This window comes from Narcine bancroftii, chromosome 3, assembly GCF_036971445.1.
Source record: "Narcine bancroftii isolate sNarBan1 chromosome 3, sNarBan1.hap1, whole genome shotgun sequence".
In the NCBI taxonomy this organism is placed as follows: domain Eukaryota; kingdom Metazoa; phylum Chordata; class Chondrichthyes; order Torpediniformes; family Narcinidae; genus Narcine; species Narcine bancroftii.
Window position 1 is genome coordinate 177,166,950 of NC_091471.1, and position 144,179 is coordinate 177,311,128.

A 144,179-nucleotide genomic window follows, 5' to 3' on the forward strand; every position below is an offset into this window, starting at 1 on the left:
ACTCACCACCATAGTCGAGAACAATTTCTTATCCACCACTATCAGATTCTTGAATGAACCTCAATCCAGTCAAATAAAGTTGTCTATGCTCCATTCCAACTGACCTCTCTCAATAACTCAAAGATGCTAGAAGAACTCAACGGGTCAGGCAGCATACATGTTTGTTCAAGAATTCAGCATCTGCAGAATGGGTCCCTCTATTGAACCAAAACTGGCCGTTCTAAAGGAATTTGTGGAGCAATGTGAAAACTTGAACAGATTGAGACTAATCGGATCAATTATTTCAAAGAGCTTGCAATTACGTACGATTCTTTTGTAGCTGGTACATTTTTGTTTCAGGACTATCATCTTCAATAGACAATTCTGAACTGTAAGAATAGCCTGCCTAATACCTTGTTCTTAGCTGCTATTTCTCCTCTTGAACTGCGATTCATCACCCATCATCCCAAGGGTATTCTCAGCCTTACCATCAATCCATATTTCTTTTCTACAAAGTGTACAAGATTCAAATACTTAAATTATCTTGTATTCTTTTGGGAGTCATCAATCGACCAAATTCTTCTGCAGAACTTCATGACTCAGCTGACTAAACAAAAACGAACATATACTGATGGAATGAAAAAATCTAGACAAAACCTTTGGACATTACTCTGAATCTAGCAAAAACAATTACTTCAGTTCTACTGGTGGCTTACGGGGTGAAACTAGCATTTGTAAACAAGAGATAGGTTGAAATTGGCAATATCCAGAGCATTAAAAAATAGTAGCTATCCCAGAATTCCCACCTGGAAAAGTAGATAATGGCTTTAGAAAATGGCTGGATAAAAGCCTAACTATTGTGGATCAGCTTTTTTGTGAGGAAACTAAAATCATATGAACATCTTCAGAAAGAATTTGGTTTGTCAGGGATGGATTTTTTTTTTTACATTCCTTCAAATGCAGCACTACTTACAGACACATGCAGATTGGGAGCATATATGTAAAATACCATCTACATTGGAAAAGATTTTCATGCTGACTACGGAGGGAGTGATAAAGAAGAACCTGATAACTCACTTATACAGAAGATTTCAAGAGAATGTAACAGGAAACACTGGAAATAAAACAGGTGGGAATAAGAAATGGATCTTTGTACAGTATTATAGCTGAAATGTGGGAAAAGACATGCCATGACAGTCACAAGTTAACGAGTGCTCTGCCTGGAAGGAGTTTGAATGGAAAATTAAAATGAGAGTATTAAGACTACTCACGTGTTGGCGAGATACAGTCGCACCTCAGAATTATGCTGGAGAGAATGCGGAAAGATTGGTGATCATACCCATATTTTTTTGGGGCTGTCCCAAACTATATCAATATTGGAGAGATATTCATGTGAAAATTAAGCAAATCATGGGGGGAGACGTACCTTTGGAACCTGCATATTTTATATTAGGAGTGACTCCAGAGTATATAGATACCAAAAACCAAGCATGTTTACTTGGGGTGTTGATCACAAAGACGATTACAGTATAATGGAGAAAGGTAAAATTACCAATTGTCTAAAAATAAGGGGAAAGGTTAAAAAAATGTATATTTGTTGGAAAGCATAACAGCTAAACTCCAACTAAGGTCTGATGTTTTCAACATCAAGTGGTCATTCGTAATATTACAATTACCAAGACTGATTCAGGATATTACCTGTCCAAAATCTCAGTGGTGGGGAAGAGTTCGACTGGGGCACTCTACATGTAATTGGAGTAATGTATACAGATGAGATTGTGATTGCTATACAAGTGCATATATAGTGATGACACAGTGATAAATTCAATAAGATTTATTTTGACCCTCTCCTCTTTAAGCTCAAAAATGTCACAATGAACATATGAAGTATATGGTTAAATATATAGGTGACTGCATATTGGTTAGAATGAGGTTAACTGGATGCCTAAATCTGAGATGCCTCTTGGAACAGAACTCGAATAAGATAGATAGATGTGATGCCTACATCTGTAATGAGATTTATGTATTTTGTTTGTATGCTCACATGATATGACTGCATATGGAAATAAAAGTGAAGTTCAAGAAAAAAATAAATTCTCAAACAATTAAAGCAGAAATTTTTACTTATAGGTAGACCTCGACTTACAATGGTAATGGTGATTAAAAAATTGGTTGTAACTTGGATTGGTCGAAAGTCGGGGAACAGGGACCTCTGGCTACCAACTAGGAACAGGGACTGCAGGCTGCTGCAGGAAACGGGGACTACTGTATACAGTACTTTTAATACAAAATGTACTTGTACAGTATTTTTAATAAAGATTTTTTTTAATTTGGGTCGTATGTGTGGGTGGACAAAGCTCGCATAGGTCTGAAGTCGAGGACCACCTGCATTTATTAATAACAACACACCACACCAAATTATTTTGACATTTAATGACTCCTCAGAGATATTTATGGATCCCATTCCATTCAAGAACCTTATGACATCAGATCAATACAACAAATACAGTACCCCAGTTTTTAATCAGAATAGAATAGAAAAATTACACGTGTAAAATTATTCATGTTTTTGCAACAGGTTGGTGATTCAATTAAGAGTGTGTGCCTATGCATAACAACCTATTATTAAAATAACTGTAGAAATATAAATTTTAGAACTAAACCAAGAAGGGGGCTGGATGGAGTTTGGTTGAGAATTTGTGTTAAAATGCATGTAAACACCCTATGTGTAGATGTGGAGGATGCAGGAGTGCTGGAGGTGAATCAATGACTCTAAGGGGACTCTTTTTCCAACTGTAGGTGCCTGGCAATTTCTACTGATGGTGAATCTGTCTGCCGTAAGGCAGACAAAAACAAATTTTGTGTAATATACACCTGCTTTATTACAGGATGATAAAGGAATCTTGAATTTAAATTCAATGAGTTTGGGTGTGTCAGGTGGACAGTTGTTTTGGATTCAGAGCACAAACCAATAATTTTCATATGCACCATCATGACACTGAAGTCAGACTCGAGTTACTACAAGAATAATGGAGTTAATGCAGATGTTGTGCTGTGACTAACAGAAGATTTCCGAGAAAACCTGAACATTTGAATTCATCCATAAGGATTTGATATTACCATGAAGCACACGGTTAAAACTATTCCTTTAATTAATACCAGCTGACATCAGTTTGACCCAAACGTTTTTTTAAAAAACCAAAACTAGTTGAAGTATAATATACAGAGTTGAAGGACTGCCAATTGCATCCCAATCACACTGTGGATTTGGAAATGATCACGTGGAATCCTTTCACTGACACAAACAATAATGTAATGAATTCTTAAGGCAAGTTCTGCATTTAATAATGACATCACAAGGACAATTTTACACTGTTTCTTCTGTACTGCAAACTTGAAATGAATTGTAAGCATGCAGATGACACATTTCAGTCTTTGCATTACCACCAATGAAAATTAACAGCAAAACCTCTCAATTAAAGAAATTACAACAATCTGCTATATCACTGAGTTATTACTCTGCTTGTAATATATACAGTAGGTTTGGTTAATTTTGTATCCAAAGATAAAAATCTTAAAATTATACAACAGCTTGTCATGTTACTCAGTAGTTTTTCTGCTACATTTTCTCTTGGATCACATAGCTGAAAAATTCTGCAGTTATGAATATTCTCAAGCACTAAATTAAATATGTATCCTTCTTAAAATCATTGGGTTTGCTTTAGAAAACAATTTATTTAAAAGTTAATCTTCAAAAAAATTCTGCGTTTACTTTTCTTGACCAACCAAAATCATTCTAAATGTTTACCATCCCAAATTATGGATTATAATTGTGAGTGCTATAACCAAAATTAATTTTCTAGTCTGCATTAATAGAAACTTTTGTTTCTGTTTTCCCTCTCTTCCCATTGTCTTCTTTCCTCCAGTTCTTCACCCCCTTCCCTGTCTAGTCTCAGAGCCAACCTCCCCCTGCTGGGTAATGTGCCCTCCCTTCCTTATCCTGCCTGTGGGATTGTGCTCCTCCCCATGCCTCTCCCCCCAACTATTTTATTCAGGTGACTGCCTACATTTTTTTCAATACTTTGATGAAGGGCTTAAGCCTGAAGTATTGAGTATGTATCTTTATCTTTGCTGTTCAAAGTACACTGTTTGACCGGCTGAATTTCTCAAGCTTAGTATTTTCACTAATCTGCAACAGTTAGATCATTCAACTTCAATGAGCAAACTATTTAAATAATTAAAATAAAAAATTAATAAAAGATTAATGTTTACCCTTCTACAAACCAAATTTATGTCTGTAAATTATTCCTTTCTAGACCTGACAAATATGCTTCTTTGTTTGCCAGTTAGGATTAACATTCCCATGTATTACCTACTGATCTTCCAAAGGTCATCACCAGAAAATGGACAGCCACATACAAATGAATACTCTTACAAGCCCAGAGGACCCCAAACTCAGCAGCAATAGATATTCACCAAGACAAACGGTTACTTAAACAAAAGTTGCTTTTAGTTATCTTTAAACATGAAAACAGAATCACACTTTAACTTATCGCTAATTACATAACTAACCTAACTTAACCCCCTTCTAGCTCTAAGTGCACGTGTATGTATGTAATGTGTATGCAATTTCAGAAAAGTTATTTGATTCACAGTGCAATCTCACTTGTCATTCCTTCAAGTTTACTGATTGCAGGCAATCATTATACAGTGCACAGAATTTAACATTTATGAAGTTCACCAGTCTTTGGTGCTTGAAAGGTAAATGGTTACCGCTCAGGAAGATTCTTGTGGTTTTCAGAGAAATATTTGCTGTTCAGTGAACACTCATAACTGATTCCTTGTAACCAGCCACTTCAGTGTTTTGCCGAAGAAACTTGCCCCATCAGGGTTCTCCAGATGATAACCTCTTTCTTTCAGGTCACCACAGTTCCTTTTGTTTCTCTTATTTCAAGTGAAACAGTAGGCAGCCAGTCCTCTCCTCTTGAATGAACCACAAGGGTTTTGACCAGGTTGACCCATCTTCCAAATGGGTTTTTTCCACAAGCTTTCCAACTTGTCCTGTTCTAGTCCCAGCTGTTGCTGCTGACTGTAAAACTACAGAACTGATCTCTCTCTCTCTCTCACACACACACACAGCCTGTTTCACTCCCTCTCTGCTTGAAAAAAAAAAAACCACATGACTCTCTTAGAACATCAAACAGCACGCCAGGACAGTCTGCAGCTCTGAACCTACTCCTCCGAGTTCTTTCATCAGTTGCTTTTCAAAACAACAATCTAGTGGAGAAGTCTCTTGGGCACTCTCCAAAATTTTTGCAAAGGCCCCCAGGAGCTGCCCTGTCTGGCTTGATCAGAGCTCCAGTATTTTAAATGAGATCTGTTTTGAAGTGTTTGTACGTGACCACTTAAAAAACTTGCCCCAATATATCTCCCCAAAACATATCTATAATCTGTCACATTACATACTTTACAGTTTTTCCTACTAAATAACTAGTTAATAAAAGTGAAGTTTTAAAAATGTTTATTGTTTTTGACAGTTTCACAAAAAATAAATACAGTACTTTTTGTCCAAATGTAGCAATACTCTATGGAAAACACTGTTCTAAATGATTTATTAAGCATGTAGAACACCAAAACAGTGATTTTTCTTATATTTACAACAGAGTTCATAGATTTCTAGTGTCATTTAAAAATACACTCTAATTCAGGGGTGGCTAACCTTTTCATTTTTAATTTAGACATACAGCATGGTTACAGGTCATTTCGGCCCACAAGTGCATACCAGGGGTGTAGGTTAATTGGATGGCATGGACTCATGGGCCAACATGGCCTGTTACCATGCTGTATGTCTAAATTAAAAATGAAAAGGTTGGCCACCCCCGCTCTACATTATGATTCAAATTTGTAAGTGCAATTAAAAAGTTTCACTACCCTAGCACCAATGATGGATGTTGAGACAAAAGCCATTTATTTATAGGAAATCTTGCCTTCTCTAGATTGGCATCAATTGAAAATAATATTATTCAGCAAAATATATGCTTTAAAAATGACTACCCAGTTTCTCCTTTAAAAAAAATAGTATGATACACATGTACATTTGGTATACAGCACATTAAGGTGTTCAATGACTGGAAACAAGTAATAATGCAAACAACTGGGAAAATCACAAATGCGACCTCAATAGAAAATTCTAAGGATAAAGTAGTTTAACATTTTTTTAAAAATTTTTTTTTAATAAAAGCCATGGACCAGAATTTGAAGTAAAGTCATACAAGGAGAAAATTTTCCTTTTCAGTTATTTATATCTTTACTACTAAATATTGCTGTGACATTTGGTACATGCAGAATACCACATGTTTAACCACAAAGTAGCAGTGATCCAAAGAAACAAAGGGGAAGGTTTGAGTTACAGGGAAAGGTTGTGCAGACTAGGGCTTTTTTCTCTGGAACGTAGAAGATTGAGGGGGGACTTGATAGAGGTGTTTAAGATTTTAAAAGGGACAGACAGAGTAAATGTGGATAGGCTTTTTCAATTAAGAGTGGGACAGATTCAAACTAGAGGGCATGGTTTAAGATTGAAGGGGGAAAATTATAAGGGGAACATGAGGGGAAATTTCTTCAGGGATGTGGAATGAGCTTCCGGCAGATGTGGTCGAGGCGGGATCGTTGGTTACATTTAAGGAAAGACTGAATAGTTACATGGAGAGGAGATGTGCTGTAAGTGGTTATATGGTTATATGGTAAAGGAGAGAAAAAAAATTAGACTGAGCAAAGGCAACTATAACCTTGTCAAATATATCTTCAACCACTGTACTTAAACTTGTTAATAAGTGGTTATGTACCAAGTCTATATCCATTGCAGATAAACAAGTGAGAAAAATGTTCTGCTCTCTAATTCTATCTGTCATGTGTAAAAATCAAATATCCCCCAGACTACATGGTAAATATAATTTCTTTAATATGCTTTTATAATCAGGGACAGAGCACAACAAGAAACACAAAAGTACACTGTATTTGAATAAAATCAAGGTTCTGCACAATGAAAGTCAAATTCACAGACAAATCTCTGCTAATAGATAGAAATCCAATGAAAATTAAGCCACATCTGACCTGAGTTGTCGCTTCAAACACCTGTTTTGTTCTTCATCAATCTTTCTTTATTCTTCAAATCCTAACAAAGAATTTTGGCAAATGGAAGTGTTCCTGCAAAATCATGCATAAATAATTTCTCACAATTTTTGTTATTCAGTTAATTTGTACATAATTGAAAAATGATTTTAATAGCAGAGCATATTACAAGACTATTAACTATATTTCAAGAGCAAGCATTGAGAATAAGAGCAACAAGTTGCAGATGGTAGAAATCTAAAATAAAAACAAAACACTACAAAAACATGGCATGTCAGAGCTTCTGTGGAAAGAGAAAAATAAAATTGATGTTTCAGTTCAGTGACTTGAAAGATTAATTCTGTTCTTCCTTCACAGATGCTGACTTGCCTGCTGAATATTTAAAAAAAATTTTTTAACTTTTTTTTAAGCCAAACATACAATCAACAAAATTATTATTGACCATAAACAATGAATGGCTAATGAATTGTTGGGAAAAAATTAGCATTAAAAGAAAAAACTCCAACAAGAAAAACAGTAGGCAACAACTATTAACAATATTACTTGTTAAATCAGTAGACAGCTTCAGTCCTTTCATAAGTGCATATGAAACAGAACTTAATACTGAACCAAGCTATATCGATGGGATTAGTGGACAAAACCATGACTAGAAAGTATGGCTATACATCATGTCTGAATACAGAAGTGCACTGTGCAAGAGTGAGTTTACATATGCTGTACATTTTACCAAGTGAAGTATAAGGAATGATTTGCCCATTCTATCATTCAAGTCCCTCCAAGAAAGAGGGGAAACTATAAAGAGAACTGATTAGAAGGAAATGGAGCAAGTTGCATATTTTGTAAATGTATCGATGATTTTACATTCATCAACATTACTGAAAAAAGGAGCAATTTTAATGTTGAAGTGGACCAAATTAATGTACCCATAGAACAAGAATGAAATATAGCTTCAGCACAGTTGGCGTTGCAGTTAACGCAACACCTTTACAGCGTCAGCGATTGAGACTGGGTTAAAATCCTGCACTGTCTGTAAGGAGTTTGTATCTTCTCCCCTTGTCTGCATGGGTTTTCCCTGGGGACTCTGATTTCCTCCCACTGTTCGAACTGTATGGCGGGCATAGGCTAATTGGGTGTAAATTTGGTTGCATGGATTCGAGGGCCGAAATGCCCAGTTACAATGCTGAATGTGTAAACTAAGATCATAACGAACCCTATGTAGTGTGGCAAAGTTGTAATTACGGTTTCAAAAAAAAACTAGCATTTTACCCATTTATTTATTTATAAGATACAAATTCTCCTTGGACATGCTTTGTACATTTTCCATCAATTGTGTAAGTAACTTTAGATGATTTTTATGAACACCTAGGTGGCATGGATAATGCAACAGTTAGTGCTATGCTGTTTCAGCGCCAGCGATCAGGACGTGGGTTCGAATCCCTCACAGACTGTAAGGAGTTTGAAAGTTCTACCCTTGCCTGTGTCAGTTTCCTCCAAGTATTCCGGTTTCCACGCACAGCTCAAAAAATATACCAGTTGTGTGTAATTGGATGACACAGGCTGGTGGGCCAAAAGGGCCCATGATCATGCTGTATATCTAAATTAGAGAAAAATTTCCTATGGCAAGCAGGGTACCAAAAAGCCACTTGTTGATGACACTTTCCATATCTTTCCTGTTTCCCAATTTCAAAAGATGTCATCTTCTCAGAAACGTAAGCTTCGATATTCCAAATTACAATCTTATCACTCCAATAAAGCAAACTTCTTCTCTGCAGCTTTATGTAGCCTTTAATTAGTTGATATAAATGTATAATATTTGCATAACTTCACATTGAAATTTTCATAACGATGAATTAACAAAGCATTCAAATATATTGAAAGACATAACGATATAAGAAATAATTAAAACTAATAAGATGATATGACAATGAATTCAAAGAAAAGTATTTCGATGCTTACGCCTCCATGGTTCTTTGAACACTCAATGCAAGCTCCCTGTTCACCCAGGCATTACAATATATGACATCATAGCAACTATGGTAACTCTACATACAACAATCTTAAAGGGATAGTCAAAAAATTAACAAAAAGCAACCTTTACATTCCAGCCCCTAATTATTATAATAGACATCAATGACAAATACATATTCATTATTATTACAGATACAAAATACGGCAAGTACACAATTAGAAATCAAAACTTTCTGCTTCTTGTAAAAGACAGATTTTAGTAATAGGTCAATCTAAGTAACCAGTCTTGGTTTTAATCTGCACTTGCCAAATGAAACCTTTCTTGTCCAGAACTATCCACAATTCTTCCGGGCAACCAAGAAATTCTTGGTGCAGAATTGTCCATAATAATTACAATGTCTCCACATACAAAATTGCGTTTAGCTTTAGACCATTTTTGTCTCTCTTGTAATAATGCAAGATATTCTTTATCTTTTCCAAAAAATATCTGCAATAAACTGCACTCGACTCCATCTACATCTTTCTGAAATTGACCTGGAGGCATTAAAGATTTAGATTTAAGTAAGAGATAATTAAGTGTAAGTGCCTCAAAGTCATTCCAATCTTCCTCTTACTCTCAACACATTATTTCCCAGAATAGGATTTAGCTTGTAAACACAATTTGCTTTTGTAACATTCAGATACTTCTTCAATTTTGATATCTCATTATCAAAACCCTTCATCTGACAAAAACGAATCATCTCCAATTCAGTATTCGTCAATTCTTTTGAGACTTCTGATTTTCTTTGTTGATACGATGTAAAAATAGTTTTTAATCTAAGAATCCGTGCTACTGGCCATTTCAAACTAAGCCATGAAGAATGATAGCAAATTAATCGAATAATTGGATCTTCCTCAGTAGATATATGAATAGTATTCACATCAGTGTTTTGGATTTCTGGATCCTCCATTGAAATTTCCTTTAACTTTTCTGGATTTTGAGGCCATTCTTCTTGAGATTGCAAAAGAAATCAAGGACAGGACACCCAAATGTTGGCTCTTTTCAGAAACGATTGAACTTTTCATCCTCGTGAAGCCACGTAAGATGGATTATCCACTGTTTTAACTTATCTCCATTGATTGATATGCAAAACTTTCTTGATTTCATTAATTCTGTTAGTCACAAAGGTACAAAACCTCATGGTTTTGTTATTAATATATTTAAGCACTGATGTACTATCAGTCCAAAACATAGAATTTGCCAACTGCATCTGTAATTCTTTTCTTAACACAATGTCGATTTTGCTTGCCATAGTAGTGGCAGTCGATTCCATTCGAGGTATGGTGACTGGCTTTAATGGAGCCACTCTGGCTTTTCCCATTACATATCCACAATGGTTATTTTGCAGTACTAAATAACTGGCAGTACCATAACCACCTTCACTTGCGTCAGAAAAATGGAGTAACTGAGCAAAGTGACAATTCCAAAGTCTGTTGGTTTAAAACATCTGTCGACTACAAAACTTTCTAACATTTTAAGACTCTCAATCCAATCTCATGTGATGGAATCTGGTATAGTTTCATCCCATCCAAATTTTCTTCTGCACAATTCTTGCAGAATTTTCATGGCTATTAATACTGCTGGTGCTAATATCCCCAAAGGATCATATATTGAGCTTACAATCGAGAGAATACCTCTTCTTGTCAAAGGGCGTTCTTTCAAAACAAATATGAATTTGAAAATATCAGACTTTGTTTGAAAATCTTCCTATGCTCATAACCTTGGAAATACTATAATCAGGATTCATGTCAGAACATTCAGATACCGGTGATTGAGTCGCTATCTTCAACATTTCACTTGGTGCAGCACCAGTGGGGCCTTGCAACGTACGTTCATCTGTTCTAGTTCCACTAAGCTCTAAGTCAGTGAATGAGGTCTGCAGGGCCTTATCGTGGTCCTCTTCTTACTTCGTAGTTGAAGCCACTTCTTCAATGGTGGCTGGCTCCAATCCCCAATCTCCAACTTTCTCAGTCCGCCATGCTGGCTCAACTCATGATCAAACAGTTCTTCTTCTCCATCTTGGATTCTTCACACTGCAGCCTGTCTTCTTGCCTGGCTTATCTGGTTCCTCGGAACTGTAAACAAATTTGTATCTTGCATGATTCCTTTAAGAGGATTTCTCCGGTTGCGATTTCTGTGTTTCACACAAACTGCCTTTCTTATCAGTTTTTTATACAACTTCTCAACATTTTTTTCTGGCTTTCTTGTTAAAGCTTAAATGCTTTTCAATTTTAACAAATTGAGTTCTTTCAGCCTTTCTTCCAAAGTTCACAATTTTACTTTTCTTTGAATAAATATGTAGATGACACTTTCCATATCTTACCTATTTCCCATTTTCAAAATATGTCATCTTCTAAGAAACGCAAGCTTTGATATTCCAAACTACTATCTTATCACTCCAATAAACCAAACTTCTTCTCTGTAGTTTTATGTAGCCTTAAATTAGTTGATATAAACGTATATTTGCATAACTTCGCATTCAGATTTTCATAACAATGAATTAACAAAGCATTTGATTATATTTAAAGACATAATGATATGAGAAATGATTAAAACTAATAAGATAAGACGACGAATTCAAAGTATTTCAATGCTTACACCTCCTCTATGGTTCTTCGAAGACTGAACACATTCACCCAGACATTACAACATATGACATCATAGCAACTATGGTAACTCAACATACAACAATCTTTTTTAAAGGGATAGTTGTGGCGGATAATGTTTGCACTCATACGCCATTATGTTGAAATAACGAGATCATACCTGAAGTTGTCAGCCAACAAAAAGAGTGTTTATTACAGTGTTATCTCACTTAATATAGACATACAACACGTGACCTGGTGTCATGACATCTGAAGTGCTAACGACCTCATGACATAACTACGTTGAGTAGGCCAGGGCTTCTGAGTAGACCTATGGGTGCTGCTGAGTCACTATGCCTCATTGCTGTAGTGGCTAGTTGCCAGTAGATAGGAGGCTGTTGTGTCTAGCTGTCACAAGACTGGAGCTGTTAGCGCTGGTTCTGCCCACTCCCTCCAAGCGTACCACTACACAGCTCCCCCGCAGAACCAGTGGTAAACGACCAACTGGCTCAGTGGTACCAAATTAGTGTGGATGTTCCGCCATAGAACTGAGCAGAGAGAGCGAAAACTGACTTGCCGTTTGTGGCGCCGTGCCGGAACACCGTATCTGAAGGATGCTGGGGAAGGAAGTGATATTTACTGTACATCCTAACAAGGCTCAATCTAGTAGAAAGCCGCAAACAATTATTGACAACACGAATAAATACAGTAGGAATCATGTGAAACACTTAACATATGCAAACGGTAATCACAGACAGTTGTAAACAGTCAGAGTTGATTACAGACAATGACAGTTAAGGCACGTGAGAAATCCAGAACAGTATCAGACATTTGAGGTGCATTACCAAAACTGAAAGCCCATACTGTAAGCAGGTTGTTGGTAACTGTGAGAGTCTATAGTGCTAATCTCAAAGTCTGGTAGGAAAGAGTTAACTGTAGAAAGTCAAGTAGCATCCAAAGTCTTCAATGACACACAGGAGCTGATAGGTGGCGGTCTGCGGAGTGACTATCTGTTGCTGCTTAATATTTGTAGTGTCATACAAGAGTTGACAGGTGGCGCTGTACTGAGCGACTGTCCATTGCTGCTGGAAGTCTGCTGGCTGGCCGCCAAGTTGCGCTATGCTGACCAGTGCTGTGCTGGGACTGAAAAACCTATACTGTCTGCCTAGTCAGCAGGAAAAGGCATCAGTAGCATCAACGACAGGCAATGTTGTACTGACCAAGTAACTGAAAGCCTATGACAATCTGCCTTGTCGGCAGGTAAAGGTCTCAGTGGCATCATTGACAGGTAGCTTTTTTTGATGCTTTAGTTCGCAGGTTAATACCTGGGTCACAGAATCTTCTATCGGGGGGGGGGGGGGGGGTGGCTGGTTACCCCCCGAGTCGTGTGATCTTACCAAGGGGGAGTAAATGGTTGTCCTCTGTATCGCGGGCTTCTTCTCTCAAGGAGGGATTACTGGGCATTCCCAGGTTGAGTGGTCTTTGAGGGAGGCTGGTGAAACATGGGGGATGTTCCTTCCGGTCACAGCTGCTGAGATGCAAACCTCCCGAAGCTCGAACAGGCAAGTTTTAAATGTCTGCGCTACCGGCTGCAGACAACTTACTGATAAATGACCACTTCAGCGTTATGGAGTGCGGGGTGCAGTAATATTCTGGAGAAACTGAGGGGCTAATGCTATGCTTTGTTAAGCAAAAACACGCAGCCTTTTGATGTCTGCAGACAGTTTAAAATGTTGCTGATAAGCATTCCCTTGGCCTTGCAACTTGTTGGCCAGACTTGTTGCGCAGTTCACGAGGCACACTAGACAACAGCTTGGGCTACTCCGAGTCACGGAAGTGAGTGAGTAGGTTGTAAAACAGTCTTTCAAACATCCAGTTACCTTCTACGATGCTCCTTGCTGTTCATTCGGTCGACCGTGAAGGGGAGAGCAACTGGCCTCCTGTGATGTGACACTGAATGATTTGCAGTCATTCGTAGCTACGGTCAACTGGAGGAGTGCGAAAGTGGGTTCAGCTGGGTCAGGCAGTCCATCATTTGTTCCTGGCTCATTGGAGGGTTACTGCCAGCAAGCTGCTTCTTGCTGCAAATGATTTGAGCTTGGGCTTGCAGAGTGTCCATCGAGCGCATCCGTTATTTATTGATGACAAGTTGGCGCGTTGCTGTAGCAAGTTAATTTGAGCTTGGCTGTTGAGCATGCCCACTATCTATGGCTGGCTCATTGGCACATCGCTGTTGAGCATGTCCTTTGTAGAGTCTAGCTACCAGCTATGCCATCATGTTGAAATAACGAGACCACACCTGAAGTTGTCAGCCAATGAAGAGAAGAGCATTTATTACAGTGTTATCAGGCTTTATATAGACATACAACACGTGACCTGGCGTCATGACATCTGAAGTGCTAATAACCTCATGACATAGCTACGTCGAGCAGGCCAGGGCTTTCCAGTAGACCTACGGGTACTGCTGAGTCACTATGTCTCATGGCTGTAGTGGCTAGTTGCCAGTAGATAGAAGGCTGTTGTGTCGCAAGACAGTAGCTGTTAGCGCTGGTTCTGCCCACTCCTTCCAAGCGTACCGCTACATAGTCACAAAATTAACAAAAAGCAAAACACAAGGTTTTAACCTTTACTACACTTACTTTGAGTTAGTCAGCTAATCATCAAAAGACTTTTGGGGACTGGAGGGTGTGCCCTTGAAAAACCTGTATGGGAGGAGGTATCAAACAATGCACTAATTTATTAGGGAAGAGAACTTCTGGCCAACCTGCTGTTTTAATGCGTGAATCATGCACAGTCTTAGATAGCCTAAATAAATTACATTCTAAGCCCCATCTGGGCCAGGCTTCTTAAATGCATTTGTTGACAGAACTTAATCCCATACAGTCTGCAGTTCACTGTTTCTGGAGTTCCACAAGGAGGTCTGACTGACCTACAGGACTTGTAGCTCAATGTCACAGGATTTGCAAGTCAACTACAAAAATACAAAATTCCATATTCACATAACCTAGCACACTGGTTCTCAACCTTTTTCTTTCCACTCACATACCACTTTAAGTAATTCTAATGCCATAGGTGCTCTGTGATGAGTAAGGGATTGCTTAACGTGGTATGTAGGAAGAAAAAAAATTTTGAAAACCAGTTTTAATCGTACCTAATTGACTTGTTATGTGGATGGTTTCATAACTCCAAAGGAAATGGGCCAATGACAATTTTTCTCAAGCAAAATATTTCAGTAACAATTGGGTCTCGAGCAGTAATTCTCAACCTTCCCTTCCGACTCATATACCACCTTAAGTAATCTCTTACTCCTCACAGACCACTTATGGCATAGGGAAAGAAAAAGGCTGAGAACCACCGACCTAGAGATTTGATGCATGCTGACACCATTTGTGGATTCACCAAGCCACAAAGTCAGATTCAAGATTCAAAATTTCAAGATCATAGATTCAAAATTCCTTTATTCCCATGTAATAGTACAACATGAAGGTCCTAAGATCGCATGGAATTGGCAGAATTGGCAATCTCCATTGGGCCCAAAGACCTTTAAACAACTCACACAAGTACAACATCAACTCCAGCAGGTAAAACAACAACTCCAGCAGAGGATCCACAAGCCAGGTAAAGAAGATCTGACCATGTGGATGCAGAAGGGTGGGGGGGGTGTCAAGCTGAGACACCAGGTCCTCAGGCAGGTGACTGATGGAAGAGGTGTGTGAATTTATATAATGCATCATTGGTTGGAGGCAGGACCCCCCCACCCCCACCCCCACCTAAATTGCTGGGGAGGGCAACTTCCCGGGAATTTGGACCACGGTATTTCACCGGGACAAAGTAGAGTCTCCAATCCCCTGCGGTGTTAAAACAGCTTCTGGCTCCCAACTAAGCTCTGCTCTTCATAGACCACAGGTCGGCCTTTAATATAATTATTCCCTCAGAGAGCTGGTCAAGAAGTTACAAACTCTAGGCCTCTGTACCCTACTCTGCAACTGGAACTTTATTTTCTCATTGGAAGACCACAGTCTGTATGAATTGGAAACAATGTCTCCTCCTCAGTGATCACCAACACAGGTGCACTACAAGGATGTGTGGTTAGCCCACTGCTCTACTCATTATACACCCATGAATGTGTGGCCAGGCACAATTCCAATGGCATCTACAAGTTTATCAATGACACCACAATTGTCAACAGAATCACAAACAGCAATGAGGAAGCAGACAGGAGGGAGAATGACCTTGCACTCAACATCAGCAAAACCAAAGAGATGATTATGGACTTTAGGAGGAAGTCTTTGCTAGCCAGTCCTCATCGAGGGTTCAGAAGTGGAGTGAGTCAAGAACCTCAAATATATCCTGGAGCCTCCACATTGATACAATCACAAAGAAGACTATCCAATGACTATACTTTGTGAGGTGTCTCAGGAGATTCAATATGTCATCAAGGACTTGTAAACTTCTACAGGTGTACCATGGAGAGCATTCTGGCTGGTTGCATCACTGACTGATATGGAGGCACCAACTCTCAGGACAAGAATAATCTCCATAAGGTTAACTCAGCTTGTGACATCACAGACACCAGACTTTACTCCATCGAGGACATCTATATGAGGCAGTGTTTTAAAAAAGCAGCCTCTATCATCAAAGACCCCCACCACCCAGATTATGTCCTCTTCATTCTGCTACCATCAGGGGAAAAGTACAGGACCCTAAAGACGAGCACTCAGTGGCACAAAGACAGCTTCTTCCCTGCTGCCATCAGATTCCTGAATAATCAATGAACCAAAGATAGTGCCTTTCTTTTCATGCACTTCTATTGTTTTTTTTATTCATAGTAAGCTCGCAAGATGATTATAATATGCATGTCTGGACTATGATGCTGTCACAAAAAAAAAAATCCTGATTCTGCAAACGTAATATTACACGAAATTGCCTTTTGCCAGCAATAAGGCAGACAAAGAGTCACCATGAGTGCTGCCTGGCACTCCTTACAATCAGAGAGAAAGGGAAGCAAAAGAGAATCCCCTCAGAGTTGCTTAGTGTCTGTCGATATGCCCCTAGCGCTCTCGCATTCTCTGCAACCATACAGTTCCCTGTTCGACCCATTGGCACTCAAGTTCCAGATTGAAAACTCCAATACGATCAGGAAGTCTTCAGTGTCTGAGGCCCTTCAGGAGCCCTTCTTTCCCTCAGCACCCTCTCAAATCCCTGCTCCAATTCTCATGAGCTGTCCTCCAGCAGCTCACCCCGTGTCGCTCCCACAACCACATCACCTGCAGTCTCTGGGTCTCTCAGCCTCTGAGCACCTCACTGATCCACTGCTGTGGTCACAATCCTCGAAGAACCTTTAACCACTGAACCCCTCACTGGTCCACTACCGTGGTCACCGTCTTGTAGAGTCCTTTCCTCTGTTTCTCTTTCTCAAAGGGGTGGGGGTGTTCTTCCCACTCCTGGTACCCTAAACTGGTCTGCTTCTCCCTGGAGTCTGCAACCCCTCAAGGCCTCTGCTGAGCACAAGCGTCACCGTTTTGGGCTCAAACTTCTGTGATTGCAGGATTTTACTTACAAACACTGTCAGCTCATTTAACAAGCAACTTAAAGCCTGAATGGAGCTGCTGGCATTAGAACCGAGAGGTTCTAATGCTCAAGATTGCTGCAGAGCAGCACTATGTCTTTGCTCTCCCAGGTCTTCACCAGTGGCAGCGCTGCCATTTCAAAAGCAGCGCCGCATTTAAAAAAAATCTTTTTTTCTACAAATGTATGTCACAAAATTCAGCAATGATGGTCCTGGAGCTTTAAAGAAAATATTTTCTGCATAACTCTTAATAACTCGGCAGACTGGAACATCTTCCAAGGAGACAAGGCGAGATTGACATGGAACATCAGTAAAACATTCAGCACATCTATTATATGGTGTGACCACATCACCAACAGCAAATTCCAGTTATCAAAAGGGGCTTGATACATGGCTATACTTGATCAGTCACTGGGCACATATTTAGGAGACCTGAAGACATTCAGAATCAGTCCAGAAAGAACTTGGACTCTGCTCATTCCTCTGCCTTCAAGAAAAATGTGGACGATGGGAGATGAAGTTATGTGATATATCATGCAACATTTAAAGAATGATACATGGTAAATCATGGCAAACTAAACAATAATATTAGTGAAAGTGGTCAAGAAAAAAATCCAATTTATGCAAAAGCGTTCAATTTCATAACAATCAGTTTCTCCAGAAATCTGCTGTAGCAGGAGTTGGAAAACATGACCTGAACAAGTCCAGAGCCAAGGGGTGGAAGCTGCCCTTTCTCCAATTGTTGGCGATGTATAAACTGGATTCATAATGCCAATTGTGTTCAGTAAAAGTTTGCACAATTAAGGATATTATTTTTGTTTTCTATCCTCTGAGACAGGGATGGCCAAACTTGCTTAACGTAAGAGTCACAAACAATAAACTTTGGAAGTTTGAGAGCCACAATCACATGATCACAACCATGTTGACTAAAGCTACCATTGCGAGCAGCGGCTGCTACGATTCCTGTCTCAGCCACCTTACTGTATATGCTGTTGTACAAGATGATGAGGTATAAGACGACCCTGAAATTTCCACCTAAAATGTTGGTTTTGAGTGATACACTTTCAAAAAAAATCTGGCACTTACTGCTGACCAGTGGATACTGTTAAAAGCAAATCGCAATATTTTAATAAAAATTATTATTTAAAAGGTTTAAATCTTATTTGAATATTGTAAAATAAACTACTGTCGGCTCCAGTGACAGGTAATTTAAAGACCGTACAGAGCCGACAGCACTGAGATCGGGCGGATGGATTCCGCTGAGGAGCGCTTAGACTTCACAAATAACTAACGGGGCATGCTCAAGATTACGTTGGAGCCAGCAAGAAGATGCAGCGGTGTTGCAACTTCGTTGTCAAGGTAAGAATTTTAGACGACCCAAATTTAAGATGAAAATTTGAAGTTTAGCTGATCGTCCTATACAATGGCATATACGCTACTGTTGCGAGCCACACATAATATATCAAAGAGCCGCGTGTGGCTTGCAAGGTGCTGTTTGGCCACCCCTGCTCTAAGATAATGCTTGGAGTTCATAAGTTGTTATGCAGGGAGCTCATCTGTGCAGCATTTTGAGAGGCAAATGAGCTGAAGGCTACAAGCAAGCCTGACCAAAACCCCCATCTTTATCAAAGTGATGCAATATAGGATATTGCTAATTACTTCCTGGTTTATTGAGCTGATATAAATCAAGGTGACCAGTTGCAAGGTACATAATAAATTCTCCACAAAAGTCATAACAAAGTAACAGAAAAAAAAATCAGGATTCCTAAGAATTAACATAGGAAGCAAGTTTGATGATAAAAGGGGTTTCAAATGACAGTGATGTTTAACTCACCATTATCCATTATTTGGATGTGAAACTGAAAGAGCAAAGGAACCATTTTTAAACTTTCCAATTGTGCATCCAATGATGCTCCATAGGCTTTCAAATTTGTAAGATCTGCTTCCAATTTTATCTTTTGATTCTAAGATAGAAAACATTCATAATTCTTAAATCAACAGTCATGGTAAATGACAAACCTTACAGAGGCTAGATATTTAAAAATAAATAAGTTATGCCACAAATTTAATATGTTTAAGATGCAATGTAAATGCGATAAATGGAAACCTCGGGTACAGTGATATGAAAACCAAATGATACAAATCATTAACATTTTGTTCTAACATTTTCATATGGATGGGAGAAGCAAGTGGAGAAATAACTGGATCATTTTCAGGTTTGTAGGCAACATACTATAATAATCAGTATTTGGGACTCAACTTTCTCTAGCCTATTTTAATGACAGATGAAAATGCAAAGGTTGTCTAAGCTTGCTGAGGATATAAAACTTATGCAAAGTGATCTGAAACTTTTGAAGAGTCTGTATAGATAGAGAGAAAGAGACTAATTCTGTGGTCATGACAATCCAGAAGGAATACAATGCATGAAATGATGTTGTACTTCTAACCCACCAGTGAAAAAGCAACAAAATATTTTTAAAAAGTGAATTAACGTGTTCAGAGGGATCCAGGCATGATAATTAATAAACAAAAAGTCAACATGCAAGTGCAACAAGCAATGACAATACCAAACTGTCCAATGTAAGTGTAATTATGTAGGAGATTGATGCTAAACTGTCTGGTTTGCAGATAGACACATTTGATTATTTGATTCTTGGGACAAATGATTTATGGAATGAGGAATGATAGCATACAAGGAGCTTACATTTACTCGAGGAACAAATAAAATATTCCTAAATTATTTTCTTTGACCTTGAATCTAGAACTAAGAGTCAAGTCCAATGGATAAGAGGTTGGCCAGTTTGGATTGAGCTGAGAAAAACATTCTTTATTTGCATGGTTGTGAATCATAAAGGACTATCGATGTACAGTTGCTAGGTATATTTATTTTGAGATGCATAATTTTTGGTATCATGGGTGACTGATAGGATGGCGAATCTGAAGTAGAAAAATAAGAAATCTTCCTGAAGGGCAGCCTTTCAACAGAAGCTTAAAAATAGTGGTTTCTTCGAGCCTTCTCATCAAGTCATCCTGGATCTTTATTTACATCTAAATCATTTGGCATAGACGACACAACCATGCTTTTACTCGTTTTTGAAAATAAATGCTTTTTTCAAAAACCTCTGAATAAGCCCATGAAGACAATTATAAAATAAAATAACTGAACACAGAAAATATAATATAAATTACCTTCAAGCCAACCAACTGTTTATTTAAATTTTTGTGCTCATCTTGTACATGCTCCAAAGATTTTGCAAGCTCAGCAAGTTCAAATTCTCTCACTAGAAATCAAAGAAAATAGACTTTAAATCAACTAATTTTAATCATATCTGGTCTACACCTTTGCTTCTAAATTTGAACTCCTGGAAAGACTACCTGCTTTTTTAAACATTCATATTCAAATGTAGGTGAGTCACTAAAGGACTGGCCTATTCAGGTCACCAGCTAATAGGAAGGATATCAATGTTGGACAGAGTGCACAGGAGATTCACCAGGTTATTACTGGGATTGGAGAGTTTGAGTTATAGGGACAGGTTGGAAAGGTCATGTCTTTCTTCCCTTGAAGGTAGATTAAAGGGTGATTTTATAAAGGTTAATAAAAATCAAGAAAGCCACAGATAAATCAAATACCCCATGGCAGACTATTCTGGAATAAGAGAGCTTAGACTTGAGACAAAAGGGAAGAGATATAGGAGGAACTCAAGGGATAACCTTTTCACTCAGGTGTTCTGTATTTGGAAAAAGCTTCCAGAGGAAACTGTCGAAACAGGCACAATTTTGATGTTTAAAAGAGATTTGGACAAATATGCAAAAAGCTATGAGCACATTTTTCTACGCAAGCAAATTACTGTAGATACTTGTATCTAAAAACTGAAATACAAATATCAAATGCAGGAGATAGCAGCTCAGCTATATTTTTTTCAAACATACACTTTTGATAATCTCATTTGTTGGGAGCACACAAGAAATTTAAGATTTGTGAATAATTTCACGAGTCATTAATTTAAACAGTTTTACAGATTGTGACAAGATGAACTCAAATTACAGATGTGTACTCTTGAAGCAATTTCCATGGTAAGGCAAAGTAAAAAGGAAAATAACCCAGGAAGTTCATTAAGGCATGTCTAGTTCTAATGATGCACGATAAATAAAAGAAACTTGGCTCATTAAAGTAGAATTTTTGATGTTTTTGTCAGTCATAAGAGGAAAGTATCATTATAATAACATTACAAAATTAGTACTTTTAAAGATGATTACATTTTCACCATACATTTTTTCTCAACTTTTTTAATAAAAGGAATTTGACAAGTTGCTCTATCTAAACAAAGATCCTATGAAGCAACCAGAATAGATGACAAAAGAGCAAGAAAAAAACTGAACTAAGAACAATAAATGCTGGAAACACTCAGCAAATCAAGAAGCATTTTTGGAGGGGAAAACAGTGCGAACATTTCAAATCCTTTTGACTTGTGGAGTATTCCCACCATTTTCTATATTCAGCTCAGAACCTCAGTGTAAAAGTGGAGCAACCTAAATTCTGAGACATCAAAACACTATTCATCTCTCCTTATTTAGTTAAATCACAGAAGCTAAAACTCAAGTTAATCTTAGCTTCAAATTTAGAAATAACAGTATAGAAAATAATAATTCACTTACATTTGACCTGCTTGAAAACATATTCCTCCAGGAAACTTAGCTTAAGTGATGCATAGTTATGCTTTGAAGTCAGGCCACACAAGTGAGAGGGTTCTGCCATCTCAGCATCATCAGCTGAGTCCTCATCATCCTGCTGCTGCTCTTGTTGCTGCTTAGAGAGCTCAGCTGCCTCTTTTTCAAAGTCCCCTATTTAAATTCAAAGTCTCAGTTATTACATCTTAGCATGCAGTTTGAGGAAGAAGAAAGTACATTTTATCCAATTAGGTCTGTTTCACCATATTGGGACTATAATTTTAAATTCTGCTCAAACATCTTGTAAAAATGCTGGATTGGTAATACAATTCTGGAATTGAAACTTAACTGGAATCCAAAAGATGTCCTTTGGAAAATACTACCTCAAGTAGCTTGGGTTTATCTGCATGATGAACTGAATTTGAAAAATGATCAGGGGATTACCAGTGCCAAGTTCAAGTATGCTTGTACTTGCTAAATGTTTAAATTTTAACTGGCCTAGAAGATAACTCTTCTTAAAAGGAAAAATTGGCCATAATTTGAGAAAATACCTTTGCTCAGGTAGTGAATGTACTACCAGAAATCCAGTCCAAATCCCTGCCCTTTATTGCTGGGGCAAAGGCTTTAATCTTTCTAACAGACATTTTTTTTAGATATTTACAAGTTAGACATTTTGTTTTGTCCAAACTTTCTGATTTTCCTCAAATCTCAAATACTAATATCCTTGATTCATTTTTAACTTTTTTTCACAGTGGATTAATGTCATATATTTATAATGACTTATTGGATTTAAGATCAGCCTCAATGTTGGGATTAACAACGACTGGGAATGAGATTTGAACATAACATTTTCAGATGAAGACTGGTACTCTACTCTCAGCTTGATTAATGATTCTTCATTTTGTGGAAGGCATTGCCTATTACAATTCAAGGTGGTCCATAGAATACATATGTCCAAACTTAAATTATCTAATTTTTATGCAGGTATTGATCCACTATGTGAGAAGTGTTAAATATTTTAAGCTTCTCTGATCCATACGTTTTGGGAATGCCCAAATTTAGAGAGATTTTGGAAAGACATTTTACAAACTTTATCATCAATTGCTTCGTTTAATTTTTCACATGAGCTAGATATACCTCTGCCTGCAACTCAGGAGAAAGTTTTAGCCTTAGCCACGTTGGTAGCCATACGAGCAATTTTATTTACCCGTACACAGTTACATGATGTAATGTCCTATTTAAGGTTGGAGAAAATTAGATAGAACATTAAAAATAGAAAGTTTCAATTTGTAAAGATGTGGAGCATATTCACAGAATATTATCATGATTAGAAGAATTAAGAATTTTGAATGTTCCGGAGATTGTCCGATATCTGGAGGTCACCTCAAATATCTGGAGGTCACCTTAATCAAAGACCATTTCCCTTTTCATTTGCAAAGGTAACCTTGATTAGAGGGAGAAGGTAGATTAGATTTAGTTTAAGGTTTTTTAAACTTTTTATCAATTGTCATTTCGATTAATTTGGCAAATAACGGTTTCAACATGGTTATCGTAGATTAATTCAATAACTTGTTTCTCATGTGGATCAAGGAATGTAGTTCCATCCATTTTTTTTTGCACTTGTATGTATATGAGATAACTTGTTAAGTGTTTTCCTTAAAATTTTCTATGTAAATTTAGATGTTAAACTCAATAAAAATGTTTAAAAAGTAAGAGGAAAAATTATCTTTTAACAAAATTTTATCTCTCAGATTACTTCTCCATAAACATAAACTGGACTTCCTGTTCCATGTCTAACTCAGCACTGGTTCTACATACATAGCCTTCAGCACAAATACTAATAATTCAGCAAGTCGCTTTTTGGTGTCAAGTCAAGTTTATTGTCAACTGATTGTACAAGTACAACCTGATGAAACAGGGTTCTCCAGTCCTCCGTGCAAAACAGAATTTCCTGACACTTGGAAGAACAAAAGTCAAAGTTCACTGTGATTGACTGTTAACACTTCAATTGCAGTCAGTACTTTTGCATCGGTGCTCTCTGAATATATCAAATATTCTCTTTTGCAATAGTAGCTGGGCTTACTTCCAATATCTTGCATGTTTTAACTTGAGATAAAAAATGTTTGTCAGTAGATGAAAACATAGGATATATGGCTTCTCAACGTAATAAAGACTGATTGTCTTTGCCAAATCTATGGACTGACATAGAATTTTTTTTTAATCCTTTCAGGTTGAATAGGCTTAAGAGTGACTTTCTGTTACACTGTGGTAGTGAATTCTCATATTTCACATTTCTTATATTTAGGATACAGGCCAATTTAACCATTTAGTCTATGTCAGCTCTCAAAGCACTCCCATCTGTCCCATTCCCCCACTCACCCCTCTGTCATCCATTCTGTCTCATTCGCATCTATTGCCCCAATTCTCCTGCTACCCATTTGCAATGGGGGTAAATTACAGTAGCTAATCAATGTCCTAATTTTATCTCTGAGGTGAAATTAAACTGCAGTGTCCAGGTAAAACCTAGTCACAAGGAGAACATGCAAACTCCACCCAATCCTCTGGAAAGAAATTTCTCAACTCAATCCTAAATGACTCACACCTTATCCTGTAACTCCTAGTTCAAGACTATCCTGCCAAAGGAAGTAGTCTCCAGCATTTCTCCTCTCATGCCATCAGAACATTCACATTCTTTTCAATCTTGAGCATGGACAGGACCTAACTAAACTCTCTCATTCATGAGCTCTCTCATTCCAGGAACCAATGAAGTGAATCTACAAGGCTCTGCATCTTAGACTAGTTAACATCTCCATTGGTTGGGCACAAAGCCAGGACTCCAAGCATGTTCTCATGGAATCTGCAATTAAAACAAGACTTTCTTATTCTTGTTCAACCTGCTTGAAATAAACAGTCATACGGCATTTTCTATACAATATCCATGCAAATGTTTGTATGTTGTATTCATTGGCGTGTCGTTCTGAGATTTACCAGCAAACCAATCTGGTGGAGGAACCTAACGGGTCAAAGGAGCAAATGGACAATTTACATTTAAAGATTATTATATTCCCAACCAAGCCCTCAACATTGTAAGGTAAAACATCATGAGATGGGAATGTGTAGGGAGTTACCCTGTACAGGGCTGTAACAAGAAGGGGAGGTGTCCTTGTACTCCTGTTAGGTAAAACATCATGAAATGGGAATGTACAGGGCTGTAACAAGATGTGAATGCATCCTTGTACTTACAAGATAAGAGAGACATTGATGGATTGAGAGGCAGGAAGCTAGCAGGGAAAGGATAGCAACAGTTTTAGTCATTGGACAAGTAATGATATGATGATGTTCTAAGCACATATCCAAGGGTATAAAAAATCACCATTTTGCTGATAACGGCAGAATGCATTCTCCGACTAACATGGTTAGTCGCAAGTGTTACAATCCGGTAATAAAGAACAAAGAACCCTGATTTCGACTCAGCCTGGTGTTTGTCTCACTCATTCATGAACAAAGCAGACCTAACAACATCCAATTCCACACATATATTAAAATTTAAAACAGCGCCCGAGAAAAATACAAATTATAGATAATCTAATTACTACAGCTACACAGCAATTACGAGGCAAATTTAACTTCATTTAAACCAATGGTTTTCAAACTGTCCCCCTAAACTCGCTGTGGTAGTGAATTCTCATATTTCACACTTCTTCTATTTAGGATACAGGCCATTTGAATCCCTATGCCATAGGTGCTCTGTGATTAGTAAGGGATTGATTAAGGTGGTGAGTGGAAAAAACAATTGAAAACCACTGTTTAATCGTACCTAATTGACTCGTTATGTGCACAGTTTCATAACTCCAAGAAAATGGGCCAATTACAATTTTTATAAAGCAAAATATTTCAGTAGCAATTGGGTCTAGAGCAATGGTTTTCAACCTTCCCTTCCCACTCACATTCCACCTTAAGCAATCCCTTATTAATCAAAGACCATTTATGGCATCAGGATTACTTAAGGTGGAATGAGAGTTTGGAGATTTAAGCACTTAAGTTTTGTCATTGAAACTTTTTAAAAGTTTTGACATCAGAATGAACCTCAAAAGAGTAGAATTATGTTGTTTTTACTCCGTGCCAACTGATCTCTCCCTATCTATCTCTGCGGTTTTTGTACTGTGTCTTACTCGCTGTGCTAAATATGAAATTTCTATTCACAAAACAACCCCTATGACTGCATCTTGGTACTGTAATAATAAAATTGAGGTTTTGAAAGTTTATTGAATTAGTAGCATTGACAAAAAAATTAGAAGTTATGTAGTCTGAGACAAAAACACAATGCTGGAGAAACTCAGTTGGTCAAACAGTATTCTTTTTAAGATATATCACCAATATTTCAGACTTGAGTCCTTCATCAAGGTAGGAAAGGCTCAAGCCTGAAACGTTGGTTCTGTACCTTCATCTTTGTTACATAAAGTACACCTTTTGACCAGCTGAGTTTCTCCAGAATGTGTCTGCAGACTTTCATGTTTTACTTACATTGTCTGAAATGGACTTAAGTAATGTTTCAACAGTAAGCCATCACATACAGTTCAGACAAATTGAAAAGCCATGTTTTATTTAAAAATATAAAAGCACCAGGACTATCAGCATCCAAATGAAATATTTTCAAGTGGTTAAAGGCCATGAACAGGAAGCAATGAAATCCTTTACCTGTCAAATTCTGAAGATGTTGTCTTCCAAAAAGATGTTCCTTTTTGTTATGTAGTGAACTGAAATACTGATTACACGTTTTGCAGTATAGGTCAGTGTTTTCCTCATGCTGTTTAACAAACACATGCAGTTACTGAAACAAGTGATAAAATGTAATGCTTACGTTCATCGTTCATTGATAAATTATTTTCAATTGGAAAGAAGAACAAAAGATTTAGAATATAAATTGCTGATTCATTTTCATCAGTATTATCAACATTTAAACAGTCACAGGAGTTAAGTGCTTGATGTTGGCTGAAAGAACATAAAACATTTATCTAATGTACTGTAATTTGCAATGATTGGTTCAATATTTTTTCATACAACACTGCATGTGTAATATGAAAGAGTGAATGTGCAAATAAATGAAAAACATTATTTACTTAATTTACTTACTCCATTTTAATTAATTTATTTACTCCAGCCAACCACAACTTCACAGAATTATAAGAAGCACATTGGAAAAATAGGGAAAGGAGCAAGCTATTCTACCCATTCTATTCTACTCTTCAATCACTGAACTGTTGGCTACCATATTATTGTCCGACTTTCTCAAATATCTACAGGTAACAAAAATCAATTTCAACTGTTATTTTAGGAGCGATCCGGACTTTTAATCATCTGCTACATGCAGAGGTTTTCCTCCCAACTTTACTTCTGAAAAACCTTCCTGGTTTTTAGAACAACTGACCTTAACACAAGACCATCCAAACCATCAGAAGCCTCTCTTTCATCAATCAGATCTAATTGAAAATTTCATGGAGGAAGAGCCACTTTAGAATAGTGGCTCCAATTTTTTTCTTCCATGATCAAAAAATAAAGAGTTTGTTATTTAAGTTACAATTTAACCTTGGCTGGATAGCTTGAAAACACCAGATTTTATATTCCGCCATATTCCAGAGCTACATCTGCAAAATCTGACCAGTACATCCTAAACTTCCTGACTGAAAGTTAGAATGAAATATTTGAGAAAGAACCTGGCTGCCTTTCCTATTGGAATCTACGACACTATTTTTGAAAAGCAGAGAGGTTTACCTACTCTCTGATCTGCACCAATATCCTAAATGCTGCATTTAAGATACCAGTTTTGTATCCGAAAGTTTTCCATCATCTTTTCTTCATTACTTAAAATAGAGATGGTGTAATAAAATCCATACTTACACCTATTTTTGATATTGAAACAATTTCACCGTCATATTCAGTATCCAGAGACTCGACACCTATTTGGAAAGAAATGTTACATTAAATGCAATTTGAATTTTCTACAATCTAATGCCTCACTGACAGCAGGAAGATAGCATAGCTTTGGTGAGTTAAACACCAGATTTGCTATTGTTGATAAATCCAGTATTAATTCACAATACTGTGCCTTAATTTTCCACACCAGACATGGAATAGTTGGACCCTGGCAGTCTGTTAAGATATCTTGAAAGCAAAATTCCAACCACAACTAATAATCAAAATTTCCAACAGAATTAGGACTGGTAATGTGGTGGAGACAGACTGCAGATACAGAAATCAAGTCCAAAAAAAAAGCTGAAGGAATTCAGAGGGTCGAGCAGGATCAGTGGTAGATAAAGAATGGTCAATGCTTCAGGTCGAATCCACTCATGTTGCTCAACCTACTGAATTCCTCTAGCAGGTTATTATTTGCACCAGGCTGAACAACCAAGTGAATCAAAACTGTAAATTAACAAGCATGTTTTAATTTTCATGAACAAAGATCAATTAATCTTTCATTAGGCTGAAACCTCATTGGTTTAAATTAAATTTTGAAACTGAAGTAATAAAGCTACAGTTCAGCAACAATTCACATTACATTTACCTGAAACGCCAACTCTGCAACCCCCTCTGTAACTAGATCCTTGACTTCCTCATCTGAAGACGAGTTGGTATAAATTAGAAACGACATCTCCCCACTGACGATCAACATAGGCACACCTCAAGAATGCGTGTTTAGCCCACTGCTCTATTCACAGTACACTCATGACTGTGTGGCTAGACACAATTCCAATACTATCTACAAGTTTGCCGATGACACCATGGTTGTCAGCAGAATCACAAACGGCAATGAGGAAGCAGACAGGAGGGAGACAGATCATAGGAACATAGGAAGTAGAAACAGGAGTAGGCCAAAAATGGCCCATCGAGCCTGCTCCGCCATTCAATACGATCATGGCTGATCTAATTTATGACCTAACTCCACCTACCTGCCTTCTCCCCATATCCCCTAATTCCTCTATCATGTAAAAATTTATCTAACCAAATTTTAAATATGTTTAATGAGGCAGCCTCAACCACTTCCCTGGTTAGAGAATTCCAAACATTTACTACTCTCTGAGAAAAACTATTTTTCCTCATCTCTGTCCTAAATCTACTCCCCCGAATCTGGAGACTGTGTCCTCTCATTTTAGTTTCCCCGGCCAGCTCAAAAAACCTTCCTACATCTATCCTATCCATACCCTTCATAATCCTATATGTTTCTATAAGATCTCCTCTCATTCTTCTGAACTCGAGCGAATATAATCCTAGACAATTTAATCTTTCATCATAAGTCAACCCCTTCATCCCAGGGATCAACCTAGTAAACCTCCTCTAGACCATCTCCAAAGCCAGTATATCCTTCCTCAAATATGGAGACCAGAACTGGACACAGTACTCCAGGTGCGGTCTCACCAGTACCTTATACAGTTGCAACATTACCTCCCTACTCCTGAATTCAATTCCTCTAGCGATGAAGGCCAACATTCAATTTGCCTTCTTAATAACCTACTGCACCTGCAACCTAACTTTTTGCGATTCATGCACAAGCACTCCCAAGTCCCTCGGCACAACAGCATGCTGTAGTTTTTCACCCTTTAAATAATATTCAGCTCTTTTATTTTTCTTGCCAAAGTGGATAACCTCACACTTACTAACATTGTACTCCATCTGCCAGACCTTTGCCCACTCATCCAGCTTAACTATATCCCTCTGCAGACTCTCCACATCCTCATTACAATTTGCTCTTCCACTCAATTTGGTGTCATCCGCAAACTTGACTACACCACATTTTGTCCCCTCCTCCAAGTCATCAATGTAAATGATGAACAGTCGTGGGCCTAACACTGACCCTTGCAGCACCCCACTTACCACTCTCTGCCAACCTGAAAAACTCCCATTTATCCTGACTCTCTGCCTCCTGTCAGACAACCAATTTTCAATCCAGGCCAATATACTTCCCCGGACTCCACTTTCCTGTAACTTACTGATAAGTCTCTTGTGCGGCACCTTATCAAATGCTTTCTGGAAATCCAAATATACAACATCAACCTGTTCCCCTCTATCCAACGCACCCATTACATCCTCAAAGAATCCTAACAAGTTTGTCAAACAAAATCTTCCCTTTCAAAAACCATGCTGCATCTGCCTGATTGAACCCTTACGTTCCAAAAGTTTCACTATTTCATCTTTAATGACGGCTTCAAGCATTTTTCCAACTACAGACGTCAAGCTAATTGGCCGATAATTTCCAGTCTTCTGCCTACATCCCTTTTTAAAAAGTGGCGTGACATTTGCTGCCTCCCAGTCTGCCGGGACTTGCCCAGAATCCAAGGAATTTTGCTATATGACCACCAATGCATCAACTATAACTTCTGCCATTTCCTTCAGAACCCTTGGATGCATATCATCAGGACCAGGTGATTTGTCTGGCTTTAGTCCCATTAGTTTCTCCATCACTACTTCCTTTGTAACAACTATTTTATCAAGGCCCTCCCCAACATTCGCATCCTTAACTCCGCACTTGGGCATGCTGGACGTGTCTTCCACGTGAAGACTGACACAATGGCCTCGGCCATTTCCTCATTTTTTGCTACCAGTTTTTCTCCACGTGAAGACTGACACAAAATATTTGTTTAATGCCTCGGCCATTTCCTCATTTTTTGCTACCAGTTTTTCTCCACGTGAAGACTGACACTAAATATTTGTTTACTGCCTCGGCCATTTCCTCATTTTTTGCTACCAGTTTTCTTTTCTCATCCTCCAAGGGTCGGTCCTATGTTAACTCTGGCCACCTCTTCCGTTTTATATATTTATAAAATTTTTTGCTTTCTGTTTTTATATTTTGTGCCAATTTACTTTCATAATCCTTTATCCCATTTCTTATTTCCCGCTTTGTAACCCCTTGTTGTCTCTTAAAGTTTTCCCAATCTTCCAGTTTCCCACTGCTCTTTGCAGCTTTGTACACCTCGTTGAATGGTGCACACAAACAACCTTGCACTCGACATTATCAAAAACCAAGGAGATGATTGTGGACTTCAGGAGGAAGTCAGGAGAACAGGATCCAGACCTCATCGAGCACGCAGTAGTGGAGAGAGTCAAGAACTTCAAATTCCTGGGTGTCAATAACTCCAAGGATCTGTCCTGAAGCTTCCATGTTGATGCAATCACAAAGAAGGCTCACCAATGGCTACACTTTGTGAGATGTTTGAGGACAGTTAGTATGTCACTGAATACTCTTGAAAACTTCTACATTCTGGCTGGTTGCATCACCATCTGGTACAGTGGTGCCAACGCTCAGGACAAGAAAAAACTGCAGCGGGTTACTTAACTCAGCCTGCGACATCACCAGTATTAACTTCATCTTTCTTAGCTGTCCTAAGAAAGCAGCTTCTATCCTCAAGAACCCCACCACCCAGGCCATGCCCTCTTCACTCTGCTACCATTGGACAAAAGGTACAGGAGCCTAAAGGCAAGCAACTCAGCAGCTTCTTTCCCACTTTGACCCATGCACTACTTTTATTTATTTGAATGTTTGCACTGTGATGCTGCTACAAAACAGCACATTTCATAACTTGTTCTTGGTAATAAATTCTGATTATTTCAAAAGCTGCTTCTTGACCTAATGAGTATTTCCAACATTTTTTTGTTAATTTTGTATTTTCAGTATTTACAATATTTAGGTTTTGGATTGCATGTTTTTCTTCCTCCACACACATCCTTACCACCAAAAAACTACAGCAATTTTTAGAAAAAGGCATTATCTGATTAAAACAAATAAATAATTTTCTCTCTTACCACATGGGCGTTTTACTTTGTTCAATGCTCTTCTTTTCAGGAAAGCTTGATAAGCCTCAGAATTTTGATATGCCTTCAGCTCCTCGATATATCGGCGCTTGTCTTTTTCTGCTTCATCAATGTACTTCTGTCCAGGTAAAGCAAAGAACCCTTAGTGGAAGTCGCAGCTATTGCTGCAAAGTTCATTTATATAAATCAACCCAGATTGAGGTTCAGGATTAATATTGAAAACTTTTCTGCAATTAGAGCATTCAAAATCTCAATGAAGGGTCCACACTATTTATGCACAGACTAACTCGAAACATGTGGCATGCGTTCAATGCAGAATTAGGATTACTCTGACATGTAGACATTGCAAAATTAGTACAGCCAGCATCTCCAAAAACAACACCTACAGCCTCTTACTTTATAATCAGAACTACAACTGAAACATCAAATTTTGTTTTTATTGCTTAGAATTCCAATGATACAATATTTCAACAGGTGTTTTGGGATCACATTATGCAATTCAGTCCATTTACAGTGAAAATTCCAGATCCGTGATCCAGATTATGGTAGTCAAATAGATCTGAGAGCCAAAGTTTAGAAAGACAGCCAATGAATGACTTTTCGTCCTCCTTCATTTAGTTTAGCTACTTTGAAATTGCTTTTGAAAGATAACTATAACCTATATTAGCACATAGCACTTTGCATTTCAGTAGCAAAAGGCAATATCATTATGAAACACAAGGCTGCAAATCAGCCAATATATTTGTTTGAAAAACACAAGATCCATAATAAAGGACGAGCAATGCTTTAGATCAGCCATTCTCAAACTTTTTTTGGGTATGGCCATCTTTGGATTCTGATCAAAGTTTATGGGTTCCCCTTTCCTGTGAAGCAGTCAAGTTGAGTTGGTTTCTTGTGTACTTTTACCGACCACATCAAAAACAAAAAAATATTTTAGGATTTCAGTTTGTAGCTTCCCCTAAAATGTGCTGTGGCCCCAGGGTGCCGTATGGCCCCTGTTGAGAATAGCTGCTGGGATAGATCATATTCATTATTTTGACAATCAATGGTTATGGGGTTAATACAAGAAAGGAGGGCATCATGAAAGATTAACCTGCTTCTACTGCTTTCAAAGATTGTCACACTGTATATATTGGTGTAACTGCTGATCCTATTTAAAAGCCAACCCCCTATTTTTGGCCTTGGCTGCCCACCCATTCAAGTTCCCGATGCCCTGACCAGATTCTTGCCTTGGTTGCCCGTTCACCGGACCTTCCGATGGCACATCCTCGCCTCGGTCGCCCAGCAGGGCTTCTGGTACCCCGACCACAGATGATTACCTTGGCCACCTGCCCATCCAAGCTCATGACGCTCTGAACGCGGAATTACCACCTGGTCCCAGCCATTCAAACGCCTGACACCTTGAACAACGGTGATACTTAGCATGGTCAAAAGTAGTGTCCATGTGAAAGTTAATTCCCCAAAATTAGTCTATTCCACGAGTCTATATGGTAACATTCCTATATGAACAAAATATTAGAAACTATCTCCCCCCCAATCATTCTTTTCCTCCAGAGAGTAGGGCAGAGAAGAGTCAGAAGCAACAAAAGACTAAACTTTGAAAATAATAACGGTAATCTAAATATTATTTTCTAATTGTTTAACGAGGGAAAATTAACTCTTTGGGATTTTTCACCTGTTTTCCCTCTTGAGAGAGTTGTGACCATTGAGTGCCCAGCAACTTTGTAATCTCTGTAAAAGGAAGTTCCGGTCGTTCAATTTTCAGCTTTGCTCTCTGTTCATTCAGGAATAACACATACCTGTCAGGCAGTTACAAGAGATTAAAGGAACAAATTCTTTAGAACCAGTGCCACAGAGTTCATAATACTAAAAATAAAGTTTTCAATAACAAGGAACAGATCTTGTGACAATTTAGCTATACATAATAATTTAGGTAAGAGGAAACAATAATGATCTTATTCAATTATATTTGATTACATGCATTTTCATGTAGATCTGCAACTATATTTACTCACAATTACTTTTTAAAAATCTTATTTTAAAAATATTTGTATTTGGTTTTGGATTAAAAAAAACATGGTATATCAGGGATAATCAATAAGCTACAAAATCATTCAAAAATTGTAGGGGGTTGTCAATTTTATATGGCTGGTGGCAGGTTAACAACCCATTTAAAAGTATAAACTTCAGACAAAGCATCACCGGCAACTAATGTTCAACCATTTTCTTACCCAGTGGTTGGAGCACGTGGAGGAGTGAAATCTTTAGGTGGCTTCCTCTTCTTGCCTTTGGGCCAACCACCTTTGCGTTTCTGAATTGAAGAGATCAACACACGGTCAGAGGGATTAAGGACCACCACAGGTATCTTGATCATGTAAATCATATTCAAATACCATACAAGACAATAGCGATGCTTTAAGAAAATGTACACTTCACATATGAGATTCATTATACTTGTCATGGTAAACAATTAAGAATGAGAGAAAGTTATAAAAGACATGTTTCCCAATTACCATTAGCTAATTAGAATCACCACCTCACATCAGAACACATGATCCTGCAATATTATTTTACAACAAAAGTTCTCCCTGATATCCAGCACAAAAATTATTTTTAGTTGATGTCATGAATAATATTACCTCGCAAATTTTGTTTTATTATTTGTGGAAGCCTACGTTGTGCAAATGAGCTCACACTTTCACTAGATTAAAGCAACAAATGGAAAATAATTAATTTAAAGCATTTAGTGTGTTTTGTCAGCTTTGTACATCACATTTGTACTTTTTTTTAATGCAACGTGTATTTCACAAATAAACTTCTCTGGTAGATTTAACCCAATGGTACATACGCTGCCTTATAATTTATTTGCCTTTGGGCAATTACAAGAAACACACCTTTAACTTTAAGAACCTGGGATGATTAAGAACCTTGCCCCAGTCTCCACTTGAGCATCAGGAACCAAATCATATTTGTCATTTCAGCAAAATAATGATTTCAATTTAACTGGAAAGAGAGTTAATGCAAACAACTGCTTTCATACAAATGATCAAATTCCAACAGGTCAAGTACTCAAATTGGAGAACACAATTTCCTTGAAATGAGATAACACCTGCTTCAGCCCAAAGGATAGTAGCCTTTTCAATGATGATGGAAAGGAGAGCCATATCACTCAAATGGAAAGTTGTAATCCGTTTACTTTACTTCAATGGCTTTCCTCCATTATGTCGAGCTTAGATTTAGAAAAAAATTAGAAGTCGGACATTGGATACTACCTTTAACTTTGAAAAAACCTGGCAACCATTTATTCAATATTTTTGTGTGACTCAAACTAATAAACAAAATTGAACCACTTCCAGTTTGTTTTCTTTCCCCCAAGTGTGTTGTGTTTACTCAGGAAGAAACTCTTTTCAATTTACTTTGAAATTATTCTCTGAATAGATTCACCAGATTTTTTTTTGGGGGGGGGGTATTTTTCATCTTTTTTCCCCATTGAGTTGGATGTTTCTTTTTTAGTTTTATGCATTAACTCAATGTAATTGTCAATATATGGAAATATTGAATTAATTTGAAACTATTTGATTGTTATATTCAAGGGCGATTTTCTTTTTTTTAATTCTTTTTTTTTAAATTTTTGTAGAAAAGATTAAAGAACAACCAGATATAATGCTGAGCAGTATACTTTCTAGCTTAATTATCTTTGACATCAGAGCCCATTTTTAAAAACTCAAAAACAGAAGGAGCTAGTTGGTGGGCAACACAAATAGCAGGAGAAATATCCAATTATTTTCTGCAAAGAGTAAATGCTGTGGGAGACTTGTATGGCAAATAAAATGAGATGGGGAATTAGGGGGTTCGGATTGGCAGATGGTTGGAAATGAGAAATACAGCAGGGGAGAAGAGACTTAGAATAGAACTATTAAAAAAAATCTCAAAAACAACAAATCAATCATTTTCTTTAAATTCAATATAAAGATTAAAACAGGATGGGCAAACAGTACTAACTACCAAAGATTGAGGAGTCACGTGATGGAGTAGTGGCTGGTTGGGTGGAAACAGCCCTCTCCAGAGAAAAGAAAAAAAGTGTGAAAAGACAGAGCTCAAAATACAGGAAGAGAAAGATAAAGTTACAGAGAAGAGACAGAAGATGGCATCCAAAAGAGAAAAAGTAAGAATAACAGAGAAAAGGGAAGAAGGAAAATCACTGAAGGAAGAAGGCCTTACCTGCACGCCAGAGCAGAGAGCCATTGTGGAGAGGAGCGGCCGATCTCCGATGTTGGTGAGTCCCCAGAAGAGCGGTGTCCTCCGACCGGCGGACTTCAAAAATGGCTCTCAGAGCCAAAGGGAGATGCACAACTGCGCATGCGCAAAGGGCAGGAAGAGGATGAGCGGCAACGGGGCAACGACCTGCGGCAGGGGTCCCAGCAGCGGGTCGACCTGCAGTAGGGGGCCCAACAACAGGAGTCACAGCAGCTGGAGGCCCAGCAAGGATACAGAAGCAGCTCACCAGAAAAGGATGAAGATACAAAGATACAGAGAAGAGGATGACACAGACATAGATACAGACACAGAAGAAGAGGAGGAAGAAGACCAAGAATTTCAAAAGAAAGAAGGTAAAACAGAAGGACAAAGTTTAGATAAAGCCTTTTTTGAAGAACAAATGAGGTCATTAAAAGAATGGCTATCATTAGAATTTAGTTCAATCAAAAGAAAAATTAAAAGAGCTGAAGACAGAATGCAAAGCTTAGAGTTGGTCATGACTGAAATAGGGAAAAGAGTAGAAAATGTGGAGGAACGAGAAGCTGATGTAAAATGGAAATAAATGATTTAAGAGGGAAGTTGGAAGAGAAAGAAAAAAAATTAGAGAGACACAAGATTTATTGTCACAAAAGATTGACGTATTGGAAAACTACAGTAGGCGAAACAACATAAAAATAGTGGGCCTAAAAAAGGCAAAGAAGGGTCAGATATGAAGGAATTTATAAAAGGATAGATCCCAAAGGTGCTGGGAATAACAGACTCACATGAAGAAATAGAAATCGAAAGGGCGCATAGAGCGCTAGTACCGAAACTGCCACATCAAAAACAGATCCATAGTGGTAAAATTTCTAAGATATACACAAACGAGCCTGCAGCTGACGTGGACTTTTTACCCCCTCCATAAATCTTCGTCCGCGAAGCCAAGCCAAAGAAGAAGATACAACAAGAGAAATCATACTGGAGCAGGCAAGAAAGAAGGTTAGAGAAGACAATAAGCCGCTGGAATATAAGGGGCAAAAAATATTTTTTTACCTGGACATAAGCTTCGAACTTTTAAAGAAGAGGAAGGAATTCAACACGATGAAAACAATCTTATGGAAGAAAGGGTATAACTTTATATTAAGACATCCAGCAGTACTGGGGAACAGAATAGACTGTTCTCGGACCCAAAGAAAGTCAAATATTTGCTGAACATTTGCAGGACAAGAAAAGAGGAGGAGGAGTGACAAGAAGGATGACCGGCAAGAAAATATACAAAAATATGTAAAAATATAAAGTAAAGATAATGCTTATATAAAGATGGATAAGAGAAGGGGAAGAAGGGGAAAAAAAGAGAGAGCTTTGTTATATGTTTAGGAAAATAGTGTTCTCGGGGGGGGCTGGGGGTGGGAGAATAAGGGTCACTGCGAAATCGGATGACGCTTGCGAGTAAGTTCGCAAACTGAATGGAAAGGGGAGTTGTGGTTGCTGTCAAGGGACAGGAGGCAATCCAAGGAGGGGAGGTTCATTTGGGGTTAAAGGGTTATTGCTTGTGGGGATTGTTGGGGTATTTCATGTCTTAAATGTGTTGTTATATATTGAGATTAAAAAGGAAAACTTAAAAAACAGTTATAGATAAAAGGGATGTAGGTGGTGAAGAGGTGGAAAAGTGAAAATAAAAATATAAGATGGCCACATTGGACTAAATGACTATAAACATTAATGGAATATATAACCAAGTTTAAGTGTATCCCATTGGGGAAAAAAATCACATATAATTTAAAAAACAAAGTTATAAATGAATGGGGAAACCTGCGAACCATATATGGAACATGGCAGAAAGAGCAGGCCTAGGACCTCCATCACCTAAAATGATAGGAAGATAAACACGATCAGATTTAATGTGAATAAGTAGATGTTATGTCTTTTTTGTTTGTATTTCTTTTGTATAAAGATATTGTTTTATTGTATTTTATATGTCCAATATTTACTGTTTTTTGAGGGGGGTTGGAAGGGGAAAGGAAGGGATGTGGGAAAATAAGAGAAAATGTCACTGTGAATATTTAAAGAGATGCATCTGTAAATATACTGGTTGATATGGTTCATAGTGCGATAAATAAAGAATTACAAAAAAAAACTCCAAAAGATTAAAACAGGAAGGGCAAACAGCATTAACAGAGCACCAAAATCAGTCAAGGCCGAACAAATCCCAACAGGTGACCTTGGAAATTTCTCTTCACAAATACCCATGGACTGATGTTCAACAGCCCAGTCAAGAAAAAGCCTGAGATGTTCAAACTCATAATGACACCTTACACACAATGGATAACCAATATTTTGTGTTCTTCAATTTAATTTATCATCCAGATGAAACTTTCTAGTTTTATCAACACAAAATCATAAATTTCAAATGCACGTTTGTACCTTTGGTTCATCAGACTCCAGTTCTTTTATGCCACTGCTATCCTCCACTTGCTGTTTGAGAATAACATTTTGTAATTGTTGTGATCCTGTATCTAGAGGGCGAATCTGAAGAAGTGGATTGCCTGCTGAAATAGCACTCAAACCTTCTTGCTGCAGCAGAGGCTGTGGAGACACTAAAATAGTTTATAATATTTATTTTGAAGCAGCCAAATTAAAGATTCAAATCTGTAATGCTTTGTGTGCAATTTTTGTCTTTGTCTGTCATTAGTTATTACAAAAGTACACTTGATGTAAGATGTAATCTGAAGAGCAGGAAATAAATTGCACTCAATTGATTCAAAGGAAAAGGTGAAGAAAAAGAGATCTAAAGAAATTGGGAATTCAATAGTTAGGGGAACAGGCAGGGGGTTCTGTGAACAAGATTGATACTTCCAGATGGTATGTTGCCTCCCAGGTGGCATGGTCAGGGATATCTCAGACTGAGATCATAAAATTCTCAAGGAGGATGAGCAGCAAGATGTCGTGGTCCATGTTGGTATGAATGACAAGGATTGGAAAATGGATAAGGTCCTGAAGAGGGAACATTATGAGTTCGGAAGCTGAAAAACAGGTCCTTGAGGCTGGTAATCTCTGGACTGCTCCCTGTGCCATATGTCAGAAAGAGCAGGAATAGAAAGTTATAGTAGATAAATGCATGGCTGAACAGTTGGTGCAGAAGGAAAGAGTTCATGTTTATGAATCATTGGGATCTCGTCTGGGAAAAGTATTACCGGTCCAAAATAGACAGGTTGCACTTGAATGGGAGGGGGACTAATATCCTTGCAGCCAGGTTTTCTAGAGCTATTGGGGAGGGGTTAAATTAGTTTCGCAGTGGGATGGAAGCCAGAATGAGAGGACAGTGAATAGGGCAGAAGATACACGTAGATGAACCGTGTTGCAAGTTTGTGAGGAAGGATTGGCAGTCAATCGGGCAAAATTCCAAGCACAAAATTAAGGATTTCACTTGGAGTACTTCGTAAACAAAATTGGTTTTGTAGTTCCGGTTCCGAATGATGGCAGCACGGCACAGCTGCAATGGCCTCTCCAGACCGTAATGCTACTGAAACGGTCTAAGTGGAGTGCTGTGCTCAATTTTTAAATGATGAAGATTGGACAGTAGTGCAGTGGAAACAGGAAGCTGAGAAGAACCACAAAGTAAGGTGAAGGTGTGGAAAAAGCGGCGTGGCCTGGTCTGCTGTGGTTGGGCCTCTGTGGTGGAGACAAGGCTTCCGGATGCCGGAAGCTACAGTGGCCGTGGAGGAGTGTCTGCGAAGCTGCGTCGGGGTGTCCAGAGCAGATGACATGTGCCTGACTGGCCGTTCTGTGGAGGTGGTGTCCGGGAGCCTAGAGTGGGCCATGTTGTGTGCCTTGCCTGGAGGTCCGAAAGACTGTGTCATCTTGGAGCACAGGGCCGAGGCAGAGAAGCCCGTGGGGGTCTCTATACCGTAATGGTGCCGAAGCTGGTGGGCCTCCATGATCGTGAACTGTGTGGCGGTTCTTCTTTTCAAGTCACTGGACTTTCTAAAATCTAAGTCTCTGAAATGTGATTAGCTCAACTGTGCCTATTGTCTAGTTTTTCATCTTTTATGATATTGTTAGCACTTTTTTTTTATACTAATTGTTATGTAGTTTTGTGCAGGTGTGTTTTAGTCTTGAGTAGTTTTTATCTTTTGTCTGAGCAGAAATGGCATCATGCTGTCTGATGTGTAATCGTGGTTATGTGGATAGCATTATGGTTTCTGGAGGACGTAATTTCGTTTTTAACTATGTACTGGTTTTAAATGACAATAAAGGCTACTAATACTACTAAATGGCCACAGTACAAGAAATAAGCTGCACCTGGAAGTTGACAGATTGAACATTACGGCCATCATGGAGTCATGGCTGAAGGAAGACCACAGCTCGCAACTAAATATCAGTGGATACACAGTGCATCAGGACAGGAAGATAGGCAAAGGGGGTGGGGTGGTTCTGATGGTTAAAAATGAAATTAAATCTTTGGAGAGAGCAGACATTGGAACATAAGATAGAGAATCTTTGTGGGTAGGATTAAGAAACATGAGAGTAAAAAGACCCTAATGAATTTTCATATTGGCCTCCAAACAGTAGCCAGATTATGGTGCACAAAATACAGAGGTAGATAAGGAAAGCATGCACAAAAGAGCCAAGTTACAATAATAATGGAGGATTTCAGGTTGATTGGGATAAACAGGTTGATACGGGATCCCAAGGCAAGGAATTTATCAAATGCCTTCAGGATGGCTTCCTAGAAAGAGCTTGTGGCTGAGCCGACCACAGAATGGCAATTCTGGATTGGGTACTGCGTAATGAGCCAGAGTTGATTAAGTAGCTTAAGGTCAGGGAACCCGTAGGAGGCACAATGTGATAGAATTCACCATGCAGTTTGACAGGGTGAAGCTAAAATCAGATATGTCAGTATACTAATGGAATAAAGGGTACGACAGAGTTATGAGAGAGGAAAAGGCCCAAGTTTATCGGAAAGGTACACTGAGCAGCTATGGCTGGAGTTTCTGCAAGAAATAAGAAATATTTGAATGGAAATAAACAACACAACTGTGGCTGAAAAGAGAAGTCAAAGCCAAAGTAAAAGAAAAGGTATCCAAGGAAGCAACAATTAGTGGGAAGATAGAGGACTGGGAAGGTTTTAAAAGGGTGCAGAAGGTAACTAAGAAGGTCATTAGCAACCCAGAGGTTACCACCCTTGAGGTCCTGCTTTTTTAGCTTCCTTCTTAACTCCCAACATTCCCTCTTTCTGACCTCATCTCTTTTCCTATCTATGTCATTGCTACCAACATGGAGCACAAACATCTGGCTGCGCCAGCCTCTCGCCTGAGACAAACCTGACCCTGGCACTTGGGAGACAACATAATCTTGGAGTACAGATCTTGTTCACAGAACTTCCTATTTGTTCCCCTATCAAATACTCAGTCACTGAAGATCTACTTTTTCCCTTCCTTTCTGAGCCAAAGGAAGAGACTCTGTGCCAGAAACATCACTACAACAACTTGTCCCTGGTAGATCATCCCCTCAACAATATCAAAAGCAATACATTTATTGTTGAGGCAAAAGGCCACAGAGGTGCTCTGTGTTGACTGCCCATCCCCTATCTCTCTCCTAACAGTTACGCAATTATCAGTCTCTTGCCTCTTGAATGTCACTGTCTCCTTAAAACTTTGTCTATTACCCCTTCTGCCTCTCAGCTCCAGTTTCTTCACACTATTTACAAGGAATTGCAGCTGAATCCATTTCTTGCAGGTGTGGTCATCAATGTTTCGTACATGCTGCAATTGATGGACAACACTGCCTGAAGGGCCATCTCCACTACCTACCTTGGGCTATTACAAAAAGATCTTAGCTATCCTTAACTGTAAAATGTCCTCAGCCTCAGCTCACAAAAGCCTTTAACTCACCACTCCAACACTAGACCACTCACTCATAATTGAAGTTATCTTCGTGGAAATTTGCTTATTAATAGCTACATGACAAAAATAGTGTCCATTTAAGAGTATTTTTGCCATGACATGTAGATTCAAATAATGGTAAAATTACAAATCATCTAGAGTTCAATTCTCATCAAGACAGTTGATAAATTTAAATTCAATTAATTCCATCAATCTGAGGCAATTCTGAGGGAAGCTAGAAACAGTCAGATGCTCGCCAACTGTGGCAGGGTTGCTCAGCATTACATCCTACAGACCTGAACTATTCTATCTCTCTTTATAGAGCCACATCTCATCCCAGGAATTAGCTCTGCTTTCAATATTACTCCATATTCTTTACAATAAAGGACCAAAAGCACATGCTGTATTCAAATTGAGGCCTCACCAATGCCCGATAAAATTGCCACAAAACCTCCATATTTGCAATGAAGGCAAAAATGCAGTTTACTTTCTTTACTCCTGGTTGGACATGCCTGGTAGCTTTTTGTGGTTCATGTACGAGGACATTGAGATCCTTCTGTACTTCGCTCACTTGCAATCTTACTCCATTTTGGTAATATCTACCTTTTGATTTCTCCTACTGACTTCACACTTCCCCACATAAAACGTCATTTGCCATTCCCATTTGGTCTCATAGTTCCAGCAACCTGAGTATGGTCTGTGAAGAGTTTGTACGTTCTACTGTGACTATGTGTGCTCTCTTGGGTACACTGGTTTCCTTCGACATCCAAAGGACATGCTGGCTGGTAGGTTGTTTGGCCACTGTGAATCATCCTTAGCAAAGATGGGGAATAAGAGAATCAGGTGGAGATCATTGGGATCCATGATAGAATAGGTTACAGCCAAATAAATGACATTGTTATGAGATGTGGCCTTCCTCTATGTTTAATCAAAATATGAAAAAGGAGAAGAATTTGAAATTCCAACCTTAGGACATCCCAAATCTCTTCATGAACCTCTTTTGGAATAGTGAAATTAAACTGTCAATGTATCCAGTAGTGTTGGGTATAAGCCTGCCCTCTGCTGGGCATCATGATGTCACCCTTCCATATATATAACCCTGTCTGCCAGTAGCCAGGTTAGTCTAATTAGAAGTAGAGGATGATAAAGCATCACATTTCCGAGTCTTAATTGTATGAGTCCATACACAAGTATAATCTTATTTACAGCATTAAATAAATTTATTGTGGGTGACTGCTTGACAGCGACAAGTTAACCAAGAAATGCAAGAACCAAATTGTGCACTAGGATTGTTTAGAACTGTCTAAAAACATAGCAGCTTTAAAAAAATACCTGACAATACTCATCATACCAGGATAGATTACGTCCCCAAATCTCTGAATTTTGAATTGAACCCAAAATTTTCTATTTTAGGGACAAGAATTCTATGAATGTCACCTATTAACTTAATTTAACCATCATAATTTCATTGTACCCAGCCTTTAAGTTATGATGATTCACTGATGCATATTTAATCTCTTAAATAGTGATAATATACATTAAAAATATCCTGGCATGGGGAAAAATACATCAGTCACAATGTACTGCCGCCTTACCTGCAGCCTGTAGTTCCAAATTCACATCTGAATTCAGCTGGCCCACATAAGACAATGTACCACCATTAGCATCTGTCGTCAAACACACTAACCTGAAATGTTAAAAATACCATCAAATGAATTATCAATGGAAAATTAAAATCTTTACGTTATTAATTGAGAAATTATTTGTTTAAGAATGACAGGCACATTTTGCAATTGCTGTGCTTAAAAGTACAATTAAAAAAAATAATCAAATGAATATATTCCTGTTAATTGCTTTGTGCATTTGCTCCATCCTCTCCACAGAAAAAAAATGTATTATTCATATCTAAAAAACATAATTCTAAAATTGGGACAATTACCATTCTTGTCCCTTTGAAACACAAACAAAGAAAAGACTTATATGTGGCAAAACATTTAGATTTTATGCTTATACTCTAATAGCTCCTACATTGATCTGGTGTGGTGCTCTGTAAACTTTGGGCTCAGCAGCACTGCATCCCTGTTGCCACACCGAGAGTTAGATAGGGGCGGGTGATGGACAGTACTACGCTGCTAGGGTGTGCCTGAGGGCCAGCCTGATGAGTTGGTGGGGCATCTGAAAGCTGCCAGCGCTCAGCACCACCACCGACAGTCCGCTCTTCCTGCAGCTCTGCACCTCATGTACGGCCTTGTGCCCTGCTTGGCCGCTGGCTCCAAGCAGACGACCACCTTTTTTGCTGAGCACCCGGGCCACCCAAACCTTTCTGACCTCCACCTGATCAACACATTGGTCAAGAGCTTCCTGCACAGCACATGTCAAACCCCACCCCACCTCTGTGCTCAACCTGGCCAAGGGCACAAAATAGTTTGGCATCGGCCTTGGGGGGGGGGTGGTGTGGTGGGGCCAAAAGACGCCCATAGGGGGTAGGAAGGGTGAGGAATGACCAGAGATGGGGGTGAGAACAGATGGCGGGGACTAAGTGCAAGGCATTTGCTTAAATGAACCAAAATCAAAATGATTCTGAAATCCGGAAGATTCCAAACAATGGCAGATGTCCGGTCCTGGTGATTCTGAATAAAAGGTTAGGCACTTGTCTCCAGCACCAGAGTGGTTCCAGGTGCGTGGGGGATTATGGGCAAGGAAGACGGTGATTGCTCCCACATTGATGCCAGCTGCCACCTGCTTCTCTCCCACTGAGTGCTTGGAACTGAGAGTCACCTTTGTAAGAGAGGGCACCCACGGGTTCGGGGACAGGAAAACGGAGAATTTATTATGGGAAATTTATATTACTTATGTTTTATGTCATCTACCAAAAAAAGTGTTGGCTTTTTAAATTCAAGATAAAAGGTTAGGCACCTGAACATCTTCACTTTCTGAATCATCTGAAACAAAGTAGCAGATCTGTCATTTATGTGGCAGGGTTAAAGGAGTTTAATGGAAGTCATTCTCAAGAAAGTAGAATATGAATTAATGTGAATTCAGAGCCAAAAATTGTATAATCTGTTAGGATTTACATTGGGAGAGAAAACATCCTCCATCAACCTTATCAAAAATTACATAACACTACAAGTATTCCATCCAAACAATGCATTCCATTTCAGTTTTTTGGCAACATGTGCAGTCTGGAAAAAAAGTGTGCAATCCTGACTGAAAGAGGAATAAATGGGGCAGAATTTGTCAGGCATGTCCAAGAAGGATTCTTGACACACTACATGGACCAGCTAGACCAGAGGAGGTCTATCATTTCTACAAAACAATATGAATTAATTTATTTTTATAGATAAAATACTTGCCTGCACATGCATTATTTGTCTCTATGTGTGTTATGCCTAGTTGTGTGTCTGCATGTTTTGCACTGAGGACAACATATCAGTGAGGATTAGCAAGAACATCTCCTCCATAATTTCCATTAGTACTGGAGTACAATAGAACTGTGTTCTTAGCCCCCTGCCTACTCACTTTACACTTTTGACTCTGTTTCTCGGTACAACGATAACGCCTCCGACAAATTTGCCGACAATATCATGCTAGTGAGTTGCATAAAGGAAGGTGATGAGTCAGCGTGCAGCAGGGAGATTAAAAACTTGGTCGAATGCTGCACCAACAACAACCTTGCACTCAAGGGATCAAGTGTATCAAGGATTGTTACGAACAAGGACAATTTATGACATTTGAACAGCTAAAAAAAAATATGATTTGTCAAATCAAACTTTCTTCTGCTATCTTTAATTAAAAAATTTTTAAGAGATGGTCTAGGACCAGCCATGACCCTGCCAATGTGTAGTTTAGGACCAGTCATGACCCTGCCAATGTGTAGCAATATGGAGGCTCTTCTTTGAAAGGGGATCACAAGTACATTTAGATCTAAGATGCACTTCCAATTGCAGAGCAATAGCCCAAAACTGGGCTTGCACAAATCAAGGGAAAAGTGGGAGACAGACTTGAGGGAAAAAGATTCAAGAACAATATTCGTCAAAATGGTGCTGATAATATGACATCATTTATTAATGTCAGATGTAGATTCGTACAATATAATTTTATGCACTAACTATAGCTTACACCACAAATATTTACCGTTTAAAATCTACAATTCTGGACTCGTGTTTTAGGTGTGGAACATTTATACATTCAATCTGGCTCTGTGTGAAAGCAAGATACTTTTGGTATGACGACAGAAATTTACAAACATTGTAGAAGTGGATTTTCCATTGGAACCAGAACTGTATTTATTGTGCAATCTTGTGGTTATTGGCACAAAACTATTAAAATATCAAATACAGTTTGTGAGGATTGCACTAGCAGTAGCCAGGAGATGTATAGCTGTGACATGGAAGTCTGATTTCCCCCTACTTGTTACTCACTGCAAAATGGAAATACAAAGTTGTGTCCCCCTGGAAAAGAAAACATGATGGCAAAATATGGCAACCTTATTTGAATCATACTGGCTTAAGAATATAATTAACTTCCCCAAAAAGGTTTCAATAATATAGTTGGGTTAAATTCCTGAAGATCAAGATACGAATGATCAAGAAACATCATAATGAAGGAATGCTCTAACACCCCTTTTTTTTTTGGACAATTTTTTGGGGTTTTTGTGTTAGCAATTTGGGGGGGGGAGTGAGATTTGGGCAATCATATGATGCTCCAATTTTAAAATACTATATAATGTATGTAATAATGTTCTATATGAGTCTTGGCAAAATTAAAATAAAATATTAAAAAAAAAACAACCTTGCACCCGAGGTCCCCAAAACTAAGAAGCTGATTGTTGACTTCAGAAAAAAAAAGCCAGAGGTATAGAATCTAGTGATCATTGGGGGAATCATATCTCAGAGGATCTTTCTTGGACCCAACACCCTAATGGCATCATGGAGAAAGCATGTCGGTGCCTCTACTTGCTCAGGAGTTTGCAGAGGTTTGAATGACACTATAAACCCTGGGAAATTTCTACAGATGTGTTGTGGAAAGGGTGCTGACTGGCTCATCACAGTCTGGTATGGGGATACAAATACCCCTGAGTGTAAAGTCCTGCCAAAGGTAGTGGACAAAGCCCAGGATATCATAGGGAAAACCCTCCCCACTATCGAGAACATCTTAGAGGGAATGCTGCTGTTGGAGAGCAGCAGCAATCATCAATGGACCCACATCACCCAGCACATGCTCTGTTCTCACTGCTGCCATCAGGAAAGAAGTACAGGAGTGTATTGGGAAGGGTTGTATCTATCATGTGACAGCACTATCCCCTACCTATTTGGAGGGCAGACCAACTGCCAATAAGGTTTGGTTCTGCCCCACCCATTAGTGCATGCTTTGCTGTTGGTCCTATGTAAATTACCTGGATTGGACTCTACTGCCTGCCTGTACTTGAGCTTGGGGCATTGGCTGTTGTAATTGGATTAACCCTCCTGCACCAAGCCATTATTCCCTGCTAACAACATGGGCTGGACCTTCCAGCACTATAAAGATTCCACGTGTTCTTTGTTCTCCCTCTGGCAGCTTGGACTACCCTGCTTCACTACAGACCTAGAAATATGAAGAGTGCTGGAGAAATTGTTGGTAAGATGTACAATGTTAAAAGAGTTGGGAGCATTTCATTAATGTCCCTTGTAGCATACAGTGTGTGTGTGTGTGTGTGTGTGTGTGTGTGTTTTGTTCCCATGCTATTTTCCCCACAATCATTATTAATTGTCCACTATTAGAGTGTGTCATCTGTACCCATTTCCCACACTTGCCTTTTGTAAATAAAATCCTTCCCCATCAAAATTGTGTGTCCAGAGTCCTTGCCTTTGAGACCTACCAAATCCATTTCCTCACTCACAACAAGGTTCACATCACCAGGTTCAGGTACAGCTGCTACCCCTCCACTATCAGAATCCTCAACAACAAACTCAATCAGAGACTCATTTAAGGACACTTACTTGTGCACTTTATTGACTTATTTTTTAATTTTCTCTTGTTACAAGCCCAAAGGACTCAAAAATCAGCAACAACAGAAATTCACCAAGACAATAAACAAAAAACAAAACTGATTTTCTTAATACATAAAGAGTAATATCAATAATTATTACTATTAACTTAACCCCCTTCAAATTCTACATGTACATATATGTAATGTTTGTGTTCAGGAATTTTTTTTCCCCACTGTCCAATCATTCACTTTTCACTTCTCCAAGTTCACTGGTATCAGGCAATCTTCCATAGTGTGCACAGAATTAAACAGTTAGTATATTCACCAGGCTCTGGTGCTTTAACTGAAGTTGTTACCACTTTGGAAGATCTTTGTTGGTTTCAGAGAGATATTCGTTGTTCGATGGACACACAAACTGATCTCCTTCAGTCAGCAACTGAAATGTCTTTCTGAAGAAACTTGTCCCCTCTTGGGTTTATCCAAAAGATAACTCCTTCTTCCAGGTTACCACAGAGTTATTTTTCCTCTATTTCAGGAGAAACACAATAACCAGCCACAACCTCTGGAATTAACTACAGAGATTTAGAATAGGCTGAAAGCAGAACCCATCGAGAAAAGGGGTCTTGCAGCAAGTTTGCCAACTTGAAGCCTTCACCACAAACTGCTGCAGAATACTCTCAGTCTCTCTCGCTTCCCCCCCCCCACAAAAAAATGATGTTTTCTCTGTTTGTAAAACCACATGACAACATTATTTAACCAGAAATTTAAAACTCTGGCACCCATCCAGCAGCATAAGATTTCTCAGTTCTTGAGGCTGGACATTGTTCAAACATGCTGGTCCATTAACACCTACTTGTGAAACTCTCCCAAGCACTTCCCATTGTCTCTGCAAAGCCAACTACAGATATGAAGTCTACTCTTGCATGGCAAATGATTTATTTGTTTGTGAAATGTGACCTAATAACTGAACCTCACAATCTTACCCTTTTAAGATCTATTTGATCATAATTTTATTTACTTATTCCACAACACTCTGTATTGCACAGCTTGTTTATCTGCTTACAATTGTTTATTTGTTTACATTCATTTTCTGTTTAGTTCTTTATTTATTAAGTAGTAATTCTGCCTCACCCACAGAAAAAAAATAATCCCAGGATTGCATGTGATGTCATGTATGTACTCTGGCAATAAATCGGAATCTGACCGGAGAAAGCTATTTTATCGGGTTGTACTCTTACAAATTGATGACAAACTTGACTTGAGAAGGTACACTGGATCTAAGTAATGCACAAAAATCTGCAGACACCAAAGTTGAAGTAAAAACACAATGCTGAAGAAATTCAGCAGGTCAAAGTTCATTGAGCAAAAATAAATATACAGAACCAATGTTTCGGGCTTGAGCCCTTCATCAAGATAAAAGCAGACAAAAATGGGATAGTGTTTAATTAGGGAAGCACTAATTGCTATGGGATGAGGCAGGAACAGGGGAGAGTGAATTGGGAGTAAACGGGAGAAAGCAAAGAAGAAATGTGAAGAATGTTTAGGGACGTGTGGGGGTTCTCAATTGGTTTATCCCATGGAGACAAGGAAAAGATAGTAGAAAAGGGGAACTATGGTTGACAAAACAGGTGAGCCAGCTAGCTAAGAGGAAGAAAGAAGCAGACATTAGATTATATCTGACCTTGGGATTAAGAACACAAGAATGTCGAAAATGAAGCTAGGGCCGCTCAAGGATAAAGGAGGCAACGCATGTCTGGAAGTACAGGAGGTTGAAGAAGTCTGAAATGAATACTTTCCTTTAATTATCCACCAGAGAAAAAGTCCTTGGTTAAGGTGAGATCAGAATAGTCAGCCTTGTGTGTTGGACCATGTTGAGATTAGGAAAGAGGAACTGCTGGATCTTCTTAAAAAAAATTAAGTGATAAGTCCTAGGGTCCAGACAAGATATACCCCAGGTTGCTGAGGGAAGAGCAGGAAGAGAGTTGGGGCATTGGCTATGATCTTTAGAGTCCTCCTTGGCAACAGGGGAGGTGCTAGAGGAATGTGCCATGACAAATATGGTCCCCTGGTTTACAACAATTAATAGGGAGAATCTTGGGAGGTATAAGACAGTGAGTCTTGCTCCAGTGGTGTGCAAACTATTGGAGAGTATTCTTAAGGTCAGGATTTATGTGCATTTACAGAAGTACAGTCTTCTCACGGATAGTCAGAACGGCTTAGTGAGGGGAAGGTCGTGCTTCGTGAGCCTAAATGAGTTTTTTGAGGAGGTAACAAAAGAAATTGATGAAGGTAGGGAGGTAGAAGTAGTTTATTTTAATAAGGCATTTGACAAAGACCCCATGAGAGACTCTTTCAGAAAATTGTGAGGCATCAGATCCATGGAACTTTGGCTGTGTAGATTCAAAATAAGCTTGTCTTTAGAAAGCAAAATATTAGTGGACAGAAAGTATTCTGCCTGGAGGTCAGTGACTAGTGGAGTTCCACAGGGATCAGTTCTGGAACCCCTGCTTTGTGATTTTTATAAATGACTTTGATATAGAAGTGTTAGGATGGGTCAGTAAGTTTGCAGATGATAAAAAGGTTGGAGGAATTGTGGATAGTGTTGTCGGTTGTCATATGTTACAAATAGATACAAACAGGATGTAGAGTTGGGCAGAAAAGTGGCAGATGGAGTTCTATCTGGAGAAGTTTGAAGTGATTTTGGAAAGTCAAACCTGAAAGCTGAGTAAAGGATTAATGGTTGGATACTTAACAGTGTGGAAGAACAGATAGACATTGGAGTCTAAATCCAAACATCTCTCAAGGCTTCCACGCAGGTTGATAGGATAGTTAAGAAAGCCTGCAGCAGGGGTGGCCAAACTTGCATAACTTAAGAGCCACATACGATAAACTTTGATAAATGTTTGAGAGCTGCAAGACTTGCATGTACATTTTTACTTTTGCATGTATCTTTTGTTACAAAAATGTTAAATAATTATTAAGAAATATGTACATAATATTTATTTATCTATGTAGTTTTTAAATTACTAATTTATATTAGTTTCAATAATTTAAAAATACACATATACACGCTAAACATTTTCAAAACCCTGACTGATTTTCTGTGGAAATCTCTGCCCAAGGAAGAAGTAGAGGTCACCTCATTAATTATTTAAGATATAGTTAAAATTTTTGCATCATAGGGGAATTAAGAGTTATGGGGGAAAGGCGGATTAATCATGATTCACTGAATGTGGGAGCAAGCTTGACTGACTGGATAGTAGACTCCTGCTCCTGTTTCTGATGTGTTCTCTTAGGGAATGCTGCTGCCATTGTGGTCTCTGCAGATACAAGCACCATTGCAGTGTCCATATATCATAGCGCATGATGTGGGAAGTGACCTGATGCAAAGCTGCCTCCTACAGCAGGAGGTAGCCAGGGGGCCCCACAGTTTTGCTCCTCCCTGTCCCACCCTCCACTCCCCTCCTCTCTTCCCAGTCAGCAGCAGGATGTAGTTGGGGGGGGGGGGGGAGAGGGAGGAGAGCGGCTGCTGGGAGTGGAAACGGGTATGGAGCTATCTAACCTCTGCACTGCCCCTCTCCATCTAATGGGGCCAAGGCTTGCCTGTCGCCATTGACAGGACCTTCACTGTTCTCTGTCCTGGCTTGGCACCTGAATGAGGTCCTCATTGGGGATCCCCTTCAGCCTCTCCTTCATGTCTCCATCATCTTGGCCTCCCCCTGGACACACATCCTGCCTCTGGGGTAGGCTATGCCTTATCTGAGCTCTCCTGGTCCAGCGCTGGCTTCCAAATCTCTTTGGCCACTCGCTGCAGAGGACTCTAAGCTTTGCCCAACCCTTCTACCACACACCCCACGTTGGCAGTGCTCTGCTATGGTGTGGCCCCGCCTGGGCAAGGAGAACCTGACTCCAGTCTTCGTTTCTCACCCTCCTCCTCTGCAGGGGCTGTTCCTCCAGTGCCTACTCCCTCTTCCCTCTCCTTGTCACACTCTCTAGGCTGTGTCCCTTTCAGGACCAGCTGGAGGAATTCAGTGTCCTGGGGCAGCTTCAGAAGCGTTAGCATCTCCTCTAGCCAACACATTTCCACGATCAGCACATTATGTGTCAAAGAATCGCTTGTGGGTCATGAGCTATGGTTTGTCCACCTTGGCCTATAGGATGCTGGGTTTCATAAGTCAGGGGATTGCGCTCAAATGTCGAGAGGTCATGTTGCAACCACACTTAGATTATTATGTTCAGGGTGCAGAGGTTTACAAGGATGTTGCCTGGATTGGAAAGTAAGCCGTATGAGTCAAGGTCAGCAGAGCTTTGACTTTTCTCTTTGGAGTGAAGAAGGATGAGAGGAGATTTAATAGAGATCTACAAGATTCTGAGAGACATTGATAAGACAGACAGCCAGCATCTTTTCCTTTGGCAGAAATAGCAAACACCAGAGGACATCTGTACAAAATGAATGGAGGAAAGTTTAGGGGAGACATCAGGAGTAAGGCCTTTTTAAAAAAAGTTGTGGGTGGCTGGAATGCCTTACCAGGGTGGTGGTGGAGGTTGAAACATTAGGAGCATTTAAGAGACTTTTACAACATTTTTCCCCCTCACTTGTAGTACTTTTTGACATAACTTAACAGAAATTAACACATTATAAATATTTCAGCAGTTACTCAAATTGTACTTTCAAAATCCATCCCAAAGCATTGTTGAGACTTACTCTTGACATCTAAATACCATTGAAGTTTCAGATTCTACAGTGAAAAGCACCCTCAACACAAACTTTAAAAAAACAAAAAATGCATTTAACAAATAAAGAATCTATTCCTTTCAATGCAATACATGCTAAAGATATGTTAAGCAGTGCAATGATAGGAAATTTCTATCAACTGTACAAAATTCTCAAGAGTATAAATAAAGCTTTAAATGAGAACCGAGTTAAAAAGGCTTTCATTGAGAAGGCCAAAACAGATACCTAAAAGATCAAAAGGTTCAATGAACAGAAATAAACATCAACTTAAAAACAAAATTTGGAACAAGAAAAACACACTACCAAAAATGCTATTGGTTATAACACATTGTGATTTTGACACAAAAAAGAACAAAAGTTCAGTTCTGCATTCCCACTTCTTAAATCTTAAGATGTCAATGGCTTACAATATGTTCACAACTTTTAAAAAAATCAGAGTGAAACAATGATTTTAGCAAGTTGCTTTGACATCATGCACATGGTGCATTTATGTAGACAAGTCATGGTGTTGAAAACAATCACACTATCATGTGATTCTTACAACATACTGTTAATATATCGGCTGTCATACCAAATTAATTACACTTTTGTGATGAATAACGTGATGTCCAGTGGTCTTTATAATTGTTAGAGCTCATCACCAACCCCACACCCCAAAGATACACAACAACTGTGTGATGAGGAAGTGTACTGGCATGAGACCACAGAATGTAGGAGCAAGAGTAAATCACCAGATTCTCAAGGCAGCCACTTAATCAAGCCTAATCTATTCTGGTCCTAAGGTTCTCAGTGTTATGAAACTGCGAGGATTTTGCACCTTTTCCAAAGCTTCAAGAATACTCTTGAATCTATCAAGCTGACAAACCCTTGCTGTAACAGACGCAGAATATTGGGAATCTGGTGTCAGATGTTTGAACCAGACCATCGAAACCAAATGACGGCAACTAAGACTTCAATGCCATGGATGCTGACCTGGAGAAGATGCTGCCATTCACTCACTTATTATGCCAGTGGAATTGTAAAATTCTGTACATAGTCAGTATTCTCTCTCCAGTGTTTTGACGTGTTTGCTATAAATCGAGGGCAAAAAGTTTGCGCTACACTTCTGCTCTTGATCTCCCAGAGTGTTCAGATTCAATGGCCAAAGGATATTCTGCACACTGAAGGCAATAGGGAATTTCTTCATCAGTGTATGCTTTGCTGAGTGATGGCTTGCAAGAGGAGGCTCACATTTTCCAAGTTTCATTGTGGACCTTTATTATCAGAGAGTAGCATTGTACAGTGGGACATCATGACAGAGGATCTTTGTTTTATGGGTTTTAAGTGCAGGGCTTCATTGAATAAGTGAATGACTTGCAGCTCAGCCTCCAAACAGAAGTATCATCTATACACTGCAACTTGATTATCAAGGTTGCAGAGACCTTGGCCCTGGAGTAAAGAGGAATAGATTACCTTCACCACAAGAAAGCTCATCATAGTACTTTTAAAAGAATGACAGAAAAAAACATCAGAGCTTGATACTGTCTGCTGATTGTACTGATTAGGATTAGAGTTCGCACTCCAGGATGGTGTGAACATTCAACACAATAGGCAGCCAGATATGAGGAGTATGATCTCTTAATTGCCAAAACCATCACTTTTAATCCAATCAAAAAGGTAATATACAATGGTTAGTTCTGCTCCATGCCTTTTTCCACACCTTCAAATAAACATCCATTCTACAATTCATAGACCAGCTTTGTTCCCTGGAGAAAGCAAATTGAAGAGAATCTCAGCAATAACAATTGAGTGCATTGAAAGTTTTATTGTTTCAATGTTTCAGACTGGAACGCTTAATCCAATTTTTTTTGGAATTAAAAAAAAACATAATAAAATCTTCATTAACATCTCCCCAACACCACCACCCCCCCCCCCCCCCCCCTTTATACAGTCCACACGCTGTCAGAGCTTACATATCTTTTAAATATATAGAATACAGTTGGGGGAAAAAATATCACTTTTGAGTATGGATAATATCAGCATTTATATTCCTTATATTTGGGGCCCAATGTGGTCCAGGTATGCCTTCCAGATCTTTACAAAAGCATCATACTTATTCTTTAAATTATGTGTGATTTATATATATACACATACATATATACATACATACATACACATACAGTGGGGCTTTTATTGATATCCCTACTTTTTTCCTATACATTCATTAATTTCCTACCTTTGGCTTGGCTTCGCGGACGAAGATTTATGGAGGGGGTAAAAGTCCACGTCAGCTGCAGGCTCGTTTGTGGCTGACAAGTCCGATGCGGGACAGGCAGACACGGTTGCAGCGGGTGCAGGGGAAACTTGGTTGGTTGGGGTTGGGTGTTGGGTTTTTCCTCCTTTGCCTTTTGTCAGTGAGGTGGGCTCTGCGGTCTTCTTCAAAGGAGGTTGCTGCCCGCCAAACTGTGAGGCGCCAAGATGCATTAGTTTGGGATTATGTCTTTTTTTAGTGATTTGACACTCCATTTATAGATAAAATCCTTTGCTTCCTCCTCCTCCATTGTGTACATTCCCATTTGAATCCAAGAGGCTGGGGAGGGGGGGGGGGGGAGGGGGCTTTCTTCACAAAGAAGGCTATGAGAAATCTGGCCTGTGCAGATTGGAAGCATAGACCATAGACCCATGTCAGTTTTTCCAATGCAATTCTTGGTGTCTTGTTATTCAGTAGAAACTCTCTAATATGATTACTTAATAACTTAAAGAATGTTTTTAGGTAATGGAATAGGCAGTGATTGAAAAGATTTTAATCTTGGCATTACTTTAATTTTGACACAATTAACACTTCCCTCTAAACTAATCACTAAATCTCTCCATTTCTGCAGGTCTTTTTCTATCTTTCCAAAATAACATAATTTAGTTTATACAGATTCTGTAGATTATTGTCAGTTACTATCCCAAGATATTTTATTCCATCTGTCTTCCATTTAAATTAACTTATTTTTTTGCTTAATCCAGTCTTGAGACTGGGTGTCCTCCCAAAATATTCCATCCACTGATGCTGAGTTCCTTGTCCACGGTTTACTGTATCCATCAACTCATTCTTTAAACAGGTAATCTCCTACCTGCCATTTTTTATTTAGCACAGTGATGTCAAAACGTTCCAAAGCTATAATATCAGAGGAACATTCAGGTTTGTTGCTGTTGAGAGTGTCCATGATGATCTTGATGCTCCACATCATGAACTTTATAATAAAGAGTTGACTTGCCTGTGCTTACTACTTTTAACATAAGCAGCCATTGCTCAACAACTATGTGGCTTTGACAAAACAAGGCCTTCCTCCAGTGACAAGGGGACAAAAATAACTGGAAACATGTTTTGCCCCATAGATATTACATGCATTCTCAGAATGTACACATGCACCCTTGCCCATGACATCCTTTGCCTATGAAGTATTGAATGGAATCTTTTGTATCCATCAGTGAGAGTAGACAAGTGTGAGCGGTCATCTGGATTACCTGGATCACAAGAACACCTACATCATTAGGCTCCTGTTCATTGACAGCAGCTCAACATTCAAGGCCATCATACCAGCAAAACTAATGACCAAGTGAAGGGATTTGGGACTCTCTTCATCTTTCTGCAAATGGATCCTTGACTTCCTCATCAGTAGACCCAAATCTGTGTGGATTAGAAATGTCACCTCCTTCATGCTAACCTTCTGTGCAGGGGCACCTCAAGGCTGCATGCTTCATCCCCCACTCTATTCCCTGTGCACTCATGACCACATGAACTCCCTTAGATGCAGATGAGTTCTTTTTGGTTTGCTTATTCTTTGTTTATTCCTTGAAGAAGGGCTCAAGCAAACTTTGGCAATACATCTTTATCTCCTACCGGCTGAGTTCCTGCAGCATTTCAATCTGTTTTTTCTCATGACTGCATAGCTGACAACTGCATTGATGTTGGTGTGACAGAGCATATAGATATGTTTTTGGGAGATAAATTGGGAAAGGTTTGTTGATGTAGGTCACATACAAACACTTTAAAACAGATCTTATTTCAAATAGTGGAGCTCTGCTAATGCTAGACATCGGCCCCACAGCCTTTGCAAGAGCTTTGGAGAGTGCCCAAGAGATTTCACTAATGGATTGTTGTATACACAAAAGCAACGGAGGAAAGAGTTTGTCAGAGCTGCTTGTGTCTGGAGCTGTTGTAGGAGGATCATGTGGTTTTGCAAGCAGAGAGTCAAACAGGCTTTCTCAGAGAGGGAGAGGGATTTTACTTTTACAGTGTTACAGCCAGCTACAGCAGCTGGGACTGGAATAGGACAAGCTGGCAAGCTTGTGGAAAACTCCATTTGGAAGACAGCCTGGTCAAAGCTCTTGTGGTTCATGCAAGAGGAGAGGACTTGGAATAAGTGAAACAGAAAGGAACTCTGTGGTGACTTGAAAGAAAGAGGTTATCATCTGAAGAACCCTAAGGGGGCAAGTTTCATCAGCAAAACACAAGTGGCTGACGGAAGTACATCAGTTGTGGATGTCCTGGAATAACAAATCTCTCTCTGAAAACTGGCAAGAACCTTCCTGAGCAGTAACCATTTACCTTTCAAGCACCAAAGCCTAGTAAACTTTATAAATGTTAAATTTTGTGCACAGTTTAAGATTTGCCTGCACCAGTGAACTTGGAGGAAGGAAAAGTGAGATTGAACTATGAACCAAAGAACTTTTCTGAACTTACACACACATTACATACACGTATACTTAGAATTAGAGGAGGTTGTTAGGTTAGTTAAGTCAATAGTGATGTTAAAGTGTGATTCTCTTTTCATGTTTAAACATCATTAAAAGCAACTTTTGTTAAGTAACCATTTATCTTGGTGAATATCTATTGCTGCTGGGTTTTGGGGTCCTCTGTGCTCGTAACATTGGCTAAATAAGTAGAAATGATGAGATCTCTACATGATAGAGATTGAGTATCTGGTTGGGTGGTGCCAAAACAATCTTTCCAAAGCCTTACCAAGACCAAAGAGCGTATTGTTGATTTTAGGAAGGGGGGGGGGGGGGCGGAACTGAAGGACAACATGTTGATGAGATCGGGATGCACAGAATGAGTACATTTATGCCCCTGAGTGTCCAGAAATCAGCAGCCCTCTCCTGAAGCCAACAATTGAAGAAGTCTCAATATCTTTACTTTCTAAGGAAGTTTATAGAGATTACTATCAGATAGATTTACATTTCACATTTATTGTCAGAGTACATACATGACATCACATACAAACCTGAGATTCTTTTTTCTGCAGGTGAGGCAGAATTACTATTTATTGGGAGTGCAAAAAACTATATATAGTGTATACATGTAAACAAATTAAGAACTATAAACAGATAATGAATTTGTACAAACTGACTGTGCAACACTGTGTGTGTGTGTGTGTGTGTGTGTGTGTGTAAATCAATAAAGTGCATAAGTAAGAGTCCTTAAATGAGTCCCTGATTGAGTTTGTTGCTGAGGAGTCTGATACTGGAGGAGTACCAGTTGTTCCTGAATCTGGTGATGTGGGTCTTGTGACTCCTATATCTCTTTCCTGATGACAGCAGCGAGAACAGAGCATGTGCTGGGTGGTGTGGATCCTTGATGATTGGTGCTGATCTCTGACAGCAGCATTCCATGTAGAGGTTCTTGATAGTAGGGAGGGTTTTGCCTGTAATGTCCTGGGCTGAGTCCACTAATTGTTGGAAGGCTTTTCACTCAGGGGTATTGGGGTTCCCATACCAATCTGTGATGCAGCTGGTCAGCACACTTTCCACCACACATTTGTAGAAATTTGCCAGGGTTTCTGGTGTCATACCAAACCTCTGCAAACTCCTGAGTAATTAGAGGCGATGACATGCTTTCTTCATGATGCCATTTGCATGTAGGGCAGTGGTTGTCAACCTTTTTCTTTCCACTCACATACCACTTTAAGTAATCCCTATGCCGTAAGTGCTCTGTGATTAGTATGGGATTGCTTAAGGTGGTATGTGAGTAGGAAGGGAAGGTTGAGAATCACTGCTCTAGACCCAATTGATAATGAAATATTTTGCTTGAGAAAAATTGTCATGGAGTTATGAAACTGTGCACATAGTGAGTCAATTAGGTACGATTAAAACAGTGGTTTTCAAACTTTTTTTTTCCACCCAGCAATCCCCTACTAATCACAGAGCACCTATGGCATAGGGAATACTTAAAGTGGTATGTGAGTGGAAAGAAAAAGGTTGAGAACCACTGGTGTAGGGTTTGTCCGCCATCCAGAAAAAGTGGCACACTGCATACAGCAACCCTCATGCCAGCAAGCACACTTCTCCAGATGACTGAATTATTCCAGACATGCTCCTTCCTTGAATTATTTGATCATAGAAGGATCATGGATTAATCCCTGACCTTTTCACTCTATGCAGCCATTTTTTCTGTGATGAAGATCTTATTTTGTAACATCTTGAGGGAAAATGTATCCATACAATACTGAAATAGTGTGGGTTCTTACAGCTAGAGGAAGGAATTCCCATAAGAATCCCAGTATATTTCAGGACACTTTGGACTTTCTTCATAGTCTTAGTTTTATTAAATCAGGGATACTTTCATTCTCCCTTGCAGTCTCTGTCTCCTCAGGAACAGCTGGAGACCTGCACACAGACATACCCATACCCAAAGAGGGCCGACCCACTTTGAGATATGGACTTGCAGCAAAAACCTCAAGCAATGCAAAACTGAAAAAAAGTCTCTACACAAATTGTACAGATTCCATTTTGGTACAGAATTTTGGAATTAAACCAAAGCATCGTGTTACAAAATTTCCCAGTCTCTGTAGATCTGATTGGGAATGAGCACGGTGCACAGCACATGACACCTGCACAAAATGTTACACGGAAGAAAAGCAAACATGAAATCATGAGGTAAAATATTTCTGAAAAAATCACGGCAATGGCACAGTGGTTAGCGCAATGCCTTTATAGTACCAGCGATCAGTACCAGATCTGGATTTGAATGCATGTTCTCCCCATGTCTACGTGGGTTTTCCTCAGGGGCTCCAGTTTCCTCCCACCCTTCAAAACGTAGCAGGGGTGTAGTTAACAGGGTGTAAATTGGGCAGCACCGACTCGTTGGAGTGAGTTGGACTATTACAGTGTCTAAATTTAAATTTGAAATAGTGAAAGTACTTGTTTAAAGGGTTATGGCAGCATGGAAGTGTCCGTGTTCACAACTATTTTGCATCTTGTTGGCTTGAGAGATGGAACCACAATGGAGTCAAAACAAAACATTGGAGAAACAATTCCAGCACTTGACTTGCAAGTGATTAAGATTGTTTATTCCATGCAAGCTGGTAAGGAAGAAATCATTCAACGTGAAGGATTTTTAATGCATTGATTGATTAACCATAAATTTCAATGTAGAACAATAATCTAACGTTAGAATGTTTTTTTGAAGAAACTGCACCAAATATTTTTCACAAATGTCCAACGTCCACCATTGAAACTAAGTCTACGAACATAAAATACTTCCACTTAGATGACAAAAAAAATTGACTGACCCTGGGTGTTGAAGCTGGTTATGAATATTTGTGATCAAGTGACTCAATTTGGAAATTCAACTTGCATGAGGAAAACCCTCAGGCAGCTCTGGACCTAACATATTAGTGAACAATAATGTTAGACTCATGCTTGCAACAAGTGTCGATCAATATGTGTTGACACCACTTAACATCTTATTAGCTGCCTCTCATCTTCCCTTTAGATTATAATTGATTTTTCAATGTATTTTTGATCTTTAGCAATTCAAATCAAAGTCACATGAAAATTGAGAGCAAACCATTTCTTTCATTAGTTTGTATGCAAATATTTGAAGAAGACCGCAGAGCCCACCTCACTGACAAAAGACAAAGGAGGAAAAACCCAACACCCAACCCCAACCAACCAATTTTCCCCTGCAACCGTGTCTGCCTGTCCCGCATCGGACTTGTCAGCCACAAACGAGCCTGCAGCTGACGTGGACATTTACCCCTTCATAAATCTTCATCTGCGAAGCCAAGCCAAAGATTCCCATCAATTTCAAACAGATTTCTGTTTTTATCAAATTAGCTACTTTTAATACTTTCAGGTATTACAGCTTTCGGACTAATATGGCCATCACTCTAATCAAGCCTTGAGGATTGAATAAACATCAGTAACAAATGTTAGATCTATGCTTTGCCTATAAATGTATTTAAAGATCTCAAATACATTAATTGTATCTGATTCCTCCACCACTTCTGACTACAGATGCTCCTTGACTTACGATGGGGTTGCATTCCGATAAACTCACTGCGTGGAAAAATCACAAGTAAAAAAGAATACAGTTCTACACCTACCAAACATCATAGCCTAATCTACCTTAAATGTGCTCACAACACTCATCATTGCCTAAGCTGGGTAAATTTATCTAGAATATCTAGAATAAAAGAATACCTTTTATTCTACCCTGGAAGAAAAAACAATTTTAAAATCATAAAATATCAAGATAACGACAGTCATATCAACATCTTAACTTTGAAAAATCATAAGTTGGACCATCGTAGAGGAGCATTTGTACATGATCCACATGTCAATCACTCTCTTGCAAGGAAGATTAGACCCAACTGACTTCAGACCAATCGCCGGGCATTACATCATCTCAACTAATGTGAAGGATTGCGGCTCCAGTGAAATCTATTAACTGTTATGTTTGTTCCTTGAGGAAGAACAACCTTGCATGGTTTTAAGATTTAAACAAATTTATTTTTTGAGCTGCTTGAACCCACAACACACTCAACTTCTGTCAGTCTACTTTTTGATCCTGCCCACAAGGCGCACATTGCCGACTAGGAAATGTAGTTCTTTCTTACACATGCATCATAACAGACCTTTTCCCTTTTTAAAAAAGAAAAAAATACACACAAACACAATACTATGTCCATATAACATTTCGCGGCCAGTGTCTTTCCACTAAGCAGATTTCAGCCAAGTGTCAGAGGTGACAGTCCTTTATGAACTAGTAGGTATTTCCACTGGTGTATTGCTCACATTTGCTGTGTTAGTATTTGTGTTTTCCTGTGAACCCTAATCAACATGTTCTTTTTTCACACGTGCTGGCCCCTTTTGTGTACTGACAGGTCATGACCATGGGTTAGAGCACACGGTTCCTACTCAGAGCTGTCCTACCCTCTGTCTGGATCTGGTAGAAATATGGACCTATTTCCTCTTGCACTTATCCTTGCATGGGCCATGTGACAGAACTGTGATCTCGGATTTGCACGAACTCCAGGCTTCAGGACTGGTTGGCTTTTTACAGTCTTATCATAATACTGTTTCTGTTTTACTTTCTCTTCCACTTTAGCCTGTTTATCCTTGTGTGGTCCTTTAGGTGTCAACAGGTTTTCATACATTGGAAGGTTGGTACGTATGTGTCAATCCATCAGCATTTGGGCACGAGAGTGGCACACTTTTGTGAATCATTAGACTTCTGTGGAAATCCTCTCGTCCATCATTTGCTTTCTTCATGAGGCTCTTCGCCACCTTGACAGAACTCTCTGATAGGCCATTACACTTTGGGTGATACAAGCTTGAAGTTATATGTAAAAATCCCCCAAGTATTGGCAAAGGACTCAAATTCGCTGCTCGAAAATGGTGAACCATTATTTGATACTTCTTTGGCTTGGCTTCACGAACGAAGATTTATGGAGGGGGTAAAAGTCCACGTCAGCTGCAGGCTCGTTTGTGGCTGACAAGTCCGATGCGGGACAGGCAGACACGGTTGCAGCGGCTGCAGGGGAAAATTGGTTGGTTGGGGTTGGGTGTTGGGTTTTTCCTCCTTTGCCTTTTGTCAGTGAGGTGGGCTCTGCGGTCTTCTTCAAAGGAGGTTGCTGCCCGCCAAACTGAGGCGCCAAGATGCACGGTTTGAGGCGATATCAGCCCACTGGCGGTGGTCAATGTGGCAGGCACCAAGAGATTTCTTTAGGCAGTCCTTGTACCTTTTCTTTGGTGCACCTCTGTCACGGTGGCCAGTGGAGAGCTCGCCATATAACACGATCTTGGGAAGGCGATGGTCCTCCATTCTGGAGACGTGACCCACCCAGCGCAGCTGGATCTTCAGCAGCGTGGACTCGATGCTGTCGACCTCTGCCATCTCGACTACTTCGACGTTAGGGATGAAAGCGCTCCAATGGATGTTGAGGATGGAGCGGAGACAACGCTGGTGGAAGCGTTCTAGGAGCCGTAGGTGATGCCGGTAGAGGACCCATGATTCGGAGCCGAACAGGAGTGTGGGTATGACAACGGCTCTGTATATGCTTATCTTTGTGAGGTTTTTCAGTTGGTTGTTTTTCCAGACTCTTTTGTGTAGTCTTCCAAAGGCGCTATTTGCCTTGGCGAGTCTGTTGTCTATCTCATTGTCGATCCTTGCATCTGATGAAATGGTGCAGCCGAGATAGGTAAACTGGTTGACCGTTTTGAGTTTTGTGTGCCCGATGGAGATGTGGGGGGGCTGGTAGTCATGGTGGGGAGCTGGCTGATGGAGGACCTGTTTTCTTCAGGCTGACTTCCAGGCCAAACATTTTGGCAGTTTCCGCAAAGCAGGACGTCAAGCGCTATTTGATACTACTTCACAAGGAACTCTATGCCTCTCAAACATTTTTCATGAAAGTAATAAACTGCTCTGCTGGATGTTGACTGCAGTGTTGCTACCTCTGGGTAATTGGACAAATATTCTGTTACTACAATATGACTCTTCCCATTACAGTCAAACAAATCTACTCCAATTTTGAAGAACAGGCCTGTCTGGAGTATGGTGTAAGTGGTCCTGCTTGCTTTTTTGGTCAAAAGGTAAGGCATACAATTACATGAAGCAGTGGTCTGGCTTGTGTCTTGGTTCATTCTTGGCCAGTACATCGCCTCTCGAACTCTACGTTTGTATTTTTCCTCACCAAAATGACCTTCATGTATCTTCTTGAGCATTTCCTTGTGTAGCAACACTGGAATCACAAACCTGCTCCCTTTGAATCCATATCTTTCACAAATGACAGTTCATCTCTGCATCCCCAATAATCCCAAATACCCATTGGACAGTCATTCTTAGCTGCTGGACATCCTTTCTGTATTGTTTCTTTGAGCTCTCTCATTGTTTCAACTGCCTCTGTTGCTTTCCTGATCTGCTCTGTTCTATCCTGGGATTTGAAAATGAGGTGATCATCATGTCAGCAAAGGTCTGTATCTCTGCATTAATCTCTTGGTCACTCTTTCCTTTCTTGTCAACTGCTTGAGACAGTGCATCAGATGTCCAGATCATTTTCACCTTGTATTTCAGCAGCCTTATCAAAATGTGCTGCACTCTCATGGGACAGTGATTCACTGGTTTGGACATAATTGAGATCAGTGATTTATGGTACGTCTCCATTTCAAGAGCTCGTCCATAAACATATTGATTGAACCTTTTGCATGCACAAGTGCTGGCAAGAAGCTCTTTCTCCATCTGTGCATAGTTGGCTTCTGCACTGGTTAAAGCCCTTGATGCATAGGCTACATGTTGCCATGTGACATCATGCTGCTGCAGTTCTACTGCTCCAAGGCCATGTCTGGATGCATCAGCTGAGATCCTGTTGTGTCTATCCAGATCTAAAATTTTAGTACAAGCTCTTCTGTTAGGACTTTTTTGAGTGCTTGGAAGCACTATCTTGCTCATGCAACCAGATCCACTCAATTTTCTGCTCAAGGAGTGATGCAAGTGGTGCTGACATAGTCGAAAAATGAGGGATGAACTTAGCCAGAAACTTAGCCAAGAAACGTCTCACCTCCTCTTTGTTTTGGGGCCTCACAGAATTCTCAATGGTTGATATCTTTCTTGGACCAGGCTTCACTCCCTGTTCAGATATGACATCTCCGATGAGGGTCTGTGTCTTTATGCCAAACTCACATTCTTCTTTATATAATTTCAAATTGACATTGCATGTCATGTCAAGCACTTGCCTTAGTTGCATATCATGTTCATTCTTGGTGGACCCCCATACAATAATGTCATCCATCATGGTCGTAATTCCAGGTACACTTTCAAAGATCATGTAGACTTCCAGTGTGGACTAAATCCCATATAGTAGCCAAAGAAAGCAATATTTTCCTTGTGAAGTATTGAAAGTGCATAGTCTTGAACCTGCCTCATTGAGTTTCATCTGCCAAAACCCTGATGACACATCGAGCTTGCTAAACCACTTGGCATCTGAAAACCTGGACATGATTTCCTCATGTGTTGGCAATTTGAAATGCTCTCTCCTGATGGTTTTATTGAGATCTCTTGGGTCCAAACATATATGTAATGCTCCATTTTACTTTTGCACAATGAACAGTGAGCTGAGCCACAAGAGGTTCTTCAATTTTCTGTACGACTTTCAGCCATTCCATGCGTGCTAGTTCTTGTTTAAGTTTGTCTCTAAGTGGAAATGGAACTTTCCTGCATTCATGGACAAAAGGACCCACTGTTTCATCTACTCGGATGCCTGCTGACATTTTTCCATACCTTGATGAAGGGCTCAAGTCGGAAACGTCGGTTATGTATTTTTACACTGTTTGACACCAGCTGAGTTTCTGCAGCATTATGTGTCTTTTTTTAAAAATCTCATCTGCATGGATCGTGTATACACCAGGTAAATATCCAAGTCCCTTAAAGCAGAGGTGTCAAACTCAAATTCACGGAGGGCCAAAATTAAAAACTTGGACTAAGTCGAGGGCCGAACTAAATATTTATTGAAAATTTTCAACAACATCTGCATGTTTTCTCTTCTTTCAACATAAGTAATGTTAAACTTTAGGATATAACTTTAGGAGGATAATGTTACAGGTCAGGAGTAGGTAGATCAAGTTCACCCTTTGCTTGACCTGAGGGAAACATATTTGGTCCCTGTGGAGATGTAGTCAGCATTCACAGGCTGTGTCCATTTTGGCCTGCATCAGGACTCAGCATTTCCTGCTCACTCCTCAGGCTCTAGGCCTCTATTCACCCTCGACCCACCATCCCTCTACCTGACCAGTCTTTTACCCAACCTCTACTCACCCCTCACTCCACTCGCTCTGCCTCTACCCACCCCATCCTATACACACCCCTCTACTGCCTCTCCCCTCAACCTGTTCCTCCCTCTACCCGTCTCTCACCCTCTAATCACCCCTCCCCTACTCGCCCTGCCCCTCCCCTTTTACCTCTTCCCTATCCACCCCTCCTTCTACTCATCCCTCCCTCTAACTGCCCCTCGCACCACCATAACTTCCCCTGCCCATTACTCCTCACCTACGTCCTCTGCCCACCCCTGCTTACCCACCCACTCAAGCCCAGCGCGCTGCCGATCAGCCTTTGCGGACAGCCACCATCTCTCTCTTCACGAGCAGGGCCGAACCAGCCGTCCCTGGGGTCCGCGCGGGTGCAAGCGCTGAAGGCCGTGGCGACCAGGAGAAGTGCGCTCGCACTGTGGAAGGGCTGTCTGGTGCCAGTCGCGCAGGGCTCGCGCTGCCCGGGGGCCGTGCGCAGCCTGCAATGTCCGTCGCGCCGACAGGCAATCACAGGCGCTCACCCATCCGCCGCACCGCTCGACTGGTGGGAGAAGTGACTGGTTGTGCGGGGAGCCTTCCAACTGGCTTGCTGGCTGATGACAGCGACAGACTTCTCGTGTTACAATTTCTCATTATATTGCGGGCCAAATTTGGCCGCGGGCCACAGTTTGACATGTGTGCCTTAAAGACATTGGCGCTCTCTTCCATGAGTGTTGTGTGTTCATCTTTGGTCTATGAAGCCACTATGAAAACTCTTTTCTCCAGGTTGCACTTAGACCTAATATTGGCTGTACTCTCTTTTCTATATTCAGTAGCTGGGACTTTAAGATGTCGGTGTTTGTGTTTGAAGATCGCCATACAGCCCTTTTTACTGGAACGTTCTCTCCAGAGTACCCTGTCACTTTAATTTCACTGGATAAACCTTGCTATTTATGGTGAGGGTCTTGTAATCGTCCAAAGATAACAGATTCACCTGGGCTCCAGTTTCAAGCTTAAATGGAGTTACTATGTCATACACAGTCACTAGAACAATCCATTTGGTTTTACCAGCAGCCTGTAGTGAATCCATGAAGAATTCCTCCATTTCTTTGTCCACTGTGTGCACTTTCTCTTGGTAGTGTGACAGAATATAGATATGTTTCTGGGAGATAAATTGGGGAAGGGTTTTTAGTGTAGGTCACATACAAACACTTTAAAACAGATCTTATTTAAAATACTGCAGCTCTGCTAATGCTAGACATATTGGCCCCAGAACCTTTTCAGAAGCTTTGGAGAGTGCCCAAGAGACTTCACTAATGGATTGTTGTTTACAAAAAGGCAACAGATTAAAGAATTTGTTGGAGCCGCATTCTGTCTCGAGTGGAACTTGCTGTTCTAGGAGGGTCATGTGGTTTTGCAAGCAGAGAGAGTCAAACAGGCTTTTTCTCTCAGACAGAGAGAGAGAGAGAGAGAGAGAGAGAGAGAGAGAGAGAGAGAGAGAGAGAGAGAGAGAGAGAGAGAGAGAGAGAGAGAGAGCGATCAATTCTACAGTTTTACAGTCAGAAGCAGTAACTGGGACTGGAACAGGACAAGCTGGCAAGCTTGTGGAAAACCTCATTTGGAAGACAGGTTGTGAGTGCTTAGTTCAGAGCCTGGTCAAAGGCCTTGTGGTTTATGCAAGAGAGGACTGGCTGTCTAATGTTTCACTTGGAATAAGTGAAACAAAAAGGAACTCTGTGGTGACCTGAAAGAAAGAGGTCATCATCTGGAGAACTCTGAAGGGGGGGGGGGGGGGGGGAAGTTTCATCAGCAAGACACCAAAGTGACTGATTAAAAAGGATTCAGTTGTGGGTGTCCTGGAACAACAAATCTCTCTCTGAAAATTGACAAGAACCTTCTTGAGCGGTAACCATTTACCTTTCAAGCACCAAAGCCTGGTAAACTTTATAAATGTTAAATTCTGTGCACATTATAAGAATTGCCTGTAACAAGTGAACTTGGAGGAATGAGAAGTGAGATTGGACTGTGAACCAAAGAACTTTTCTGAACTTACATACATACACATGCGCTTAGAATTAGAAGGGGATAAAGTGAGGTTAGTTAAGTCAATAGTGATAAGATAAAGTGTGATTCTGTTTTCATGTTTAAAGATAATTAAAAGCTACTTTTGTTTAAGTAACCATTTATCTTGGTGAATATCTATTGCTGCTAGGTTTTGGGGTGCTCTGGACTCGTAACAACACTTTGCAAAATGATTCTTTTTCCCACATTTATTACAAGACTTTCCATAGGCAGGACACATATTTGGAACATGTCTACCTCTGCACCTGTTGCATTTGCTGTTTGAGCCTACCTCTTTGCTTTGCTGTAGCTTTGAGAAACTCCTGGTTATCTGCTTGTCCTCATCACATGCATTGCTTGTGCTTGTGTGGTCTCTGCTGTCCTACACATACTCACAGATTTTTCCAGTTTCAAATCTTTTTTCATACCAGTCTTTCTCTAAGCCCATTATCTGTGATTCTGCAAATTATTCTGTCTCTAATCAGTGAGTTTTTCAATTCTCCAAATTCAGAGGACTTTCTCAGCATATGAAGCTTGAGTTTCCCAAACATGACATTTTTACTTGGGACAAAATACTTCTCAAATTTTGCCATCAGTGTTCAATGTGAAAACTGTCTCATCGATTTGAAAACTGTTATAGGTATCCAAGGTATCTTCACCCATCATGTGTAGAAATATAAATGCTTTCTGTTTTTCAATGGTTTCTCCTGCTCCACCAGCCTTTAAGTAAATGGTGTTTTGCAATTTGAAGCATTTACAATTATTGATTAGATTGCCAGTAAACTGCATTAGTGTGGGAGGACTTAACCTATCCATGACAGGAACTATTGTTTATTTCTTTTTTACTCATACACTTCTGACACCACTTGATATTTGTTCCTTGAAGAACAACAACCTTGCATGCTTTTAATGTTTAAACAACTCTATTTTTCAAGCTACTTGGACCAACAACACACACGATTTTTGTCGTAGTCTACTTTTTGTTCCCTCGCCAACTGTGTGCATTGTAGTTCCTTATTGAATACGCATAATAACACAGGATTCTCTGCGATGGTGACTCCCAAGAACTGAAATTTGCTCACTTTAATCCACCTCTCATCCCCCAATGAAACCTTTGGCTTTCCCTTCCCAATGTCAACAATCAGCTCCTTAGTTTTGGTGACAATGAATGCAAGATTGTTGCATACTCCTATACCTGCATGCTCCGACATGAACACTAACAAAATTATTCTGTTGCAGTATAGCTTGGTTTGGTTATTGAGTGTTCAGCTATGAAGAAGGAATCAAATATATTCAAAGACATCACAGGCTCTGACTTCTATCCAATGAATGCATCTCTATGAAGCTTTGCCTTAGGAAGGCAGACAACATCAAAGAACCCCCATCACGACGTTACAATGATCACAAACATTTCTCGTTGCTGTCGTTGGAAAGAAGCCTTAAATTCAGTACCACTTGTTCAAGAACGATTTTTTTCCCCCCAACAACTATCAGGCTCCTGAACCTTTCCATCCTATACTAATCATAAACTACTAGAAACAAGAAGATTGTAACGCCACATTTTCTTGCACGATGACAACTGAGATTTATTATCTACCCACCTTGTGGGTTTATTATCCATGTATTTTAATTTAATTGATACTATCCTAATTTTATTTTACTAAGTACCTCTTCGGCTGCAGCAAAAGTGTGCATATGACAATAATTCATCATTACTTACAACAATTATTAGTGCTGTATCAGGATCTCAGTTCGGATCTTTGAGCTCAAGTTTATCGGGTGGAAATTGCGTTGGATCCAACAATAAAGAATAAGATGATCTGTCGACAGTGCATGGAACGAGAGGAGACTATGATTTAATACACAAAAAGTGTTGGAGAAACTCAGGAGGATCCGAACTCGCAGGTAAAGATAAGATAACGAACCTTTCGGGCTTGAGCCCTTTGCCCAGGTATGAACAATAAGGCAGGCACCTGCATGCAAAGGTGGGGAGAGGAAGCAGGGAGAGCAAGCAGAACAGGCCAAAATGAGGAGGGCAGGAGAGAAAAGCTGAGAATTGATTGGGGAAGGGGGTAACTGTGATCACAGAGTTGGGGGAGAGAGGGGGAGCGGAGACGACGAGGACATTGTAATATCAGCATGGACCAGTCGGGCCGAATGGCCTTTGCTCCACATTTACAACGCTGCTCCATTGAGCACTTATCATACTGCGAATCCAGGGGCTGCCCTGACCGTACCTGTGTTGACCATCCACGTTCTCCAGGGAGACGGTGACCGGCACGGTCTCAATGAAGGAGGCCGACTCTTGGGTCGCCGGGCAGCTGTTGAAGGCCGACATATCGCCGCCACTTCCTCTCTCTCCTCGAGCACCAGACACTAACTCCGACCTGCCAACAGATGCCACTTTCCTGCACAACTGGGCCGAGAAGGGCGACACCGAAATATCGGGCCGCGGTTGAGCTTGCGAGACCTGGGAGCCGGAGTTGTGACTGGTCTCCATCGCCTCCAGGTCCATGTTGGAGCGGCAGAGACGACCCAGCGGTGGCGGGTGGAACTGCAGTTGGAGCCCGGAGTCGGCGATCGCGCATGCGTATCATGTCTTAAAATGGCCGATCAAGTCGCGTCTTGCCTGGGTGCTGGGACTCAACGTGCACGATTGGCTGAAGCAGCATCTGGGGCAGAGCCGGCGGCTGACATCACGGCCGTTGGGTTGTGATCGCTCCACCAATCAGGTTGGCGTCGTCTTGGCAGGATCAGCAAGGCTGCAGCAGTCAGTGTTGGAGTGGAGGTTCTGCGGTGCTAGGGGAGATGGAGCCGGAGCATCTGGCAGTACCGCAGCAGGGTAAATCACAGCTCAATGCTGCTACTGGAGATGTGCCCAAGGATATGTCAGACGCTGCAGACCTTACGGGAGCGGCAACCAAGGATGGTCAGTATTTGCGCCCTGTTTCTCTCGGTCCAGCTCCGACGACAGTTGGCCGACCCAAATGTGGAGAAATTGACACTATTTTGCCAGTGCATCGAAGTCCCAAATGTAACAACCAGAATATTTACACTATGAGGATCAGAAAACAACGTTTGCTTGACAAATCTTTATTGCATGTGGGCGGTGAAAGGTGTCTGGGAAAAGGTGTGGTGCACTTTAAATTATTTACCCATGCAGCATTTACTGTTCAACCCATGATCTGGACACTGAATCAACTCTATTTTACCTAAATCTTTTGCTTGCAGATATAATCATTACTCCATGTATTATTAATATATTGCATTATTATCTAATATAAAGTGGGCGATTGAAAGTGAGTCATGCACATGAGAAAACCCAGAGATTAAAAGAAAATCACACTGTAGATGCTGTAATCTGAAACGAAAGGATAGGAAGAATTGGATGCTTTTTTTTTAAAGATTGATGAAATTTGCTCAATCTGAATAATGCTAATTGGTTAAAAATTCAGGGAATCATCCCTAAATAATGAATTCTCATTGCACTTATAATAAAGTTATAATTTTTATAATTAAAAAATGGGAATTGTACATAGTTACTTTTTGACTATATACAATTTTTGTTATCGTTGGGAATAATAAAAGCTATGCCAAAGCTGATCAGAACAAAGAACTGTTTTGCAAGGTTGAACAGGCCATAGGAGAATTTATATCAGTTTGGTCAACGAATTTAACAGAAAACCTTATTCTTATTGCATATTCACTCAAACTGCATCTTCCCACTGATGATCCTGCTCAGTTTAAACAAATTTGCTTTCTAATCTTATTAGTTTGTATTTTTGCAGTATTAATTTGCTTACAAAGTTCTGAGGAGATCAAAGTGGTTGCAGAATTAGTTCTCACCAAGCAAGGCACAATCCAAATTGCTTGCATGCCTTCACAGTATTTTTGTTTGTTCAGGTTTTGTGGAGATTCCAATGATATGACTCACTGGCAGTAAAATGAATCCCAATATGTCCATGAAAAGCTAAGTAAGCTCTTCTATTTGTGCTCTGCTGAATGTATTTGACTTCTTTCTCTGTCACATACTCTGTCTTATTAATGCAAGTGCATAAAATTGTTTGATTCAAACCATGCATTTTTAATATTGATGCAGTTCATTTTGTTTCTTGTGGTTAAAGATTACACTGGACTTGAAAACATCGAGATGCATCCACAACAGTATAACTGCACCATGTCAAGTCACCTTTATTTATTGTTCATAACATGCTCGTCAAGATGAGATAGCATTTCTCCAGGACCACAGAGTATATTTACATAAATAAGGTAGAATAGAAGTTAAACACATTAAAATATTAAGACTTATACAGTAACACTTCATGGTACCCTATCCCCAAAGGTTCTGGGAGTTCAGGATGTAAGGGCCCAAGTGCTTCAATACCTCCTACTAGATGGCAGAAGGGAGAACAATTTACTTGAGGGGTATATGAGTCCTTCACAATGTTTATTGCTTTTCACCTGCATCCTGTGTCCTTCGTGGTAGGAAGAAAGCCCCCAGTGATCTTTTCCACTGATTTCACTGTCCTCTGCAAGGTCTTGTGGTCCAAGAAGGTACAGCTTCCAAAGAAGGTAGCAATGCAGTTGCACAGGATCCTACCAATACATCCTCTATAGAATGTAGTGAGGATGGAGGGTGGGAGATGAAATTTCCTCAGCCTTTGCAGGAAGTAGAGGTGCTTCTGGGCTTTCTTGGCTATGGAACTGGTGTTAAGGGACCATGTGAGGTTCTCCCCCAAGTGCATGCCAAGGAACTTGATACTCTTTATGACCTCAATGGTCAGCGAAGTATGGCCCCCCCCGCCCCGGCCCTTCTTGAAGTGGACAACCATCTCTTTTGTTTTTTTACATTCAGATACAGGTTGGCTGTGCACCAGACGGTTAGCGACTGCACCTCATCTCTGTACGCTAACTCGTCATTCTTATTGATCAAGTCCACCACAGTCAGTGTCGTCACTGTTACGAGCCCAAAGGACCCCAAAACCCAGCAGCAATAGACATTCACCAAGACAAGTGGCTTTCAAAACAAAAGTTATTTTTAATCAACTTCAAACATGAAAAGAGAGTCAAACATTAACTTAACTCTATACTTCACTAACCCAAATTAACCCCCTTCTAATTCCAAGCGCATGTTATGCAATGTGTGTGTAAATTCAAGAAGAGTGCTGTGGTTCACAGTTCAATCTCACTTCTCCTTCTTCCAAGTTCTCTGGTTGCAGGCAATCACCATACTGTGCACAGAATTTAACATGTATTAAGTTCACCAGGCTTGGTGCTTGAAAGGTAAATGTTTACCGCTCAGGAAGGTTCTTGTAGAGTTTGCAGAGAGAGATATTTGTTGCTCCAGGATTTCCACAACTGAGGTACCACCACTAGTCACCTCAGGGTCTCGCTGATGAAACTTGCCTCATCAGGGTCTTCTAGATGGTAACCTCTTTCTTCAAGCTACCACAGAGTTCCATTCTTTCCTCTATTTCAAGAGAAACATCAGATAGATAGCACTTCCAGCCATCTACTGCTCTGGAACTTGCTTTCATCAGTTTCAAACAGTTTTCCCTGGATTACACTTTTCAGTTACTTATCAGTATCCCACACACTGACTGACTGAGCTGTTAACTCAACACTCTCTCTCCTCCAATTGAAACTCCAAAGAGAGCATGTGACTCGTGTCTTGCAAAACTCCCACCTTCTCCAGCAAAACAACAGTTCTTTCTTCTGCTCCCATCTGTTGTTAGATAAACAAAATCCAGGAGTGACCTTTCTGTGATTACTTTGAAAGGGTACTGATAGACAACATGACTCCAGCAAGACAATGGTCAAGCATTTTATGAAGTCAGTTCAATTAACACCTACGTGTGAAAGGTGCTTATATTCTTCAGAGATCTTGCAATGTGAATTCTTTAGTCTTTCAAATAAGATCTGTTTTAAAATGTGTGTATGTATGTGACCTATTCTAAATCTTATAAATTATCCCCAAATAATATTATTGTTACATCGGCAAACTTGATGTGGTTAGAGATGATAAATATCAAACGATCTTCTTCTTTCTTCTTAATTGGCTTGGCTTCGCGGACGAAGATTTATGGAGGGGGTAAAAGTCCACGTCAGCTGCAGGCTCATTTGTGGCTGACAAGTCCGATGCAGGACAGGCAGACACGGTTGCAGCGGCTGCAGGGGAAAATTGGTTGGTTGGGGTTGGGTGTTGGGATAGATGAATAAATATTCACAGAGGAAGTTAGAGCAAGGGAAAAAAAAGTGTTTCCATTGTGCATAAAGATCTTTTGGTGATCCTGGAAAAGTTTAAGGTAGTTAGGTGAGGTTCAGGAGAAGTCTGATAGCTCTTTAGAGGGGGAGGTGGGTGGTCAGGGGAAGAACTGTTCTCGAACTGGAAGTGCTGCACTCTTCAACTTTTTGTTCTTTCTGTGAGAGGAGACTGTGGCCAATCCCTCTTTCGTGCAAGTACTGCTGTACTTTTGCACTCATGAATGCAGCACCCCTGTCTGTGTGTATATAGTTTGGGTATCCAAATATGCTGAAGATGGGTTGGAGGCATTTTATAACAGTGGCTGCTGATACATCAGAACACTATTCCACCATGACCCTCGCCGTCTCTGTCCTCGGATGCATGTGTGTGCTGGTCATCCCCGGATTCCATTCCTTAGGAAGAATCTCCAGGTGGTCAGGAATGCACGTTGGAGCAGAAGCAGCTTCCATCCTAGTAGCTATGATATTAGTTTATTAAGTTGTACTGACAATATCCACACGAGCAGTGCAAGTATAAAACAGCTTTAATAAACTAATATGTACATTAAGAGGTCTTGTCTCTCTGCAAGACACACCTGGAAGGATAGACTGTAGCTCTGGACTGCTTTATGTACAAGGTCACCAGGATGACCCCTGGTGACGTAGTGGTGTAATTACATATCACCAAAATCTAACTACATGTACAACCCAAAAAAAACAGCATTTCTCTAGACCCAGTACATACAATACACAGTGCATAATAATCACACAAGACATAATTCTAAATATAAATATTTTAGGATGATTTTCTCAGTTAACAGATGGTGCTCATCAATCTCCACCTTCTGGAACAAACCTGGCAGTCTTGATTTTGATGCTTATGTACCTGCTTCAAGATGATAGTGAGTCAAAAATGCTGTGTGCTTGATGGAAAGGGTCTTCTACAATTTGAGCCGTTTTTAGCAAAGATCCCAGTAAATATCATCAATGGAGGAAAGGGAGACAAGACCCCAGATCTTCTTGGCTGCTTTAATGATCCCTATATCGACTTCCAGTTTGATGCTTTGCTGGTACCGTAGCACGCAATAATGCAGCCAGGCAGGACGATCTCAATTATGCTCCTGTAAAAGGTTGTCTAGATGGGGGACAATAGCCTTTCCCTCTCCAACCTCTGCCAATTGAAGACATGGCATGGTCCTTCGATCTCCCTTTCCTAAGGTTCACAATAAGCTTCTTGCTGACATTGAGAGCAAGATTGTACTTTTGGCATGACACAATCTCCATCCTATATTCTGATTCATTACCCATGTACAGTAAAGCTCAACAAATATTGTAAGAACCATTTGATTAAATAAGTTATAAGTTATTTGGTTGTGGGTTCAGTTTTCTGTTTCCTAGCCAATCTTGTGTTGACATCAAAGCATTTCCTTGAGCACCATGAGCTCAGTAAACTTTGTGGATTCTTGTCAATTTCTCAAAATCTAAGTTAATCTGTGAATAGTTTTATTTATGGAAGTGTTCTGCTTGCTTTTTAATTGCTCAATTATCCTGTTTGGTGGATTGATCAGCGTCTAATCTGGTCTCCATTAGCTTTTCTCTGACAATACCTCGCACAAATCTTGATAACTCCCAGCTAACAGAAGTCAGAGTGAACAATTTTTTTTGCTGCTTGAATTTCCTCCATAATTTGCATCTATAGCAAAATTCATTGCTTTTCCACAAGAGAAGCAGGACTGGTATGATGGGGGTAATCAGAGTAAGGAGCTAATGAACTGCCCATATAAGGCATTACTGTGTTGGAAGGTCTACCACTCCTCGAGAGAAAAAAAAACTGTTCTACAGTCACCTGAAAGCAGAAAATCCATGGCCTAATGAATGAATGGAGTGGAAAGATCACTGAGCTCAGCAACTTGCTGACACAACAAGAAGAATACCTCAATGTTGTTAAATACTCATGGCTATACTCCACTGAGTGCCAAGAACAGGGGTCAATTTTCAGAACTTTGGTGGTTAGGCTTTGCAAGATAGGATGCCTAAATTAAACTAAGACTCTGCTGCTAGGGCATGATATATGACCTATTTTTTGCAGTCTCCTTAACAGTATCTTTTCAGATACTGTAGTATCTACTTCCGCCATTATTCCTAGCAGTCTGTCTAAAGCACCTACCATTCTCTGTGAAAAGAAAAACTTTCACTTCACATCCCCACCTGAAAAGCCTGCCTTCTAGTATGTGATAATTTTGTTCTGTGAAAAAGATTGTAGCCGTCTGCACTATCAGTGCTTCTGATCATTTTATAATTTTTTATCAGGCCTCCCCTTAATTTTTGATGATTCAAAGAAAACAACCCAAGTATGTCCAACCTCTTCCCATAGCTCATACCATGTAATCCAGGCAGTATCCTGGTAAATCTTTTCTGTACCCTTTGCATGGGCTCAATCAGAGCTCCGGGCCATCATCAATTTTCTTTCTGAGCATATGAGAGGCTAGGTTGTACATGTACCATCTGTAAGATAAAGATCCATGACTAACCTGACCCACAATTCAGTAACACCCTCTGATGGTAAAGATTCATGCCAAAAAATTCAGACCACTTCTCATATCATGGGAGATGCTTCCCAGCAAGGATCAATATCTATAATGCAGTTTTCAATTGTTTTCAACTGCCAGCAAAACCTTTTATCACCAATATCAGTGTTGTTTCCCAAGCCAACATCTGTAGCAATTAAGCCTGAATTTCGCTGAGTTTGCTTCGTTGGACAGGTCATGCCATTCACGTGCCTTAAAACTACATTATTCCAAGTTTTGTGCTGGGAACAGATTAACAGGCAAACAAAATAAATTATTCAAAGCCTCATTTGAGGAGAGAAAGTCTCATCAGTCATCTCATAATCCACAAAATTATGCTAATTAAACTAAGTAGTTTTTTGATCCACCGTGTTGTTTATCCATTCACTCACATCCTCACATATTCTTTTCACTTGTGTTTTAAGGGAAACTTTGTTTTTTATGCTTTCTACTGAAATGTCTATTTGAAGTTCAGCTACTAAGTAAAAAAAAACCAAACTTGAATGTATTGACAGTACATACATGATACCACATGCATCCCTGAGATTCTTTTTCCTGCGGGCCTGGCAGAATTTCAACATATTGGTAGTGCAAAAAACTGTACTCAAAAAAAAATATGTATACAGAAGAGAGAAATGTAAACAAAAATAAATGTAAACTGTGCAAAGCAGAAAAAACATAACTATTCAGTCATAAATAACATGCAAAGTAATAGTCCTTAAATGAGTCTCTGCTAAAGTTTGTTGTTGAGGTGTCTGATGGTGGAGGCAACTGTTCCTGAACCTGGTGGTACAGGTCTTGTGGCATCTATACCTCTTTCTTGATGGCAGCAGTGAGAGCAGAGCATACCCTGGGTGGTGTGGATCCTTGATGTATGCTGCTGCTCTCTGATGCCAGCATTCCATGTATATTTTCTCGATGGTGGGGAGAGTTTTGCCTGTGATGTACTGGGATGTGTCCACTATATTTTGCAGGGATTTCAGCTGAGAGGTACTGGTGCTCCCATACCAGGTTGTGATGCAGCTGTCAGCACACTTTCCACTACACGTGTACAAGCTTGCCAAGGCGTCAGATGTAATTCCAAACCTTCACAAACTCATGAGGAAGTCGAGGCACTGTCATGTTTTTTCAGGATGACATAAGTGTGTTGGGTCCAGGAAATGTTCTCTGAGATAGTGGCTCACAGGAATTTATATTTGCTCACCCTCTCCACCTCTGATTTCCCCCTATGATCACTGGATTGTACACCTCTGGCTTTCCTTTCCTGAAGTAATTGAGTACAAGGTTGTTGTTGGTACATCATTCAGCCAAGTTTTCAATCTCCTTCCTGTACACTGACTCATTACCCTCTTTAAACAACCAACCCACTACCATGGTATTGTTGGCAAATTTGTAGATGGTGTTATTGTTGTTCCAAGCAACACAGTCGTAGGTGTAAAGTGAGTAGAGCAGGTGAGTAAGAACACAGCCCTGTGGTGCTCTGATACTAATGGAAATTGTGGAGGAGATGTTCTCACCAATCTTCTCTGATTGCAATTTGGAGGTGAGGAAATCCATGATTCAATTACACAGTGGTGTGTTAACTCCCTGGTCTTGGAGTTTGCTGAATAAGTTCTAAGAGGATTATGGTGTTAAATGACAAACTTGATAAAAAGCATCCTGATGTATACATCTTTGCTGTCCAGGGCTTTGTGAGGAGCCAGTGAAATGGCATCCACTGTAGACCTGTTACTACGCTAGTCGAACTGGAATGTATCTCACTGCTCAGACAGGAGCTGATATGCTGACAGGGTGGCACAGTTGGCGTAGTGGTTAGAGAAATGTCTTTACAGCACCAGCGATTTGAACCGGATCAGGGTTCATTTCCAACCCTGTCTGTAAGGAGTTTGTCCATTCTCCCCATGTCTGTGTGGGTTTTCTCTGCGGTCTCCAGATATCTCCCACCTTTCAAAACAGACCGGGGTTGTCAGTTAATGGGTTGTAAATTGGGTGGCATGGACTCGTGGGCTAATATGGCCTGTTTCTGTGCTGTATGTCTTTTTTTTTAAAACACCAGCTTCTCAAAACATTTCATCACCTTCCTTGAAGTGAAAAAAATTGCAGTGTATTGTCATCATTCACTACTGACTCAAGTTAATCCACGATTTGCAACTAGATCTCCTGATTAGAGAGCATCTTTGCAATCTGGTATGCTTTGTTTAACTTGTTTTTAATACATGCCCAACCTCAGATTGAAGAAAGCTAAAAAAATATATGAAATTAATGTGATTCTGTTGATCTGTTATTTTTCTTCAGTGAAACCAGTAAATGAGGAACAAGAGCCATCAATAGAGGAACAAAAACAGAAAGCTGGAGCTGGTGATGCAACAGCACAGACTGAGGTACAATTAGAACTTTGCCCAAAGAAAGTTAGTAATCCAGATAGATTTAGTAAATAACTATAATCTTTTTGTAATTAATATTGACATACTTTACAAAAATTGAAAAGAAAGGGAAGAGTCAAACATTTATGATTATGGAGTTATCCATGCGGCTTGAATTTCACCTATCAATCATAATTTTAGAGTTCCAATTTCACTCTGTCAATGGATTGGGCATCAGTGCTCGTGATGGACTTGAGAGATGTTCTACCTTCTGCAGCCTTCGGCTTTCCTGGGTACTTGAATTTTCAAACCAAGGTGTGATGCAACCACAGTTCACCTGTGAAAATTTGATCGAGCATTAGACAACAAGCCAAATGCCGTAGGACCATAGAAAATAAAGGCATCGGTGCATCTTTTTCACAGTTGCCTTAATTTGTTGGCTCCAGGAGAGGTCCTCCAATGCTCCCAGAACTTTAAGATACTAGCCATCTGCCATTGAAGACTGGTGCATGGCCCTGCCACCTCCCCTTCCAAAAGAACACAAAATTAATAATAAATTGAGAGCAAGATTCTTGTTTGGCACCTCACAACCAGCCTCAATCACTATCCTATATTCATCATTACCCATTTTTTGGCCAACAACAGTGGTACTTTCAGCAAGCTTATCAATTGCATTGTCATCTAATATGGCAACACAATCTCGAAATAGAGCAGAGGACTAAGTGCACAACCTTGAGGTGTCTCTGTTGTGACGATCAGCAAGGAGGAGGTGGTTGCCAATCCATGCTGATTGGTATATGTCATTGTGAGGAAGTCCAGGATCCCTGAGTTTGATTATTAGTTTTACTTGAATGATGGTGTTAAGTGCCGAGCTGTATCAATGAACAACAGCCTGATGTTGTGATCTAACGCTGAGTGGAGGGCAGTAAAATGGCACCTGCTGTTGACCTGTTAAGTCAGTAGGCTCATTGAAATGGGTCCAAGTCCTTCCCCAGACAGGAATTGATTAGGTACTGCACTACCTCTCCAGGCACCATCATTATGGATAGAAGCAGGTGGTCATTGAGGCAGGTCCCCTTGTTCTTACTGAGTGCTGGTATGATGGCTGTCCACCTGAAGCACACCTGAGGTGTGGACTTCAGAGCATTGCAACGAGAGGTTGAAAATATCTGCAAAAACTCCAGTTGGTTGGTCCTCACATTAACAGCAGCAATAGTTGGGTATCATGAAGTGCAACTAAATCAAAATCAACAATTACGTTTAGAAAAATGAAAGCTTCCCCTTCATGATACATAACCTCCCAATCCTCCTGAGGTATATCATAAGATAAATCACTTTCCTATTTATTTCTAGATTTCTCTAAATTTGGTTTATCCATACCATCTTGTAATAACACATACATATTAGAAATAAAACCCTTTTTTTAATGTATGATAAATCAAAAACTCAAACTTTGTTAATTCAGGTAGTTTCATTTCCTTTCCATTTTTGTCCCTTATCAAAGCTTGAACTTGATAGTACACAAATAAGAATTGTTTCTTATTGAAATAATTAAAATCGTATTCCAAATTTTTCTCTGTCGATTAAAAGAAAAAATGGTCCTTCTTCAAAACAATCCTGAATCACTTTTATACCCTCAGAATGCCATACCTTTAAATACCTATAATTCATAGAAAATATTATTCATTATTTTGATATTATGGAGTTTGAATTGATAACTTACCCCTCATACCTATAACTAAATTCCTTTTATTCCAAACCCCTAATATATGTTTTAATACTGGCATATTATATCCCTGTAATAAACAGGAATTCCACTTAAATATAAACTGATGAACCTGAAATTCAGAAATACAAGCTAATTCAACTTCAGCCCAACTAGGGGATTGCATAATATTCATCATTCTATTAACAAACTTTAATTGTGCAGCTTCATAATAATTTTGAAAATGAGGTAGTTGAAGTCCTCCTAAAGCACATTTCCACATCAATTTCTGTAATGCTACTCTCACTAACTTTCCCTTCCATAAAAATTTCCTCACCACCATATTCAAATATTGAAAAAATACTTTTGGGAGTGAACATGGGATTGACTGAAATAGATATTGAATATGTGGAAAGATATTCATCTTAATACAATTTACCAGACTTATCAATGTTAACGGAAGATCTTTTCACTTAATCAAATCCATCTTAATCTTTTTCAATAACAGTACATAATTTAATTTATATAAAGATTGATCATTCACATCCACAATTACTCCTAAATATTTAATTTTATCAGACCATCATAATTTCATAATCTATTTACACTCATCATAATTCCCATCCAAAATTGGTAATATTTCACTTTTGTTCCAATTTACTTTATACCCAGATAACACACCAAATTGTTCCAAGCATTTTTGTAAATGTTTCAAAGATTGTTCTGGATGTGTCAAATAAATCAATACATCATCAGGAAATAAATTAATCATCTGAAATTTTTATCCTTTTAATATGATCATTTTGTCTTATTGCACCAAATAAGGTTGGTGACAATGGACAACCTTGGCATGTTGGTCATGCTAAATGAAATGGCAAAGAAGTTTGGCCATTCGTCACCACCCTAGCAACTGGATTTTTATATAATGCATTAACCCAACCAGTAAAAAAAAATCCAAAATTAAATTTCTCCAACACCTTAAATAAAAAATTCCACTCAACCTGATCAAATGCTTTTTCCACGTCAAGCACGACAACCAACGTTATCAATCTAAGAATATTATCGAAAGCATAGCTATTCTTAATAAAACCTGCTTGATCAACATGTACTAACTGAGGCAAATATTTAGCAAGTCTGTTTGCTAAAATTTAGGTATTTTATAATCTACATTTAATAAAGAAATTGGTTGATATGAAGTCACATTCAACGGAACTCTATCTTTCTTTGCTTAATATAAGATATAGTTTGGTTAATTATAATTTTTCACATCAATTGTATTTGACTCCTGAGAAATTGAAGAAATATGGATTTAGTAATTCGGGCTGATGTTTTAGATGTGGATTACATACTGGAACATTTTTACATGCAGTTTGCTTTTATGATAAAGTTCAGCCATTTTGGAAAAAAAATTAGTGTATTTTTTTTAAAAATTATTTAAGATTAAATTACCATTTTACTGTTTCACTGACTGGTTTGGGTTTGGATAAGTTTCAGATAGCTTTTGTTCGTTTAGCAATATCAGTGTTAAGAAAATGTGTTGTGATTACTTGGAAATATAATGTAGAAGTTACTATAGTTCGTTGGCATAATGAATTGAGATCTTGCATATATATGGAAAAAATAACATATAATTTGCATGAAAATTATTTTTTATTTGTTCAGATGTGGTCACCTTATTTGGAATGTATGGGTTTAGAAATATTTTAAATATTGTATAGTTTAGTTGGTAATTATTTGATATGGGTTTTTTTTTAGCTCCCCTTGCGAGGGGGGGGGGAGAGGGTGTGTGTTTTTTTTAGTGTTTAGTTTACTTTGTTTTTGTTTTTATATATTATGTAATTTGAAAATCTTAAAAAGTTTTTTTTAAAACCACTGAACCCATTAGATCCTGCAAATAAGAGATTGATCAGAAGACCTAAGAAAGCAATGTGCAGAATTCTGAAAGTAAGGTGAATGAAAATTAAATTTTGCGTCCTGTGCACAAATTGTTGGCATAGAGGTTTGTCAGTCAGAAAAGTAAAGAAGCCATATTTTTTCCAGACCCTTCTTAAGATTTTTTTTACAAAAAACCTAACTCAAATGTATTACATTCCTGGCACAGCTGGTTTAAAGCAACTGTTATGCTATCTCAGTTTCAATTACATGATTTGAATACTCCTGGTCTTGTGGGAGTTAACTATTGATTCCATTAAGGAATGGTCTTGTTTTGTGTACATTTCTGTTTAAAATATTTTGGCTGGTTTAACATTATCATCATTGCAGTAAGTACTGCATTATCAGAGGTGCAGCATTTCACAAGAAGTTGGACCCAAACCTTGGTATTAATTTCCATGTTGACAGGAGAATTCAAGGGACTTTGGCAGGTGTAATATTACACAAAATTGACTTCAGTCTGCCACAAGGCAGACAAAGATTCATCAGCAGTAGAAATTGTCCAGCGCCCCTTACAGTCAGAGAAATAGAAACAAAAGAGAGCCCTCCCAGAGTCACTGAATGTCCCTGGATATGTCTCCAGCATTTCTGCAACCACACAGACCAGTGCAAACCATTGACAACCTGAGTTCCCGATCAAAACCTCTGACCTAATCAGGAAGCCTTCAGTGTCCTTGGCCCTCTCTCACATCCTGGTTCCAATACCTAGTACCCTTCAGCTGGACTCGAGCCAGACTCCAGCAGTCTGCAGTCCTTTGACTGTAGTCACCTGCAGCCTCCTTGGGTTCCTTGCTTCAGATCACCAACAGTATGCGTTCTTCAGTTTCAGATCCCCTCACTGGTCCACCACAGTGGTCACCTTCCCATAGAGTCATCTGCTCTGCTTATCCTTAAACGGGAGTGTTCTTCCCATTTTCTCTGTGCTAGACCTCTACTTCCCCAGAGTCTGTAACCTGTTGGGACTGCTGCAGGACACAAGTGGCACCATCTTGGACCCAGACCCCACAGTTGCAGGATTTTAAAATATGCCAGCGTCCACTCCTTTCATAGGCTCTTCAAAGCCTATACAAAGCTGTCAGTCATTTGACTGAGCAGTAGAGCCCTGGACAGGAGTGTTGTGTCTCCTCTCCCTGTGGATCTACACCAACAGCACGACTGCTAATTGCATCAGCTCCGACTGCTTTTGTCTTGATGTCCTAGTTAACAAGTTCATTTTAATTAAAACAAAATGGCACAATATTATATACAATGTTCATTCTTTCTGGTTGGAGATTCTTTTGCAACATTTTTATTGATATCAATTTAAACAGTGTAAACTCTTAGCCATGTCCAAGAGGATCTTTTGGAGCACCAGCCTTGATAGTGTTACAACTCTCAGTCCCCTTGCTTGCTTGATTCTGTGACAATCTGCCACAGTGTGCTTGGAAAGCAGACACTGGAAGCATTCGTGCTTGCATAGATGGGACAGAGATGGAAAGGATTTTGTACCTTCAAGTTCTTTAGACTCCGCATGTCAGAGAACCTCTCCTGGACCCTACACATCGAGGCAACTATGAAGAAGGGACACCAATGCCTCAACTTTCAAAGATGTCTGAAGATGTTTGGCATGTCATTGAATATTCTATCAAACTTCCACAGATGCCCTGTGGAATGCATTCTGATTGGCTGCATCACAGCCTGGTTTGGTAAATGGAGTGCCCAGATATGCAGAAGGTAGCAAATATGGCCATCCATGACAGGATCCAACCTCCTGTCCATTGAAGTAATCTCTGTGAACTGTGGCCTCAAGAAAGCAGCCAACATCATAAAGGACTTCCATGACTGTGATCACAACCTCTTTTTGCTGCTACCATCAGGAAGAAGGTACAGAAGCCCAAGTCCAGCTCCTCTGGGTTCAAAACATTTTTTCCCCCATTAGGAACCTCCCTTTGCTACCTTGATCACAAACTACTCCAGGACCACACACAGACCTGACTGCAACATTGAAATCCCATGTTATTTCTTGGTCTATTGCAACTGAATATTATTGCCTACCTTGTCTATTTATTATCTTTTTATTCTGTTTTGTAATTTAATGTATACTATAGGATCTTTAGTTTACAAAGTACCTGACAGCAGCAAACAAGAATTTCAATGTACATGTGTATATTAACAATAAACTTATCATTATTAGTGAATATAGGAGAATAGTTTGGATTTCTTAAAGCTGGGTGTGAGGAAGCAATGTCAAGATTGCTGCGGGAGTCTCTGGACCTATGATATGCTTCAAAGAATATCAATAAGGTAGACGTGATACAGAGAAGATTTACTAAAATATTGCCTGGATTGCAGTATCTAGAATACAAAGAAAGATTGAGTAGACTGGGAGTGTAGAAGGTTGAGGGGGGATTTGATAGAAGTATTTAAAATTGAGGGGGATAGATAGAGTAGATGCGAATAGGCTCTTCCCCTTGAGGGAAGTGAGATTGGAACGAGGGGTCATAAGTTAAGGGTTAGGGGGCAAAAGTTTAAAAATAACTTGAGAGGAAGCTTCCTCACTCAGAGTGGTGGCTGAGTGGAATGACCTTCCGGAAGAGGTTGTTGCAGCAGGGTCAATTTTGTCATTTTAGAGAAGTTTGGATAAGTGCATGGATGTGAGGGGATTGGAGGGTTATGGACAGGGAGCAGGTAGGTGGGACAAGAGGAGATCACTTAAATTGGTGCGGGCCAGAGGGGCTGAGATGGCCTGTTTCTGTACTATAAAAAGGTTATATAACCTTTTTCTCTGTGCAGGTGCTCTCTAATCTTGTGAATATTTCTGTTTTATTTTCTAATTTCCCTTTCTTGCTTCTGAATTGGATGAAGTGTCATTGAAATTAATTTTTTTCTGTGACAATTTTACGAGCACAAGATGAGGCATTTCTGACTCCATCCACATTATTGACTGTGTTAACTAAATTTGTTTTTAAATCAGCAAACTTTATCCCTGTTTAGGGACAGAACTTCATGACACAATATGTTTAAAATGGCACAGCAATCTGATAATGTCTTGGTTTGCAAGTCTATGCAATGTGATACTGTAGTAATGATTGACTTGCTGCATGCCAAAGTTTTAAGTAAGGGGAGGCAGAGTACATTGGAAAATAAAAATGTATAACTATATAACAATTACAGAAACAGGCCAGTTCAGCCCTTCTATTCCATGCTGAACACCTTTTCCCACCTAGTCCCATTGACCCGAACCCGGCCAATAACCCTTCACACCTCTCTCGTCCATATATCTATCCAACTTTTCCTTAAATATTAAAATCAAGCCCACATCTACCACTTTGGCCAGAAGCTCATTCCATACTCCTACCACCCTCTGAGTGAAGAAATTCCCCCTCATGTTTCCCCTAAACTTTTCCCCCTTCAATCTCAATCCATGTCCTCTTGTTTGAATCTCCCCACTCTCAATGGAAAAAGCCTATCCACATTGACTCTATCTGTCCCCATCATACTTTTAAATACCTCTATAAAATCACCTCTCAATCTTCTATGTTCCAGGCAATAAAATCCCAGCCTTCTCAACCTTTCCCTGTAACTTAAACTCTGAAACCCAGGCAACATTCTTGTAAATCTCATCTCTACTCTCTCTATTCTGTTTATATTCTTCCTATAATTCGGCAGCCTAAACTGCACACAATATTCCAAATTTGGCCTCACTAATGCCTTATACAACTTCAACATTACATCCCAACTCCTGTATTCAGTACTCTGATTTATGAAGGCCAATATATCAGAAGTTTTTTTCGCCACCCTATCTAAATGTGACTCAGCTTTTGGGGAATTATGTACCAGAATTCCTAAATTCCTTTGTTTTACTGATTCCTTAATTGTCTACCATTTAACGTGTATGATCTTTGTTGATTAGTCCAACCAAAACATAGCACCTCACGTTTATCAGTATTAAATACCATCTGCCATCTTTCAGCCCTCTCTTCTAACAGGCCTATATCCCACTGGAAGCTTTGATAACTTTCTTCACTGTTCATAACACCACCAATCTTTATATCATCTGAATACTTACTAATCCAATTTACCACCCTATTATCTTGATCATTAATATATATGACAAACAATTTTCCACCACTATTCTCTGGCATCTCCCATCCAACCATTGTTGAATCCATTTCACGACTTCAACATGAATACCTAATGCTTGAATCTTCCTAACTAACCTCTTATGCGGAACTTTATCAATATGGACTTTAGTAAGGCCTTTGACAACATCCTGAGCCTTCTCCTCATCAACCTTCTTAATCACCTCCTCGAAAAACTCTAAGATTTGTTAAACGAGTTTTTCCATGTATAAAACTGGGTTGACTACTCTTAATCAACCCTTGTCTTGCCAAATAATTGTATATAACATCTCTAAGAACATTTTCCATTAATTTACCCACCATTGACATCAGACTCACAGGCCTATAATTACCCGGTTTACTTTTGGAGCCTTTTTTAAACAGCAGAACAACATGAGAGATCCTCCAGCACCTCCCTCGAGGCAATTGGCATTTTAAGTATTTGTGTCCAAGCCCCACTATTTGTACAGTAACCTCCCTCAGGATCCTAGGGAATATCTTGTTGGGACCCAGAGATTTATCCACCTCTCTTCTTTTTAAAATAGCCAGTACTGCTACTTCATTAATCTGTATGTTATCCATGACCTCACTACCAGATTTCTTACTTCACCTAGCTCAATCTTACTTCCCTTAGTGAATACTGAAGAAAAAAAACATTTAAAAAATTTCCTCCATCTCTTCTGACTTCTCACATAGTCTACCTCTCTGATCCTCAAGGGGCCCAATTTTATCCCTCACTATTCTTTTAATATTCCTGTAGAAACCCTTTTCGATTTATTTTTACCTTGCCTCCCAAAGCAGCCTCATTTGTCCTTTTAGCGTTTCTAATTTCTTAAGATTTTTTTAAACACTCCTTGTACTCCTCAAGCACTTCATCTATTCCCTGTTGTCTATACCTGTTTTAAAAATCCCTCTTCCTCTAAACCAAATTCCCAATATCCTTTGAAAACCAAGGCTCCCTATATTTTCTATCCTTTCCTTTAATCCTCATTGGGACATACCAATTCTGTACTCACAAAATTTCCCTTTTGCATATCCTCCATTTATCTGTTACATCCTTTCCTGAAAATAAGTGATCCCAATTCACACCCTCTAAATCCTTTTGCATCTCCTGAAAATTTGCCGTATTCCAATCAAGAATCTCAACCTTAGGCCCAGCCCTATCCTTCTCCATAATTAACATAAAACTAATAGTGTTATCATCACTAGACCCAAAGTGTTCCCCAACTCAAACCTCTGTCACCTGACCTATCTCGTTCCCTAATAGGGGATCTAATACTGACCCATCTCTAGTTGGTTCTTCTATATTGATTTAGACAACTTTCCTGAACATATTTGACAAACTCTAACCCATCCAGCCCTTTTACAGTATGGGTGTTCCAGTCAATGTGTGGAAAGTTAAAATCTCCTACAATCACCACCTTCTGTTTATTACACATATCTGCCATCTCCTTACAAATTTGCTCCTCTAATTCCCTCAGCCCATTGAGGGTCTATAATATAGTTAGTGTTTTCATGCCTTTCCCATTCCTCATTTCCACCTAAATAGCCTCTCTTGATGACCCCTCCAATCTATCCTGCCATAGCACCGCTGTAATGTATTCTCTTGAAAACAATGAGACTCCTCCACCTTTTATCCCCCCGTTCTATCATGTCTAAAACAACGGAACCCTGGAACAATTAGCTTCAAACCATGTCCCTCCTGCAACCAAATTTCACTGATGGCTACAATATCATATTTCCATGTGTCAATCCGTGCTCTAAGCTCATCCACCTTTCTTACAATGCTCCTTGCATTGAAATATATACACTTGAGAGAATGTCCCCACATGCACTCCTTTGATGACCATCTTCTTTTACCACCCCTTCCTTCATTAACTTTAACATTCTGGTTCCTCGCTCTCTTCAAATCTAAGTGCTTTTCCACCTTAATCTCTGCACTCTCATTCTGATTCCCACCACCACCCCAAACCCCCACCCCCCTGAACTACTTTAAAAACTCCCCAACAGCTCTAGAAAACCTGCCTGCCAGAATATTGGTCCCCCTCCAGTTCAAGTGCAGTCTGTCCCTTTTGTATAGGTCAGACCTTCCCCAGAAGAGATCCACAAATGTACAAATATGTACTCCTGCCTCAACTCTTTAGCCACACATTCATCTGCCACATCTTCCTATTCCTACCCTCTGTAGTGCATATTAGCAGTCTAATTAGCAGTCTATGGCAGCAGTCCCAAGATTACCACCCTTAAGGTCCTGCTTTTTAACTTTTTCCTAACTCTATATATTCTTTCTTCAGGACCTCATTCCCACTTCTGTCTTATCATTGGTTCCCACATGGACCATGAGATCTGACTGTTTTCCCTCCCCATCTAGAATGCTGCGTACTCAATCAGAGACATCCCTGAACCTGACACCTGGGAGGCAAACCTCCTATCTGCTCCTCTGACCAGCAATACCCCAATTACAAGAGCTCTCCTCTTTCCCCCCCCCCCCTTTCCCTTCTGAGCCAAGGGGCCAGCCCCCATACCAGAGACTTGACCACTGCGACTTTTCCCTGGTAGGTCATTTCCCTCCCCCAATAATATCTAAAAAAATATACTTATTATTGAGGGGAATGGCTGCAGGGGTACTCTGCACTGTCTGTCTCTTCCCCCCTCCCCCACCTTCTCTTTCCTCACCATCACCCAGTTAGCTAACTCCTGTCTGTTTGGGGTGACTGTCTCCATGAAACTCCAATCTATGATTGCCTCTGCCTTTCTTATGATTGAAGTTCACCCAGCTGCAACTGCAGTACCCGAACACTATCTCCCAGGAGTTGCATCTGGATGCACCTTTTGTTGGTGTAGTCATCAAGAACATCTGCGCTGTCCCTGACCTCCCACATCCAGCAATTGGAGCACAGGACTACCCCAACTGCCTCCATAACCTACTCTTAAATTAGATTGATTAAAATAAACTTACCAAGTCACTGGGAGCACTTCCTTGGCCGAGGCCTCTCGAGTCAAAGCCTTGAAGTCCAATTCTTTCACTACATTACTCACTCACTGGGCCTCTCCTTTACCTAACTCACCCTTTATTGGTCCTTGCCAATTAACTCAATTTCCCAATTACTCAGTGGAAAGGCCAAAGTCATGACCCCGGCTTTTTAAACTCCTAAGATCTACTTACCAACACGAAACACTTGACCCACCTCCGACTCTGTCTCTCCTTTGGAAAGATATCATCATTTCCAATTTCTTAAAACATTTATATATTTTCAACTGGGGAAAAAAGTGAAAATTTCTCTACTCTCAACCAAACAATTATTGCCAGGCAGTCACATCTCAAAATAAAAGCCTCAATCTCTTTCAGGCTAATTGTTGGCCATCCTATACTTTGTGAATTTCTGGATACCCATCTTCAGCTCCTGAGAATATCAATTTTGAGAGTAACTCTATCAAATTGAAGTACTCATTCTGGTATATCTCCTTTATGGTTTTGAAATCCTTCAAGGAAGACCAAATATAACCCAGATGGGACCAACCCACTGATTATAAAATGTTTAATGAGAGTTTTAAAATGGAGAAACATTTTTTCTAATTGAACAAAATATCTTTAACGTTACCTGTCATTCTTAGAAAAAAAATAGTATGTTCCTTTTGAACAGAGATACAGAGAAAATTCTTCAGCCAAAGGGTAGTGAATTTGTGGAATTTCTTGCAACAGTTGGCTGTGGAGGCCAAGTCATTTAAAACAGAGGATGATAGGTTTTTTGATTGGTGAAGGTTATGGGAAGAAGGCCAGGCAGTGGGGCTGAGATGGAAAAATGAATCAGCTTTTGATTTGATGGACTGAATAGTCTATTTCTGTTCCTTTGTCTTCTGGTCTTAAAACCTATATGGGTCAACTGGCTGGAGTTTTGCAGTAATTTTTAACTTCTTGCTGCTATGCTCTGAGATCAGAAGGACATCCAGTATTCTGGTGCCCAAAAAGAGCAAGGTGATCTACCTCAACAACTATCAGCAGGTGGCACTTAGTCAACAGCAATGAAGTAATAACACAAAAAGGTTGGACGAACTCAGCAGTCTCGCAGTGTCCGCATAAGATATATTACCACTTTGGCTTGGCTTCGCGGACGAAGATTTATGGAGGGGGTAAAAAGTCCACGTCAGCTGCAGGCTCGTTTGTGGCTGACCAGTCCGATGCGGGACAGGCAGACACGATTGCAGCGGTTGCAAGGGAAAATTGGTTGGTTGGGGTTGGGTGTTGGGTTTTTCCTCCTTTGCCTTTTGTCAGTGAGGTGGGCTCTGCGGTCTTCTTCAAAGGAGGCTGCTGCCCGCCAAACTGTGAGGCGCCAAGATGCACGGTTTGAGGCGTTATCAGCCCACTGGCGGTGGTCAATGTGGCAGGCACCAAGAGATTTCTTTAGGCAGTCCTTGTACCTTTTCTTTGGTGCACCTCTGTCACGGTGGCCAGTGGAGAGCTCGCCATATAATACGATCTTGGGAAGGCGATGGTCCTCCATTCTGGAGACGTGACCCATCCAGCGCAGCTGGATCTTCAGCAGCGTGGACTCGATGCTGTCGACCTCTGCCATCTTGAGTACCTCGACGTTAGGGGTGTGAGCGCTCCAATGGATGTTGAGGATGGAGCGGAGACAACGCTGGTGGAAGCGTTCTAGGAGCCGTAGGTGGTGCCGGTAGAGGTTGAGAAATATACAATCCAGTAACCATTGGGGGGAAATCAGGAGTGGAGAGGGTGAGCAAATTTAAGTTCTTGGGGTCCCTATCTTGGAGGATCTTTCCTAGACCCAACACACTAATGGCATCATGAAGAAAGCACGTCAGCCCCTCTACTTCCTCAAGAGTTTGCAGAGGTTTGGTATGACACCAGAAACCCTGGGAAATTTCTACAGAGGTATGGTGGAAAGTATGCTGACCAACTGCATCACAGACTGGTAGGGGAATGCATAAAGCTCTCCAAAAGGTAGTGGATACAGCCCAGGACATTGAGGGATTAAATGGCTTACTGTTGGTCCTGTTTCTTTTGTTCAAATGTAAAATGGGTCAAGAATCCCAAGAGACAGACCATAAGATGAAGTAGAATTAGGCCATTTAGCTCATGAACCTGCTCCATCATTTGAATAGTGTTGACATTTTTTCTTTTCTGATCAGATTTCTGTTTTATTGTCTGAGTACATACACGACATCACAAAACCCAGATTCTTTTTCTGCGGGCGAGGCACAATTACCACTTATTGGTAGTGCAAAAAAAACTGTACGCAGCATATACATGTGAACAAATAAAGAACTGTAAATAGACAATGAATGTAAACAAACTGACTGCAATACAGAGAGAATTTAAAAAATTAATAAGACGCCAGCGACCTTCTGCGGGCCACAGAACCCCTCTTAAATACTCCTTTAAAATAGCCACCTTCCCAGCTGCATTCATTACAACCTACTACATATCATGGCTGACCCAGTCTTGATTTCCTTATCATTTTACCCACTCTTGCCATCCCCAAACCCCGCTCCTCCGCTATTATGTTTTAAAAGTGTTGTCATACATTGAGTTTAAAAAGGGAAAACTGAGAGATTGAAAAGGGGGATGGTGGTGGTGAAGAAGCGGAAATGAGGTGTAAACAAGATATGAGAAGGCCACGTTGAACTATATGACTTTAAACATTAATGGAATACATAACCAAATTAAAAGGAAGAGGCTATTAAATTTACTGAAAAAAGAAAAAAAGATTTAGCATTTGTGCAGGAAACGCATCTAACTGAAGTGGAACATAACAAATTAAAGAGAGACTGGGTAGGACACATAATGGCAGCATCATATAATTCAAAAGCCAGAGGTGTAGCTATATTAATCAATAAAAATGTACCAATCAAAATAGAGGAGGAAATAATAGATCCAGCAGGGAGGTATGTAATGATAAAGTGTCAGATATATTCAGAATTCTGGAATTTGGTCAATATATATGCACCTTATGAAGAGGATCAAAAGTTTATGCAAGATAGTTTTTGAAGATTGTAGATACGCAAGGGAATATATTGATAGGAGGGGACTTTAACCTTAGTTTGGACTCAAAGATGGATAAAACTGGACAAAAGACTAGCAAAAAGAATAAAGTAGCCAAATTTATGGTTAAATCAATGCAGGAAATGAAACTTATGGATATATGGAGGAGACAGTACCCAAGAGAGAAGGAATACTCATATTATTGAACAGCCTCTCATCAAGCTTTCAATCCAGGGCAACAATATACTAGCTTTTGTGAAATTTTCTCTTTCACACCTTATTGTCACAGTTTGCATCTTGAGGCAAGTAATAAAATGATCAGATTATTAAACCACATCCTTGAATTCTTGAATCCAACAAACAATGGATACTGCCTCCATTTTAGTAAGGGAAGAATTGAGCATTTTTTAAAAATATATGACCACTGTAACTGCACATCCTCTCAACAAAAGTTTGTGCATTTCTGAAAATATTATAGTGTACTTTCTCTGTTGCATCCAGGTTGGTAAATATTATCTGAAGCTAGCTGGTGAAAAGGATGAAGAACTGAATAATTGTACAGCAGTAGAGTGGTTGATCCAAGCTGCCAAACAGGGCAAGAAAGAAGCAGTAAAACTTTTGAAAAGTTGTCTTGCAGAAAGGAAAGGTAAGTTTTTGTAACTTAAAGTTACTACTTGCTAATCAGCTTGAAAATATTTCAATTGAAAAAACTGGATGCCATGATAAAACAAGTAAAATTAAAGAGGGAATTATGATTAAAAAAATACACCAATATCATAATGAATATGTATTCAGTTCTGGACAATGCTGTACAGTGTATATTATTTATTATGATAGAGATACAGCACGTTAACAGGTCCTTCCAGCCCACAAGCCCGTGCTGTCCAAATTAACCTCCACACCTTTGGAACATGGGAGGAATGAGCACCCAGAGGAAACCCAGGTAGTCATGGGCAGAATGTACAAATTCCTTACAGACCGTGGCAGATTCGAAGCCAGGTCACTGGTGCTGTAATAGCATTGCACTAATCGCTCACCATTCATGCCACCCTAAATACATCTACTAAAAAAAGGTCCAAAGTGACAACATTAAATAGAACCTGGTCATAAAAAGACACACAAGAGTAGGCGCCTTGACCCTACCAGCTTGGTCTGCCATTCAACAAGATTATTGATGGTCTGAGTACAACATCATCTCAGCATTTGTATCAACTCCCAGTAACATTTATCCTGAATCTATCTACCCTGCCGAAAAATATTCAAAGACTTAAAGATAGAATGTTCCTAAACCATTTGAAGAAAAATTATGTTTGCCTCTTAAATGGACATCCCTTAGTTTTAAATCAGTAACCCTAGTTCTGGATTCTCCAACAATTAACAACACTCCTTCCCCCACTCTTGAAGATTTTTTTATGCTTAAGTCATCTGTCACTAATCTGGCCACATTGTATGGCACAGACAAGCTAGACCTGTGGAGCTGTTTCCATGCTATGTGACTCAATGTCTCTATTTCTCATTAAATAACCTATCCATTCCAGGAATTAGTCTTCTGAACGATAAAAAAAATGCATATAAAACATCACTTACTTTTTTTGAATATTTTATTTAAATCAACATATATGATAATTATGACAATTAGTATCAAATCACAATGTTACAGTGTTTACAAATATATGTTGATATATTAAAAAAAGGAAAACTGAAAAGAAATAACTAAAACTAAAAAAACTCCTAAAAACCAACTAAACTCTTCCCCCCACACTAAACTAATCCCAATAACTAAAGTCTAAATATAAAATACATAATAACATATCTGTATATTAATTTCATGGTGACACTCAAGAATCCCCCAAAAAAAACATTTTTCCAAAATTATTACTCATTTCGGGAAAACTTCACTGGTTTGGAGAATTCAAAACAAAAAAAATATATAATGTTAATCTCATTATTCTAGTGCACGGGCTCCAAATTTGTAAAAATAAAGAATATTTTCCCCTTAAATTATGTATTTTTTTTTTCTAAAGCAATACAACTTTGAATCTGTGTGCCATCTTTCTGATGTTAATGAAGCATCTGATTTCCATGTAACAGCAATATATTTCCTTGCTATTACCAAAAGTAACTTAACAAATTTCAATTGAAAATAATAATTTAGGAGTGATATTCTCAAAATTTCCCAACAATAATAATTCAGGATTAAACGGAAAAACAACACCAGTAATTTATTGTAGAAACTTACAGAAATCCAAAAAGGGTTAACTTTCAAACAAGACCACATAGAATGAAGAAAGGTTCCAACTTCTTTTCCACATCTAAAACATTGGTCCGATATATTCGATCTCCATCCACTCATTTTCTGAGATGTAATATATAATTGATGTAAAAAATTATAATGGAGTAATCTATACCTTACATTAATAGTATTAGACATAATTTCTTAACATAAATCTTGCCATATCTGCTGGCTGATCTATTGTTAAATTTAAATCTTGTTCCCATCCTTCTTTTGAATTAAACAAACCTGCTTTAGGTGTTTGTTCTTGTACCAACATGTATGCCATTGAAATTAATATTTTAGTCATTCCATCAACAATAACTTGTTCTAAATTTGTAAGATTTTAAAAAATAGCAGATCCCAATTTCTCTCTTAAATAGGCTCTTAATTGAAAGTAACAAAATAGTGTGTTGTGGGAAATATCATATTTAATTTTTTATTGATCAAATGACATAATTCTATCATTATCATAGGAATCTCCCAGTTTAGAAATTCCTTTATTATTTCAAATATTCAAAAAAAGATAATCTTTTGAAAAAATTAAGAGAGGATTAATTAATGGCATTTTTAACACTAAAAAATTTCCATCAATTTCTAATTTAACTTTATTTCAAATATTAAGCAAATGTTTCAATATTGGAGCATCTTTATCCATTGTTATTAATTTTGGTTCCCATTTATAAAGAAACTCTTCTGATATAGTTTCTCTGATTTTATTTAATTCAATTTCTACCCAAGATGGTTTAGTTTTTACAAACAAAGAAACAAGAAATCTTAATTGTGCTGCTTTATAATAATTCTTAAAATTAGGAAGATGTCATCCTCCTAATTCATATTTCCATGTTAACTTTTCTAATGATTTTCTTGCTAGTAACATCACTTAAATTAAGTCAAGTTTATTGTCAGCAGATTGTACAAGTAGAACCTGTCAAAACAGCATTCTCCAGTTCTCAGTGCAAAGCACCAAACATGACACACATACAGGAAACATTTGCAGTATTTCATCTAAGCAAATAAATAAATAAATAGATGGTGCTTTGTGCATATGAGAGTCTTGAATTGTTCATGTGATCAGTTCCTTTGGTTGTTCAGCATTCTTAGTGCCCATGGCAAGAAGCTGATCCTCAGCCTGGTGGTGCTGGCTCTGATACTCCTGTATCTCTTTCCCTATGGGAGCAACTGAAAGATGCTGTATGCAGGGTGGAGGGATTTCTCAACGATTTTGTGAGCCCTCTTCAGACAATGATCCCCGAAGGTCACATTGATGGGGGGGGAGAAAGACTCCAGATATCCTCTTTGCCACTCTTATGGTCCTGTTGATTGATCTCCAATCCATTTCTCTGCAGCAACCTTACCACATTGTGATGCTCTTGAAAGAGCTCCTATAGCAGGTTGACAGATGGTGGCCTTTAGCCTTGCCCACTTCAGTCTTTGCAGGAAGTGCAGCAGCTGTTCCACCTTCCTGACAGTGAGGAGATGTTGAGTGTTCACGATAGGTCAGTAGTTAAGTGATTTCCAAGGAACTTGGTGCTCTCCACTCTCTACTACAGAGTTGTTGATGGGTAATGGAGGGTAGTCATTCCTGGTCCTCATGAAGACCATGATCATGCCCTTTGTCTTGTCCACATTGAGCTTGGGTTGTTACTCTTGCATAATTTAATGAGATTTTCCACCTCTTTTCTGTAGAGTGACTCATCGTTGTTGAAGAGGCCAGCTACTGTTGTGCAGCTGGCCTCTTTTGCATCATCCTGTTCTCATCAAACTGTGTAAAGAAGATGTTCAGTCTGTCTGAAAAAGAGACAAATTGTCTTCAACTCGCAAGGTTGACTTGCGATCCCTAATAGTCTTGATCCCTTGCCATATCTGCCTCGTGTCGCTGGTGTTGCACAGCCTTCCGGATTGCATGGGAGAGTTCAGCTCTGGCTGATCTTAGTGCCATCCTGCACCCTGCATCACTATCTCTGAGAAGGCCCAGACCTCTGCATTCAACCATAGTTTCTGGTTAGCCCTAGTTATGAAGTATTTGATCTCAGTAACATCCTCCATGCACTTGCTGATGTCGCCAGTCACTGAGCTTGTGTACTTTTCTATGTTTACATGACCGTTTTTAGATGGCCACCTCCCAAGCATCTAATCTTGTTGCACTGTCAGTCTGATAGTGGTCCTTCTATTACACCATGAATTTAGGATATCAGTTTCTTTATTAAACTGGAAAAAAATCAAAAACACATTAAGAGGGTCCGTCGGAAATTTTTTCCACAAATGGCGGCGCTTTATGCATTTTCTTCTCTGAATTATAAGTGCTGATGGAGTACAAAACTAACCATAACACTGTTGTATCAGAACAATTGGTAATATACCAATAATACTGTCAGCAAAGGTGCCAAGGTGGTCAGGGGCGGGGTATCTGGGCATGTAACTGAGGATGTATGTGAACATTTGTATATATGTGTGTTGTTTTTTTCCTGTTTTTAAAAAAAAAATGAAAATAGAAACACAGTGTACATCTGTATATTGTGTATGAATTGCTTTTTGATGCTGAATAAATATATTTTTTAAAAATTGATCTGGCCCATGAGCCTGTGCTACACAAATATGCCAATTAACCTGCAACTCCTGTATGTTTTTTGAGTAATTAGTTTCTAAAAATTTCCTCATTAAAAATGTTAACTTAACAGTCTGTACAATGAGACCTTTTCTGCAATTTAAGAAGGGCACAACTTTCTGTGGATAACAGGAAAGTGTATACTTGTACCACAAAATGTGGTTACCACAAAGACCTTTTCCTTTGCAATTGATACTTCCTCCCAAATAAACATGCCCTGTAATGTTACATGAGTATTAATATAATACACTAAAATGTTTAAGCACCCAAAGGAAATATATTCACTGAACAATTGATACTTAAAAAGCACAAGTTAGTTTAGTAATCAAATGATGCAGCGATGTAAAAACAAAAAAGAAGTTCTCTGTAATAACACCACACAACAGGAAACTACTTGATACAAGTGGCCTGGAAACTGTTCACCATACTTGTCTGGTAGTGACATGTTTGGAAAAAGTCAGGATGGGCTGATCTATGACTACACAGCTGAACATGCAGAAAATTGGCAGATAACGTGAATAGGGTGTCATTTCCTACTTTATCTCCCTTTTTAAATAAAGAATCTACATTCTCTATTTTCTAATTTAATGGAACCTTCCATGATTTTAGGAATTTTTGTAAAATCAACAAAAAAATTGCCTAGTTACTTCTGCGATCCTAGTTTTCAAGTCTATCATTTGAACAATTTACTCAATTCTAATCTTTCTTCCTTCCTTTTGTCATCCAATTCTTTTTGGAATGCAGCTTGTATCTTCAGTATTGCATCCATCTATCATAACCTTATCTTACATGATTAATTCCCAGATTTTTTTATTTACAGAACCTAATAGTAATCTTGTTAAATCTTCAAATAGCTCCAGAAACTTAGTTTTGCATTTGTACCTTACTCTCATATTCTGACTTTTTCTTTATTAATCTTTCAATCATTCTTGACAGTAATTGATATTCTGTACAATCTTCTGACCTGCCACCTGTGTTTGCACAATCATATTTTCCTGCATTTGAAAATATCTTTTAATTACGAATGATGGCACTTTCACTTGAAGACTTGCATTTCATGAAAGTTTAAGCAGTCTGATTCTCATTTTTAAAACTGAGGGAGTTTGGATGAATTTGAGAAGTTCACTCTTTAATTAAAATTGGGAGCAATGAATAAAATATTTATTAATAATTCCAATTAAAAAAAGAAAATTCTTTTCACGGAGAATGATTAGAATGTGGGACATGTTGGCACAACTAGTTGGGAATAAAATGAGCATTTAGAGGGAAGACAACCATATTGTGAGGAAGAAATGTAAATATGTGTTGATACAATTGGATGATGAAGAGTGGGAGAAAGTTCAAAAAGAGAATAAGAGACAGACCAGTTAGGTGAGGTAGCTTGTTACTGTACTCCAGGGACAATAGGCAATTATACCTGATGAGAATATGTTAAGAGAAAAGACCAAATTGACTGACATCCTACACTCTAGAAATATAAGGGTTGGAATTGGAACTTTCATAGAGTTGAGATAATTTATTAACGATATTGAATGGTGCCTATGATTAGTAAAAGGTGGGAAAACACCTAAAATGAGTGAAAAGTGAAGCCATGTGTTAGTATGATGTCTTTCAGAAGTGGCTCAAAGTATTATCACATTGATATCAGCAAAAAAAGTTAATTTAAATTATGGTCTGAAAGAACAAAGCCCCTGGCCAAATCGCAAATACTCAAAATACTGTTGAAAACCAAAATATTTCCCCTCCCAAAAGTAAAATGGAAAAAAAATAACATTTAAGATAGGTATTAATATGTATGGAAAAGGACAGTTAATTGAAAATGCAAGAGGAGGCTACCTTTTTCTCTATCATCTATCTGGGTTGGCTCAAACAGTTGTGACTATCAGAACTGACTTGTATGCAAATACACATATTTGTCCAATATTTAAGGATTGTTTTACACTTTTAGCTTGTTTTCCATTTATAAAGATGCAAAATTTGAAGACATTTTTTCAAATAGAGCCATCCATTAATTTAAATGGTTACAGGCCCTACCAGCCCACAAGTCTGTGCTGCCCAAACACACTGATTAACCTACAAAATCTGTACATTCTTGGTGGGTGGGAGTAACCTGCACTGAGACGAAACCTACATGGATATGGAGAGAATGTATAAACTCTTTATAGGCAGTTCAGGATTCAAACCCAGGTCATGATGCTGAACAGTAGGGAAATAGAACAGTTGGAAAGGGAGATAGTAAGTACAGAAAAAGAACTAGCAACAAGAGAAGATACAACAAAAAGAGAATTGGCTGACAAAAAAATAAAATACGAAACATTACAAACGTAGAAGGCAGAGAAGAACATAATGAAAATAAAGCAGAAGTATTACGAGCTGGGAGATGAAACACAAGACTTAAAACAGAACAAGCTAAAAGAACTGTATTGGCATCAAGGAAAAAGGACAAACAAATTACATATAACCCAATAGAGATTAATGAGAACTTTAAGGAATTTTATGAACAATTATACCAAACTGAGAACGAGGGGAAAGATAATAAAATAGAAGAGTTTTTAGCTAAAATTGAACTGCTGAAATTGCAAGAAGAGGAACAAAACAAACTGATAAAATCATTTGAAATAGAGGAAGTACAGGATATATTAAAAAAGCTGCTGAACAATAAAATGCCTGGAGAGGATGGATTCCCAGTAGAGTTCTATAAAACATTTAAACATTTATTAATTCCTCCTCTCCTGGAAGTAATGAACCAGATAGAAGAAACTCAAAACTTGTCAGATTCATGTAAGACAGCAATAATTACAGTGATACCTAAGACAGGGAAAGATCCACTAACACCAGCATCATATAGACAATATCTCGACTTAATTCAGATTATAAGATAATAGCGAAATTATTAGCATACAGATTGGCCGACTGTGTACCAAAAATAGTAAAACAAGATCAAACTGGATTTATTAAGAAAAGATGAACAACGGATAATGTCTGCAAGATCATTAATCCATGCAGTACAAGGAAATAAGATACCAACAGTGGCTGTTGCTTTAGACACAGAGAAAGCCTTTGACAGGGTAGAATGGAATTATTTATTCAAAGTATTGCAGAGGTTCAACCTACCAGAAAAATATATTAATTGGATTAAAGCATTATATAAGGGACCATTGGAGAAGGTGACAGTAAATGGATATATATCGAACCAATTTAAATTAAATAGGTCAACTAGGCAGGGATGTCCACTATCTCCTTCACTGTTCACTTTAGCAATAGAACCATTGGCAGAACTGATAAGAACAGAAAATAAAATAAAAGGGATAAAAATAAAGAAGGATTATAAAATCAGTTTATTTGCAGATGACATCATAATATACTTAACAGAACCAGAAATATCAATAAAAGAACTACATAAGAAATTGCAGGAATATGGGGGCGTGGCAAGATGGCGTAGGGAACAGACGTGCCTTCCAGACCTCTCCTGAATCTGATTTATTGTTTTGTCTTTAAGTGCCCGTTAAAGTTCTTTTAAAAGTTTATAAATAATAAGAGGTGTTGGATTAGTGCCTAATGGTTTATATGCAAAAAAAGGGTAAAAGAAAATATCAACGGACTGTTAAAAAAACTACATTTTCCGAAATTGTCTGAGCCTACTTGTTTACAAGAAGCCAGGTCTTAACGTAGAATGGATCCAGAGGAGGACATGCAGAGTTCGGCATTGAAGCTTTGTTTTAAGCCGGTGAGGCTCTCTGAAGGTCGCACTCAACAGCTTTCAGAACAAGGGGCTGGACGGGTGCCAGTGTTTCGCGCGGTGGCCTCTGCAGGTGTTGTTGCTGAGGTTTTGACAGTTGAATCAGCTGGGGCGCCACCAGCTGGAGAGTTAAAGAGTTGTCATTCGACTGCTATAGTGGTGGCGCTGCAAAATGCATCTTCAATTACAACGGTTTTTCCAGACATCGATTCAGTGAAGATGATTAAAGAGATTTGGCTTAAAGATAACCCTGATCTTCAGTCTCCTGGCATTGCTGGCGGGACTTTGAGAGGGATTTTTATACGAAGTCAAACTGCTAGAAAAGATACTAAATTAAGGGAAGGGACAGAAGATCCCGTGGTCTCTAAGGAACAGCAAGACCCCATTATGCCTGAATCTACTTCTGTTGAAATGTTTGTTAAGGATCTTGAAGATAAGATATATTCTGTATCGAGTCACAGCTAATTTTGTGAACCTGTTTATTTCGAAGATTAATACGATGGCTGAAGTCATTAATGGAGCTTTTAAGCTTGAAACCATTGAAAGATTTGAAATGTGTGATCAAGGTTTAGTCGATGCACAGGATCAACTGCAAGATGAAAATAGAATAATTGAAACATTGCAGATCCAAAATAAATATTTAGCAAAAAAGGTTGATTATTTGGAGAATCAATCTAGACGGAACAACGTGAAAATTGTTGGTTTGCCAGAAGGCATAGAAGGACCAGATCCAAGAAAATTTTTTACTGAATGGATTCCACGAGTGTTAGGACAGGATAAATTTTCTGAAGGTTTAATACTGGAACGTGCTTATAGAGTTTTAAGAAGAAAATCTTTTTCAGGACAGAATCCAAGATCTGTTTTGATCCGTTGTTTAAACAATTGTGACAGAGAGACAATTTTACGTACGACTATTAGAAATGCCCAGCAAAATAGATCTCCTTTGATGGTTCAGAATAATCCTGTTTTCTTCTATCAAGATTTGAGTCAAGAAATTATGTTTCAACGACGCGAATTTAATTCTGTGAAAGAACGGTTGTGGAAAAAAAGACATAAGGGAACATTCAGGTATTCTGCAGTACTGAAGATTTTTTAGGATGGAAATTAGCCAAAGTTCTTTGACAATCCTAAAGAGGTTATGGACTTTGCTCAGTCTCTACCAATCATGCAGTTTCAGGAACGATGTAGTCCTTCAAGGTCTCCAAAGAGAGTAGAGATGTAAGGTGGGATACAGTTTTTTAAAAGAAATGGAAGCAATGGTGACCGAAGTGGTAACGTTGATTTAAAAAAATAAATCTTTTATCTTATTTTTTGAAGAGTTTAAATAGTTTAAATAATGATGATAGTTTAATGAAATGGGAGTTGGGAGAGGGAACTGGGTGGGCACTAGTTTCCAGAAGTCATCAGCTACCTGTGAGTTATCTCACACCCAATATTTTGGGGGAGTTACCGCTTTGGGCGGTTTAAACAGGAGGAGGTAGTTGTGACCTCCGACCTGTTTTTTTTCTTTTTAATTTTTGGGTTAAGAAGTGAAGGTTTTTTAATTATTATTTTTTTAAAAATAAATAATTTTTTTTAACTCTTTGTTTTCTGATTGTAATTGAGAGGGAATTAGGAGGTTTTTTCTCTCTCCTTTTTTTTCTCTTTTTTGGGGGGGGGTTTTTTCTTTTTTTCTTTCTTTTTTAAGAGGATGATGTCACAGAAGATAATAAGTCAAAAATTGAGGATGTTGAATTAGATGAAGAGGAAGATGAGGGGAAAGGTGATAAGAAGAAAAAGAAGAAAATTAAGTACAAATACATTGAGGGAGAAGAATTTAATAAAATTAAGTTAATTTCGATAGAGAATTTTGAAGATGTTATAAATGAAGAATATGAAGAATTTTATAAGAGTTTGACCTTTTTTCTTTTTTTTTCTTTTTTTTATACATGTATTATGTTTGATTTAAATATATGTTTAAGGGTATTATTTTAGTATTGATATTTTTTTTGTTGTTAGTAATTTTTTTTGTTGTTAAGTTTTATCCTTTTTTATAAGTGGGGTTTTTTCTATTTTATTTACAATATTGTTAATTAATTCTTCACTCTTTATTTTGGGGGGAGGGTTGGACTAATTTTAAATTAGATGATTAATGTTGTGTTATAATTATTGGGGGGGTTAATTTGTGTAGTTTAATGATGTAGTATTCTAATTTTTATTATCTTATTTTTTATTATTTCTTTAAATGTAATTTTTATTTTATTCATGTCATAAAATTTTAAATAAAGTTTAAAAAAAAAGAAATTGAAGGAATATGGAGAAATATCGGGGTACAAAATCAACGCAAATAAAAGTGAAGCGATGCCAATGAATAATGCGGATTACACAGAATTTAAAAAAAGAATCACCATTTAAATGGCAAACACAAGCAATTCAATACCTAGGTATTAGATTAGATAATAATTTAGGCCATCAATACAAATTAAATTATCAGCCATTAGTGAAGAAATAACAGGATGACTTAGAACATTGGAAAGAATTACCACTAACACTAATAGGAAGGGTAAATTGCATTAAAATGAATGTCTTCCCAAGGATACAATACCTATTTCAATCGTTACCAATTCCCTTAACAGAGAAATTCTTCAATGAACTAAAGAGAATAATAAGGAAATTCTTATGGAAAGGGGTGAAACCGAGGATAGCGCTAGATAAATTAACAGAATGGTACATACAAGTGGTTTGCAGTTACCAAACTTTAACAATTATTATAGAGCAGCACAATTAAGGTATTTATCAGATTTTTATCAAACAAGGGAAAAACCAGATTGGACCAAGATAGAGCTAGATAAAATAGGGGAGATGGTACTGGAATATATACTTTATAAGTGGGATGAAAAACTGGTGCAATATAGAAGTTCACCAGTACTGCACCATTTACTCAACATGTGGAAGAAGATTCACATAGAAAGGAAAACAAATTACCAACTACCAAAATTAATATTAACACAAAATCAACTGATCCCTTTCACAATAGATAACCTTTCCTTTAGAGAATGGGAGAGAAAAGGAATTAAAAGAATAGAAAATTGTTTTGGGAAATAACTTATTATCATTTGAACAAATGAAGTACAAATATTGTATAATTCACGGTACAATCTTTGCATACCACCAACTGAAAACCTACTTAAAAGACAAATTGGGAAACAGACTGAGATTACCAGAAGGAAACAGTTTTGAATATGTGATTACAGAAACAACGATAATAAAAAGATTTATAACAAACATGTACATCAAGCTGCAAGAAAAAGAAAATGATGAAAAAAGCTATAAACCCAAACAAAAGTGGGAAAAAGATTTAAACATAAAGATAAAAAATGAAACATGGGAAAAGTTAATGCTCTGGAACTATGAGAAATATAATAAACACGAGGTTACGCATGATACAATATAATTGGTTACACAGGCTGTATATCACGCAGCAAAAGTTTTTAAAAATGGGATCCGACATTATCAGATAGATGTTTTCACTGTAAGAAGGAAATGGGAACAACAGTACATGCAATTTGGGCATGTGAGAAAGTGGAAAAGTTTTGGGAAAATCTGAATCAGGTATTAAATAAAATCACAAAAAGCAACATACCAAAAAATCCAGAGATCTTTCTTCTAAGTAATATATGAAGTAAAGAATTAGGCCTCAAATTGGATAAAATGATTTATTATGATAGCCTTAGCTGTAGCAAAAAAATGTATAATGTCAACTTGGAAATCAGAAGAGAGCCTGAGAGTACAGCAATGGTACATAGAAATGAATAAATGTATTCCATTGGAAAAAATAACATACAATTTAAAAAATAAAGTCACAGTATTTGAACAAATTTGGGAACCGTACATGGAACACAACAGAGAGGGCCTACTGGAGACCTCCACCCCCTAAAATGATAGAATGAGAAAAAGATGAAATGACCTGATCCAGTGTGTAAAAGTAGATGACACAATTTTGTTGTTTATTTTCATTGTGTGATGACATTGTTTAATGGGTTTATTGTATTGTATATCTTGAACGTTTAATGGGTATGGAAGTGTGTGGGAAGGAGGAAGGGCAGGGAGGGGGGAAAAAAAGGGGGAGAAAATGCCACTGTGTATATTCAAGAGGGAAATGTTTGTGTGTATTTTGATTGATATGGTTCACAGTGTGAAAATTTTTTAAAAAAAATTAAAAATAATGCTGAACAGTATTGTACTAACTGTGCCACCCAATTTTTTTTTGGAAATATTAATCTATTAATGTTCTATGAACTTGGTTTCCAAGCATTACTTCATTCCAAAATTCACTCACTTTTTCTGTTCAGACTTCAAAATTAATCATGTGTGTCGTGTCTGAATCTTCATACTACTGAATTCTGTAAAAAAAATTTTTTTTAAAATCTAAATCCATTACTTGTTGCATCCCTAATTGGAAGAATAGAAATAATTTGGGAAAAAGTGTCTTAAAAATGAGTTGATGCCTGTCTGAAATTGATTTATAAATAAGTTGCCAAAGATGGTAGGTGGTCACCTTAAAATTATTTTTGTTGCAGAATGTTTTTGTAAGATGAGATGGTCCCTGATCTTATGCTTTTTATTTCCCTTTAAGGCATAACTTCTGAAAATGAGCAAGAGGTGAAACAGCTTGCGAGTGAAAGTGAGTTTGAGCGGGTTGTACGGAAAGCTACCTTAGTTATGTACTGGAGGCTTAATCCAAAGCGCAAAAAACAGGTTGCTGTGTCTGAACTCCTGGAAAATGTCAGCCAGATCAATGCTGAAGGTAGGATAAAAGAGAGTAATAATGGCTACACCATGTCAGCTGTGGTTTGAAAGACCAACCTGGAAGGGATGACAGACTTTCAGATTTACAAGGACCATGATTGATGATAAATTAATTTTGTTGGCTTTGTGTAACACAGAGACCCAGGTTGCTCCAGGCCCTGTTCCAAAAGTGCTGCAAAAAGAGAGGCGAATGCTTGAACGACTGGTCACCTTTCAAAGTAAGGGTAAAACTTTTCCAGCTCTTTTTCATTTGGTAGTCATAAAATATAACTAATATTTTGTGTAATGCAATCTTGTAAAAAAAATCTGTTTTGTCATTAATCTAATTTTCCTCATTGATTGAGGAAATATTGCCTAAACAGTGGAGGATTTTACTAGAAAATACCCATCAACAGGAAAACAAAATAATCTCCAAAATTTTCCAGTTCATACAATCTTAATAAAGAAAAAGGATGCTTAAAATCAAGTTTCATTATATATAGCAGAATTTTTTTCCAGTTTGCTCACTACATCCAAATATAACTTCTGTTTGGACGTTTATTTTGTATGGGGAAAAACCTATTAGAACTAAAAATACTTGAAATTTCAGGGGAAACCCTTAAAGGAGGAAACGTTGAAAATCCAATGGAAAATCAGCACATGCTGACTGACAAATTAGTATAAGGTCAGAGATTCAGCAGCTCTCAAACAGCAGTTTGTTGCAACAGTAGAAAATTAACCAACCTTACAATCATTCCAATATCAATGTTGCATCGTAGATTGTTTACTTGTATTTGTAGTGACTGAAACATCTATTTTGTTTCCACTCTGACCTCAAATTCACTTGGCCCATCTCCAGTAATGCTCTCTCCTTTCTCAATCTCGGGAGACAAACTCGTGACAAACACTTTCTACTCCCACAGTTACCTTGACTATACCTCCTCACACTCTGTCCTCTGTAAGGATGCCATTCTTTTCTCACAATTCCTCTGTGTCTGTTGTATCTGCTCCCAGGATGAGGTTTTCCATGCTGGATCATTCAAGATGTTCTCCTCCTTCAAAAAAAATGGCTTCCTCTTCACTACTATTAACTCAGCACTCACCCACATATCCGCATCAGTCCTACACCATTTTCACCACCTACTACATGATCCCCTACCAGCTGCTCTCCTCGCCACTTTGCCTTCCACAGGGACCACTCCCTCAACGACTCCCTCTTCCACTCCTTCGTTCCCACCAATCACCCCTTTGGCACCAACCCCTGTGACCAAAGGAAGTGCTCCACTTGTGCCCATACCTCCTCCCTCACCACCATTCAGGTTAAATGAACCAGTACTTCAAATCGGCAAGAGTCATCTGCTGCATCCGTTACTCCCATTGTGGTCTCCCAGCTCTCCCAGTGACACCCATTTCAGTTCCCCACCCCATTCCCATACCAAAATATCTGTCCATGGACTCATCAACAGCCAGACTGAGACCACCCACAAATTGGAGGAACAACACCTCATATTCCATCTGGCCACCCTCCAACCAGATGGATTAACATCGACCTCTGGTTTCCAATAGCCCCCCCCCCCCTCCCCCCCCCCACCATATTACTCTATTTTCTCCTTACCTCCAGCTCTGGCTTTTTCTTTCCTTTTTCCTCTGCTTTCCTCCAGATCTGAATTCACATATCTAATCCCTCTCCCTATCAATTCTCACCTTTTCTCGCCTGTCATATCCATATACAATTATCACATTTTGTCTGTTGGTCTGTGCTTCTTCCCCTACCGTTTCTATCCTTCTCCCCAGCCTTTCAATTTGGGCACCTGTCTACTTTCTACTTTTACCTTGAAGAAGAGCTCAGACTCGGAACATCGCTTTATATGTTTACCTCCAATGAATGCTGAGTTCCTCAAGCATTTCTGTGTTTTCACTACAATCACAGTATCTGCAGGCATGCATATATCACATCTATTTTGTGATACCTTTGTAACACAACTGAGGTCCCAGATTAGATCTACCTGTACCTATTTTGGGAAGTTAGTATGTCAGGGCAAGGTGAATCTAAGAATACAAGCTTTGACTTGACTATTTTATTTTTGCTTGGGATTCTAAGGTAGCAACAAATACAAACCCAATCAATATCATGACAAATGCTGCTCCCAGCAAGTTCGGACTACAGTTTAATCAAAATAATCCACCTATCAAATAAAAATGCATCCAAGTATTGATTCTAGAACCAGAAAACAAGCCATTCGGCCCTTATAGTCTGTGCTGAAAACATTATACCACTAGTCCCACTGACCTCTACCCATTCCATAACCCTTGAGACCTCTCCCATCCATGTATCTGTCCAATTTATTTTTAAAACTTAAGATTGAGCCCACATTTACCTGTCAGATAGCAACTAATTCCACACTCCCAGCACTCTCTTGAGCGAAAAAGTTCCACCTAATGTTTTTCCTAAACCCTAGAGCCATGTCCTCTTGTATTTATCTTCACATTATCTGCCAAAGCAACCTCATTTCCTCCTTTGCCTTCCTGAATTCCGTCTTGAGTATTTTCTTACATTTTCTATACTCTTCTCGTGCCTCATTTGTTCCTTGTTGCCAATACCTGCTATGCACTTCTCTATTCTTCTTAACTAGATCACCAATATACCTTGAAAACCAATGTTCCCAATGCCTGTTAGCTTTACCTTTTATCCTGACAGGAACATGCAAACTCTGCACCCTCAAAATGTTGCCTTTGAAGACCTTCAACTTACTGAACACATCCTTGTCAGAAAACAACTTATTCCAATCCACTCTCACAAAATTGGTCTTCCTCCAATTTAGAATCTCAACTCGAGGACCAGACCTATCCTTATCCATAATTAAGTTGAAGCTAATGACATTATAGTCACTGGATGCAAAATGTTCTCCTGCACATACTTCTGCCACCTGACCTGTCTGGTTCCCTAGCAGGAGATCAAGTATTGAATCCTCTCTTGTTCCAAGCGTGAGAATAGCACGCTGCAGTGGTGTGGCCTTTTAGTCACATTTCTCATACATTAACCAACATTGATCCTGCTATTTCAGATAACAAGGAGATGAAAGTAGAAGATTTTGTTGAGATGACAAAGAATTATGCCATGGGCATTATCCCATCCAACTTGTTAACCCAGGGAGAAGATGACAGTGTTGAAGGGAAACCACCTGAAGACATGCCTTTGCAGCAGAAGGTAAAATTAACCATGACTCTTTCAATGGTCAGAGTGGAAGTGAAATTCAGTCTTTGACACTTCATTTTACCATATCCTGGATTTTGTTACAAAAACTGCTTGATTAAATTATTTGGCAAATTATCAACATTGCAGATTTATCAGAGGGAAGAGATATATTAATGTCCTTTGAATGGTTCAAACCTACCAACAGTTTTGAAAATATTTTTAGCCACAAAAGCACCAACAGAATGGGTTGTGCCAAATCCTTCAAGATGACATATGTGGCATTTCATAGGATTTTAAATGAACATTGTAATTTGCCCCTTTTTTTATTACATTCACTTCCATGGAATCCTGTTTATTTTCTTGGCCTATTGTACTGTATATATGGTATTACTTGTCAATGGGACAGTCATGTAAACTCATTGCAATTAATATACTGATAATCTGCTTACAATAACTCGTTTATTGTTTTTTAGGTGGGTTTTTTAAAAATTGTGTATATGTAACATGATTTCTGTCATCTTCCACAGATCCTGAAATACCCACTCCATGCCTTAATGGAAATAAAGGAACATCTAATTGAAATAGCTTCCAAAGCTGGAATGCATTGGCTGCAGACGATTATCCCTCTCCATCACATCAATGCCCTCATCTTTTTTTTCATTATCAGCAAATTGACGATTGATTTTTTTGCTTTCATCATCCCTTTAGTCATATTTTACCTTTCTTTCTTTTCCATGGTGATCTGCACTCTGAAAGTCTTTCAGGACAGTAAAGCATGGGACAATTTCAGGGTAATGACCGACTTACTACTCCGCTTTGAACCAGATCTAGATGTAGAACAGGCTGAGGTGAACTTTAGTTGGAGTCACTTGGAACCTCACGTACACTTCATGCTTTCTGTGTTCTTTGTGATTCTTTCCTTTCCTGTGGCAGACAGAGATTGGATTCCTTGTTCAGAGTTGTCAGTCATTGCAATTTTCTTCTTGATCACGTCTTACATGAGCCTCAGTACATGTGCAGAACCATACACGCGATGGGCTCTCATTACAGAAATTGGATGGTCAGTATTAGGATTCTTTCGATCTCTTCCTGATAATTGGTACTACCTGAGTGTCATTGGGAAAGATTTTGCATCCATCTCACTGGGTAAAAACTTTGTGTTGAATATCAGCTTTCCATGTTTCTTGTACTGTTTATTGTTCTGCTTGTTGATCAGAATGGCACAACTGAGGAACTTTAAAGGTACTTACTGCTACTTGATTCCTTACCTTGTCTGCTTTATGTGGTGTGAACTAGCAGTCCACCTTCTGAAGATCTCCACAGGATTAGGTCTTATTCGGGCATCGGTTGGCTACTTCTTATTTCTCTTTGCCCTGCCTATCCTCCTGATAGGTGTTGCATTGATGTTTGTGGTCCAGATAATAAAGTGGTTTACTTCTATGGAATTGATCAAGATAATAGTCACACTTGTTTTGTGTGTTATTCCAGTTGTCCTCCACCTTTGGACAAAATCAACAGGCACCTTATTGGGACTAGTGAAGTCCCTGACAAGGAGTTCAATTGTCAAGCTCATCCTGGTTTGGCTCACTGCTATAATGATGTTCTGCTGGGTGTATGTGTACAGATCAGAAGGAATGAAGGTATATAATTCCTCCTTAACTTGGCAGCAGTACAGCTTTGTTTGTGGGCCACGTGCCTGGAAAGAGGCAAACATGGCCAAGGTTCAGATGCTTTGTGGCCATCTTGAGGGACACAGAGTTACGTGGACTGGAAGGTTCAAGTATGTTCGTGTTGTCGAAGTTGACAACAGTGCAGAGTCTGCAATTAATATGCTTCCATACTTTTTAGGTGATTGGCTGAGATGCTTGTACGGCGAGTCCTATCCTGAATGTAATCCCAAAAATGTGTCAGTGGTAGAGGATGAGCTTTGTCGTCTCAAATTTCTCACCAAGCATACCTGTCATCTTAAACGATTTTGTCATTACAAATTTGAAATAACTGTTGGCATGCCCTATAGTGCAAATGGAGAGAGAGCTTCAGAAGATGATGCAACTAAAGATATTGTACTGAGAGCTAGTAATGAGTTCAAGATTGTGCTCCTGAACTTGGTGCAAGGAAATGTGGTGGAATTCAGTACCATTCTGGAGGGCAGGTTGGGCAGTAAGTGGCCAGTCTTTGAACTAAAAGCCATTAGATGTCTCAACTGTATGTCAAAATTAATACCACCATCAGCAAGGCAGGTTAAAATTGAGCATGACTGGAGGGGTATCGTGAAGCAAGCTATAAAATTTGCTTTCAACTTTTTATTTGAGCCAGCAATATCTGCTGTATAATTTGAGGTTTTACTTTTCATTCTACTTGTGCTGGATAAACTCCTGCTTTTGTCTCCTTGAGGGTACATTGCAGTATATTTGTCTAACAAACCGGAACCTTATTCCACTTAAGAGAATGGAATGTGCATAAGGCAACAGAAATGCCTTTTCCCCAGTTCAAATTAAATATTATCCCAACGAAGCCATTCAGTTACAGATGAATGGAAGAAATTGCCAGTGATTTTCTGGGTTACAGTGCCCGGGGCACATGCTTTACCTGAACTTGAACGGCTGACCAGGTACTAATTATTCTTTTGGTCTGATATGATTTTAATAAATAAATGGGAGATTAAATGGTTACTAAATTGTGAGTGATTGTTCACAAGGTACTTAAACTTGCATTAACCAATTAAGCAACCTTAAATATGCTGGAATACCCTCATCATTCTGTATATTTCAAAATATAGTGCTAAATAGAGAATCATGTATATGTGCAAAATGCTGCAGTACTATGAATTAATCTACTGGAAAATATATGAGACAGTATTTAATAGAAAAACCTTATAAATAAAGGGTCTCAGAAATGACATTTTAGGCTTGCTTAGGTTTTGCATTTGAGTGAAAAACATTTGTATTATAACCAAGAACATTTGGAGTGCTGTCACCTTACTTTAAAATGCAGAGGAAGATCAATCATATTTCCTTAATTTTTTTAAAATCACATTGTTTGTTCAGTTTTTTTTTTAAATTGAAACCTGCTTTGTGTCCCTTGCATAATTTAGATCCAAAACTACTTGCATGCTTTGAAGAGATGACTGTATGCTGTCACTGGATCACTTAAATTTACTTTTTCTTTTAATCTCTGGCACATTTTCCAGTTAAAGATCTAATACAGTGGTTCCCAAACTTTTTAAGTCTGCTGCCCCCTTGGCACCCAGGCCATGTCCCTAGCACCCACCCCCCCCCCACCCCACACATGTACAATGAACACGCACCTCTTTCTTGGTTTGAGGTCTAGCACAAATTTCAACAACTAATCTAACATAGTATACAAGTGTATGTATTTCACAGATAAAACTTTTTGTAAACCAACTTATTTAGCAATATGAAAGGGTACATTTACATCTCAACTACAATTACATTGTCTTTGGGCTGTTGGGAGCTCGACGGGCGGGTGGGGGGGAAGAGAGGATTAGCCATTGGGAGCTCGAGGGGCGGGCGGCTGTGGGGATCAACTGTCGGGAGCTCGATGAGAGGGCGGCTGTGCCGAAGAACTGTGGTCAGGCCATCGGGATTTTGATGGGCCTGGTGGTCGGGTCGAGGATCAGCCATCGGGATCTCGATGGGCCTGGTGGTCGGGGCGAGGATCAGCTGTCAGAATCTCAATGCGCCTGGTGGTCAGGGCAAGGATCAGCCGTCAGGAGCTCGATGGGTGGGCACTGCCCCCTGACCACCTCCTTTCTCCTCACTGTCCCCTCAGACTTTCCACCACCCATTTTGGGAATCACTAATTTAATACAATCTGTGGCATTATGTCACTGGAAATGCACAGCTGTCACTTACAAATGTACTTTACATGATTAATTTGATAGAACACAAACTTGTTGCCAGATCAAATTTTTACACCATCAAAATGTGTAAATTGAGGAAACTTAAAAGAGCTGGGGTATATTTCTCCTTCTCTCCACTACCTCCATCTCCCCACATTCTCCAAACACATGCACTTCCTGGGTGATGGTATCACAGGGACAGGAGAATGATAATGAAGTGTACCTATTGTTGAACCTTTAACCAATGCTCCAAAAGCTGGAGTAATCAAATTCCTCATTATCAGCAATGTTGACTCTTTGAATGTAATTGATTTATTTCAGTATCAAAAGATGGAGTAAAATGGCATAGGTGGCAGTGATGACCAGCAACAGAATTAGATTATAATCGACAAGAAATTGCTATTAGCACTTCAATTCTCTGTCTGAAAATTTTATTCAAGATTGAACAGTTCATAATTTGGTCATCTTAAACAAATCTGTTGTTAATTTACTATCAGCTTGGTTTGTGGAATTATGAATTTGATCTTGTATGGGTATTTTAACTCCTTGTGATCGAGAAAAGAAACTTCAAAGTTCATGAAGCATGGCTTAATTTGCTTCTTACCAAATAGTATAATTCATATATCTCACAGACAAGAGTATAATGTGAATTGGCTTAAGGGGGGCGGGGGGGAGTTAAACAAGAAAGTTTGTAGATGTTGGAGTTGAGTGCAATACACATACCTGTTGGAGACCAGCTGAGTTTCTACAGCACATTTTATATTGGTGCGAGGAGGAAGATGCTTGGGTTCCAAAGATGACAATTTTTAAAGTTTTGATGATTATAAAATGTTTAAACTTATGAAGTATGGTTTATATAAACAAATATCAGTGTTAACTTTTCAATACAGGGGATCATTACTTTTTTGAACATTACTTGGCCAGCAATGAATAAAGTTGTTTCATGAAAATCATGTTCTGAGTAAGGAGGGCACAAGTGAAAGATTAGAATGGAAAATAAACAATCATCTGGTTTTGGAAGTAGTCGTAAGTAAAAAGGCTAGCAAATAATATATTTTGCAGTAACTGGAATGAAATAATATTTCTTATGTGCATTTGCGCATTAATGCATTCAGTATGATTTGAACCATCTAATCTCACTGCAGGGTCAGCACGAAAATGAATGTTAGAGGGGGACACAGTGGAACACTTAAACTCGCTCAGCAGTGGGGGAGGGGGTGGGTGGGTGCTGATGGATGCTAGAACCTACCTGCTGATGAATGTGTCTGACGGTGAGCGATGGCTGCAACCTTATTGGGGTGGGGGGGGGGTGGGGTGCCGACCCTGTCTCACTGTAACGGCTAATTCACAAAATGGTAAAGCTAAATTTGATTTTTGTAATCCAATGGAACTTTAATCTATTTCTGTGATAATTTCCAGATTGACAAAAGTTTACTTTATGAATGGTGCGAGAGCTTTTGATAAGTCCAGCACCATTAATAATGTTTTGAATCATGCAAAAATTAAAATGAAATGTTTTCTAACAAATGCTATGCTTCATGACCCTAATTAATAATTTAACATGTATGGTTCTGCATCAGGAATTGAAACAGTTAATGGTACGTTTCAAAAATGTCATCTTGGTTGTTCATTGAGTCTTTTTTCCTTTATTTTCTCTCTAAGTGCCTGATTGTGACCCTTCACTGTGGCTTTACGACCCCTTATTCTATTCATCGGTTTAAACCGATCAAAAAGCAGATAATATGCTGTGCTCACTGCAATCCTGAAAATAAAACTTGGTGCCTATGGATTTGACATTGAACCAAAATACTTTAAATTTCTTAAGATGTTCTTGTAAGACTCAAGTTCGCTGTTGGTTTTTTTTTTAAGCACTAACTTCCATTTATAAATCTACCTTGTGGCATTTCATGATTATATGAACTTGTGTAGCATCTGCACCAAAACTGTTATGTAACTGCACTGTATTAAATGATTGTATTGATGTTTATTACCCAAATGCCTTTGACTTTTACTCTGTTTCAGTAAAGGTGTTTATGAACCTGATTTGCTCCCGTGTCTTATTCTTGCTGCATTTGCAAACAAAGTTTAGTACCTGTATAAGAAATTCTAAGTTAGAATTGCCAGCAATTTGGATAGGCCCATTTTTAGCTTGAGTAAGGTATTGGTTTCCTCAAGCTATGAGAATATGGCGTCAGAGGCTTTTGAATAGATACATACCCCCTTTATTCCCCGAATATACTATATCGTATGCAAGCAGTTCAGATTGATTAATTTGGCATCCTGTTCAGCCGACATGGGCTGAAATGCCTATTCCTGTACTGCACACTGTTCTAAAATTCTGAGCCATATTAAAAATGGGCACAAACAATTGATGGAAGTGCCTATCACATAACATCAGAACCTACAACTCAAATGCCAACAGTTGGATTGTAATGAAGAGAAAATAATTGAATATTTTCAATTATTCAGGACTGGAAATTTTCTGTTCAAGCTTATCCAGACACGGGGGATGGCATGATGGCGTAGGGGAGAGACATGTTTGAACATCGCTCCCAGCAGATTTAAATAAAAGCCCATTTTGTAGCACCCTTTAAATATATAAAATTCTCATACTTTGTTTTTACAAGTAATTAAACACAAGCATGAAGAAAACCAGAGCACAAACGATGAATAAACTGATTTTAAAGCAATTGATAAGTTTAGAAGTTCAGCCTACCTCGGAGTTGGAACCAGTGACATCGAGTATTCCTTCTCTCCGAACACAGTGTTGGCAGCTGTGACGGTGGTGCTCGGATCGTGGAGCCCAGGTAAAGATGCCGTCTGTCACTCTCCAGAAGCTGTGCTCATGCGCACTATTCCATATATTTTAACCCCGGGGGGAGGCTGCTGCTCGTCAACCCAGCGAGTCTGGATCGGCAGAGAGTTGCCCTCAGACCTGAGGAGAGGGGGAGAGTAGAGTTAAATGGACAGAAGAAGAATTTAAAAGGATCAGAGAAGGGAGAGAGAAACAGCAACAAGAAACTAACTCTGAAGAAGAGCTGATCAGCGATCAAGAGGAAATGTATGGAAAATCAGAGACTGGTCAGGGTAGGCACTTTACTAAATATAAAGACTATTTTGACAGCCAGTTTCAAACAATGTCACAGCAAATTTCAATGGGCTTTACCTCGCAATAGTAAACTGGCTACTGTTACGGACGATATTTCTACTGTTAAAGCTGAAATGGTGAAACATACGAAAGTAGTCAACAAAGTTCAAGAAAAAGTGAAGAAAATAGATGACAAATTAGAGGATTGTGTTAAAACTATTGAACACTATCAAGAAAAATGTGATATGTACGATTACTCACGGGATGGAAAATTGAGAAAGCTGATTTATTGAAGAAAATTGATGTACTGGAGAATCAGAGCCGTAGGAATAATGTGAAAATTGTGGGGTTACCTCAAAATTTTGATGGGCTGGAGCCGGTTAAATTCTTCCGCAAATGGATACCAGATGTGTTGGGGGATGAAATGTTTCCGGAAGGATTGGAATTGGAGAAAAAAAAAATGCCTGGTCAACAACCTCAATCTGTTTTGATCAGGTCCCTGAGATATCAAGATAGAGAATTAATTTTGAGATTGGCGGTTCAGAATGCAAGGCAACATGGAAGCCCTCCTATGGTTCGAAACAGAAGAGTATTCTTTTATGTGGATCTTAGTCAAAATATTATCAAAAGGCATAAAGAATTTAATTCAGTGAAAATGGTTCTTGGCAGAAAGGTTACAAATTTACTTTTCAACTTTCTGCGGTACTGAAAATTTTTTATGGTGAGTATGATACTCATTTTTTCGATGATAGAGAAGCTTTGGACTTTGTAAAATCTTTGCCAGATCTTTAGAAAGGTCGGTCTTCACCATCTCAAAAGAAAAAAAATGATAGTGGGGATGAATCTCAGAAGGGGGGGAAAAAAAGGGGAAGAGACGGAACAGAAGGAATCAAGTGATTCTGAAGAAGACTTGATGGATGATGACCAAGTGAACAAAGGATTGGAAGAAGCTTATCATATGTGAAATGTGAATTTTTATATTGTGACTAATCTGTCTGGGGAGATGTAATCACATTGTAGCTCAGCTGAAGCTGTCACTCACTTAGTGGCTTGGGCCACTACCCATGTTTTTGGGAAGTACTTAAGAGAGGGGGGTTGGGGTGAATTTTTTTCTTATAGATATGTGTATTTCTTTTTTTTCTCTTTGAGGAGAGGAGTTGTTTCTTTGTTGAGATGGAGATCCAGCTGTATAGATGATGGCAAAGATAGAGTAGATGGCTAATTTGAAATTTGCTACATTTAATGTGAATGGGCTCAATAATCAAATTAAACGTGAGAGTGTTAAATTATATTAAGAAGTTTTTGTAAGAAACACATTTGACGGATAGTGAATGTCAAAAATTGAAAAGAGATTGGGTAGGACAGGTTATGTATTCTTTTAATTTGAAAGATGGTGAAGGATTTCAAGGTTTGAGTTACAGGGAAAGGTTGTGCAGACTAGGGCATTTTTCTCTGGAGCGTAGAAGATTGAGGGGGGACTTGATAGAGGTGTTTAAGATTTTAAAAGGGACAGACAGAGTAAATGTGGATAGGCTTTTTCAATTAAGAGTGGGGGAGATTCAAACTAGAGGTCAAGGTTTAAGATTGAAGGGGGAAAATTATAAGGAGAACATGAGGGGAAATTTCTTTACGCAAAGGGTGGTAGGGATGTGGAATGAGCTTCTGGCAGACGTGGTTGAGGTGGGATCATTGGTTACATTTAAGGATAGACTGGATAGTTACATGGAGAGGAGAGGACTGGAGGGGTATGGACCGGGTGCTGGTCAGTGGGACTAGGAGGGTGGGAATTTGTTATGACATGGACTAGTATGGCCGAACTGGCCTGTTCTGTGCTGTAAGTGGTTATATGGTTATATGGAAAGCTAGAAGGGTAGCGATTCTAATTCATAAGAACTCATCTTTCACTTTGGAGTCAGTATATGAGGCAATTGGAAGGGTTTTGATTGTTAATTGTAAGATTTCTTCAGAATCTTAGACTTTGGTAAATATTTATGCACTAAATGTAGATGATGAGTTTTTTTTTCCAGTACGTTTTCCTTAATCTGTCAGATGCTAAGCATCAAATTATGATGGGAGGTGATTTTAATTGTTTGGACCCATTGATGGATAAGTCAGGCTATATAAAGCCTAGGAAAAAGATAGCTAGGAAGCTATTGTTTTTGATGAAGGAGTTCAATTTAATCAATGTATGGAGGAAGACAAATTTAAAAGAGAAAGATTATTTGTATTAATTAGCTCAATATTACACTTGCTCTAGAATTGACTTTTTTCTGATGTTGACTCAATTATTGCATAATGTAGTGTCGATTGAATATAAATCTAGGATTTTATCTGACCATTCTTTCATTTTGATGACATATGTGTGAACAGATAAGATGGGTCCTTCTTATCGTTGGAGATTTAATTCTTCATTGTTGAAAAATGAGGAATTTTGTAAATTTATTACTGAACAAATTCAACAGTTTTTTGATACGAATAGGGATTTGGTGAGCAGTAAGTTTATACTGTGGGACACATTTAAAGCATTTATAAGGGGACAGATTAATAATTTTACAGTTAAATTGGAAAAGCAGTATTTAGCTGAAATAGATAAGTTGGAACAAGATATTAATGCTTTGCAAAAAGAGTTACAGAAGGAGAAAGTGAATAGAGTAGAAAATTAATTTGGATTCTATGCAATTGAAATATATGTTACAAACCTATAGGGTTGAACGGTTATTACAAAGATCGAAGCAGAAATATGAGTTAGGAGAAAAGTATTGGCAAGGGAATTGAAATCTGAGCAAATGTGTAGAATGATAAAAGCAATTAAGAAAAATTCAGAAGTGTCTTATCAGCTACAATGTATTAATAAACAGTTAAAGGAGTTTTATTAAAAAATTATACACTTCCGAAGTAAGACAAGACAAGAATAAAATAGAGGAGTTTTTAAGTAGATTGCAGTTACCAATGTTGAATGATTGGACTAGAGACCAGTTGGAGAACCCAATCGCTTTGAGAGAAATTAAGTCGGTTTTGAATTCAATGCTGATTGGTAAATCTCTGGGAGAAGATTGGTTTACTGTGGACTTTTATAAGTTTCAACATTTAGTACTTACAATGTATGAGGAAATTTTCCAACAAGTTTCGGATACACAATCTGTTCCAGAATTGTTTTCTCAAGCAATTATTACAGTGATCCTTAAAAAAGATAAAGACCCTTTAAATCCAGGCTCTTATAGGCCAATTTCATAATTGAATGTTGATTATAAAATTCTATCTAAGATCTTGGCAAATAGACTGACACAGTATTTGCCAAAGTTGATTCATATTGATCAGACTGGTTTTATTTATGGTAGATTTTCTATGGATAATGTGGTTAAATTAATTAGTTTAATAAATATTTCTCAGGAAGAATCCAACTGACAAGTGGTCTTATCATTGGATGCTGAAAAAAGCTTTTGATAGGGTAGAGTGGGTTTTTAAAAATGTTTTTTAAGGTATTGAAGAAATTTCGGTTTTGGTCAATGTTTATAAGTTGGATCAAGGCAATATATAAACAGCCTGAAGGTAGAGTTGTGACTAATGGAGTCTTATCTGAATCTTTTAATTTGGAGAGATCTACCAGACAGGGTTTTTTTTCCATAGGGTTTTCTGTAGTTCATTTTTAGTTTATATTTCTGTAACCATTTTTAAATTTTGACAAATTGTTATATTTCAGTTATGTACCTGTGGCTATTGCTTTTTTCTTTTATAAATAAAATATTTTTTAAAAAGCTTATCCAGACAAACTGAGCAGGGATGTCAGTTGAGGAATGAGTGAAAACTTGTCCCATGGAGCTAGAGGCTGTTGTGTGTGGAGGAAACATGGCCTCCCTGCCTGTCTGGAATGTGTGTATTGTGGGTGGCTCATGTCCTCCCTGTCTGAAACTTATATGGAAGTCAAATGACCTGTCAATCAAGGTTGGACACCAGCCACCCTGTAGTGCACACCTTCCCATTGGCTAATTTAAATCACCTAGGGATCACTGTTAGGTAAAAGCACAGATTAGCACTGTATACATAATTCTTCCTTTGCCTCATGGTCCAAGCCCCAGACATTACTAGAAGTGTTGAGGGTAAGGTGTGCACTGCACTGAAGCTGAGCCATAGTATTTCGATAGATCAATACTTGCAGAGAGCCGCACCCCCCAGTGGTCAGGGAACTGGGTGTGTATGTGTATAAGAGTCCCTGTAGTGTGTGAGTGGGTCAAATATAGGTTTACTGTTGTCGGAGTCCAACCGAAGTCCAAGATGAATTTCTATTTATCATCGCTGCGGTGAAATGGTAATTAATTACCATTTAACATTCTTCCCTGTTTGTTTCCCATGTGTTAATAAAAGTTACACTTGAAACCAGATTTGTCTCTCTGCAAACCTATCAAACTTGATACTCTTCCCAACACGACAGAGGCACCCAGATGGATAATCAACTATAGTTTTCCATCTGTACAATTAGTCCTTGAAGCAAAAATTCCATCATGGTATTTATAATGAATTGAAGTTATTATTGATCTTTTGCCAAACACAAAGATCAAACTGTATAGAGGTAATGGCTAACTTTTAAAGTTGTAATGCATAATTTGCAAAAAATATTCCTTTAAGACCCAAAAGTCCAAGTGGTGCATGGGTAATTAGCATAAATTACAGTACAAAATCCAAGGAAAAGAATGATATAGTGGCTGACTTAACAATTGGAATAATTTTGGATTGTAGCAAAAGAAAATATTGACAAGAAACTGAAATAGATTGCAAGAATTAACAAGCAAATTAAAGAGCGGGAGAAACAAATTGAGTACAAGAGTAGGCAAAGAGATGGAATCAGATGGGGAAGGAGTGAAAACTTTCTGTTCATGCTGTTAGGGTTAAAGCTGACCAGGAGGAATATGTATTTTTTTTTCTCAAATTTACATTTAACCTTGTACTGATGAATGTCAGAATGGTTGGGGGTTGGGGTTAAAATGGTTGGCTACAGAAGCTCAAGTTTAGAACCAGATCATAGATGTTCAGTGAAGTAGTCCCCAATCTGCATTTGGTCTCACCAGTGGGGAGGAAACACCACCAAATGCAGAAGTTCAGTTGAATAATGTGAATGAAAAGCTCTGCTGGAAGGTCTGTTTGTGTCCCTGGATTGAGGTGAAGCAGGAGATATAGGGAGACATTTTGCTGTTACTATGGGAAGTGGCAAAGGAGCATGGGGATAGTGCAAGTATATTTACAAGCTGTTACAGCACCAACAATCGGGTCCAATGCTCAAATCCCGCACTGTCTGTAAGGAGTTTGTACGCTTCCCCATGTCTGCGTGGGTTTTCCCCAGGGTCCCACCGTTCAAAGCGTACCAGAAGTTGTAGGTCAATTGGATGCAATTGGGAGCACAGGCTCATGGGCTGAAAGGGTCAGTTACTATGCGGTCATGTTTTAATTTTTCTTTAATTGGGCAATAGGTGCAATTGAGCTGGAAAGCCCCGTTACTGTGCTGTATATCGAAATTAAAATTAAATTAAAAATATATGATCTTGATATAAGTTCAAAGGACAAAATAACTCACCACACTTAGAATGTTATTATTAAGACACAGTATGAAACAGAGGCATTGCAGCAAATCATGTAAGATTTAAGTACAAGAAAGCAGCTTAGTACCTTGCAATAAAAATGTCAGCATCTCCAAGGATATGTCCTGCAGCCTCCAAGTCGATGCAATCACGAAGGCTCAGCAGCGGCTATACTTTTTGAGGAGATTTGGTAGGTCACTGAAGACTCTCGAAAACTATAGGTGTACTGTGGAGAGCATTCTGGCTGGTTACATCATTGTTTAGTATGGAGGTACCAACAAGTGGTTTACTAACTTGGCCTGCGACATCACGGGCACCAGTCCTCACTCCACTGAGGATATCTACAAAGCAGCCGCTATCCTCAAGGATCTGCACCATCTCTTCACTCTGCCACCATCTGGAAAAAAGTACAGGAGCCTGAAGACAAGCACTCAGCACCCCAAGGACAGCGTTTCCCTCTGCCATCAAATTCCTGAAGGAACAATGAACCACAGACACAGTCTCACCTTGATTCTTACTCTATTTTTATTTATTTTCTAAGGTGGTTTATATAAATGTTTGCACTGTGATGCTGCCACAAACAATGAATTTCTTGACAATAAATACTGATTCTCAGAATTCTGATTCTGAACATAGTTTCCTTTGAATTGAGACATTATTTTGAAATTTTGCTTTTAAAAATTTGATTTCCCTGGTATATAATTTGTTTCATTGTTTCAGACAATTTGGAAACCTGAAGCCATATAGTATATTGGGCATTTGTTATTCAGACTTCAGAACACTAATGAAAACTATATTCTACGATGCTTTAAGTGTCTTTGTAAAATAAAATGTGCTCAGTGGCCAGAATTTCTTTTGCAGTACTTTATATTCCACAGGATGGCACCATAATGCTGAGTCTAAATCAGTGGAAAGGTAGACCAGTCAGTCACAGGAGCCCACAGGTGCACACTAGTGTTATTAGAGGATTTACGATAGTAATTTTAAAATGTGTCTCGCATTATGTGTATTAAAAAATTGGACCTGTCGGCAATTACTAAAACCACTTGATGTCTTCCAGCAGCGCCAGCTCCCATGACACTAATTAGATCATGAGGTCACGTGTGCCAGCAGTCTTCTGCTTCAATAACAAATGCTGCGATACAAATGCAAGACCACTGATTATTTTCAGGCAAGTGTTAAATACTCAGTGCAACAGGAAAAAACACTGCCAAAACTGAAACGTAACAAAAATAGCTTGGAATGTCAAGTGGACAATGAATGGTTTCATCCATGGCTACAGCAAAATAATTAGAGAGAGAAATACATTTTTTTTTTCAATTTTAAACAATTTGCAGGAGCAGGTTTAAAATGGTATGTGGGAAAGCTGACAAATAACATCTGCAGATGACATTCCAGGTAGCTTCCCTGCTTCCTATCATTTCCCCCCTTAAAACAGACTGCTCAGGTTCTCACTTTCAACAAGGCAACCTTCCTGACAGCATGTCTATTTAAAGTTAAAGAAACCTCTTGCAGAGTGTTGTGAGAGATGAGTAAAACTAATATGAAAATATGAAAGATGAGAAAATTAGTATGGATATATGTGTAATGAATAAGGCCAGTATGAATAGGATAAGGATAGATAATAGAATGTAGGAAGTTAGTCTGAATAAGATAAGGGTCTTCTAGCCTTTGAGACAGATCAGCAAGTTCCGCATATGTAATTAGTAAGCCTTAGACAGAATTAACAAGTTCTGCATATAAGAAGTTAGTAAGCCCTGAGAGTCGGGAAGGTGTGAATAAGGACAATGACATGATGGGACACCGACAGGATGCCCCCTGGTCCTCCAAGTTCACAGAAACAGCACGTAAGCAGACAGGATTGCCTCATGCCAAACTCATCCAGGAGGCAGAAGAATGTAAGGGGGAGGGTACTTCTATACTGAAATAAACTGTATAAAAGTTGGGTGAGCCCCAGTGTATGTGTGTATTCCCAGGGTAAGGGGAAGCACCCAACTTTGCGTTGTTGTATAATAAATGTCCTTTGTTCTCAATTTTTGTCTCGAGCAATTTCTGTGAAGATACTTCTGTTTCTCACAAATGGGGGATCGTCCGGGATCCCACTCCCTCCACTGACAGAGTGCCCGACGACGAGGGCAGGTGCACCCTGGCTGATTCAGCTGGACTCACGGACGGCGGGTGACTTGTCAGTGGATGAAGCGAGTGATATCCAAGAAGAGGCATTGAGAACAAACGACGGGAGAACGTTAAGGAAGCGCGCTAGGAATAGCTACTGGATCCCGGTAAGAGGAATTTTACTTACCTGTTAGTATGGGAGGTGTGAGTAGCAAGGGAAATAGTCCTAAGGAAGGACGGGACAATCAGATAACTAAGCAAAGTCCATTAGGATTAATGCTATCTGATTGGGGTGCGGGGAGAACCCGCGGGAAAGACAAATAGACCATGGTCAGGTATTGCTGTCTGGAATGGGTTAAAAAATCCCGATAAAAGGGAATTCGGTATATTGGCCAAAGTTTGGATCCGATGAGGACTGGATGTTTCAGGCATTGAACATCTGGCTCTATCAAAATCAAAGAGATAATATTGAGAGCAGAGAATATGCAGCTTAGCCTGCTGGCTCAGTGGATCGGTTGATCAACTGTTTTGAATGAAAAGGAATGTAAGGACAGGAAGGATGAGGAACCTTTTGTCCCTGAAACACAAGGATGGGATGTGTTACATTCCCTTCCTCCACCTTATGGTCCTCCTATGCCGGCTCTTATCTTTCCCCTCTCTCCTATGCTCTACCCTTCTTCACCTTCCCCTCCTCCCCCACAGCTAAAGAAAGGAGAAGAAAGTAGGGGTGGTATGATGACCTGTTCACAAAGTACTAGATTACCACCTCAATTAACAAGAGAGGGAAGAGACTTTGATTCAAAACAGTGTGAGACCCTCCGGGAGGGAAGGGGAGAACCCTTTGATTCATTTCCTGGAGAGCAGGAATCTAGACATTATAAAGGAGAGGATAAGCCAGAAATTAACTGGATGAGACTTTTACGGGAAGTTCCCATGGGAGGGGATCTCGGTTTTGTAAATGTGCCCCTGACTAGTACAGAGGTGCGTAATTTTAAGAGAGAATGCCCAATAAACAGAAAGGAAAGGCTAAGATTTTGATGCAGGCAGTCAAGGAAGTCGTGGAAGGACAGCAAGGAAAGGGTAGGGGCTGTGTGCCAACTCCTGGACATTGGGAGGAGCTCCGGGAGTGGGAGAGTAGAGACCAGAGCAGGGGCAAGGGTAGAGGGGAATTCCAGGGACGACGACCGTTCCCGGGACCTCGACGTAATCCTGGTAGGAATTGGGAAACAGGAGCATTAGTTTGCTACCATTGTAAAAAGGAGGGACATTTTAAGAGAGAATGCCCAATGCGAGCCAGGGAGACGTGATCTTACGCACTGATGTGTTGGAATATAGGGGTTAATTAATCATAGAAAATATGTAGAATATATGCTTATGTACTATTCAGTTTGTACACATGAATCCAGTACTATGTAACAATTTAATATTTACCTCATGGTGAAGGGAAAGAGTAATGTAAGTAAGGGGCAGCCACAGTATGTAGCAAAGTTGGCTGATTACAGTAGGTTCTGTATGATAATGAAATCTAGCAAAGGAAGCCAACTTTTGTTCTGTATGATAAGTTTGAGCTATATAAACTGTAGAGACTGGACAGTAGAGGTCAGTCTTGGGGAATAGCTCACTGTGCAGGTGACCTATGAACTAACGACTGAACCAGAGCTCTGTTAAGCTTTATTCTTGTGCTGTGTAATAAACTGATTGTTGAACCGAATGCCTTCTCCTATCACTTCATTAAACGAACATGCTGGACTCAGACGACACATAGACTAAATTAAGGGTAGGGTAAAGCCAGAGTCTGACAGATGGAAGCAGATTATGAATAGGGGGTGGTCACGGTTCTCAGTCAATACACACCGTGGGGCTGCACAGAGAACCATTGGTAAATTTAAGCATAGAACCCCACAGTGACAAGATGACCTTTTTAGTAGATTCTGGGGCAGCCCGGTCTAGTATTTTACAACCATCCAAGGGTGTTAAGATAGAGGGGACAGTGATGATTTCGGGAGTAGGAGGAAGAGATTTTATGGTCCCTGTATTAAGGGATGTAAGAATACAAATGGGAGAGAAGATAGAAACGGAGGACATTCTACTGGTTTCCCAAGCTGGAGTTTGTTTGTTAGGACGAGATTTACAGGACCAATTGGCTATCGGCACCAGACCACAAGAATCAGGTATCGGGGTTCAATTGTATGTATTAACCGAGGAGGATCGGGAACTAATAAATCCTGGAGTATGGGCAAAAAGAGGCAATAGAGGAGTGTTAGATATTCCTCCCTTGCAAGTTACTTTAAAAGATCCTGAGCAGGTAATTAGACGAAAGCAGTATCCAATTCCGATGGCTGGCCGAAAGGGGCTGCAGCCAGTAATTGACCAGTTGGTGAAAGATGGTATACTCGAACCTTGTATGTCACATTTTAATACCCCTACCCCTGAGGCGAACGACCAGTACATATCCAAATATTTAAAGGGACTTTCTGCCTCTCTATACGAATTAAAACGGAAGGGTTTATTAGCTCAAAACCCACCCCTGGAGCATCCTATTCATTTTATTAAATCTGGTGATTGGGTATATGTAAAAGCATGGCAAGATCATCAACTAAAACCTGTCTGGGATGACCCCTATTGTGTACTTTTGATTACAGACACTGCAGTGCGAACGAAAGGGGTGGACCCTCATAGAACGAATTAAACAAGCTGCTGATCCACGGACTAAAGACATTGATAATCTATCCTCCACCTGGCGTGCAGTCCTTCATCTTTCTGATCTGAAAGTTACACTACGCCGGGAAAAAGTGCTGTAATGTTGTTTTTACCATTTGCTGTTTTATTTACTTGTTGGTTCCCAATTTTTGGGAAATCATCAAATTGCTCACAATGTATTAAGTCCTCCTGGAATAGGGGCAGCAGAGGTGACAATTATTTACCTTTAGAATGCAGACAGGGCGCAGGTCATAGTGGGGTACCTTATTTAGTATGGGTTAATATAGGATCCCAACATGGACCAGGGGAACAGAATGGCCCTAGGGGAGTAGACTTGGTTTGTATTCCGGCCTCTACAGATATTAAAAACAGGAGTTTTAAATAGATAGCACAAAGAAGATAGTGGGACAATGACAGACAGAATGTTAGTCAGGATTGTACATGTAGCAGAGATAGAGTGAATACATATGCTAATGTTCACAGACAGGCTGCAACTCACAGGTTCAGTGATACTTATGCTAATATTCGCAGACAAGCTGCAACTCACAGGTTAAGTGACAAGAAACACCCCTCCCCAACTTGGTCTCCTGTAAATCATCCTTTGGGTCACACAGACATTCGGAATGTTAAGAACCACCACTGTAAGGGGAGTTCCAGTTGTAAACGACATAAGCTGCTCCAGAACACCACAGCTGCTTGCCATTTAAATCGTTTAATCAGACTCCAGCCTTGGAGATCATCACCGAACAGACAACGATGGCCCTGAATTTATGGGCTGAAGAAAGACGACAGATACGAGCCACAGTTCAACAAAACCGCCTGGCTCTCGATTACTCGTTGGCTGCTGAAGGCAGCGTTTGTGAAAGACTGGTTAATGACAATGCTCACAATGGTCAGGTGGTTAAAGACACTTCTTCAGGAGTTTGAAAATCTTCCCATGCCCAGGTTCAGACTTGGCAACCTTGGTCCGGTGTGGGATGGACTAGACTTTTTATTGGTAACTGAAGTCTGATACCCACAGCCCTTATAGCAGCTGGACTCGCTATTCTGGCCATTATGGTGCTCCCCTGCCTAAAGACTTGTGTGCAGTATTTAATTCAACGGACCCCTCGTCAGAACACTATAACCCAAAGGATGTATGTTTCCCAAATTCTGTCTGATGATGCTGAGACTGCAGTTCGTTTACTGACCCGGTGGGAAAAAGACCAAGTTTACAAGTAATACATTCCAGTTGAGAATTCACGAAGCGTAGCTAAAAGAAGTGAGGATTGTGAGAGATGAGTAAAACTAATATGAAAATATGAAAGATGAAGAAAGCTAGTATGGATATTTGTGTAATGAATAAAGCCAGTATGAATAGGATAAGGATAGATAATAAAATGTAGGAAGTTAGTCTGAATAAGATAAGGGTCTTCTAGCCTTTTAGACAGAATTAGCAAGTTCTGCATATAAGAAGTTAGTAAGCCCTGAGAGTCAGGAAGGTGTGAATAAGGACAATGACATGATGGGAAACCGACAGGATACCCCCTGGTCCTCCAAGTTCACAGAAACAGCACGTAGGCAGACAGGATTGCCTAATGCCAAACTCATCCAGGAGGCAGAAGAATGTAAGGGGGAGGGTACTTCTATACTGAAATATACTGTATAAAAGTTGGGTGAGCCCCAGTGTATGTGTGTATTCCCAGGGTAAGGGGAAGCACCCAACTTTGCATTGTTGAATAATAAATGTTCTTTCATCTCAATTTTTGTCTCGAGCAATTTCTGTGAAGGTACTTCTGTTTCTCACAGTGTGGTACACTGAGGTAGCAGCAAGCTAGCACAAAACTCAAAAGACTGTACAACAGGCTTTATTCAGATAAAAGTCTGAACACCAGTTCATGCTTCGGTGGTTCCTGTGTGACTGACTCAGGAGAGACCCACTCAGGTCTATATTCAGATCAGCTGATTGACAGCTGGCCAGGTGGAGTCAGCCCTTAGGTGGTCTTCCTGCTGTCGGCTGGTGGTCGTATCACCAAACGTGCCTGAATAATCTGACTTTAAAAGCAGCTTGGAAATATCAAAATTAATCCGCAGAAGTGCTGGAGAAACTCAGCAGATCTTGCAGTGTCCTTTGGAGGCAAAGATATACAACCAGCAATTCGGACCTGAGTCTTTCATCAAGGTATGGGCAAAAAGCGGACAGGCACCTCAATAAAACGGTGGGGTGAGGAGGGAAGAAGGGGCTGGAGAACAGACCAACAACCTGGACATGGATATGGATGGTGGCATGGAGAGGAGAGAAAACTTGAGAATTAATCAGGGTAGGTGAGGAGCTCTGTGAATACAGAGCTGGAGGAAAGGAGACAAGGGATGGAGAAAGAGAGATGAGTTTGGCGGGGGGTGGGGGGTGGTTTGGAAGGAGATGAATGGAAACCAAACAAGTCTATGCAAATATCATCTTGTTGGAGGTTGCCCAAATGATGCTTGGGAGAAAGATACCAAGGGACAAAGTTAAAAAGGAAATGATTACTCGGTTATTTTAATTATTTTTACTTACAGTGGGGAATGGATGCCAGGCAGAGAGAGAGAAGGGATGTCAAAACACAAATGATGGTATAATTGATTGAAAGGAGCAAAAAGGCTGAGTTTACAGAGAATTGTTGAGCTGGAGAAGCTTGTCATGGCATGAAATGGATGTTAAAGAGGTGATCAAGCATGAGGAACAAACTGAATAACGAAGTTTCTGGAAGTGCAACCAGGAGAGCAATGCAATAGTTGAATCTGGTGGTATCAAAGACATGGGTAAAGGTTTAAACTGCAGGCAAACTAAGGCAGGGTGGGATATATGAGAAGGGGGCATGGATAATTTTTTCATAGCCCTTACAAAGTTCAGGAGAGGCAATTCCAGATTGCAATCAAGAAATGTTAATACAGTCCAAATCAGAGTGTTAACAAATTATATTCTGGTTGAGCAAGTTTGTGACTGCTCAAGTGATATTGTTGAACATTAGCTCAGAAAATTAGGTTTTCATGAAGCCCACTGTGCCGATAAAGACGAGCTGTGACTGAAGTTACTAATTCACACTTATGGTCAAGTATACTGACTGAAGTTGCGTGAGAGTAAAGCAAGAACCAAAAGCAAGTGGCAAGTAAATACATTGGATGAAACCTGGTCAGTGGGTGAAAAGTGTCCATGGGCTTTGAAGATCCCAGTCTTTTGAAGGGATGTGGAAATGATGAGCATCTTCAAGATAGGAATCTACAAAAAGAGATCAGAGCTAGTGAAAAACTCCCAACGGAAGAATGGTTGCGAGGAAAGCATGGTAGGAAAGCAATTACAAAGATGTAAGCAATTAAATGGAGAAAGCAATCTCTCCTGGAGGAGGTAGCAAAAGTGTTGGTGCTCATAAAGCTCAGGGGCCAGTGGAGAAAATAGTTAATTTCTGACTTAGATTGAAATAGTAGTTTGAAATACTGAGAATAAACAAGAATGTGAGCTTAAACAAATCTGCACTCAAAGCAGAAATATTCAAAAGGAACCTAGAGTTTTGTAATTTAATATAAAATATGATTTTCAAAAGTTCACATGTACAATTGAAGGGATCAGTTTTAAAGAACAAAATCTGTTCAATCCATTGATAACACAAAATATATTCACATTTGTGTATATTACAAAGCTCACCAGCATGATCCATGTTAAAGGATTTTTACAAGATTTTTTTTAACAAGCAAGGGAAGTAGAAGGGTAAAAGGACAAGCGCAAGGCATCAAGGTTACAACTATAATAATGCTTTCTTCTCTCATTATATGACAAAAAATTTGTTCAACTATAGATGAGCATCTTCGGAGGACAAATCCCATTTAGTTTTCAACATGGCGACTGTTGGGACTACTCTTCTTTGGCTTGGCTTCGCGGATGAAGATTTATGGAGGGGGGTAAAAAGTCCACGTCAGCTGCAGGCTCGTTTGTGGCTGACAAGTCCGATGCGGGACAAGCAGACACGATTGCAGCGGTTGCAAGGGAAAATTGGTTGGTTTGGGTTGGGACTACTATACTCCAGAATTCATGCCCAGAGTTAAAAAATATTTTTACTGCAGGGGAACACTGCAGAAATCTTCCATCAGCTGATGGAACACAAAGAAGAGTTTTCCTAAAGGAGAAAACCAGAGCTTGAAAAAGAGGCAATATATCATTTAAAATTAAATTGAATTACTGACACTTACCTTGCATAATCACTGTACTGACAATAACCACATCAGCAGTGCGAGTATAAGACAGCTTTAATAAACTAATATGTACACTAAGAGGTCTTGTCTCTCTGCAAGACAAACCTGGAAGGCTAGACTGTAGTTCTGGACTGCTTTATAGACAAGGTCACCGGGATGCCCCCTGGTGACCTAGTGGTGTAATTACATATCACCACAATCACTGATGGAAATTTCAAGTGAGATGATTTGAAGCTTCAAATACTTACATAAAATGAAGTGGAATATTGTGGAATTGGCCTGCTAACTCATCAGGAAGGTGCTTGTTGGGTGCTATCAGTATCCCCAATAATGACACAGATAAAGACTGAGGGGAAGGATTGACTTTATTGTACTAGAGACTGCTGGCCCAGGTCCAAGGCTAAAAATGAACAGGAAGGAGAGGGGACTCGACCTTTATGGCCTGGGGTCACATGGGCAGGACTAAGGGAGGAGGCAAGGCAGTAAGATACCCGGAGGGCGGGCCAGCCAGTACACATAACCATATCACCACATTCACCCCCTCTTATTTTAAAAATGGAACCCACCGGAAAACATTGGGTAATAACAGCAATAACCATAACTATAACAATACATAAAGAACAACAGAAGCAGTATTAACACTTATTACAAAGGGGCGGGAGAAGCAGATGCTCCCAACCGGCTAGAGGTTGAGCTGCACAGGCAACCTCCTGTCTGCCGGACCGCTGTGGAACCAGCGTGTCCATATGGTGCTCCTCCGGAAAAGGGACCGACAGGGGAGCGTCCGCTGCAGGGACTGTCTGGGTTGGAGTGCTGGCAGTGGACTCCCGGAATGATGGGGGGTCCTCCACTGCTGCATGGGGGATAATATGCCTAGATGTCCGGCTGCAAGGCAGGCAGCTCGGACTCCAGGGTCGTGCTCTGATGCAGCACGATCGGGTCCACAGCGTGGTCAGTAGCCGGCAAGGCAGTCTCAGGATCTCGGCCCTTGCCAGGTCTCGTATTGGCGCAGTGTCCTTGTGGCCATCCGGGTACCTCACAAATGTGTATTGAAGGTTTGCATGCACCGCTTCAACCAGTGGGTCTGTCTTATGGCCCCTGATGTGCTTCCGAAGCAGAACCAGCCCTGGGGTTGTCAGCCAGGGAGGGATGGAGGAACCATTCGCGATCTCCTAGGAAAAGCAAAGAGGCATTCATTCAGGGTGTTGTTAGTAGCGGTGCACAGTAATGACCGGATGGTGTGGAGAGCTTCGGGCAGGATGTCCTGCCAGCAGGAAACTGGCAAATATTTGTACCTAAGGGCTAGGAGCGTCGCCTTCCAGACAATGCCATTCTCCCTTCCCATCTGGCCATTACCTCTGGGGTTATAGATGGTGGTCCTGCTGGTGGCTATGCCTCTTGCCAAAAAGTACTGTTGCAGCTCCTCACTCATGAACAAGGTCCCCTAGTCACTATGAACAGCATGAAGATACTGCTCAGGGCCTTGATGACCGTAGCTGAGGTCATATCCGGGCAGGGAATTGCAAAGGGGATCCTGGAGAATTCATCCACCACCATCAGGAAGTAGGCGTTTCTATTTGTGGTTGGGAGGGGGCCCTTAAAATCGACACTGAGTCGTTCGAAAGGGCAGATGGCCTTAATGAGGTGTGCCTTTTCTGGCCAGTTGAACTGGGGTTTACACTCGCCGCAGATTTGGCAGCATATGGTCGTGGACCGGACATCCTCTACGGAGTACGGGAGGTTTCGTGTCTTGACAAAATGCTACAAGCTTGTGACTCCGGGGTGACATAGATTGTCGTGCAAGATTTGGAGACGGTTGAGATGCGTGCTGGTGCTCATCCCTCGGGATAAGGCATCCGGAGGGGGGTCATTAAGTTTACCTGGCCAGTACAAGATATTATAGTTGTAGGTGGATAATTCAATTCTCCATCTCAGAATCTTGTCATTCTTGATCTTACCCAGTTGTTTGGCACTGAACATGAAGGCCACTGCCCTCTGGTCAGTCAACAAGGTAAATCTCTTACTGGCTAGGTAGTGCTGCCAGTGGCGCACCGCCTCAACGATTGCTTGTGCCTCCTTCTTGACGGAGGCGTGCCGGAGTTTGGGACCATTCAGGGTGCAGGAAAAAAATGTTACCGGCCTGCCTGCCTGCCTGGTTTAATGTGGCGGCCAGTGCAAAATTGGAGGCATCGCTTTCCACCTGAAAGGGGACAGTATCATCCACAGCATGCATTGTGGCCTTAGCGATGTCTCCTCAAATTTGATCAAAAGCAGCCTGGGCCTCCGCCGATAATGGGAAGGTGGTTGTACGGATTAGGGGGTGGGCCTTATTGGCGTAGTTTGGCACCCATTGTGCGTAATATGAGAACAGCTCTGGGCACCTCTTGAGGGCCTTCAGGATGTTTGGGACAGGGAGCTCCATGGGGGGGTCGCATGTGGTCAGGGTCGGGGGCAATAACACCATGTGCCATGACACATCCAAGAAGGGCCAGGCGCTCCATGTTGAATACGCACTTATCTTTTTTGTACGTCAAGTTGAGGGACTTGGCCGTACGCAAGAACTGTGCGAGATTAGCGTCATGGTCCTGCTGGTCATGGCCGCAGATGGTGACATAGTTGAGGAAGGGGAACGTTGCTGTCAGCTCGTGCTCCTCCACCATCTGGTCCGTTACTCTCTGAAAAGCAAAAACACTGTTAGTAACCCCGAAGGGGATCTGCAGGAAATGGAAAAGTTTCCTGTCAACTTTGAAGCCCAAGTAGATTTGATCAGCCAGACGGAGGTAAGCCGACGAGGTCAATGGTCAAAAAAATTCTGTACTTAGTGACCTTATTGGCCAAATCGGCTATCCAGGGAAGCAGGTATGCATCCAACTGGGTGAAGCGGTTGATGCTCTGACTATAATCAATTACCATCTGGGGCTTGCCCACACCTCTGACCATGAGGACCTACGCCCTCCAGGAATTGGTGCTAGGGTCTATGATCCCTTCCACCAGGAGTCACTGAACCTCAGCCTGGATGAACTGCATGTGCTCTGAACTATAGCGCCTACTCTTGGTGGCGATCGGTTTGCAATCCGGGGTGAGGTTCGTGAACAGTGACAGGGAGGGTGGCCCCCTTAGAGTGGTGAGGCCGCAGGACGGTGCCGGAGGCTGAGTACTGGGACCACAAGGCGGTGCCAGGAACGGATAGTTGTGGATGGTCAGCGGTGGTTGGGGGCCCCCGAATGCCATCGTCACATTCCTGAACTGACTCTGAAAGTCGAGGCCCAGGAGGATCGGCGCACAGAGGTGAGGCATAATTAACAATACAAAACCGTCATACCATTCCACACCCCCCCCCCCCCCCACCATCAGCAACATTACACAATACCCCCGGATAGTGGTCTGTTGGTCCCTTGCAGCCATTGAAAATGTCCCAATCATCGGTTGGACCAGGAGGGAGAGTTTCTGGACCATGTTGGGGTGCACGAAACTTGTCGGGGTGCACGAAACTTTCCGTGCTGCCGCTATAGAAAAGACGGTTCATTTTATGCCCATTCACCTCGATCCGCATCATGGATTTTGAGATCTGGTGAAGGCTGGCTTGGTTCAGAGTCACCGAAGGCAGGATAGGCATTCCTTCATTGTCGTTGTCGGTGGGGAGGCCTTCCCAAGATGGCGACCTCCATGTTGACCACGCAATGTTCGATGAGGAAGAAGGTGGAAGTGGAGTTGTGGCGGTCGGAAGTGACGTCATCGGGCAGTAGGCCGAGGTGCTGAGGTTGGGAGTGGTGGGTGACAAGATGGCACTCCCCTTACCGCGCACGTGGTCAGTGCTGGAAGCTCCTCTGGAATGCACACCGCGCTGCTCCTGGACTGCAGTTGGGACCTACAGACCTTCTGGTAATGGCCCTTCTTCCCGCAGCCCGAGCACATAGCCCCCCTCGCGGGGCAGAGGTGTCTCAAATCCTTGGACTGCCTGCAGAAGTTGTATCTCGATTATGCTGTCGGCATAATTGCAGCCGTTGGCTCAGTAACGCCCGACACTGAGTCCCAGGCCAAAGGCCCTCATGGTGGAACATGCAGAGATTGCCCACTTCTGCCTGTGATTGACACCTCGTGGGGCTGGACCGAGTCTAAAGTCCTGATCAAGTGACTTAAGGATGCGTGCTTAAACCACTGCTCTACTCGCTCTATATCCATGACTGTGTGGCCAGGCACAATTCGCATTCTCTCTATAAATTTGCCAATGACACCACGGTCATTGGCAGAATCACAGATGGCAATGAGCAAATGTACAGGAGGTAGATCCACCAGTTAGTTAAGGAGTGTCACAACAACGACCTTGCACTCAACATTAACAAAACTAAGAAAGTGATTGTGGACTTCAGGAGGGGGAAATCAGGAGAACAGCAACCAGTCCTCATCAAGGGGGTCAGCAATGGAAAGGGTAAAGAACTTCAAATTCCTGGTGTTAACGTCTCTGAAGATTTGTCCTGGGGCCTCACCAAGAAGGTTCACGAGTGGTAATGCTTAGTGAGGAGTTTGAGGAGATTTCTGATGTCACCCAAGGCAAGAGTACTGTGGAGAGCATTCTAACTGGTTCCATCACTGTCTGGTGTGGAAGTGCCAGTGCACAGGACAGAGAAAAGACTCGAGGGTTGTAAACCCAGCCAATGCCATCATGTTCATTAGTCTTCACTACATTAAGGACATCTTTAAAAGATAGTGTCTCATGAAAGCAGCCTCTATCATCAAGGATCCTCACCACCCAGGCTGTGCTCTGGGTGGTGAGGATCATTTATTTTAAAGAAATGATCACTTCTTCGTCAGAAAGTATCTATTTGTAAAGTCTTTGCATTGTGAAAGGAGAAAAATAAAAGTTAAGGTTCCATTATTATCATGTAATTCGACATTGAGAATGTGACATACCATGAAATTCTTTTAACGTTTGTCAACTGTAAGGCAGACAGACCGTCACCACTTTGTCCAGCGCCCCTCACAGAAACCTACAGTACCTGGTGTACCTTGGCCGTCTCCCCTCCAAGGACTGACCAGGTTTGAGCCTTCCGAGATCAATCTCCAAATCCCTCTTTAATTTTAAAATTAAATAATCATTTACTGTTCTGTAAATTGGTTAATTAAATACTGGAACTAGATCCAATGTTTTATAACTGCATGATCCCACCACCAGAAACATATTCCCGTCACCTCCCCTCTCCACCTTCCACAGGGTCCGCTCCCTCCATGACTCCCTCATCTACTCGCTCCCCACCAATCATCCCCTTGGGACCTATCCTGGTCACCGCAGAAGATGCTCCACTTGCACCACACTTCCTCCCTCACCATCATTTGGGGCCCTACACAGTTCTTCCAAGTGAAGCAAATTTGCTCCACTTGCACCACACCTCCTCCCTCACCATCAATTGGGGCCCTACACAGTCCTTCCAAGTGAAGCAAAATTACACTTGCAAATCTGCTGGGGTCATGTACTGCATCCAGTGTTCCTGCTGTAGTCTCTGTAGACTGGGAGGTTGAGCACCTCAGCTCTGTCTGCCCCAATAGCATGGATCTTCCAGAGGACACCAATTTCAATTCTTCATCCAATTCCCTTGCTGACATCTTGACCATTGTCTCAAGTACTGCCAGAAGGAGACTGTCTGTAAATTGGAGGAACAGCATCTTCCAACTGGGCACCCTCCAACCAGATGGCATTAATACTGACTTCTCTGGCTTTTGTTTAACTCCCCCCCCCCACTTCACTTCTTCCCCCGTCACCTTCAGCTCGCACCATCTCCTTTCACACAAACATAATAAATTCTAACTTCGTCCCTTATATCCAATCTTCTATTGGGCTGGATTCCTCCCCCAGCCAGCATGGTCAGGATTCTGATACTTTCTGAGATTTCCTGCTTCTGGCTTATTCCTTGAAGAAGGGCTCAGGCCTGAAATGCTGGCAATATCTATGGACACTGAAAAGTCCGGCTGAGTTCCTTGAGCATTTCAGTGCATTTTCACTAGTCACAGTGTCTATACACTTTCATTTTTCACCCAATGTTTTAATGCTTTGGAAGATGTGAAGTATAAAGTTGATCCAAAATCGAAAGCAACAGAAGTTGTGTGTGGCACTTAAACCATCATGATAGATGAAGGACTTTGTGTAAGAATGTTTTTTCGAACCAAATACTGTATATACTCATGTAATTGTTGTTATCATGTAACAGTCAGACCCCACCCCTTCCTTTTTTTGGCTCAAAAATCAGGAGTTTTTGTATGACCCATGTAAAAGTCGACCCCCCTATTTTTGGCCCTGACTCCCCACTCTCTGAGCTCCCGATGTCCTGACAGCTGATCCTTGCCCCAGCCGCCTGCCCACCAGTGCTCCCAATGCCGACAGTGCATCCTTGCTTCGGCTGCCCTCTCAGCGCATCTCCCATCACCCCAGCCGACCACATATCCTTGCCAAGGTCGTCCACCCATCCAAACTCCCAATTGCGGATCTTCACTCCAGCTGCTGCCAATCCCAACTCTCGATACCCCAACTGCCTACCCATCTGAGCTCCTAACCGCAGATCCTCGCCCCGGCCACCCACTCATCTGAGCTCCCAACCACATACTTACCACCCGGTTCTGGACATCTGAGCTCTGGACACCTTGAACGATGCATGTACTTATTAAGGTCAAAAGTTTGACCCGTGTAAAAGTCGACCCTCTCCCTCCACCACCCCTCCCCCCCCCCACTTTGTGGCCCAATAAATTTGATGATTACATGAGTATCTACGGTAGTTCAAAACAGAAAACAAATTCTTTGATGATTTAAGTTGTTCTTTCTTCCTAATAGTTATCAATTTTTTTTTGCCTGTAAATGGTTTTCACATAAATAACAAACATTGTTATAAGAGATTCAGGATTGCCAGTGAGACAATCAATTCCCAACTGTAGAATTGATTGTATCTTGTTCTAATGCTTTGGATGGAAATTAATCCAAGGCAAGGATCATTCCTCAAATTCTTCTGATACAAGTTCCACTGAGTAGCCAATTCCAGTATTCTAGAACGTGACAAACTCAAAATAGCTGCAACTCAAGCTATGCAAATTTCACTGCAGCCAGAGCCAGGATTTGCAGAAAATGAAATTCTGTTAATTTCACTGAAATGGCACATTTGTTGTCTGATTTGTCCATTCAAATATAGAATGGTACAAGGGTGCTCTACACATGGTAGATTCAAAGTAAACACAAAAAACACATTTTCCAGTTTGGCAGTGTTTTAACTATCAACCAGCCCCTCTTCCTACATTGAAAGGACTTTTCGGAAATACGTTGCCCTTCCTTCATCTTTCTACTCTGCCTAGCAGATTAGTTTGATTAGCTCTCTGTCATCTTTGAGGGCACTTGGAAATAGAGAAAAAAAATTACTTACAATTCTCAACTTGCCTCACCACATCTGCTGTTAAAACTTCAACTGTGTTCTAATTATCTCCAAACATGACTATTCCAATATTCTACCTGGCAAGCCCTGTCCCAGACCAAAACAAACCCACCTCATTCAAAACTCTTATCAGAAGATAGTATACCAATCCTGCCCACCAGTCCTGTGGTGAGTGATTTGCAGTGACTCTCAATCAGCCAACTATTGTTCCTGTAATTAAAAGTGTTGATTCTCATGTTTAAATCCCTGTGCCTTAACACCTCATTCTCAATTTTAGTAGTTTTGCTTTCAGCTGTTCAGGTAAGTTTTCCCCAAACTTTGCTGCATCTCAACCTCATTTATGGTCAGAGCTGTCGACAGAAACAGGCCCTTCAACCCACAAGGTCGATATTGACCAGAAAATACACATCCACACTAATCCCATTTACCAGCTGTGTGTAGTCTTCAATGCATTGGCAAGTCAAGTGCTCATTTTAGATACTTAAATGTGAGAGAACACACCTTCACCTTCTTTATTAAACACTATATCAAGTTGATATTCCTAGACATATTACTGAGGGGAGCCATTAAGACTGGGTGTTGAACGTGAGGTGGCTAAACTGTGAGCAAAGTTTAGAAGCTTTCATACCTTTTGCCTGACGACCTATTTTTGACGATCAATGCAAGGCCTTTCCATGCTCCATTGATGCAGTTTGTCAGCCAACTCTCCTCAGGTTATCCATGAACTTCATTAACATTCTTCATGTCATCTTTGTAACGAAAATGTTTACTTTTATCAGCCTAGATTATACACCAAAAGAGAAATCAACAGAATTCAGACATTCAAATCATATGAATGACCTGTCACTCCTCAGGGAACAATTCAGATGAAACTGCCATTTTTCTCTCAAGCTTATTTTTGAGAAAGTAGGACTTCTGGTTTGTCAAGATTTAATTGCATTGAACTCAATTTTGACTGTTAATATAAAATTTGGAGTTGACATTCAGAAGTACAATTTGGCAATGGAGCAGTCAATGTTCATCATGTACATCAACACAGCTGAAGGCACACAACACAATTCACACAAATTTCAATGGCGAGATATTGTGGCTTACACTTGAGATTATTCATTAGCACTGACAAAGATCTGATGAAAATATGCATACAAGACATTACAATTTCATGCTGTCATAAAGGATCAGACTTTTTGCATTTCTAATGAGCTTCTGAAGAACAATTGCACAGGACCCAGAGCCAGCATAAAAGGAAGGTTTTCTTATGTAATGAACATATGCAGAAAAAGAATGCCTAAAACAGCAAAAATATACATTTAGGCAAAGTTAATGGATGCAAAGCTTGACACCAGATCTTATTTGAAAACCTGATAACCTCTCTCTCATTAACGTGCATTTTACCAACTTTACGTTGTAATAACAAGCATTGGTTGGTGAAAGAGAAGTAACAAGTTGGAGAGAGACCATTTTACCAAGCACATTTCAGTCAGTTCTCAAAATAGCTGAATTTGAAGCTCCTTCATTGGAAGCTCCCATAGATTTAGATTTAACATTCAATGCAATTCCCTCAATGGCTCTTGTTCAGCTATATCCTATGCAAGTCGGTGCTAGCATCTGACCTCTAACGTGACTATTCAATGTAGATGGGATTCGAGAGAACGAAAGCACTTAAAATTTTCAGACACCCATTGTTTTGACCACGTTAATCAATTCACTAGAACTATCTTGTGTTTTTAATGATTCAGGGCTATTTTTTCTCAATGAAAATATCCAAACAATGGCATTTTAGTATCTTTAATAAAGAATAGGAATAAAGACAAAGCGCTTGTGCCTTCTGCATCACAACATCCATGATTTCCCATTCACCACTCCCACCCCCTCCCACCTCCCCAACCCAACACTGTCCACTCTTCAGCATATAATTCTAGGTTGTTGGGAAATACAGTAAAATATAAAAACACATCAGGTCTTGCGGTTTTCAGTGGAGTACTATGGGTATGAGAATTAAAGTGTTCAAACAGTAATAACTATTCCATTATTTTATCCAATTGCTATGCAAATTTTAACAAAAACAGATATTGTCAGCAGACATGACAGGTTCTTACGAGGCACTGTCTTCTGATATTTTATTTCAAGCAGCTGCAGAATGAAGGAGTAACATTACTTGTCCTCTGCCTCATTATGAAAGGCAATGATTATCATACAAATATTCCAAATAATGTGGTATATTTCTCAAGCCCCTGTACAAATGCCTAACATTCCAACCAACATTTTAAGGCCATCTCAGTTCACAAATAATTCAACACAAACAGTACAAAAAAGCAGTTTTGCCTCAACTTGTGCAATGATTCTGTTTGGTACAGAGATTCAAAACTACATTTTTAGCTGTTTGAAAAATTCTTAATTCGAGGCTATCTTTCAGTAAGATGAAGATAAAATTGCACAGCCTTAGATTTGTTTTTTTTCTGTCCCATTGCAGTGCTGGCTTATGGACCACTTTCCCATTTTTTGAGCAGTGATGTGACAGAAAGTTCCAGGTAAGATGCAAGAATCCAAACATCTACTTGCACTGTAACTTCAAAACTGTCAGCTTTCAACTGAGTGCCTTTGAATTATTCTGCCAAGTTATTATGATTTATGATGGCTGACAGCAGTTGTAAATTTTTTGGTACATACATTAAGGACGAGCAGTGCAAATACTTGAATCCACTTGGCTTCCAACAATTCTCAACAATCTGAAAGGAAAGATGGATTGTCACCCAGCTATTTAAGCCAATTGGCAGGAAAATATCAGAATCCATTTATTGACAGAAAAGCAACAAAAAAAAATTGCAGATGCTACAAGTTTGAAATTATAACTACAAGCTGGAATTTTTCAGCAGGTCAGGCGGTATCTATGGAGATTGAAATGGAGAATGGTTCTGCTGGAAAATTATCAACATGAAATATTAACAACGCTTCTCTTTCTACAGAGGCTGCCCGACTTGCTATGCATTTATAAAATTTTGTGTTTCGAATTGTCTAGCTAAAATAATTTTTTAAAAAAACTTTGCGTAGATTTGGTAAGAAATCTGTAAAACTTGCATATGGACAGACTGATGGAACAGAGAAATAGCTTTTTACCTTTCAGGTGTCTGCTGAAGCCATTTACTGATGCATTACCAACTATATCCACCATAAAGACTGAAATATATCAGAAATTAATAGGCATTCCGATTTGGTTTGTGTCCTTGACTATAAATCCAGAGATCTTGGATGAAAAGATTAATAACCAGTAATTTTTAAAAGATGCCTAAGCCATAGAAACCTGACTGGAGAAGAGGTGTTATTGTGTTGATGGTAGTCAAACTTGCCCTTCTGTATTTATGCTGAAATGGTCAGCTCACCCCCAGTGACAGACAGAAATCAATTCTTACTGACAAATGATACACACTAATGAGAAACCACACTTCACAATTCCACTAAGATGAATTCAACCTTGTGAAGATCAATGGCAGAAAGGTCAGGAAAAAAAAGGTTGGTTTATAATTAGACCAAGGTATTTATAAACCTAGTGCATCTCAGAGTTCACTTTATCCTGAAATATGTAAAGATTGTTTGTCGCTGCCACTGCTATTATGTTCTCTGTTGGGTGCCAGGCCATGTGCAGGATCTTCTTGTTAAAGTCTAAACTGTCAACACTAATTTCGTCTTTTCTCCTCTTGCCTCCCGTGCAGACTTTGCGTGGTTTCAGCACAGCTCGTGGTTTACTGTTCTCCCTGGAAGCTTCCAGCGTGACATCCCGTTTTGTGTTCCGGTCAAACATCCTGAAGAAGTTATTGTAGGCACCAGTCATAATAACGCTGTGAAGAGATGGATGTTGAAGGTTTATTCAAGGAAAGTGCTTTTAGTTAATTAATCAGCATGATCAAATAAATGTGACAGCAGACAATGAGTCAGTTTGAATTACATTAATGAACTGTCTGTTTAAGACTACAACAAACATTTTTTCCAAGCAATTTTTAAATACCTCTTTCAATCCCATTGTGAAAACATCTATTTGTCTTACAGGTACCACTGAATGCTACAAAACTGCAAAAAAAAAACCCAATAACTTTGCCTAATACAGGTAGTACCTTCCATGAATTGAGTGACCCCCAATGAGATTTAGCTCCACTGTGGTCAAGCTCTAGTTGAAGTTTGGATCAGCAAGGCTTTTATTTTATTTCTATCACCCTAACATTATCCCAGGCACACTGTCCCTTAGAAGGTCAAAAGTTCTGAAAGAGTGTGGTTTACAGGATCTGTCGTGAAAATATGTTTCAATCGAAACCATTTTTCATTCAAAGGTCCAAGCTCAAGAGGTTCAGCTCAATGTTTAAGCTCAGTCTGATGCTGCACCACATCCATCCAAAGAGGGAAAAAAAACTCTTCCAACCAGATGCAAACTTCAAAGGTCTGAAGTCAAGTTGGGTTTAAATCTCAGATTAATGCTCACAAACAAAGAGGGCTGGATGAAAATCTGTGTCAGATATGCATGCAGAGGCCATCAAGACCTGATCAAGAGGAGGGAAACTTATCTAATTTGCCTATCAGGAATTCAGTGCAGCATCGTCAGCAATCTGTCTCGCTGAAGAGTAAATAGCAAGCTGCCCACTATTTTCCTGACCACACTAAATCAGGTACAGAACCAATAGTATTTTACAAATTGACATGATCCTTCTCATTTGAAGTTTAATTTGAGCTAATCTTGACATACAGCATGGTAACAAACCTTTTTGGACCACGAGCCCGTGCCGCCCAATTACACCAAATTGACCTGCACCCCCAGTACGTTTTGAATGTTTGGAGGAAACCAGAGCACCCCAAACGAGACCCATGCAGACAGAGGGAGAATGTACAAACTCTTTAGAGACAGCGTGGCATTCAAACCTGGGTCCCAGTTACTTGCGCTGTAACAGTGTTGCGCTAACCATTACAAAAGTCACATTGGCTGAGAAATTCTTGCTTCCTGAACCCATATCCATGGCCACCATAAACAAAAGAATTTATACTGGATTGTCACCTGTAAATATTACACTGCAACTTTAATACGCCTTCAGAAATTAGATGATTCTAGACAATACAAGCAACAATACTCTTTTTTTTTTAAACTTTATTTAAAATTTTATAACATGAATAACATATAGGATTACATTTTAAAAAAAATTAAGAATAAAATAATAAAAATTACAATACAGTATCCGTAATCTAAATAAACTATACCTTCCCCAATAATTATTACACATTAATAACCCAACTCAAATTAGTCCAACCCCCCCTTTACCCCCAAAATAAAGAGTGAAGAATTAATAAAGTTAATAATATATGTGAGAAAAAAACCCACTTACAAAAAAAACAACAAAAACATAACCGATTAAAATACTAACAAAAAGAAAAGTAATTAATACTAAAATATCAGACTTAGAAAAACATATTTAAATCAAACTTAAATGCATATATTTCACAAACGGGGTTAATTAATATAAAAAATTAGTAAAGTTAGTAACATTATCTATCAAAAATTCTTAAACAATAATCAATTCTTAAAAAAAATTATAGCATAAAAAAAAATGAAAAAAAAACTTTCTCTATAGAGATAAACATTCACCAAATATCAACTAACTTCACATCTATCATCATATTAGTCACATAAACCACCATATTAAAACAAAATTCAAACCTCCTTAAGCATTGTACAATTCAATTTTAGTACTCTTCCACCATTTTTCCCTTTTACTCTTGAATAGTTATCCAATAAAAGCTCCAATACCACATTTAAATATCCCCAATCATTCCGTTAAAATTCAGATATCCAAATAATAAAAACACATCTACAACTAAATCTATATCTTCAACAAATGGAGCATAAACCACAAACAAAATTCAAGCCTCATTAAGAATTGTACAATTCAATTTATAACTTTCACCATTATTCCCTTCGTTCTATAACTAAAATAGCAAAATAATATACACCAGAATTACCACTCCTTTCACCTTAAAGTTAAAGAAAAAATATTAAAAAAAAACTTTATCCATCCCATTCACATTTAAATTTCAAAT

General features: G+C 39.5%; 3 protein-coding genes across 10 annotated transcripts in view; 1 reads left to right on the forward strand and 2 right to left on the reverse strand.

The window, feature by feature from the left end:
• Positions 1–5,483: 5,483 nt before the first annotated feature.
• On the reverse strand, positions 5,484–70,212 carry LOC138757888 (SWI/SNF-related matrix-associated actin-dependent regulator of chromatin subfamily E member 1-like). 3 transcript variants are annotated; one of them, XM_069925958.1, is made up of 13 exons: positions 69,896–69,991; positions 66,666–66,759; positions 43,458–43,549; positions 38,402–38,574; positions 33,973–34,052; positions 33,417–33,540; positions 31,733–31,859; positions 27,836–27,894; positions 26,636–26,744; positions 21,926–22,111; positions 20,459–20,550; positions 19,104–19,233; positions 11,651–14,278 (listed from the first exon to the last, which is right to left on the reverse strand). In XM_069925958.1, exons 1-13 carry the CDS (start codon positions 69,906–69,908, stop codon positions 14,109–14,111), a joined length of 1,449 nt encoding a protein of 482 aa, XP_069782059.1. In that variant the 5' UTR covers positions 69,909–69,991; the 3' UTR covers positions 11,651–14,108. The 3 variants fall into 3 exon arrangements, with proteins under 3 accessions (XP_069782058.1, XP_069782059.1, XP_069782057.1); XM_069925957.1 differs by lacking the exons at positions 11,651–14,278; positions 66,666–66,759 and adding an exon at positions 5,484–7,182 and having other exon boundaries at positions 69,896–70,212; XM_069925956.1 differs by lacking the exon at positions 66,666–66,759 and having other exon boundaries at positions 11,655–14,278; positions 69,896–70,212.
• A 103-nt stretch (positions 70,213–70,315) lies between these two features.
• On the forward strand, positions 70,316–112,632 carry wfs1b (Wolfram syndrome 1b (wolframin)). 3 transcript variants are annotated; one of them, XM_069925960.1, is made up of 8 exons: positions 70,561–70,587; positions 71,562–71,632; positions 78,764–78,849; positions 93,074–93,218; positions 105,807–105,977; positions 106,117–106,197; positions 109,024–109,166; positions 109,682–112,632. In XM_069925960.1, coding segments are annotated over exons 2-8 (2,433 nt in total). In that variant the 5' UTR covers positions 70,561–70,587; positions 71,562–71,631; the 3' UTR covers positions 111,488–112,632. The 3 variants fall into 3 exon arrangements, with proteins under 3 accessions (XP_069782060.1, XP_069782062.1, XP_069782061.1); XM_069925959.1 differs by lacking the exon at positions 71,562–71,632 and having other exon boundaries at positions 70,316–70,587; XM_069925961.1 differs by lacking the exon at positions 71,562–71,632 and having other exon boundaries at positions 70,316–70,587; positions 105,807–105,854.
• A 28,987-nt stretch (positions 112,633–141,619) lies between these two features.
• LOC138757891 (serine/threonine-protein phosphatase 2A 55 kDa regulatory subunit B gamma isoform) overlaps positions 141,620–144,179 on the reverse strand; it is a 351,812-nt gene continuing 349,252 nt past the window's right edge. For all 4 annotated transcript variants that reach the window (XM_069925969.1, XM_069925967.1, XM_069925968.1 and 1 more), the window contains one exon: positions 141,620–141,940. In XM_069925969.1, the coding sequence (XP_069782070.1) occupies positions 141,649–141,940 (292 nt within the window). In that variant the 3' untranslated portion in view covers positions 141,620–141,648. The remainder of the gene's footprint in view (positions 141,941–144,179) is intronic.

What these genes read in the sequence shown, in the direction of transcription:
- LOC138757888 (XM_069925956.1), bottom strand. Translation starts at nt 70,173, where the DNA reads ATGGACCTGGAGGCGATGGAGACCAGTCACAACTCCGGCTCCCAGGTC. An exon ending in CCACGTGCTCCAACCACTGG is followed by an intron (nt 33,541 to 33,972) that starts GTAAGAAAATGG and finishes ACTGCCTGACAG; the next exon opens with GTATGTGTTATTCCTGAATG. An exon ending in AACAGTTGGTTGGCTTGAAG is followed by an intron (nt 19,234 to 20,458) that starts GTAATTTATATT and finishes TTTCTATCTTAG; the next exon opens with AATCAAAAGATAAAATTGGA.
- wfs1b (XM_069925959.1), top strand. Translation starts at nt 70,467, where the DNA reads ATGGAGCCGGAGCATCTGGCAGTACCGCAGCAGGGTAAATCACAGCTC. An exon ending in ATGCAACAGCACAGACTGAG is followed by an intron (nt 78,850 to 93,073) that starts GTACAATTAGAA and finishes TGTTGCATCCAG; the next exon opens with GTTGGTAAATATTATCTGAA. An exon ending in TTGTCTTGCAGAAAGGAAAG is followed by an intron (nt 93,219 to 105,806) that starts GTAAGTTTTTGT and finishes TTTCCCTTTAAG; the next exon opens with GCATAACTTCTGAAAATGAG.